The sequence below is a fragment of the Lissotriton helveticus genome (assembly GCF_964261635.1).
Source record: "Lissotriton helveticus chromosome 1_1 unlocalized genomic scaffold, aLisHel1.1 SUPER_1_unloc_18, whole genome shotgun sequence".
NCBI lineage: Eukaryota > Metazoa > Chordata > Amphibia > Caudata > Salamandridae > Lissotriton > Lissotriton helveticus.
Window position 1 is genome coordinate 675,841 of NW_027611657.1, and position 144,179 is coordinate 820,019.

The 144,179-nt window shown below is 46.6% G+C and overlaps 1 protein-coding gene, 1 long non-coding RNA gene and 1 pseudogene across 2 annotated transcripts; all 3 read left to right on the top strand.

The window, feature by feature from the left end:
* The first annotated feature begins 31,907 nt into the window (after positions 1 to 31,907).
* LOC144805675 (uncharacterized) lies at positions 31,908 to 100,333 on the top strand. The gene is made up of 5 exons (XM_078672185.1): positions 31,908 to 32,012; positions 35,496 to 35,560; positions 46,679 to 46,743; positions 95,816 to 97,748; positions 97,810 to 100,333. The coding sequence occupies exons 4-5, from the start codon at positions 96,523 to 96,525 to the stop codon at positions 98,336 to 98,338; spliced, it is 1,755 nt and encodes a 584-aa protein (XP_078528311.1). The 5' UTR covers positions 31,908 to 32,012; positions 35,496 to 35,560; positions 46,679 to 46,743; positions 95,816 to 96,522; the 3' UTR covers positions 98,339 to 100,333.
* Positions 100,334 to 123,802: 23,469 nt separating this feature from the next.
* Positions 123,803 to 124,596, top strand: LOC144805683 (uncharacterized). Its single transcript, XR_013605575.1, has 3 exons — positions 123,803 to 123,918; positions 124,012 to 124,111; positions 124,517 to 124,596. It is a non-coding gene; the product is annotated as an uncharacterized LOC144805683 (long non-coding RNA).
* Positions 124,597 to 139,106: 14,510 nt separating this feature from the next.
* LOC144805663 (uncharacterized) lies at positions 139,107 to 141,874 on the top strand (annotated as a pseudogene).
* Positions 141,875 to 144,179: the final 2,305 nt, after the last annotated feature.

Consider the following 144,179-nt stretch of genomic DNA (forward strand, 5'->3'; position numbering starts at 1 on the left):
TCCCAGCCACCTGTTTATCGTTTTTTGATCGATCTTCGGGAGGTCAATAAGATTGTTGTACCACAGTTTCCTGTCGTCCCAGATATCACTGCTTTATTGACGATGATACCTGCTTCGGCTGCCTGGTTTTCGGTCATTGACCTTAAGAACGCTTTCTTTAGCATTCCCATTGCTGAGGAAAGTAGGGATATTTTTGGTTTCTCTTTAGGAGGCCGAAGCTTTCGATTCAAGCGTGCACCTTAAGGCTATTGTGAAAGTCCATCCATTTATAGTCAGGCTTTGAAAACTCAGCTTGACGCTTTTACTTTGCCTCCAGGTGCCACCCTTATTCAATACGTAGATGATCTATTGGTTGCTGCTGATTCTGAAGAAATGTGTAAACAAGTTACTATTTCTCTTTTACGTCACTTGTCTGACTTTCATCACAAGGTTTCGCCCTCTAAATTACAATATTGTCGCCAAGAGGTTACCTATTTAGGTCATCTCTTGTCGAAGGAGGGACGGCGATTGACCCCGAACAAATCCAAGCAATTGCGCAAATGTCCGTACCATGTACACAGAGAGAGGTGCGTGCCTTTTTGGGCATTACCTCTTATTGCAGACAGTGGATTCCTAATTTTTCTTTATTAGCGAAACCTTTGTTAGCACTTACCCTTAAAGATACACCCCAACCTCTCCCTTGGACTGAGGAATGCCAGAAAAGTTTTTCTGATTTGCGCACTTCCTTATGTTCTGCTCCTGTGTTGGGTACTCCGGATTACAGTAAACCTTTCACACTTTATGTACATGAGAGAGAAGGTTGAGCGTTGTCAGTCTTGACACAACAATTTGGGGACAAGCAACGTCCATGTGCTTATTTTTCGGCTTCGTTAGATCCCGTGGCTAAAGCATTACCTAGTTGTCTGAGAGCTACAGCAGCAGCATCAGTTTCCATTCGCCAATCTGCTGGATTGGTGCTTACACTTATTGTCATGGTACCACATGCAGTGGATGCTCTCCTAAATAGGACAAAAACTCAGCACCTTACGAGCGCACGCCGTGGCAGTGGCCACAAAATGGTAGTTTTGAACCTGATATCCTAGATAATTTGGAAGCTACATTGTTTAAAAGAAAAGCCCGGCCGGCTATGTTTGACTCTTTTCGCCTCTGGCGCAAGGAAGCCAAACAAAAAGAAATTAAACAGCCAAAGAGAGATAGAAAGGAAAACGGCATGACTGTCATACAGACTGCCCAGCAGTTTACTGACAATGAGGCTGATCATGTGATTGAGGTTTTAGAAAGACGACATCGTATGGATGTGGATAAGTGTTATCCGGTGTTGCCAACTTCCCCTCCGGACAAAGATATTGACCCCAAAAAGGATCCTTTAATGTCCCATTTGTTGAGATTACCCCCGCCCTATGCACAAGGTGCTAATGCACCCTTGTTAATACCACCCGCTCCGCCACCTGTTGCTCAGCCACCTGTTGTTTCTCAACCAGTCCCTGCACCTCCACCACAGCCCCTTCAAGTTATGCCTATCCTGCCACCTCCTTTGCCACTGGCTCCTTTGCCTTCGACCCCCTTTATACGTGTTACCCCTTATTCTGCCCCCTCTTGTGCTCCGCCTAATACCTTGTCCCCTGTCGTTATGTCCAACTCCCCCTCATTTTATAAACGAATGGTAGATACCGTTTCTGGTTTCTTGTCCCCTTTCATTGGGTTATTGAGCACGACTCCTGTTCCTCCTCGGAGGCAGGCCCGTAGACAACTCCTGGGTCCTGACGAACAAAATGTGTTAGATGTTCTTGCTCGCAAGTGGATCATGAATGATCCCGAGTATAGTGTACAAGACATCATGGACACTTTTTCACAGTGGAATGCACCAACACAAAGACATGTTTTTGATGCCATGTGCGTCATTCTTAGCCAAAAGTGGGAGGATACGGGATTGGGATTAGCTCCCCAGGATCTGCTAGATATTCAGGCTGACTTCGATAAAGGAATAATTGTGGGTCCTGAAGTTGAGAATGCTGTAAAGACACTTGTCGCCCTTAGGCCCATGCTCACTTCTCTGTCTTTACCTGAACCCGATCTTTCCGTTACACGGAAACTGAAACACTATCCTATGAGAGAGGTTCCCCCAGTTTTAGGGATGAGGTTGCACCTGCGGGAAGAAATCCTGCTATTCCCGCTCATTTTCAACGTGTATGGGTACATGTACCTTGGAAGAGATCTGAGGGGCTGGCCCTTAAACAGTCCTTACCTGACCCCCGTAAGTACCCTGCTGGTTATTACAAAGATCTGTCTCAGACTGTTGATGCGTGTGTTATGAATTTGGCCGACATAGATATGCTGAAGGGAAATGTTGTTCCGCAACCATTGTGGGCTAGAATTCGGAAAGAGGACCATATCCAGGAATTAGGAGGAGATTGGCCTGCTATAGTTGCCGCCGATAGACTTCAAGTATGTGGTTCCAAACCTGATAATCTAATTACAGAACTTCCTGGTAGGATAATCACCTTAATGCAAAGTATGATGCCCGCTCTGCGTGTTAATAGCTGCCTGTAAACAGAAGAAAGTGTCTCCGACTTCTTTACTCGGTTTGAGGAAACGTTTCTTGATCACAGTGGTCAAGATATGAGCACAGAAGGTGGGCAGCGACTATTTGTGGATAAATTTGTATTTAATTTACTTCCCGAACTCTCTAATAAATTAAAGGATTCTGAAAGTTTGTGGGCCGTTTCTTCTTCAGCTCAGATATTGGCTACTGCTCAATATTACGAGAATAGGGATAAGGAGGAAAAGGATAAATTGGATAAAAAGGCTAAAGATTTAAAAATGAAAGTACTCTTGCAACAGGCTTATCCCCCTCGCCCCGCTCAGCGTCAGTTTCAGCCAACTCCCCAGTTTTAGAAGGTGTTTCAGAAACCTGAGGCCTTTGTTCCACGACCTCCACTGGGCCCTAATCAATGTGCCAATTGTAAAGAAGAAGGTCACTTTAAGAATAATTGCCCAGTTTTATTGCAGCGTGCTGGTGGTACACCTGGGCCACGAGGCCGAGGTGGTTTTCAGTCGACCCCTAGGGGGAGGGGGCGAGGTACAATGTCCCAGGAGCAACGTTCCTTTCCGCCCCAAAATTCCATGAATTGTTTTGATCAGCAAAATACTCAGTCTGCACACTATTATAATGACGATTATTGTATGGAGGATGAGACTCAGTATTTTAATTCTAGCTAGGACAGCCATAGACAAAGTGAGGGAGTCATTTCAGTTCCAGTGGACCAAAATGGGCCTTATGTTACTATGTTGAAGTCGTTGCGCTTGGTGTGTCAGAGCCATTTCTATTGGACACTGGTGCAACGAAGAGTTCTATCATCCACTCCAAATTCCCTGGGGCACCTTTGTCTGGCTTAACAAATGTTTCTGTAGGATTTTCTGGCGCCCCAGTTCGCAACCCAGTTTCTTGTCCTTTGCCCATTTCGATAGGTCCTTATGACTTAGAGGCTCCACTTATTTTGACGACTGGTTGTGGTGAGAATCTGTTGGGTTTGGACTTGTTGAAAAGACTGTATGTGACACTGCATAGTTACCCTTTTGGCGTGCATCTTACTTTAGGTAAGAGATTGATCTCCCCGACATATTTGTCTAGAGACCAACTCCCTTCTGAATTATGTTCCTTGCCCGCTGATCTTTGGGCTACAGGTTCCAATGATGTTGGTCTCTTGCAGATCCCACCCTACACTGTCACCCTCAAGTCTAATGTTAAGCTACCTCGCATTCCCCAGTATAAGATTTCGAGTGATGGTGAGAGAGCACTGTTGGCTATTATTTATGATCTAGTTGAGAAAGATGTGGTTGAAGAGACTAGGGGAAATGTATGCAATAGTCCTGTCTTGCCTGTTCTTAAACGTACTGACTCTTCCCAGCCACCTGTTTATCGTTTTGTGATCGATCTTCGGGAGGTCAATAAGATTGTTGTACCACAGTTTCCTGTCGTCCCAGATATCACTGCTTTATTGACGATGATACCTGCTTCGGCTGCCTGGTTTTCGGTCATTGACCTTAAGAACGCTTTCTTTAGCATTCCCATTGCTGAGGAAAGTAGGGATATTTTTGGTTTCTCTTTAGGAGGCCGAAGCTTTCGATTCAAGCGTGCACCTTAAGGCTATTGTGAAAGTCCATCCATTTATAGTCAGGCTTTGAAAACTCAGCTTGACGCTTTTACTTTGCCTCCAGGTGCCACCCTTATTCAATACGTAGATGATCTATTGGTTGCTGCTGATTCTGAAGAAATTTGTAAACAAGTTACTATTTCTCTGTTACGTCACTTGTCTGACTTTCCTCACAAGGTTTCGCCCTCTAAATTACAATATTGTCGCCAAGAGGTTACCTATTTAGGTCATCTCTTGTCGAAGGAGGGACGGCGATTGACCCCGAACAAATCCAAGCAATTGCGCAAATGTCCGTACCATGTACACAGAGAGAGGTGCGTGCCTTTTTGGGCATTACCTCTTATTGCAGACAGTGGATTCCTAATTTTTCTTTATTAGCGAAACCTTTGTTAGCACTTACCCTTAAAGAGACACCCCAACCTCTCCCTTGGACTGAGGAATGCCAGAAAAGTTTTTCTGATTTGCGCACTTCCTTATGTTCTGCTCCTGTGTTGGGTACTCCGGATTACAGTAAACCTTTCACACTTTATGTACATGAGAGAGAAGGTTGAGCGTTGTCAGTCTTGACACAACAATTTGGGGACAAGCAACGTCCATGTGCTTATTTTTCGGCTTCGTTAGATCCCGTGGCTAAAGCATTACCTAGTTGTCTGAGAGCTACAGCAGCAGCATCAGTTTCCATTCGCCAATCTGCTGGATTGGTGCTTACACTTATTGTCATGGTACCACATGCAGTGGATACTCTCCTAAATAGGACAAAAACTCAGCACCTTACGAGCGCACGCCTATCTGGGTATGAGCTGACGCTCCTGGCTAGTCATGTACACATCAAACAATGTAACACCCTGAATCCGGCTACACTGTTGCCGATTCCAGTAGAGAAAGGCATTCGAGAACAACATGATTGTTTTCTTCGTACGGAGGAAGAGATAAAAGGTAGAATCGATTTGAAGGATACGCCACTGCTGGACCCGGATGGGATCCTATGGGTGGATGGTTCTTGTTTTAAGCTTACCAATGGTGAAACGACTGCAGCCTATGCTGTTACCACCTTGCATACAATTGTAGATACAGCACGCATTAGGAAGAATTCAGCCCAAGCAGCTGAATTGATAGCTCTGACTAGAGCTTGTGTATTGGCTAAAGGAAAAAGAGCGAATGTGTTCACCGGTAGCCAATACGCATTCGGAGTGGCCCATAGTTTTGGCCGCCTCTGGAAGGAAAGAGGATTCTTTAACTCACACGGTACTAAAATACAGCATGGCCAGCTAGTAAATGACCTCTTAGAATCACTTGCCTTGCCCACTCAGATCGCGATTGTGAAATGTAGTGCACATAAGAGGATCACTGATGACGTAGGTGAAGGAAATGCTTTCGCGGATCAGATAGCAAAAGAGACAGCTAGAGATGTGACAAGTCGTATGTATGTTGCTGGACCTGCCAGATGGGTCAGTCAAGGAGGAATGTGTGAGGACACAATAGAAAGTGTGAAAATGATTCAGGAAGAGGCTACAGAGAAAGAATTAAGTAAGTGGAAAGATGGTACGGGAATGTTAGATGTGACGGGGTGTTAGATAGAATTGTCAGAACATCAGCGTTGGCTGCTACCAGATGCCTATGTACTTCCAGTAGTAACTATGGCGCATGGTCCAGCCCACATCAGTGCAAAAGGAATATGCAAGCTTTTGGCTCCGGTATGGCAGAATGCGGGAATCCCTAAATGTGCAGACAATCTAGTTAAGCATTGCATTGTTTGTTTAATGCATAACCCAGGAAGAGGGACACCAACTCCAGCAGGCCATTTTGCTCTCCCAACGTATCCTTTTGAGGTGTTGCAGATAGACTACATTCATATGGAGAGATGCAATAACCTAAAGTATGTCCTTGTGGTGGTGTGTGCCTTTTCTATATGGATAGAGGCCTACCCCCTAAAGGATAATACTGCTTTGTCTACAGCCAAGGTCCTTCTGAAGGAATACTTCCCGAGGTTTGGTTTACCTCGAATTGTCTGGAGTGACAATGGAAGTGAATTCGTGGGCCAAATCATGCAGAAAGTATGTACAGGTCTTGGTATTAAGCAGAAATACCATGCGGCAAATCACCCTCAGTCAGCGGGTTTGGTAGAGTGCTATAATGGCACTCTCAAGCTTAAACTTGCAAAGATACAGGCCAGCACGGGTCTTGCCTGGGCCGATGCGTCACCTTTGGCTCTCTTGTCCACCCGAACAGCTGTTCATTCTCGTGTGGGACTTAGCCCATATGAAATTGTGTTCGGACGCCCGGCTAATGTCTGGGGTGTCCCTAGGCCCAAAAAGTACTCGGATATAGATTATCCAATGTTGGTTGAATATTTGCATGACCTCACCACTAAATTGCGTGTTCTCCATCAGCAGGTACAAGACGCTTTTGCCTCAGGCCTCTTCAGATGCCGGGCACACCATCCAACCTGGGGACTGGGTGTGTCTGAAGAATTTCCAAAGAAAAGAGAATCTGGAGCCCCGCTGGGGACCGCCAAGACAGGTCCTGCTGACGACACGTACAGCCGTGAAGGTTGTTGGGAAAAAGAACTGGATTCATGGTGTGCACTGAAAAAAGGTACCCTTGCCTTTTGACCAGTGGGTCCACGGAGGTTTAGGTGATTTTGAAGGAGAAAGGGTCCCCTGGTTTGTACCTTTTGGCGATGCACACCTAGAATGAACTCGGACTGAGAAGGAAGACGATGATGTTTTGCAAGAAGCTGTACCATCGCATCTCAGAATAGATACAACTGATCCAGAGACACTTTTTCAGGACCAGACTGTGCCGAACAAAAACAAATACAATCTAAGGCCTAGAAAGACAAGAGACATTTGAAAACTTTTCCTTTTTCTGAACTTACATTTCAAATTTTGAATTGCATATATTTTTTTTTCTCTCCTTTCCAGTGTGATACTGGAATCATCCAATTTAAGTTGCAGGGTCGTGGTAGGAGACTTGGTTTATGACCTGAGTAGTGGCAATAGGCCAGCAGGACCTGCAGTGTCATGGGACGGTTAATAACCACAACTAAGTGAGATAGGAAGATTGCCACGAGCAACACTTTAGAGGATGGATTCTGGTGAATCAGAAAATGATAAAAGAGCAGAAATGAAAAAGAAATACTGTAAATTATTGTTTAGTAGATGTGGCGTAGTATTATGTGTTTTGATTTTTCTATGTGTTTTATTAGCTTGTGTGGGTTGGGTTACTCATACTTTGCAACCAATACCTGTACCTACACCCACCTCTCACCCTATATGTTTTCACACTACTGTCTCCCCGCACCAGCTACATACCCTCTCTGAACATGACAGACCAGGAGAATGGAATTCTTTAACAATTCATTCATACAGTTGTTGCATCAGCATCAACTCGTCACTAACACCACCGATTGTTGGGTCTGTGGGCTCATGCCTCACAGCACGGATAAGTGGTTGCCATATTTAGTCTTGCCGTTTTCTTATGATGGATTTCTGGCCATGTTTTCCAACGCATATGAGCACCAACCTCGATACCCTGTTAATTCTGATGTTGGTCACGATCCCTTGATGAAGGGAATAGTAGCCATGACAAGGAATACTGGTGAAGGTGGGAAGATCCCACCTGACGAGAAGCAAGCATATGATGGTTGGAACTTGACCCGATACAAAAACAGCCTTACAGATAGGGCTGGACGAAAAAGGTCTCCGCCCGTTTGGACTCTACCCCGTCGAGGCCATTACTGTTTGCAAGGGAATGGTCAGAATGCCAAAGCCCAATTAGGAAAGAGCACTTGTACCCATACTTATACTTTTTCATCTCAGACTTCTCCCCTGTTAATACCAGCTCAAGGTACATATTTTGTCTGTCATGATAGAGCCTACACATGGTTGCCGACCAATTTTTCGGGATCGTGTTATGTGGCTTTCCTCCTTCTTCCAACATATACAGCCCCTTCAGGACATCATAAGACTAGGTACGGGAGAGGGGTTATCACTTCAGGAGACCCGGCAGGACAAGAGGGAGGGGACTTTATCAAAGGACTCCTCCCATTTTGGGGCCCTATGGCCAATAGCAGAGACATCAGACACCTTATTCGCGTTGTTAAGGCTACAGTAAACAATACGGTGGGGGCACTGAGTAACCTCACCGCTGAGCTTCAGGCGGACCGTCTCGTAACTTTACAGAACAGAATGGTGTTGGATGTTATTCTTGCAGATAGAAGCGGAGTATGCAAATTGATTGGGTCTAGCTGTTGTATTTACATACCAGACACGCCCCTACAGTATACCAGGCCATCTCCAGATTACACCTAATCTCTAAATCCATTCACTAGGACGAACGGGGTCTGGTCATTAACGGGATGGTTATGGGGACTGCTGTCCATGGGGATGGAAGGTATTGACTTTCATTGGAATAGTTTTGGCTGTCATCTTTTCATGCTGCCTTTGTTTGCAATGTGGTCCCGCAATTTGTGTTCTTTGTGCCACTATGTGTGTTCCCAAACCTATGTCACAGAGGACAGAGAACATGAAGATGATGTTGCAACAACAGCTTGACGACCTCATGATCATCGACATCGACTCAGACTAACGTGAATCGTTGTGTATTGCCTGTGTAATGGCAAAGGAGGGTCTGAGGTTCTGTAAATTCGACTCCATCTTACATTCATCCGCCATTTTGTGTTGCCTTTACACAGGCAGCTCGACAAACAAATGGTCTCTGCCCTTTTGACTGTAACGTGTCGCAAGACCCCCTCCGTCCTTGTCTGAAACAAAGCCCAGACAACGCCCGGCCTAACTAATCCTTGTACCAACTATCTGTTAAGCCTTTAGCATTCTTCTCTTGCCGTATCTTATCTATCGGCCTTTCGCTATTCTCTCCTCTTGTTTTCCTATTTTACAACCTTTCCTTTGAAGCATACAAGACAAGCCTTTTCATTCCAGACTGATTAACTTGAGGGGCCGAATAACACACAAACATGTAAGCAGAGAACATTCCGGTTGCACAACACTTTGTTTTCAAACTCTTCTGACTGGCTGTAACTTTGTGCATCGGGTATATGTTTGTACAACTGCATTTTTACTATAAAAGCTTGTGAGCCACGGAGTAAAGTGGCAGTCTCCTGAGAACATACTTGGTGTACTTCTAGGACAACTGTGCCTAGCTGCAGCTAATAAATTCGGTTTCCTACGACAACAGAGTGTTCCGTGTCTCTGTGCAACAAGACAGGTGACCTCGGAGATTAAGGCGTGCCCTGTGCCGCCAGGCTCATAAGGCCCGGTTCTTCACAGGTCACACTCACCAGCGCCGTGCGGCCTCCATATGAGGCCAAGTGCGAAGGAGGAGCAGCTGGGAGGCGGGAGCGGGGCGGGCAATGGGCAGGGAGTACAAAAGAAAAGGGGCGGGCGCGAGGGAGCAGCGGCGGGGAGCGGGGGGGCACACACAGAGGGCAGGAATACAACAGCAACTACGAAAAATACAAAAAAATGCAGAAGTCCAGAAAAAAAAGCACAATTCACAAGTCACAAGTGAGGGCAGCAGCAGAAAGAAGGAGAATGTAGCAGCAGGGGGACTCCAAGGTCAGGGGCGAACCTGCAGCGCCGGGCGGTCACAGCGGAGGAGCCGTGCGGCGTGGGGGGTGGCCTGGGGTCAGGTTGTTGTGTTGTCCATTCGGATCAACACTGAAGCTCCTTGAATGAGGGTGCAAAAGGACTTCAGAGCCGGGAATATCGCCAGTAACTCCAAAAGGTTTATGTGCCAAGTTCATTGGTGGGTGTCCCATTTCCCCTTGACTGTGAGGGCTTGAAGATGACCTTCCCAACATTCGAGGGAGGCATCTGTTGTGAGGATGAAACTTGGAGTGTCCACTACAAACAAACTGCAGAAATGTTTGGTATGCGAGTCCACCATACCAATGCTCTTCATATCTGAGACGTGATGTTGATGACATCGTCGAGGTACCCTGAGACTTGTTGCAATTGGTTGTCGAGTTCTCCAGTCGGGGTCCTATTTTGAGGCGACAGTTGGGAATTAGGGGAATACCGGAAGACAGCATCCCCAGAAGCGATTTGAACTGTCGAACAGAAACATACTTTTATGTGCACAGGAGAGTTGCCAGTTTGGAAATCTGCCGTTGTCTTTCATTGGCGACAAAAGCCCTTGTTTGCTGTGTGTCTATGATGGCCCCCAAGAAGGTCGTCACTTGAGAGGGGGTGAACTGAGACTTCTCCAGAGTGATGGAAAGACACAGAGACAGGCATGATTTAGTGTGTCTGCTTGCGACTGCGAACATCTGTGCCTTTATAAGGCAGTCATCGAGGTAGCGAAATATTTGGACATCAGCTTGACCAAGATATGCTGCCACCGGTGACAAGACCTTAGTGAACATTCGGGTGCAGAGCGAAGGCCAGATGGAAGGACTTGGAATTGGAAATCTCTGCCAGCCACTCTGAAGCGCAGGAAGTTTCTGTGTCTGGGTAGGATAGGGACATGAAAATAGGCATCTTGAAGGTCCAGTGTTGGCTTGTAATCCCCTTGAGGCAGTAATTGAAGCACTTCTAGGAGAGACAACATCCGGAAAGTTTGCTTCTTGAGAATCTTTTTGAGGGAACGAAGGTCCAGAATGGGGTGCCACTTCCCTGATTTTTCCTTGATTTGGAAGAATCTTGACTAGAAGCCTGCACCCCTTTGAAGATTCGGTACACTTTGATCGCTCGTTTCCTTCACATGAGATTGATTTGGCATAAAAGTTCCATCAGACGGGCAGGAGGAGGACCTCCGGGGGGAGATTTTTGAGGGAATTTCACAAATTCCAGAGTGCAGTCTCTGGACACTATGTCCAAACCCCATCGATCTGTAGTTATTACGGACCAATTGGAGAAGAAATGGGAGATCCGCCCTCCAACTTTGGTTGGAGCGGCAGACCCTGATGTAGAGTTCTGGCCCGGGACCAGGGTTCAATTCCCGCCTCGGCGGGTCTTGGGCTCAATTTCCTTGGACCTGATAATTCTCGGCTCGGTGCCTATTCTAATCATGGGTCCCTCGCTGCAACTCTGGGCAATAGCTTGCTTAACCTCCAAACCGGCCCCAACAGCGCTAGGATGCCTGGCTTCACCCTGGGGGCGCCCAGGAGTGGTCACTTCACAGGGAAAGCCAGGAGGGGTTCCCCAGCGGTATGAGTAATAGCGCCAGAAAACCGCTTGGTGACAGTGCGCTCTACAAATACCTTGACATTTACATTTACAGTTGGCAGTTGTCAGTGCTTTTTTGAGGAATTTCTACCTCAGCAGGAGGATTTCCCTGTGTACTGCTTGTAAGAGGTGGTACAAAAGGGGGTGGTAATGGACGGAGCATCTGAATCAATCAAACACTCACACCCAGTCAAAAGATCTGGGTTGAATCCATCACCGTTCTTTAGCCCACTCTGCCACCCCAGTTCAGACATGGCTATATGCAAATCAGTCTGACCCTGTGCCTCATGGGAACAGTCCAGCCCGAACTGCCAAGCCATGTCTTCCCTGGACCGGAAACAAGCTTCCGAGGACCGGTTTCTGGCATTCCAGCCGTCTTCAGCCCGGCTTGCTTGAATCCAGTGGCAAAGTGAGCAAGGGACTCACGTCTGAGCATACCCTGCCACACTTATGGCGGCCAAAAGCGGTACAAAAGGGGGTGGTAATGGACGGAGCATCTGAATCAATCAAACACTCACACCCAGTCAAAAGATCTGGGTTGAATCCATCACCGTTCTTTAGCCCACTCTGCCACCCCAGTTCAGACATGGCTATATGCAAATCAGTCTGACCCTGTGCCTTATGCGAACAGTCCAGCCCGAACTGCCAAGCCATGTCTTCCCTGGATCGGAAACAAGCTTCCGAGGACCGGTTTCTGGCATTCTGGCCGTCTTCAGCCCGGCTTGCTTGAATCCAGTGGCAAAGTGAGCAAGGGACTCACGTCTGAGCATACCCTGCCACACTTATGGCGGCCAAAAGCGGTACAAAAGGGGGTGGTAATGGACGGAGCATCTGAATCAATCAAACACTCACACCCAGTCAAAAGATCTGAGTTGAATCCATCACCGTTCTTTAGCCCACTCTGCCACCCCAGTTCAGACATGGCTATATGCAAATCAGTCTGACCCTGTGCCTCATGGGAACAGTCCAGCCCGAACTGCCAAGCCATGTCTTCCCTGGACCGGAAACAAGCTTCCGATGACTGGTTTCTGGCATTCCAGCCATCTTCAGCCCGGCTTGCTTGAATCCAGTGGCAAAGTGAGCAAGGGACTCACGTCTGAGCATACCCTGCCACACTTATGGCGGCCAAAAGCGGTACAAAAGGGGGTGGTATCGCTTTGTTCGCCCTAAGTGTGGCAGGGTATGCTCAGACGTGAGTCCCTTGCTCACTTGGCCACTGGATTCAAGATAGCCTGGCTGATGAGGATTATGAATCCGAAAACGGTCCCAGGATGCTTGTTTCAGTAGACTGAATCGGCCACGGGTTGCTGTTGTACTACGGAGCTTGGAGCTTTTATGTTAGCAGCTTATCAAGGTTATCAAGGTTTGCGCATACGCTCTTCACCAACACTATAATATGCTAACTAGGAAATTTTTCAATCCTCAGCACTGAACCCTGTTCTCAGGTTAAGGGGGAACTCGATCGTTAACTGTGTATGGGCAGATTTCACTCATCCTCACTACGCATGCGCAGGAGATTCACCCCCCATTGCACATGCGTAGTAGATTCTACTTGCCTCACTATGCAGGCGCATCAGATTCTGAGGAAAGACACACCCTCCCATAGTGGCGCACGCAGGGTCTTGAGCTTTATTAAATCCCCGATTCAGCCGCAGCTTGTGTGTGTGATTTGTGGCATTAATTCAGCAGTGATGAGTGGGGTCGCCCCGTACATGGGCTCAGATGAGGGGCCCACCTTCTTCTTGTGGCCCTTCAGCAGAGGCTGCTTTCCTCTTGTGTTATCGTGCTTAGGAAGGAGGAGAGATGCGTCATCTGGGTTCAAGAAAGGCTCCGGTACAAGAGACGTGCTGCTGGATCCCGGATAAATGTGAAAGCAGCAGCACTAATTTCTATCTTTTGGAGGTGGAGTTGGGGGGGAGGGGAGGCAGGCACTGACTTGGAAAGAGTATAATTCTGGTGGGCACCAGGCAGTATAAGTCACTCAGTCCTGGTCTTTCAGTAACTGGTCCTTCTCGGTCTGTTCCCATAGGCTCTCCTTGTCCTCCATGGCGCTGGTACTTGTACACTTGGCCGTCATGGTTCTTTTTTATTTAATGTATTTATAGAGTGCAACACTCATCCCTAGAGGGATATCACAACACTAGTCGTCCAGCTGGAACTCATTCTAGTCTCACTAATCCAGATCCTTGGTTTTCCTTGATCTGGTCCTCAAGGCCTGGTCCCAACCATTAACATCTGGATATCCAGGGCTTGATCCATATGTTCTTGCTTTTTCTCCTGATGCTAGTCCTCAAGTTCCCACTGGTGCTGCTGTCGCTGCAGCTCGTTCTTGAGGTCAAAGTGCTTCTGGGCCATGTCCTAGTATTCTTTGTCCTCCTCGTCTTTGTTCTTGTAGTTGAGACTCCTGTTTCTTGTCTTCGCGGGTTATGGCTCCCTCTGTCTTCTCAGTCCTGCATACCCTTGTTGTCCTGGTCCCTTATACTCCTGGCGTAGTCGCTGGCCAACTGACTCCAGTCCTCATGGTCCAAATGCTAAATGTCATGACTCGCTCCCTGCTCTCTTTTGCCCACCACCATTGTGCTGAATTGTGAGACTCTCCAGTGTTCTAATAAACTTCTGGACCTTCCCATCTATGCATATCTTGACCTACAGCCATTTTGATGCTATTTGGAAATTCCCATTCATTCACAATCCATGCCGGGTTTTGAGAAGCCAGTCTCTCTGATCATGCTTGAAACTCCATTACCTATAATGCCCTGCTCACTACTACCTCTCCACCCCTGCAGGCCAAGCATGGGTGGAGGAATACAGCACACCTGTAGCTGGCAACTGTTAGGCTGCTCACACCTGCTGCATGTGAATACTATGAGCTCTTTGAAGCCCCAGCTCCCTTCACTCCAGTGTTGGTCACTGTAGCTGTGTTCCTGCGAGGCCGACCCTTGTTTCTTGTCCTTTTGTTATCATTGTTTCCAGAGTTCCTGAGCTATACCTATTCCTTGCTTCCTGAGCTATAGTGATTCCTTGTCACTGAACTAGCACTGCTTTCACGGCTATCTTCACTCCTGAGCCTTAGCTACTTCTTGTGTGCTTGATTCCTGAACAAGTACTGATTAGTGCACACTTGCAGCCTCCCTACTGTATTTCCCTTTTGCCAGTCCTTGCTTACCTTGCTTCCCTTTTGCAAGTCCTTGCTTACCTTTGTTCCCGTTCCAAGTTTGCTGTCTTCCTGTGCCTACTGTCTTGCTACTGGTTTCCCCTGTATGTTTGTTACCTGCTTTCTGCCAAGTGTGCAATTTCTTTCCCCTTATTTTCCTGTACCTTGATTTCTGAGATAGAGTTAATTCCTTGTTCCTTGAACTAACACTGCCTTCAGTGCTACCTTCTTTTCTTGATTCCTGAACCAGTACAATTTAGTGCACCCTTATAGTCTCTCTCCTTTTGTATTTATCTATTCCTAGTCCCTGCCTTTTTTTTTTATTTACCTCTTATTCCAGTTCCTACCTTCTTGTCTTCCTGTTCCTTTAGTCTTAGCTACCTGTATCCTAGTGGTTTTCGTTTTTCACTTTCTGCCAAGTGTGCCCTTTGTTTTCAATTCGTTCCTGTTAAGCACTCCTCCTTGCTAACTCTTTGTCTATTGTGGCTGTATATTTAGTTCTTCACCCTTGCTGTTACCATCTTGCGGGTTCCGGTTTGATCGCCAGGATCTGTGGGCACAGCTGATACCCTGGTGTGTTTCTTGTTATTATGAATATTGTGTTTTAGTTAAATTTCTATTGTCATTATAGGTATTTGCTCCACAGACCCTGTCTTTTCATGTATATCCTATATGAAGTTTGAAGTTTATTGACTTGTATAGCGCTGAATCACCCGTGAGGGTATCTCGGCGCTTAAGACAGTGGGGAATACCAGAAACGAAGGAAAGATTAAAAGAAGTGGGTTTTTGACATCTTTCTGAACTGAGCCAGAGTAAGTCCAGAGCGCAGGTGTGAGGGTAAATTATTCCAGCATGCCGGAGCAAGATGAGAGAATGCTTTCCCGCCACTATGTGCCTTTTTGACTCAGATGCTCAGAGCATGACCTAAGAGTTCATGCCGGGGTGTAAGCAGAGGGTTTAATTGCAAAATACGAAGGGCCTTGACCATTGAGGACTTTGTGAATAATACAGCCTATTTTGAATTTTACCCTTTTTCCTATAGAGAGCCAATGGAGTTGGTTCAGGAGAGGTGCAGAGGGTGTTCTAGCTGGGCGTTGACAGTAAGTCGGGCAGCAGTATTCTGCACCACCTGAAGTCTTTTTATGGCAGATTGATTAGCTGAGAATAGGAGGGCATTGCAGTAGTCAAATCTACTAAGCACCAAGGCCTGCATCAAAGTTTTCTTAGTAGAAGAGGGTTTAAGGGGAAAAATCCTTCACAGGAGGCCAAGAATGTAAAAGCAAGATCCTGCAGTAGTGTTAGCGTGAGTATCAAAGGTAAGTTTGTTATCCATCCTGACACCTAGGTTCTTAACCACTTCTTTAGGGGTAGGGGCAGTAACCAGCTCTTCCGGCCACCAGGTAGGCGACCAATAAGTGGCAGCTCCTCCAAACAACATAATTTCAGATTTGCCCGCATTAAGTTGTAAATAGTTGGCACGCATCCATGCAGCGATGGCTTTCATGCCTTCAGAGAACATCCATTCGATGTTAGGTGTGTTCTTATCTTGTAGTCATGAGGTTAGTGACTCCTCCTTCGGTCGACAATGTGCATGGGCTTCGGCTCCATCGTAACATTGTTTTGCCAGTAGGGTTAGATGGAGAAGTGAGAAATAGAAAGGTGTAAATGCGTGATGTATCCAATTCAGATAATACTGGATCAGATAAAAGTATCCGGGGAGGAGGGTGGGCGTGTACAACTCTGCAACTCTACATGCCAAGAACAGATGTATACAGGTAAGTAGCATTTTCCGTTCGAGGCATATGAGCTGCAGATTGCACACTATGCATAGACTATATAGCAGTATCCTGCTTACCGGTGGCTACCTGTACCTGTTGCAGTAGTTTGAAAAAGTGTTTAATACAGCCTGGCCCACACTAGCTTGTTGTTTTGCATGCACATCTACAAAATATTGTTTTGTGAAGGTGTGTGGCGTGGCCCAAGTTGCTGCTTTGCATATGTCATCTAGGGGAATGTTCCGTAAGAATGCCATAGATGCGTGTAGAATGAGCTCTAGGGGGAATGGTTAACGTGTATTTGACTTTAAGGTAGCATATTTATATGCATTTTACAATCCACCTTGCAATTCCTGTCTTGGCTATAGGATTGCCTTTATGAGGTGGGGAGAAAGCTACGAAAAGCTGTTTGGTTTTCCTAAAGGGTTGTGTTCTTTCGATGTAGTAAAGTAATGCTCTTTTAACATCAAGGGTGTGTAGAGTTCTCTCTGCCACTGAGTCTGGTTGGGGGGAAGAATACTGGTAGTTCAACAGACTGGTTTGGATGAAAGGCAGATACTACTTTGGGTAAAAAATTTGAGTTTGTTCTAAGAACTACTTTGTTATGATAAGATTTGAAAAAATGTTCTTGTATGGTTAATGCCTGGAGTTCGCTCACTCTTCTGAGAGAAGTGATGGCGACTAAAAAAGCTACTTTCCAAGTAAGGTACTGTAGTTCACATTTGTGTAAAGGTTCAAATGGAGGACCCATTAGTCTGGATGCGAAGCTTGGGCATGTTGCTTTTTGGCGTGTGGCGAACAGCTCTATGTCTGGCTCTCCCCACATGTGAAAGAAAGGAAGAAGTATTTGAGGATGAAGTTACCATTTGTGGATCTGTTGTGTTTGGCGACTGACAAGATCCGCTATTTGATTGTGTACTCCTGATAGATGTTCTGCTAGGAGGTATATTTTCCGTGGAATGGCCCACCTCCAGTTGCTCTGTGCTAGACGGGGTAACTGGGGAGAGTGTCCCCCCCCCCTGTTTTTGTATGTAATACATTGCTGTCATGTTGTCTGTACGACTTAGGACAGCTTTGCCTAGGAGTTGTGGTTGAAACGACTCCAGCGCTAGAGAGATTGGCAACAATTCCAGGTAGTTAATGTGGAATTGCTTTTGTTGAGAGGTCCATAAACCTTGAATGGTATGGTTTTGGAGATGTGCTCCCCAACCGGTGAGCGATGCACCTGTTGTTAGCCCTACCTGTGGAACTAGCTCGAGGAACGACCGTCCTTTGGAAAGATTTTTTGTAATCCACCACCGCAGAGAGTGATGGGTGCGGTCGTCCGCCAACATCAGATCTGTTAGTTGACCTTGAGCTTGGTTCCACTGGCGTGCTAGACATTCTTGTAAGGGGCGCATTTGCAATCTTGCATGAGGGACGAGAAAAATGCAAGATGCCATCATACCTATTTGCTGCATGAACACTCTTGCTGATAGTGAGTGCTGTTGCTGAAATCTTTGAACTAGGTTTTATATAGCATTTATCCTGATGGGATTGGGATATGCTAGGGCTGTAGAAGTATTCACTGTTGCCCCTAGATATTGTTGCATTGTAGACGGTTGGAGGTGGGATTTGTCTAGATTTACTGTGGATCCCAGACTGTGAAGCAACTGTATTGTCCGGAGTGAGCCAATCGTCTAGATAGGGGAAGACATGAATTTGTTGTCTTCTGAGATGGGCTGTAACTACCGCAAGGCATTTGGTGAAAACCCTGGGTGCTGTGGTGACTCCGAATGGGAGCACCTTGAACTGGTAGTGTTGACCATCTACCACAAATCTGAGATACTTCCTTTGAGCGAGATGTATTGGAATGTGGAAGTAGGCATCTTTTAGATCTATAGTGGAGAGAAAGTTGCCTTGCTGTAGTAGTGGAAGCACTTGTGACCATGTGGAAGTGGTCTGATTGAATGTAAACGTTGAGCGGTCTGAGGTCCAGTATTGGTCTTAGAGAGCCGTCCTTTTTTGGGATTAGGAAAAAAGGGAGTAGACTCCTGTCCCCTGATGAATTAGAAAAACTGGCTCTATTGCATCTTTTTGCAACATTGCTAAGACTTCCTGTTTGAGGAGCGTTAGGTGTTCTAATGACATTGGACACGGTCTTGGAGGAATGTTGGGGGGGAGTAGAAGTGAGTTCCAGGCAATAAGCATACTGGATAATTTGTCTTACCCACCTGTCTGTTGTGATGGAATTCCAGACAGGTAGGAACTGTGAGATGCGTCCCCCGACCGGAGTGGGCTGATCGGGGGGAAGCGCAGGGAAGTCACTCTTTATTGTTAGGGGAGATGCGGGTGTTATTACCTCTGCCTCTACCCTTATTGTTGTTACCTCTGTAACCTCCTCTATTGTATCCCCTAGAAAAGGAGCCCTGGTTGGGACTTTTATAGGATGATGTGGGTGTTCTTATGTATTAGTTTTGGAACTGGCTCTATAAAAGGAGCGACGAAGGGAGCCTCTGGCAGATGGTGACTGTAAGGCGCCCATAGACTTTGCTGTTTGTATCTTTTTTATTTTTTTTTAGAGATGCGTCAACTGCAGGTCCAAAGAGGTGCTGTTGATCAAAAGGTTGATTTAGGATCGTATTTTGCACTCTTGCTTAAATCCAGATACCCTGAGCCAGGAGTGTCTATGAAGCAGAACACTAGTATTTATTGCACGTAACGCGGTGACAGCTGCGTCAAGCGCACATTTGATTGAGGTAGTGGTTAATGTGTTTGCCTTCTTGTATAAGGTCATTGGCTTTGTCCTTATATTCTTGGGGCAGATGTTGAATGAGCTTTTCCAGCTCTTCATAGTGAGCACTATCGTATCTTGCTAGAAGGGCTTGTGTGTTTGCTATTTTCCAAGAATTAGCAGCTTGAGAAGCCATACGTTAACCTGACGCGTCTAATAACTTGGATTCTTTGTCAGGAGGTGGTGTGTCACCTGACCCTTGGGAGTTTGCTCTTTTGCGTGCATTGGCAACTACTAGTGAATCTAAGGGAAGTTGGCCCTTAATGTACATTGGGTAACTGGGAGCTGCCTTGTATTTTTGATCTACTCTGGGGTTAAGACCCCTAGCTCTAACTGGGTATTTGAACACCTCAGGAGCATGTCTAAGGAGGCCTTGTAGCATGGGTACGACATGAGTAGATTTTTGTGGTTGGGCAAAAGTCTCCAATAAAAAAATCTTCTTCTACAGGGTCTAAATGAAGCTTGACCATGTGATATGTAGGGTTGGATGTGTATTGCTGCGTTGTGAAACCGCTCTTCGGGTGCCCCTCAGTGCGCAGTCCACTCTACCCTCAACGGTAATGTTTCAGTACCCGTTTATCTGATCTCCGCGTTTGAAATAGATCGACAAACTCTCCATTTTCAATAGAAAACCTCGTGGGCAACAGTCAGGCCTTGCTGCGTAGGGCCAGCCATCTGCAAATGGAACATACTCCATTCCATTTCTGTCCTGGACGTTTTTAGAATTCTGGTGAGTCATGTCCATAAAAAACAAAGGTTATAAATTCAATATTGTGTCAAATACTTAAAAAATGGAACTGGATGTGCTGAATCGGATGTTGTCCCAGGTCATGTGTGACACCTTCCACCACTATTGCTTATGGGACTTGTAGTTTTGTTTTTCTCATTAAAAGGATGGTCTCTAAAGTCCCAGTGTTCTAAGCGATGTTGGTCAAAATCAGAGGCCTGACGGAGGATGAAGCATGACATGGCTCTGCTTAGCAGTGAGATGACTGACAGTTTCCCTACCCTTCCATTCTTTGACCTACAGAGGCTCGTTGGCGATTCATTTTTTTTGCAAAGACAAAGAAACTTTTATTGCAGCTTGTGTCACTGAAGAGATTAAACACCTGGACGTGTTTCATTAACTACTGACAAACATGAACTATCAAGAACATGAGTTTCTGGAAAACTATCAAGCACCCAATCAGAATCAGCCGCCCTTCACACCCAGGAATTCTTGAGGCTTTGGAGAGGGTGAATTGCACGTGGTATAAGAGGAACACTACATCAACTCAAAGCTCACTTCTCAGGGATGTACTGAAATGCCAGCTTCATGGCACACTTAGCCAGCTCTTCACCTCCTTCTCCTCAAACTGTTGACCAGCTATCAGGGCAAATGAGCCTGCAGCAAAGCATCGCTGGCTTGGTTCCACACCAGACCAGGCAAGGTGGTCAACTCCATGCTCCTCCAAGTCAGCAAGCACTCTGGTCGAGCCAGTCCTAACTCCACATGAATGTTGCCCATCACAACTCTATTAATGGTACTAAGTTATGTTTCTGCCAAATGATCGAGTCAAAAATTGAAAGGTTTTACTATGAAGTGCTGAAAGGGAAGTCATGAAGTTTTTCAATATTTCGGAGTCTGCCACAGTACACAGGATCATTATTTCTCTACAGCAGCAAATCATGTATGTGCCCTGTAGAAATCACGTTTGAATGAAGCATTGCAGCCAACAATCTATGCAACATCATAGCAGAGTGCAAGATAACGTGTGTTATTATTCCAGCAGAACGAAATGCCATTCCTAATGTGTACGTCATTTTAAAGACAAACCCAGAAAAATGTATGGTCATTGTTGTTCTTCTGCCAGTTAAAAGACAATCTCCATTAATGTGCCAGGAAATAAAATACTATGAGAAATCCTACTCTATGGCAGGGTGCTGCCTGCCACTATATTGCAAGTTACTTCAACATAATCTGATTTATACATACATACTCCAGGGTGCTGCCAGCTATCGGGTCTGCACACAGCAGTCTGGAGCCACTCAGGAAGGAGGTAAGCTCTTCATTTCATCTTAAGCCTTTAGGTTACATTCACAGCCTGATAGGTGCGGAGAACTTTATCCGCGCTCTAACTGCGCCGAGCAGATAGACGTAGCACATCATAGGCTGTGTTGTGTGCTGGCATCTTATTATCGTTGGCGGGGGGATGAAGCTCTGATAGGAGCTACTACAAGAAGAGCAGAGGAACAGGACCACAGATAGCCACAGAGTGACAACTGCCCAGAAGCTGAAGAAAGAACTCTGGAACAGCAAAACTCCTCCACCCTGGAGATTCTCCAGGATAAGCAAATGATGGTAATGAAATGCAAACTGCAGCATTAAGGTCACACACTACAACATCTTTCCCTTTAAACAGAATATAACAGCCTACAATAAAAAACGAACCAAAAAGCAACAAAATAAGAAAATGCATTTCCAAATGCTGCAAAAGAGAAACAGTTAATACAAATTAATAATATTAAACTTTGTTGGTACCTTAGTAATGTGCTTACTTCTTGGCTTCACTCCATCTGCAGCAATAACGCTCTGAAAGGAGAAATTACTGCTGTGAGTCTCAGTGTCTTCAGCATTACTGGTCTCAGTCACGAAGACTGCGGTGTCGGAAGATAGATTTCACTTATTTGGCTTTATAGTTCCACCAGTCACGCCATCGCTTTTAGCAGACACTGTCAGCAGCATCATAACTTCAGGCAGATCTGCAAAGCGGATATCACCACTCGCATTGGGTGAACAGACTCGTTTCTGCAACATACATCCACTCTGTTCTCAAATTTGCTTGGGGCTGTCAAAATGCTGCAATATATTCGCCACACTTTCCTGACTACCTTGTTTTAAAAAGTTATGACATTCAAGCGTAATTCTTGGTTCATCGGCAAACTGAAGTTTTTTAGCGATTCTATTGCCACACAATACTCATCCCATATTTCAATCTGTCCACATGGTGCTTCAACCCTGGTAGGTTATCAACTGCCTGTTTTGCAGATAATGTTAGATAGTTTCTGCAAGAAACTGAATTATTATTTGCGGTAGATGTGAAACAATCACAACCGTTGTCAGAGTGAACTTTCAAAGCCATTCAATTAACCTAGGATCAACCACCTGGTACCTAAGCACCGAACAGGCAGGCTTAACTTAAGGTAATATGTAAAATATGTATGCAGAAACCAAAAAACTAAAAGTCAAAATGCAAAACAATAAAAAATAAAAAAAGAAATAGAAAAATAAAGTAAAGTGTATTGAACAAAATGACACTAAAATGACAAAATCCAATAAGGGAATGAGATATGAACTGTAACGCTGTAAGAATCACAAGGTGCCAATGGATGAGGGGCCCGGGCATGGATTAGTCTCTCTGGAGCTGACTGCCAAGTCAGAGGAAACCGGAGGCCACGGCCTGCAAGCACATAATGCAGGAATTAGCCGCAGTGGTACTAGAAGACATCTAGTGCTCCAGGCTCAGATAGGGCTGCTGGCCTACAGGGGGATTCACAGCAGGTTCGGGCGCAAAGTGCTTAGAGTATTGAGAACAAGCATCAGAGGCCCAGCAGGGCAATAGCAGACGGTCGAAGACAGCATGGCCCGTACAAGACTGAAAGGGAGTGACACCTAGGGCCCTCACCATCAAGCAACAGCGTAGTGGAGCTCAGCGGGAGGACAACCCGGTGACAGCCACCCACTGGGGCTGGGACCCCCACGACAATGTATGCGGGTCTGGTGATGTGGTAAGAGATATAGCAGCCATGTCCTCGGCGAGAAGCAAGAAGGATCAGAATATAAAAAAGATGCTGACCAAGCTCCCGATGACCGGGAGCGGAGAAGGGAGGCTCTCCCCAATGACACAAATCAGCCAAGATGTGGACACCTCTGAAGCTCCAGTTACCCACGCCTTTTTAGAGTCTCTATTCGGTGCATTACAAGGCGACTTGCAGATGCTGTAAAGGGAAATAGCGGGGGAGATGAAGGAGATAACCGATGGAGGCCACACGTTCCCAAATGGCATCAATGTACCGCCTTTTGATAAGGCGGGACGTCGATGCCGCTGGGGACCGTATTGCCTCTGCGTCTTCGAAATCAAGGATTACCGTATTCTTTGGGTCACCCTTTCTGGCTTATTTTCATATGGCAGGGCATACTCCTCCAGCTCAGATCCATGCAGGACACTTACCCGGTGCTGGGCATTGAGAATCCAATCCAGGAGGAGACAGAGGGCCCACAGACCAAAACTCCTCGAGAAAGATGGCATAAGGTCTACGGGAGGCGTAGCACAGAGTGAGCAACGAGACCGGACCCCAAGACCATGGCACGATAAATTCTGGCAGTGCTGGAGACATTGTCGAAAGAGACATTCCACTATGATGACACCGTGAACGACTGAGGGACAGATAAGTGACATTTGCAAGGCTGGGTGGGCGGCGAAGAAATCTGCTGGGAGCGTAGAGACACGGGGAGTGCAGCGACACGGGGAACAAGCCACACACGTTCCCAACTATTCCGACTTCCAAGGACGCGCACGCACAAAAGGCGGGCCCTGGACAATTTGAGGTTAATGGGTTTCTAAGTTGGAGTTAGGGAGGGGAGGGTGGAGAACTGGTATGCAGGTTAAAGACGTTGAAGAGAGGATCAAAGGGCAATGGAGGCCGGGCAGACGTTGGGGGCTCAGGGGGAAAAGGGATCACAGGGACCCAAATACAGGCTAAAGCTGGTGCACTCACTATGGCACGCTATTTCCCAGCCCACACTGAAAATTCTCACTCTCAATGTGAGAGGTCTCAACAATCCCAATAAAAGGAGGTCCATCCTTTCCTACCTGGATAAAATGGAGGCAGATGTGGACCTCCTCCAGGAGACACAGCTCCTCTCCAAAGATTGGCATAGAATGAGGTCACAACTCTTTCCCCAGCAGTTCTTTTCATCTACCCTGGATAAGAAGGCGGGTGGCTATTTTAGTAGCCAAGCGTTTTAAGGGGAGAATGGGGGAAAAGGTGGCCGAAATCAAAGGGGTTGATGGGAGAAGGGCCATCATTAGTGTAGGTGTTGGTATGAGTATTTTAGATGCCAAAATTGGGTCGCAAACCGCCAGAGTTACTGCTCCCGCAATCACCCTTCACCCGATATATACGATCAATCCAGGGGCTGCCTCAATTGCCTATAGATAGAAACGGGTCCGCTCCCTCACCCCCCTATACCAATAACCATTTCAAATACCAACCCCACCAGGGATGGTGCTAATAGGTTAAACAGGCCCAGGGGCTCGAATCAGAACAGGTTGTCTAGTACCTCGTGCATTAATGACAGAATATGGTGCTGGAGATATATCACCATCCACAGATAACCGCAGACTGGTATGGCGATGCATTAATAACGCAGACCGATTCAGTTCTATGGTTAGGGGAAACATGAATCTTATTAAAATCTGCTTAGAGGCCCTGTTCCACACCCAGTGGCTATCAGCGCCTTTACCGAACTCAGTGGAGCAATTAAATCCTTGCTGTCTAAACCCATTTGTACAGTAGTCCGCGAACCTAGATGGCTATCCAATTTATCTGAACAAGAGGCTCAGATAAGATGTTTATGTATTTGTAAAGTGCATAGCTGCCCGTAGGCTTCCCAGCGCTAAGAGAAACATAACTACGGTGGACTGAGTCAAGTTGCCTCAGATCGGGAGTTTTTAGGGAAAGAGCAATGTTTTGAGTCTTTTCCTGAATGCTAATTTGTTGGTTATCATGCGCCTGTCCCTGGGTAGTGTGTTCTACATTTTAGGAACCAAGTGCTTGAAGGACCTTCCTCCCCATCTTGCTCTTTTTATTCTGCCCTGTTGCATAAGAAGATCCTCTGATGACCTTAGGGTCCTACTCGTGTTTCTCCTACCCAGACTTAACACCCTGCTGGCATCAGTGCGGCCCTCGGTCACATCATAGACCAAACTTTGCGGCCCCGGGAAAATGTGAGTAGCCGTGATCTAGATCAACAAAAGGTGGGAGTAGTTAGACACGAGGACGAAACAGAAGCATGCATCTCTAAAAGGCACAAACAGAAACCAATGAAAACAAGCATTGGCATAGCCAATAGGTCTCGCCTTTGGGACCTTATAAGTGTTTAGCCATGCAACAGTTGATGTTGTTGCACCAAGGATATTATTGTGCTGGATAACTAAACACTTATAAGGTCCCAGAGGCGAGACCTACTGGCGATGCCAATGATTGTTTACCTGATGGGCATTGGCTGACCGCTGCCTGGTCACTGAGGCCCTAGTGAGGTTGAGTCATATTTGGGGGAGTTTTAGCCTCATCAGATGATGCTGTGCAGGCCCAGGTGCAATGAGGCGCAGTCGGTGCTGCCTGGTTACTGAGGCCCTAGTGAGGTTGAGACATATTTGGGGGAGTTTTAGCCTCATCAGATGATGCTGTGCAGGCCCAGGTGCAATGAGGCGCAGTCGGTGCTGCCTGGTTACTGAGGCCCTAGTGAGGTTGAGACATATTTGGGGGTGTTTTATCCTCATCAGATGATGCTGTGCAGGCCCAGGTGCAATGAGGCGCAGTCGGTGCTGCCTGGAGTGCGTTCTTTCACTTTCGATTGACGGCCCCCCCTCACTCTGGGGAAAGACACAAACGGGATTCAAGTCTGTGGTGTGCGCTCTAGTCTAGGTGCGCATACGCGATGACGCGATGACGCACTAGACTAGAGCGGAGAGGTCGCGCAGGCGCAGAGGCGAGGGGAGAGAGGCGCGAAAGACAAGAGCGGCAGTTGGCGACCGGAGCTGGGGATAGTTAGACGCTCGGCGCCCTTAGCTCTACAATACATGCATAAATGTATGAAAATAAACCTATGTTAATTACCATACTGACTCAGAGTGTTCAGTGGAGGAAACAACATTACAGTGGCGACGAGGCTGGGACTTGGACACCACCCGGTGCAAGGACGACAGCAGACACCCCCACAGCCATCCTCAAGAGTCAGCAAGGCTAATCACCGGCAAAGAAGAGCTAAAGGGCGTGGCAGCAGCGCAGCATCAAGGCAATAAGCTGAACACCAGCCACACAAGTCAGGTCAGTGTGGCCCTAGACTTCAGGAGCCCCCAGGCTGCATCCTGGCAACCAAGGGAGACTCTCCAGAGCCAGAGGAAAGGGGGGAGAAGGCACAGTCTGCGCACAGTGCGAGAAGTACAACCCCAGGGAGCCCAAGGGGCCAAATTGACACATCAGGGAGCGCAGGAGTGTCAGGTGAACCCACTCAAAGGAGAGTCCAGGAAGAAAGACCCAGAGGTGAGGGAAGAATGGCGAATCAGGCGTCGGCCCTGATGGCTCCAGTTCCGTTTCTACCGAGACCAGGTGAACCCCAACTCAAATGGGAAGACTGGAAAGATTATTTCCTAAATTACATTGAGGCCCTGGGTGATGAAAGCGAAAGTGAGTTCACGCCGGAAAGGAAAAAGAGACTGTTGCTTCACAACTTAGGCCCAGAAGGGGTGAGAGTGTTTAAGAACCTGGTACCCAAAGAGAGGGGTGCAGCGGAGACGGATGTGTTTGCAAATGCGCTAGATGACCTGGACTGCCATTACCGCCCAGCGGTCTGCGTCTCGATAGACCGCTATAACTTCCAGCAGCGGAAACAGGAGGCGGGAGAGTCCATTGATGATTACGTGGCAGCCCTTCGCCGTCTAGCAATCACATGTAGGTATGGCAACCTGCAGGATGAGTACATTAAGGACCAGATTGTAATGCACACCACCAGCAGGTCGGTGCAAGACAAGCTGTGGGCAATGAATGAGACAACCCTGAAAGAAGTGGTGGCGATGGTCAAAAAGGCCGAAATGTCGAAGAGAGGTGCAGACGCGGCGAAAAGGGAAAGTGGCCCAAGACAGATGGTCAACAAGATTGAGGAGGCACCACAATCCAGTAAACCCAAAAGTAACTTCGGGGACCCGAGGAAAGATATGAGAGGAGCTGGGAAACAGGTGACTCGCTCTGGCCAGGGATCAAAATTCGCATGCTACAGATGTGGTAGTGCAGCACACGCGGCCCAGGACCGGCGTTGTCCCGCGTTCCGCGCCAGGTGCTCGTTCTGTGGGTTGACTGGCCATTTCGAAAAAGTCTGCCGAAAGAAAGGGGCGAAGTCCATGGTTAAGTGCATAGATGCAGCAGCGGCCAACGTAAGTGAGGAAGACGAAGTGGATGATGATGATCTAGTCCTGTGCATAGAGGACCAAGTTTTGGACGTGTCCGGCAAGCGTAGAGACAAACCCCGCACCGACATGCTCATAGGGGGTGTCAAAGTACACGTGGCCGTGGATTCTGGATCCCCCTGGACCATAGTACAAAGGTCGATATGGGAAGAGGACTTCGTACCTGCCATAGGTCCTGACTTGAAGCCGCCGGACATCAGACCCATCTCGTATACCGAGAATACCATCCCCCTGGTTGGGTGCAGGGACTTGGAGTTCGAATTCCGAGGACGGTCAGCCACGTGCACCCTGTATGTAGCTGAAAAAGGCCCATCGGTACTGGGATGGAGAGATGCAGGTGATCTCGGTATCATCCTCAATCCTGGGGGGAAAGAACAGATCCTGCTAACAGACGAATGGCCCCTCTCGAAGGAGGAGGATTGGAAGGTGGCATACTCCAAAGTATTTGAGGGCACAGTTGGAAAACTGGACAAATTCGTGCACAAGATGGTCATCAAGGAGGGAGCAGTGCCAGTGGTGCATAAAGTACGGAACATACCGATGTCTACGAGTGAGGCGGTGCGCCAAGAACTAATGAGGTTAGAAGAGCAAGACATCATTGAACCAGTGGACAGTGCGGAATGGCTATCGCCCTTGGTGGTAGTTAAGAAGCCGAACGGCAAGGTCAGGCTCTGTGTGGACCTAAGGGAGCTCAACAAAAGCCTTGTGGTGGAGAGATTTCCGCTCCCCAGAATAGATGAGATGCTGGCGAAGACTAAAGGGATCAACCATTTCTCCACCATAGACCTGACGTCTGCGTACTACCAGATAGAATTGCATCCATCGAGCAAGAAGTACACAGCCTTCATAACGCCCTTTGGATGCTATCAATTCAAGAGAATGCCGTTCGGCCTGGCATCTGCTGCGGCCGTGTTCCAGAAACTTATGCATAGGTTGTTCAAGGACATTCCGGGAGTGCAATACTTCCAAGATGACATATTAGTGATGGGCTCCGACAAAAGCGAACACGACAGGAAGCTACACCGAGTGCTGGGAGTGCTGCAAAGCAGGGGATTGACGGCGGAATGGAGCAAGTGTAGAATAGGGTCCCGCTCTGTGACCTACCTGGGGCACGAGATAGGGACGCACGGCATATCACCGAAGGAACAAAATGTGAGAGCAATAAAAGATGCCAAGGCTCCAACTACCAAAGAGGAAGTGCGGTCATTCCTCGGAATGGCCGAGTATTACAGCCGGTTTGTCAGACATTTTGCCACCAGAACGCACCGGATGAGACAGCTAATCAGGAACAATGCAAAGTTCGAATGGGATGCGGAGGCCCAATCCGAATTCGAGTCCATTAAAGACTGCATCAGCCACGCCATCCCACTGCAAGGGTATGTCCCCACCGGAAAGACAGTGGTGACAACTGACGCAAGTGACAAGGGCCTGGGAGCTGTCTTGGCGCAAGAAAGGGAAGGTGGTGCCAAGGAAACGATCTGTTTTGCATCCAGGGCGCTGTCCCCGACGGAACAACGGTACAGCGTAATCGAAAAAGAGATGCTGGCGGTCACATGGGCACTGAGCAAGTTTCGCCAGTTCATATGGGGCACAAGATTCAGGCTCCAAACGGATCACAAGCCACTCATCAAGGTGTTGACGTCATCGGGTCATGACACGGCCACCCCGAGGATAGCGAAGATGACCTTAAAGTTGCTGGACTATACATATGATGTGGAATACCTTCCAGGAACACAGAACAGAGTAGCTGATTACCTCAGCCGGGCGGCAGCTATGGAAGAGGCGCCAGGTGAGGCCCAGGACACAGAGGAGATGGTGGCCAGCATGGAGGACCACGAAACGTCGATCAGTGCACAAGAGTGGCAGGCAGCTTATGAGCTCGATGAGGAAAAGGTGGAAGTTAGGAAACATCTTACCATGGGCTGGCCGGACAAGAAGAAGCTCAAGGAAGGTGTGCGACGATTTTATGAAATGAGGGAGGAACTATCCCTGAGTGACTCAGGAATATTCTTGTACAGAGGAGAGAAAGTGGTGCCCCCAGTGACACTGATACCAAGACTGCTGAAATTGCTCCATGAGGGGCATTTGGGCATCGTAAAAACCAAGGCGTTGGTCAAACAGATGTATTGGTGGCCGGGAATGGATAATCACATAGAGAGACAAGTGAGGGAGTGTGAACAGTGCCAGGGCGCGGATAAGGTGCTTCGGCCACTCAGACCAGCTCTAGGGAAGTTCGACACCCCGCGAGGCCCGTGGGAAGAAGTGGCCATTGACATTCTGGGGCCCGTGCTGGACAGCAGAGGAGTGAATAAGTACATTTGCGTGATAATTGACAAATACTCCAAGTGGCCGGAAATAGACTTACAAGAGTCGATGGACACGGAGACGATCCTCAAGTTTCTAACCTCGGTGTTCCTCAGAGAAGGAATACCAAAATCCATTCTTAGTGACAATGGACCGCAATTTGTGTCAGACAAGTGGGGAAGATACATGAAGAGAAATGGGATCGAGGTGAAACACACGGCCGTGTACCATCCGGCTTGCAACGGCCAGGTCGAAAGGTTTAACAGGGTGCTCATGGGCTCCATCCAGGCGGCCATTTCGCAAGGAAAAGACTGGGAGATGGAAGTGATGAACATGCTGTGGGCTTACCGGATAACGCCCTCGGTAGTGGGGTACAGTCCGTTCCAAGTGCTTAGGGGACGCCATCCCTTCACCCGGGACAATGTGGCCTGGAGGGAGAAGACCATCACCAGCAAGTGGTCCCCGGCGGTGGTACAACACAACCTGGAGAAGGCCCAGAGGATCTACGCAGCCCACTATGACAAGCGACGAAGCACTAAGGACACGGCATTGGAAAAAGGGGAGTGGGTTAGGATCAAACTTCCCACTCTGCAAAAGAAAGGCGATAGTAAGTTCAGCCAGCCGCTACAAGTCAAGGAAGTGCGTGGGAGGGCGGCTCTCCTCAGTGATGGAAAGGTCTGGTCGCAAGACCGCATGGCCAGAGTCAACAAAATATTAGTTTGGCCCAAGGTTGAGGTGGAAGAGAGTAGCAGGAATGACCAGGAGGCCAGAGCCGTCTCGGAGCAAGGCACGGATAATCATGAAGAAGGCGCAAGGGTCGACAGTGAAATGGAAGCCTGGGGAGCCAGGTTGTCCGAGGACCGTGATGAACAGGTGAACGCAGAACAGAGAGCAGAGGCGAGAGAAGCCGGGGTGTCCCGAGGAGAGACAGAAGTGTCAGAGAGCATGCCGGTAAGACACACCCGCAGTGGAAGGGCAGTTATTGTGCCCTCTCGTTATAGAGACTTTGATATGGAAGGACATCAGATGGGTGCTGCCCCCCCCTGGGTGGCCCACCAAGACTATTCCCAGTTGAAGGACACCCCACCTGGTGGGAAGGGGGAACACGCTTATGTTTTCGATTAAAGGAGGGAGATATGTGGTGTGCGCTCTAGTCTAGGTGCGCATACGCGATGACGCGATGACGCACTAGACTAGAGCGGAGAGGTCGCGCAGGCGCAGAGGCGAGGGGAGAGAGGCGCGAAAGACAAGAGCGGCAGTTGGCGACCGGAGCTGGGGATAGTTAGACGCTCGGCGCCCTTAGCTCTACAATACATGCATAAATGTATGAAAATAAACCTATGTTAATTACCATACTGACTCAGAGTGTTCAGTGGAGGAAACAACATTACAAAGTCGATCTTCTCATCACAGACTTTTCAGGCGAAACAAATGTCACCGTGTGCTGAGGCCTTCAAAAGAGACCCAACTCCAGCAGTGAGGGCCAAGGAGCATTGTTGATACAAAATAATCATCGATCGATGCAACAACAACAACAACAACAAATGAACCCCGGAGAGCAGGCTCGAGACCCTCCAGCAGCAGACACTCTTTGTATCTCATGGCCTCACCTGGGGTTCAATGTGGGTCTTGTGCTCCCTGCTGGGGTCAGGCCTCACCTGGGGTGGTTTGGGTGCTGTGCTCCCTGCTGAGCCAGAGGCCAGGACTGCACCATGAGCGCGGGGTTAAAAGGAGGCCTGTTCATGGACAACTGCGCATGCGCTGGGGATAGACACCGCTTCCCACAGTGCAGAGTAAGGAGACATTGGATTAACTGCGCATGCGCTGAGGACAGATACTGCCTCCCGCCGGGGAACGCGGATTAAAGAGGGCCTGATGGATGAACAACTGCGCATGCGCGGAGGACAGATAAAAAAGATTTCTTTCTTTCGTTCACAGCACAGTAAAGGGCGACAGCTCAGCACCAGCACAGGGCCGCGCGGGGACACAATGAATGAGAGACAACAGCTGCCACAGCACCCGCGGAGATGTATTTAAGTGCAAAGCTCCTCGGTTCGGCTCGTTTATGGGGAGGGGGCAGTGTCTTTCCTCTGCGCAGCCGCAGTGAGACGGAGCGTCATCTGTTCAGGGCAGTTCAGTCTGTACCCCGTGCAAGGTCCTAAATCGACGATAGGAAGTAGTGTCTTCGCCCTGCACATGAGCAACTGTGACGTGCACAGAACACGAGCATTTGACAGATTCCCCATTCCAAGATGGCGCCCGTTTCCACGACCGTAGTCCTTCGTTTATTGCTCTGTCGGGATACCGGAAGTCACCCAAAACGACGGCCGGTTCCTCTGCTGATGCCGCACACCGCGCTCGGGCTGCGGGTTTGGATAAAGCGGCTCCTCTGCTGATGTTTGGATCCTCTGCTGGACTCTGCGACGGTAGAAAGGTAAGACTGAGGTCACAGGCTTCATGTACTTTGATAGCTTCCGGGTCATCAGGCTCCAAAGACCCGGAGGGAGCACGAGAGACATGAGGATGAACGTTTAATACCAGAACGGCTCTCGAGGTGAGATCCAGGCTGACCACAGACCCAAGGACCCTTCCTTATACAGAGCAGGCGCAGGTGACTGTCAGCGTTTGCATCAAGAGTGAGGCCTTGAGAGACTTCAGCCGTGTGTGGCCGGGCTCGGGTAGACACGGCTTACATTGAACCCTGGTTCACCTCACACTTTATGGGGCTGTTTCTGTGCCTCGTATTGAAGCAACCGAGAGAAGGAGTTCCCAATAGAGCCGGATCTCGGCTGAGAGTGGATCCCCTGATAACAGAGCGCTTTGAAGCAGTGCTTTGATAGCTAACTTGGGGATTAAGAGCACTATCAGACATTTGGTTCATTGGGACGCTGAACACACTAGAACATGACCATAGTATTTGATTTACAGATATTGCCTGATTCTTGGAAGAAAACAAGAACACATGAATCAGAGGACCCATCCTTTGGACTCATCGTTGATACTTAACGGAACCCTGTGTGGGTCGGGATTAACACCACATTGAAAGTAGGTTTCTTTGAAATATCCATCACGCTGGAACTTTACAGAGATGGATTTTCAGACCTTTAAAAATACCCCTTCTTTATTTACAGAAAGTTATACTGGGACGGTAGAGGTGTTTATTTCTCACCTTCATGCTTGATACACTTGGGGCTCTAAGGTTTGGGACTTATGACCCCTAGACTAGAGCACACGACATGAGAGCCATCACTCGGACCAAATCACAGACACGAGTTTTCACACTTGAAATTTCCAAGGATTTTGTGCAGCAGGGCTATGAGGAGGTCATTTTGCCATTGGAGTTTTATCTAGATTCGCTCTCTCCGTCGTATACTGTATCTTAGAATGCTTATTTTACATGTATCTTCTCAACAAGGTTAGGTTACTATTGTTTGTATACCTAACATAGACAACCCCCTTAGTTTATATGCGCTGTGGCCGTATTTAATTTTACAAAAAATAATACCAATGCCTGAGAAGGATGTGACTTCTATTTAGACCATGGTTCTGTACCTTTATTTTTTACACAGCCTTGAGAAAGTCGCGGAATCACACCCTGTAGCGACGAAACAAATGTTGGTTGTGGCCGAGAACACCAGAAAAAAACACAAACAAGACAAAAGAAAGAAAGAATTGTGTATAATCTGTGACTCATTTACTGTACTTTGTTTTAACTTAGAGGGAAACCACATATTACTTAAATACGTGTGCTGGGGAGTTGATTTTCTCAGGGGTGCAGAGGAGGTGAGGCCTGTCCATGGGGTGCAGAGGAGGTGAGGCTTGTCCAGGGGTTGCAGAGGAGGTGAGGCTTGTCCAGGGGGTGTACAGAGGATTTGAGGCTTGTCCAAAGGGTGCAAAGGAGGTGAAGCATGTCCTTTTCAGGGGTGGAGTGGTTGCGAAGGAGGCGAGGCCTGTCTAGGGGTGCAGAGGAGGTAAGTCCTGTCCATGGGGAGGAGAGCAGGTGAGACCTGTCCAGGGGGAGAAGAGGAGGTTAGGCGGGTAATGAGGGGTGCAGAGGAGATGCCTGTTCAGGGGGAGCAGAGGAGGCGAGACCTATCCAGGGGGTGCAGAGGAGGTGAGGCATGTCTTGTCCATGGGGGTACAGAGCAGGTGAGGCCTGTCCAGGGTTCAGAGGAGGTGAGGCATGTCCAGACCAGGGGGTTAACAGCAGGTGATGCCTGTCCGGGGGTACAGAGGAGGTGAGGCATGTTCTGTCCAGGGGGTTAAGAGCAGGTGAGGCCTGTCCAGTGGTGCAGAGGAGGTGGTGCCTGTCCTGGGCTGGGGGTGCAGCATATCTGGGAGTGGTGCAGAGGAGGTGAAGCCTCTCCAGGGGATGCAGAGTGGTTGAGGCCTGTCCAGAGGGATGAAGAGGAGGCGAGGCCTGTCCAGGGGTACAGAGGAGGGGCGACCTGTCCTGAGGGGTGCAGAGGAGAATGCTTTCCAGGGGGAGCAGAGGAGACGAGGCCTGTCCAGTGGTGCATAGGATGTCATACTTGCACAGGGGGTGCAGTGCTGGTGAGGAATGTCCAGGGTTCAGAGGAGGTGAGGTATATCCTGTCTAGGGGGGTAAGAGTAGGTGAGGCCTGTCCAGGGATGAAGAGGAGGAGGTTCCTGGTCTGGGATTGCAGAGGAGGTGAGGCCTGTGCAGGGGGTGCAGAGGATGTGCGGCCTGCCCCAGGGTGCAGAGGAGTTGAGGCCCATCTTTAGGGGTGCAGAGGAAGCAAGGCCTGTCCTGGGGTGCAGAGGAGGTCAGGCGTGCACAGGGGTTGCAGAGGAGGTGGTGTCTGTCCTGGGCTGGGTGTGCATAGGAGGTGAGGCTGATCCGGGAGGGGTGCAGAGGAGGGGAAGCCTGTCCAGGGGGATACAGAGTGGTTGAGGGCTATCCAGGGAGATGCAGAGAAGTGGAGACCTGTCCCCTGCTGGGATTAAACTTGCTCGGTAGGGATAGGAGTTGAGGCCTATCGTGTCCTCTGTGTATGAGGAGTGTGGACCGCCTCAGCCGCTTCTCTCACCGCCCAGAGATGCTCCTTTCCATGCAATGTATTTTATTGTAAGGGCTAGTAATCCGAGTTTTTGAAAAGTATCCAGAGTTACCATTGAGCCCCAGATGGCTCATGACAAAGGCATGTTAAATCAATGAGAACTAGTCTGTCAAGACGTGATATGAGACTCAAAACTATGTTGTTAGTGATAAAAAGAAAAGGGTTCTTTCTTTTTATGAAGCCCCCATCCACCAACCTAGTTGGTGGCATGCTTCATCATCGGGCCTACCCGGTGACACCAAGTGTGTCCCTGCTGTGCTACAAGGCCTGTATTACAGCAGAGCAGGTATATTTACTGAGTGTGCAGTGATAGTGATGTGAAAGTGAAGTTTAAAAACTGTCCAGTGTTCCCATTATCCAAAGGGATTATCTTTAATGTTTGGGCCTCTGGCAGTAGTAAAAGCAAGGCAATGGATGTAGGTGGAGTAGTAAGCGAACCCAGCCGGGGGAAAGGGGAATGGGACAGAGAAGAGACTATCTGACCTTCTGGCTCTTCTACTCTACTTCTTCCTTTCTGCCGTACTCCGTTTATGCCTTTCTTATTCCCTCTCTATCTTTAAGCATGAGTGGAAATTGCTGTAACAGAAAAGCACACCATTACTAATTTCCTTCTCCACTTTCTTACTCTCTCTCTATTTCCTTACCCAAAGTGCCTATGGCTTTGGCTCCTCTTCTATTCTACAATATAAGTATTCTATTCTTTGGTAAACTGCATTATAAACACATTTTTAGCACCCTTTAACTCGTGTGAGTTCATTTATTCTTTTTCACTCATTTGTTCGTTCACTCTCTGCCTTACTTTCTTATCTTCTGAATTCTTCTTACTTCTCCCTTAGGAACCTTCAGGAGCTTCCGCCGTCAACCAAGCGACGAAGAAATCAGGAACTGAAGTATTCAATGAGTAAGTATTAATTCTTCTCTTTATATATTTTTTTCCTGTTTACTTTAAATTGGTATTTCTAACTAGACTACAGAAAGAACGTGACTAATCTCTGAAAATCCGTTGGTGAAGTGCGTGGTTCTAAAATCAACCGGCGCTCTTCACAGCTTGTCTAGACCTCGCACCCGTGTCCAGGAGCGCAGGACTAGACCGACAACTTCTACCGCGGTCCTCCCTGTTGGTAGTACAGGGGAGAATACCCAGTTCCGCAGTATAATCACTTGCGACCATTTGCGAGCGGGTAATCTTTGCAATGCCCATTTAATGGCAGAGACTGCGGGACAAAGAAGAGCTTTGATTTCTTTTTCCTACACCTTGACAGTACCCCTTCGCAAGGTTAAGCCTCCGGGCTGAGGTTTGTGAGGATTTTGCAAGTGAAAAATGTTGGTTAATCGGGGAGCATGAACATCTGATTGTTCCACCCACGACCTATCCTCTGGGCCAAAACCCTTCCAGTCTACAAGATAGAAGATTTTCCCTCGAATGGACTTTGAAACTAAGATTCTTTTAACTTAAAATACTTCTCGTCCTTTCACTAAAATAGGTTCTCTATTCCTCAATTCTTTCAAATGGGGTGAAACCTTTTTAAGAAGAGAAACATGAAACACTGGGTGTATTTTTAGCTGTGGTGGTAGTTTTAGTTTGAAAGTCACTGGATTCACTACTTGCTCCACAGGAAATGGACCTATAAATCGGGGTTGAAACTTTCTATTTCCTTTAAGCTTTAGGTTTCTTGTGCTTAACCATGCCCTGTCCCCTGTACTCAAATCTGGTTCAGGTCTTCTTTTTCATCTGCACTTTGCTTGTAGCGTTCCTTAGCTTTCATAAAGTTCTTGGTGGCAGACTTGTGTACCTTGCTAAGATGCAAAGTTTTGTGCTGCAGGCACCAACACTTCTTGAGAGGAAACCTCAGAATTCGGATGCCTTCCATAATTCAAGTAGAAAGGGGGAAAACCAGTAGAGGCATTCTTAGCATTATTATGTGCAAACTCTGCAGTCCAAAGAAGATCAAGCCACTCTCCCTCTTGATCCAAAAGAAACAGTCTGAGATACTTTTCTAACTCTTGATTGGCCCTTTCAGTTTGACCATCTGTTTGTGGATGAAAACTCGTTGGGTAACGTGTCTCAATTCCCAAACCCCTTGTACAAACCTTCCAACAATGGGATAGAAATTGAGATCCACGATCTGTGATCAAAACCTTTGGAATAATACCATGTATCTTACAACACGTTAATTGAATTGTGTGGCTATTTGTTTTGCAGATGACTTCCCTTTCAGGGCAACAAAATGCGCCATTTTTGAGAACGAGTCTTCCATGAGTAATACTGAACTGAATCCCTGACTAGAAGGCAATTTAACAATCAAATCCATAGTCACAGTGTGCCAGGAAAATGGAGGGGTAGGCAAAGGTCTCAATAGACCCCGAGAAGCCAGCTTATTTGTCTTCCCTATTGGACAAATCTCACAGCCTTCCACATAAACTCGAACATCTTTGGACAACCCTGGCCACCAAAACTGTCTCCTTAACAACTCCTCCGTTCAGTGGATTCCAGGGTGACCAGCCAATGGACTGTCATGACAGTCGATCAACGCTTGTTGTTGAAGTTCTTTGATTGGTAAGTACAAGGCCTTGGAATGAAACGGTAATCCATCGACAATTTCTTGAGTTGACTCCTTCTCTGCCAAGCCGCGTATTCCTTCAGAAGGTAAGGCTTCTTTGACCTTGTCTACAAGAGTTTTCTCACTAGTGGCTCCAACGATCTTAGTTTCAGGAATTATCTTTTGATCACTAATGGGACTCTTTCTTCCATCCGTGTCAATGCGAGACTTGGCATCTACCTTTCCATTATTTCTTCCTGGCCGATAAGTTATTACAAAGTCATAATTGGCGAAATACAGGGACCACCTAAGTTGGCATGGTGTGAGCGTTCTGGCAGACTTCAGAAACTGAAGATTCCGGTGATCGGTGATTACCGTCACCACATGTTTTGCTCTGACTAGGTAATGTCGCCATTCTTGGAACGCATCTTTGATAGCGAGGAGTTTTTTATCTGAAATAGTATACGTTATTTCCACTGGTTTCAATTTTCTAGAGTAATATGCCACCGGATGCAACTGTTCGGTCTCTTTGTGTCTCTCTGAAAGTACCTCTCCGATGGCCTGTTTAGAAGCATCAGTCTCCAGGTAAAACAGTTGAATAGGATGCGCATGCAGCAGAATTGGTGCAGTGGTAAAACTCTTCTTCAAGAACTGGAAAGCATCTTCTGCCTCAGCAGACGATTAAAAAGGTACTCCTTTCCGTAGCAATTTAGTAATTGGTGGTACCTTCAGGGAAAAATCTTGAATGAATCTCCGATAGAAATTTGCAAACCCGATGAAGCTCTGTATCTTTCACAGAGGTTGGAGGAGGCCAATTTAAGACTGCCTCAATGTTTTTAATATCCATGGTAAGACCTTCTGGAGCAATTACAAATCCCAAGAAATCCACAGGTTTCACCCCAAAAGCGCATTTTTCAAGTTTTATGTAAAGCTTGCTTTCCTTCAGGCAATGCAAAACTCTTTTGACCCGTTGGTGATCTTCTTCTGATGAGGAATAAATCGAAATGTTGATGTAAACAATCTTGCATTGATCAATGAACTCCTTCAGGACATCATTAATGAAGTACTGGAAGGCTGCAGGAGCGTTGCTCAAACTGTAGGGCATCACTTGGTACTCATATAATCCATACTTTGTTCTGAATGCTGTTTTTCATTCCTCTCCACTTCTCACTCAAATTAAATGGCACTCCCCATGTAAATCTAACTTTCTGAAGATTTTTTCATCTTTTAGTTCATCTAGAACATGGGTACTCACAAACTTTCTCTCGGGGGCCAAATTTACAGTGTGGTTTGTGGCCACGGGCCACACCGGTGGAGGCGGAGTCAGTGGGGGAGGGGGAAGGGGCTAGAACGAAAAAAACTGTGAAACTGTGACCATGAAGTTGAACACAGGCCCCTGCAGCTGACGCGTTCATCCACTGAGCCAACAGACCAGTATACACACACATCTCTCTTTCTCTCTCCCTATCTCTCCCTCCCTCTCTCTGTCTCCCTCCTTCTATCTCTCTCGCTCCCTCCTTCCCCCTCTCTCTGTCTCCCTCTGTCTCTCTCCCTCCGTCTATCTCTGTCTTACCTCTCTTTTTTCTCTCCCTCCCTCTATTTCCTTCCCTCTCTCCGTCTCCCTCCATCTGTCTCCCTCTATCTGTGTCCCACTGTCCATCTCCATCTGTCTCCCTCCCTCTGTCTGCCCTCTGTCTGTCTCCATCCCTCACTCTGTCTCCCTCCCTCTGTTTCCCTCCCTCTCTCTGTCTGTCTCCCTCCCTCTGTCTGTCTCCGTCTGTCTGTCTGTGTCTGTCTCCCTCTGTCTGTCTCCCTCTCTCCCTCTGTCTCCCTCCCTCTGTCTATCTCATCCCTTCCTATGTCTGTCTCCCTCTGTCTCTCTATGTCTCTATCGCTGTCTGTCTCTACCTCTATCTGTCTCTGCCTCTATCTGTCTCTGCCTCTATCTGTCTCTGTCTGTCCCTGTCTCTGACCCTATCTAGCTCCGTCTGTCCCAGTCTCTATCTGTCTCTGCCTCTGTCTCTATATGTCTTTATCTGTCTCTATCTGTCTCACCTCACCCGGCTCTCACTCCCTGCTCTGTCCTCCCTCACCGGGCTCTCACTCCCTGCTGCCCTCCACCTCCCTCACCCGGTCTCTCACTCCCTGCTCTGCCCTCCACCTCCCTCACCCGGGCTCTCACTCCCTGCTCTGCCCTCCACCTCCCTCACCCGGACTCTCACTCCTTGCTCTGCCCTCCACCTCCCTCACCCGGGCTCTCACTCCCTGCTCTGCCCTCCCACCTCACAGGGCTCTCACTCCCTGCTCTGCCCTCCACCTCCCTCACCCGGGCTCTCACTCCCTGCTCTGCCCTCCACCTCCCTCACCTGGACTCTCACTCCCTGCTCTGCCCTCCACCTCCCTCACCCGGGCTCTCACTCCCTGCTCTGCCCTCCCACCTCACCGGCTCTCAGTTCTTGCTGTCCTCCCCCCTCCCACCCCCTCTCCCCTGTGTGTCAGCCTGGCTGACACAGCCTCCCGGGCACCCCAGTACTTCACAGGTCTTTAAACGACCATTTGTCTGTTAATGAGGCTTTGTTCACCTCTTAGTGCCCCTGCAGCTCCACTCTTGACTGTGGCTGGAATCGCCCGGGGCCCCCACAGAGCAGGCTCTCTGATTACGCACTGCTGCTCCCCGAGATGTTTGCTGAAGTTAAAAAAAACAAACACACAGGTGCGATGTGTCTCAAGCTCCGCGGGCCGCCACTGAAGGCTTGCCGGGCCGTACTTTGAGTACCCCTGATCTAGAATAACTGAAATCAGGGGAAGAGGCTAACGATTCTTTATTGTAATCTTGTTCAAGGCACGATAATCTATACACAGTCTCAGATCTCCGTCACATTTTGGAATGAAAAATAACGGTTAAGAAACGGGGGACTGTGAAGGTCGTATGAACCCGTTTTCTAAGTATTTCTTAGGATGACGGTTTTCAGCTTCAGTAAGCGCATACATTCGGCTACAAGGAAGGTTAGATCCAGGTTCCAAATCAAATTTTGCAGTCATACCAGTGATGTGGGGGCAACTTCTTTGATTCCAAACCACTGAAAACTTCAGCAAACTATTGCTATTCTACCGGAAGACTCAGTTTGCACCTCAAACATCTGATTGTTCCACCCACGACCTATCCTCTGGGCCAAAACCCTTCCAGTCTACAAGATAGAAGATTTTCTCTCGAATGGACTTTGAAACTAAGATTCTTTTAACTTAAAATACTTCTCGTCCTTTCACTAAAATAGGTTCTCTTTTCCTCAATTCTTTCAAATGGGGTGAAACCTTTTTAAGAAGAGAAACATGAAACACTGGGTGTATTTTTAGCTGTGGTGGTAGTTTTAGTTTGAAAGTCACTGGATTCACTACTTGCTCCACAGGAAATGGACCTATAAATCGGGGTTGAAACTTTCTATTTCCTTTAAGCTTTAGGTTTCTTGTGCTTAACCATGCCCTGTCCCCTGTACTCAAATCTGGTTCAGGTCTTCTTTTTCATCTGCACTTTGCTTGTAGCGTTCCTTAGCTTTCATTAAGTTCTTGGTGGCAGACTTGTGTACCTTGCTAAGATGCAAAGTTTTGTGCTGCAGGCACCAACACTTCTTGAGAGGAAACCTCAGAATTAGGATGCCTTCCATAATTCAAGTAGAAAGGGGGAAAACCAGTAGAGGCATTCTTAGCATTATTATGTGCAAACTCTGCAGTCCAAAGAAGATCAAGCCACTCTCCCTCTTGATCCAAAAGAAACAGTCTGAGATACTTTTCTAACTCTTGATTGGCCCTTTCAGTTTGACCATCTGTTTGTGGATGAAAAGTCGTTGGGTAACGTGTCTCAATTCCCAAACCCCTTGTACAAACCTTCCAACAATGGGATAGAAATTGAGATCCACGATCTGTGATCAAAACCTTTGGAATAATACCATGTATCTTACAACACGTTAATTGAATTGTGTGGCTATTTGTTTTGCAGATGACTTCCCTTTCAGGGCAACAAAATGCGCCATTTTTGAGAACGAGTCTTCCATGAGTAATACTGAACTGAATCCCTGACTAGAAGGCAATTTAACAATCAAATCCATAGTCACAGTGTGCCAGGAAAATGGAGGGGTAGGCAAAGGTCTCAATAGACCCCGAGAAGCCAGCTTATTTGTCTTCCCCATTGGACAAATCTCACAGCCTTCCACATAAACTCGAACATCTTTGGACAACCCTGGCCACCAAAACTGTCTCCTTAACAACTCCTCCGTTCAGTGGATTCCAGGGTGACCAGCCAATGGACTGTCATGACAGTCGATCAACGCTTGTTGTTGAAGTTCTTTGATTGGTAAGTACAAGGCCTTGGAATGAAACGGTAATCCATCAACAATTTCTTGAGTTGACTCCTTCTCTGCCAAGCCGCGTATTCCTTCAGAAGGTAAGGCTTCTTTGACCTTGTCTACAAGCGTTTTCTCACTAGTGGCTCCAACGATCTTAGTTTCAGGAATTATCTTTTGATCACTAATGGGACTCTTTCTTCCATCCGTGTCAATGCGAGACTTGGCATCTACCTTTCCATTATTTCTTCCTGGCCGATAAGTTATTACAAAGTCATAATTGGCGAAATACAGGGACCACCTAAGGTGGCATGGTGTGAGCGTTCTGGCAGACTTCAGAAACTGAAGATTCCGGTGATCGGTGATTACCGTCACCACATGTTTTGCTCTGACTAGGTAATGTCGCCATTCTTGGAACGCATCTTTGATAGCGAGGAGTTTTTTATCTGAAATAGTATACGTTATTTCCACTGGTTTCAATTTTCTAGAGTAATATGCCACCGGATGCAACTGTTCGGTCTCTTTGTGTCTCTCTGAAAGTACCTCTCCGATGGCCTGTTTAGAAGCATCAGTCTCCAGGTAAAACAGTTGAATAGGATGCGCATGCAGCAGAATTGGTGCAGTGGTAAAACTCTTCTTCAAGAACTGGAAAGCATCTTCTGCCTCAGCAGACGATTAAAAAGGTACTCCTTTCCGTAGCAATTTAGTAATTGGTGGTACCTTCAGGGAAAAATCTTGAATGAATCTCCGATAGAAATTTGCAAACCCGATGAAGCTCTGTATCTTTCACAGAGGTTGGAGGAGGCCAATTTAAGACTGCCTCAATGTTTTTAATATCCATGGTAAGACCTTCTGGAGCAATTACAAATCCCAAGAAATCCACAGGTTTCACCCCAAAAGCGCATTTTTCAAGTTTTATGTAAAGCTTGCTTTCCTTCAGGCAATGCAAAACTCTTTTGACCCGTTGGTGATCTTCTTCTGATGAGGAATAAATCGAAATGTTGATGTAAACAATCTTGCATTGATCAATGAACTCCTTCAGGACATCATTAATGAAGTACTGGAAGGCTGCAGGAGCGTTGCTCAAACTGTAGGGCATCACTTGGTACTCATATAATCCATACTTTGTTCTGAATGCTGTTTTTCATTCCTCTCCACTTCTCACTCAAATTAAATGGCACTCCCCATGTAAATCTAACTTTCTGAAGATTTTTTCATCTTTTAGTTCATCTAGAACATGGGTACTCACAAACTTTCTCTCGGGGGCCAAATTTACAGTGTGGTTTGTGGCCAAGGGCCACACCGGTGGAGGCGGAGTCAGTGGGGGAGGGGGAAGGGGCTAGAACGAAAAAAACTGTGAAACTGTGACCATGAAGTTGAACTCAGGCCCCTGCAGCTGACGCATTCATCCACTGAGCCAACAGACCAGTATACACACACATCTCTCTTTCTCTCTCCCTATCTCTCCCTCCCTCTCTCTGTCTCCCTCCTTCTATCTCTCTCGCTCCCTCCTTCCCCCTCTCTGTCTCCCTCTGTCTCTCTCCCTCCGTCTATCTCTGTCTTACCTCTCTTTTTTCTCTCTCTCCCTCCCTCTATTTCCTTCCCTCTCTCCGTCTCCCTCCATCTGTCTCCCTCTATCTGTGTCCCACTGTCCATCTCCATCTGTCTCCCTCCCTCTGTCTCCATCCCTCACTCTGTCTCCCTCCCTCTGTTTCCCTCCCTCTCTCTGTCTGTCTCCCTCCCTCTGTCTGTCTCCGTCTGTCTGTCTGTGTCTGTCTCCCTCTGTCTGTCTCCCTCTCTCCCTCTGTCTCCCTCCCTCTGTCTATCTCATCCCTTCCTGTGTCTGTCTCCCTCTCTCCCTCTGTCTCTCTATGTCTCTATCGCTGTCTGTCTCTTCCTCTATCTGTCTCTGCCTCTATCTGTCTCTGCCTCTATCTGTCTCTGTCTGTCCCTGTCTCTGACCCTATCTAGCTCCGTCTGTCCCAGTCTCTATCTGTCTCTGCCTCTATATGTCTTTATCTGTCTCTATCTGTCTCACCTCACCCGGCTCTCACTCCCTGCTCTGTCCTCCACCTCCCTCACCGGGCTCTCACTCCCTGCTGCCCTCCACCTCCCTCACCCGGTCTCTCACTCCCTGCTCTGCCCTCCACCTCCCTCACCCGGGCTCTCACTCCCTGCTCTGCCCTCCACCTCCCTCACCCGGACTCTCACTCCTTGCTCTGCCCTCCACCTCCCTCACCCGGGCTCTCACTCCCTGCTCTGCCCTCCCACCTCACAGGGCTCTCACTCCCTGCTCTGCCCTCCACCTCCCTCACCCGGGCTCTCACTCCCTGCTCTGCCCTCCACCTCCCTCACCCGGACTCTCACTCCCTGCTCTGCCCTCCACCTCCCTCACCCGGGCTCTCACTCCCTGCTCTGCCCTCCCACCTCACCGGCTCTCAGTTCTTGCTGTCCTCCCCCCTCCCACCCCCTCTCCCCTGTGTGTCAGCCTGGCTGACACAGCCTCCCGGGCACCCCAGTACTTCACAGGTCTTTAAACGACCATTTGTCTGTTAATGAGGCTTTGTTCACCTCTTAGTGCCCCTGCAGCTCCACTCTTGACTGTGGCTGGAATCGCCCGGGGCCCCCACAGAGCAGGCTCTCTGATTACGCACTGCTGCTCCCCGAGATGTTTGCTGAAGTTAAAAAAAACAAACACACAGGTGCGATGTGTCTCAAGCTCCGCGGGCCGCCACTGAAGGCTTGCCGGGCCGTACTTTGAGTACCCCTGATCTAGAATAACTGAAATCAGGGGAAGAGGCTAACGATTCTTTATTGTAATCTTGTTCAAGGCACGATAATCTATACACAGTCTCAGATCTCCGTCACATTTTGGAATGAAAAATAACGGTGAAGAAACGGGGGACTGTGAAGGTCGTATGAACCCGTTTTCTAAGTATTTCTTAGGATGACGGTTTTCAGCTTCAGTAAGCGCATACATTCGGCTACAAGGAAGGTTAGATCCAGGTTCCAAATCAAATTTTGCAGTCATACCAGTGATGTGGGGGCAACTTCTTTGATTCCAAACCACTGAAAACTTCAGCAAACTATTGCTATTCTACCGGAAGACTCAGTTTGCACCTCAAACACCATCATCTTTTGCTTGCATAATAAAGCTGCTAGATTTCCATCTTGCTCGTTCTGCTTTTTTCCGAAGCAATTCTCCAACCAATAACTTGGTTGTGTTCAGTTAACCAAGGCAAACCCAGGATGATTCCAAACTGAGGAGCATCGATCAAGTTAAATTGAATCTCTTTCTTCTGACCTTCAACAGAGACAAGTTCCACAACTTCTGTGTGACTGGTTATTGGGCCGGAAGATAAATTTGTACCCTCAACAGCCCTAACTGCCTCACTTCTCTCTTTAGGTAATGCCTCAGACCAATTTTCGAGGCATATTTGAGGTCACAAAAGTTCCCCGTAGCACCGGAGTCCAGCATCACGGCCACTCCTGAAAGAACTCGGTCTTGAAATCTTAGGGTCCTCGTCAGAATAAGGTGTGGATCGGAAGATTGTAGAATATTGGCCACCTGATGAGAAATTGGAGTTGTATCCTTGTTAGCAACCACCAGCTCAACTCCTTCTACTAGTGGTGCAGAGAGTTTTCCTTCTTGAAGGTTTTTGGCTTCTTGGGACATTTCTTTACAAAATGTTCACTGATACCACAATAAAGCCATAGATTATTCTGTCAACGCTTTGCTTTCTCTTCTTTGGAAAGGCGGCCTCTAATAGTTCCAATTTGCATAGGTTCGACTGCATGTTCTTTATCACCAGATTTAACAACCTATGTGTTGACCCGGTCAAAGCGTGGTACACTGGGCCGAAATTTGCATTGTCTTTCACCCCTTCTTTCCGTTTGTCGATAGTCTATCTCAAAAACGAAATCAATCAAAGCTGAAACTTCTGTAGGGCGATTTGGGATCGGTGACACCGCATCCTTTAAGTTCTCTTTCAAACCCCAATAGAACAAGGCTGCCCTTTTGGCCTCCGGCCATTCAGTTTCTACAACAAGTTTGTTAAATTGGGCCAGGTAAGTGACACGCTCTCGATTCCCTTGCCTCAACTCCAGTAATTCATTACCCGACTATCAAAAATTCACAAAAACACTTTCTTGAATTCCTCGAAGTTCTATAAAATTGGGGAGTCTTGGGTGACCAGGGGCATTGACCATGAAGCTGCGTCTCCATTGAGATACGACAAGATGGAAGTTCTACAAGATTGTGCATCTGGGAAGACAGTAGGTCGACATATGTGGTACAATGAGCACTGAGTTAAGAAATGTGGGCCTTCGTTTAAAATTTGATTACCATATTTTTCTCCCTGACTCCCATCAACTCTTGTTGAATCTCCTTAAGAATATTTCCTAATTTTTTATAATTGAACCCTTTAGCCATTCTGCTCAGGTGAGTATTGACGTGGGCACTTCACTCTGATAAGGGTCGTGGTTACTCACAGTGCCAACACTCCCAGGAGCAGAACTATGAGATTTTCCAAATTCGGAGCAGAACTATGAGATTTTCCAAAGTCCACCACTGGTTTTCCCACAGCCACCAACTGAAGAGTGTACTAGTAGCCGTGTGAACACAGCCGGGAAAAAGGGGAATGGAACAGAGAAGAGACTACCTGGCCATCTGGCTCTTCCACTCTACATCTTCCTTTCTGCCGTACTCCGTTTTATGCCTTTCTTACTCCCTCTCTCTCTTCAAGCATGAGTGGAAATCGATGTAACAGAAAAGCACACCATTACTAATTTCCTTCAATTCCTTCTCCACTTTCTTACTCTCTCACTTTCTCTCTCTCTCTCTCTCTCTCTCTCTCTCTCTCTCTCTCTCTCTCTCTCTCTCATTATATATATATATATATATATATATATATATATATATATATATATATATATATATATATATATTTCCTTACCCAGAGAGCCTATGGCTTTTGCTCCTAATCTATTCTTCAATATAACTATTTTATTCTTTGGTAACCTGCATTATAAACAAAATTTTCGCACCCTTTCGGTGAGTTAATTTATTCTTTTTCACTCATTCGTTCATTCCCTCACTGCCTTACTTTCTTATCTTCTGAATTCTTCTTACTTCTCCCTTAGAAACCTTCTGGAGCCTCTGTCATCAACCAAGCAACAAAGAAATCAGGAACTGAAGTATTCAATGGGTAAGGGTTAATTATTCTCTTTATATTTCTTTTTTCCTATTCACTTTAAATTGGTATTTCTCTCCAGTTCTAAATTACCGAACTAACCGAGGCACCGAAGCGCTCTAAAATCAATCGGCGCACTTCACAGCTGGTCTAGACCTCGCGCCCGTGTCCAGGAACTCAGGACTAGACCGGCAACTTCCACCGCGGTCCTCCCTGTTGGTAGTATAGGGGAGAATGCCCGGTTCCGCACTATAATCGCCCGCGACCTTTTCCGAGTGGGTGATCTTTGCAATGCCGGTTCAATGGCAGATACTGCGAGACAAAGAAGAGCTTTAATTACTAGTGCCTGACCTGTGTTATTGCATTGTTTGCATCAGATTCTCCTACTACTTGGCCCGTGCTATTGCATTATTTGCATCAATCCTAGTGCCTGGCCCGTGTTATTGCATTATTTGCTTCAATCCAAGTGCCTGGCCCGTGTTATTGCATTGTTTGTGTCAGATTCTCCTACTGCTTGGCCTGTGTTATTGCATTATTTGCTTCAATCCAAGAGCCTAGTCCGTGTGATTGCATTGTTTGCATCAGATTTTCCTAGTACCTGATCTGTGTTATTGCACTGTTTGCATCAGATTCTCTTAGTGCTTGGCCTGTGTTATTGCATTGTTTGCATCAGATTCTTCTAGTGCCTGGCCCGTGTTATTGCATTGTTTGCATCAGATTCTCCTAGTGCCTGGCCTGTGTTATTGTAGTGTTTGCGTCAGATTCTCCTAGTGCCTGGCCGTGTTATTGCATTGTTTGCATCAGATTCTCTTGGTGCCTGGCCTGTGTTATAGCATTGTTTGCATCAGATTCTTCTGGTGCCTCGCCCGTGTTATTGCAGTGTTTGTGTCAGATTATCCTACTGCTTGGCCCGTGGTATTGCATTATTTGCATCAATCCTAGTGACTCGCCCGTGTTATTGCATTATTTGCTTCAATCCAAGTGCCTGGCCCGTGTTATTGCATTGTTTGTGTCAGATTCTCCTACTGCTTGGCCCGTGTTATTGCATTATTTGCTTCAATCCAAGAGCCTGGTCCGTGTTATTGCATTGATTGCATCCGATTCCCCTAGTACCTGATCTGTGTTATTGCATTGTTTACATCAGATGCTCCTCGTGCCTGGCCTGTGTTATTGCATTGTTTGCATCAGATTCTCCTCGTGCCTGGCTTGTGTTATTGCATTGTTTGCATCAGATTCTCCTTGTGCCTGGCCCATGTTATTGCAGTGTTTGTGTCAGATTCTCCTACTGCTTGGCCCGTGTTAGTGCATAATTTGCTTCAACCCTAGTGCCTGGCCCGTGTTATTGTAATGTTTGCATTAGATTCTCTTGGTGCCTGGCCCGTGGTATTGCATTGTTTGCATCAGATTCTCTTGGGGCCTGGCCCGTGTTATTACATTGTTTGCATCAGATTCTCCTTGTGCCTGGCCCGTGTTATTGCATTGCTTACATTAGATTCTTCTGGTGCCTGGCCTGTGTTATTGCATTATTTGCTTCAATCCTACTGCCTGGCCCGTGTTATTGCATTGTTTGCATCTAGTGCCCGGCCTGTGTTATTGCATTGTTTGCATCTAGTGCACGGCCTGTGTTATTGCATTGTTTGCATTAGATTCTTCTAGTGCCTGGTCTGTGTTATTGCATTGTTTGCATCACATTTTTCTAGTACATGGTCTGTTATTGCATTATATGTGCTGCTTTTGGTATGGTATTATTCTAATAGTTGCAGCTTTTCTAACAAACATGGTACCTTTTATCCCAATCAAGTGCATCTAACTGCAAGGTCACTGCCCTCTTCCTGCAGTGTTGTGTGGCCCTTTAGGCTCCGAGTGAATTTTCCCGATTCATGCCCTTATATAGGTAGGATTCACATTGCCCTTATATAGGCATAGAAATCAAGTCCTTACTTAGACATATCCCATGCAGACCAAATATAGGCATGGCTACTTCCACCCGTACCAAACGTCATAACGATTACTTGGAAAATCAGCTTAAGCAGTTAGGGAACTTCTCCTTGCTCGAATATTGATTTGTCCAAGAACTCATGTACTTTGCAAAGAACAACTGTTCCCTAGGGGTTCTTTCCTGACGTTATTATGCCCGACTTCATGTCAAAATGTGGCATTCCTAGACACCTTCAAGGTATAAATATACCTCCACTTGCTCTAGAAAGACACGGTGGTTCGGAGCAGTTCGACTATACACTTGCCCGACGGAGCTCGCTAAAGAAAGTGCCGAAGGAAGCCGACCTTCCAGCTGACGCACTGATCGGGAAGCTGTCACTTCTCCTGCAGAGAATCCAGCTCCAGTGTTTCCAAGCTCCCCTTGCGGGGAGTTGGGAAGTCGAGTCCCAAGACAGAGATACCAGACCTCCTTCATTCTAACGAAGGTATGGAGCCTATTAGAACCTAGAGAAATCTTGGATAGATTCTTGGCAAAGAAATCTAAACCTATTCTACACAATACTTACTTCTTCCCTTGTACTAGACTTAGGTTAGGTACATTGGAGTAGGCGTATTTTAGAAGCACCAGTTGAGTATTTTAGCCTGTGTATTTATGTATGTATTTTTATATGGCTTAGAACCCATACAATGCTCTTACAGTATTATTTTATAATACTATTCTCGCTGTACGCATTATACTTCGCAGTCTGCTTAACGATTGTAGCAGTTCACTTCTCTTGTATGAGAAAGAAGACTGTTCAATAAACCTTTTTATTGAAAATGCCTGTCTTACTATTTCTCTGCAACTCTGTAGAAACGAAGCATGCACGATTGACTGAGTAAAATACGTATCTATTGTTTCCTCCACTCTAGAGATATGTTTCTCATTCTTGGGAAACAAAGTTCTCATGTTTATGCGGTTATCAGAAACTAATCCCTTCTTGTGAATTCGAGAAAGTTTCTAGTGACCACTGAGCTAGCTGACACTCACTATTAAGTTTAGTATATTCAATAGAGACCTAGTCGACCTCAGTCCTACGTCTAATCTATAGGATATATTATTCCAATGCGTAGAGCCTATTGGGAATATAGGAACTACGCTACAGCAGTAGCAATCTACTTCCCATTTATGAAGCAACAGACAGCACAGCATGCCTGCCAGAGATGTCGTAGGGTCAGAAACAGTACATAGGTAAATAGGTATAATGGAAAACTAACTGATGAGTACGATTTTAAATGAAGAAGCTGCTGTGATAGACGGCAAAACATCCATGTCGAAACATCAGTAGTAGGACAATGGTACATGGAACGATAATAGTAGATTTATTTATACGTCTATGCAGTGCGTGTCACTTAATGTTCTTTTCTCCCACTCTCATGAGATGGTTTTACAAGGCAACTCCGAGCTCACTGAGTGTGGAGCTTCCACGAATCCCAGAGACGTTCCAAAGACGGTAACAGAGAAGGTTGAAAGATCTGAGTCTTGATCCTGGCAGATGGACTAGTGATCCCTGAGGGGGTGTAGTTGGTCTGTGTGTTGCCATGGCTGTCCAGTGGATGTAAGAAAATGTCAGCAATTTGTGGAGGGCCCTCTTTTGGGTGAGAACCTCCCAGCTTCATGCAATACGGACTAGAGGGTTTGTGTCTGCGCAGGATGAGTTACATTCTGATAGCTAAATGGAGGACCTTGTCCAAAGGGGATAGATGTTACCAAGGATTAACATCTTCAGTTACGACAGATAGAGAAAGTCCATTTACCTCCAGGTGCTAGAAAAGCTTTCTGCACTCTGCTGGTGCAGGCAGGCAATGGTAAACAAAAATTGGTTCTGTCGGAAAGTGAACAATTTCTTAGTTACACAACATATATTCCTATAACTTTTCTTACTTAGTTATACTTGGAAGTATTTGAATAGGAAAATCACACACCACACATTTTTTATCAAAAAAGAGAGAAGGGTTGTTATTCATCAATCCCTTTACAGAAATTAATTTTCAACACTTAAAAATTGGTTGTCCATACAATAGATTTTCAAAACAAAGTGCACAAGTGAATAAATTGTGATCAAGTGATTTGAGTGTATAATACAGTGAAACAATTTTTACAGCTAAAATTAAAAGAAGTACAGGTCCAACAATGGTTTCAATTTCCACAGACAGTACAATTATTTCTATTTTTCTGCTGGGATATAGCAAGGACCAATTGGAAAGTTAACGTCGACGTTTCGACCCTGGAGTACGGTGCTGTCTTATTAGCAACCAGTTCGGGTCTTCATCAGGACGAAAGAGAAGAAGGGACAACCTACAATTAAAAAAGGCGTGCCTGTTTTAGTACGGGGTGTGTGAAATTGACAAGTGGGTGATAACACCCTTCATTTAATTGCTCACCTGAAATTTCGTATTTTGGGGTGGGGGGGTTGCTTGGTTTAGGCGTCCTATTTTTGCCTCTATAGGACGCCTAAACCAATTGGTCCTTGCTATATCCCAGCAGAAAAATAGAAATAATTGTACTGTCTGTGGAAATTGAAACCATTGTTGGACCTGTACTTCTTTTAATTTTAGCTGTAAAAATTGTTTCACTGTATTATACACTCAAATAACTTGATCACAATTTATTCACTTGTGCATTTTGTTTTGAAAATCTATTGTATGGACAACCAATTTTTAAGTGTTGAAAATTAATTTCTGTAAAGGGATTGATGAATAACAACCCTTCTCTCTTTTTTGATAAAAAATGTGTGGTGTGTGATTTTCCTATTCAAATACTTCCAAGTATAACTAAGTAAGAAAAGTTATAGGAATATATGTTGTGTAACTAAGAAATTGTTCACTTTCCGACAGAACCAATTTTTGTTTACCATTGCCTACCCAGGTTCTGAGGGTTACTGGGTTACCCCATTACAAGTAATGGTGCAGGCAGGCAGGCGGGTCAAGAGAGCGACCCTTGACCCTTCCAGGTAGGTCGCGCCCCCTCCGCACAGCACCGCCTGTGCCCGTTCTCTCCCTCCCTGCCCTGTGTCTCTCTGCCCGGTTTTTCCTTCTGCTCCACATGCGACCCCTGTGGCTCTCTGCCCGTGGTGCCTTCTGTTGCTTAGCTGCCCCTGCATTTCTGTGACGTTTCTACCCTTGTTTGTGACCTTTGTGCCCTCTGTCCACTCGTTTCCCCCCATTTTTTGTGACCTTTTTCTGCCATTTCTTGTGACTTTTGTGCATCTGTGCTACTTGTTTGCCCCCGTTTTTTGTGAACTTTTCTGCCCTTTCTTGTGACCTTTGTGCCTCTGTTTACGACAAGGGGGAGGGGGTTTCGATGGGCAATTTCCACTCGTTAAGAGTGGTAGGTCCAACCTCAGCGTGTGCCCTAAAGTCGTAAGTTTTACAAAAAGGCTTGGCTGTTCCTCAAATTGGTGAATGTACGTGTCACACTAATGTTTGGATACTGTTTGTCTCAATGAGTCCTACAGTTGGGCATCCATTTTTTGGGATGTAATGCCCTCACACACCCTTTCAGGTGTCATGCTTCATCATCTGAGATGCTCCTCGTTGGGTCGGCGGTGCAATAACCAACGGGCAACACCTTAAAGAGGGGCACTTTAGCGGAGATCTTTTATCCAACTGCCGTCAGATGAAGTGAGGGTGTGGGGCCAGAACAGCGTAGACGTATATGTGAGTTAAAATAAAGCTAGGAGTACCAGTATCAAGTTTATTCTCGGGGTCCCCTGCTTTAATTAAAATGAAAGACTAGCCGGTACTCGTTGGAATTCAATATTTCCTGTATGAGTCTCAGTTAGTGTGTGATCTAAATGGTCAACATGTTTCTCGCGTGTGTGTACAATGACAGGCGATTCTTCAGGACCTTAGTAATGAAAGTATCTATAGTAGAAGACTGTCTACGTTCGCAGGATCTATCTGAGTTTCTAGTGTACTATTCTAAAAATCTCACAAAAGGAAATGTGTTCCATGTGGTAATATACCTGTGTTGTGCTGCTTCTGCCTAATGTGTCAAGTATACACGCTACAACAGTACCCGGCGGACTGTACATCGGGTTCATACATCCAAAATTTGGTTAAAGTCTCCCGTGCGTCCAACTTCTCGACCTACCCACGCCGCTGGGTCTGGGTGCCTCTTTTCCACTCGTTTCCCCCCGTTTTTTGTGACCTTTTCTGCCCTTTCTTGGGACCTTTCTGCCTCTGTTCCACTCGTTTCCCCACGTATTTTGTGACCTTTTCTGCCCTTTCTTGGGACCTTTCTGCCTCTATGCCACTCGTTTCCCCCTCAATTGTTGTGCCCTTTTGCCTTCTGTTTCCTTCGTCGCCCCTCACCACTGTGTCCACCGCCCCCCCTGACTGCCCATTTGCTGCCCCCACCTCCCGCCTCCCAGCTGCTCCTCCCTTCCACCTCCCCATATAGGCTGGCCCCTTCGTGGTGAGGAGAGCGACCCTTGACCATTCCAGGTAGGTTGCTCCCCCTCCGCACAGCACCACCTGTGCCTGTTCTCACCCTCGCTGCCCCCATGTCTTTCTGCCCGGTTTCCCTTCTGTTCCCCTCGCTGCCCCCATGTCTCTCTGCCTGGTTTTTCCTTCTGCTCCCCTCGTGGCCCCCGTGTCTCTCTGCCCGTTTTTGCCTTCTGTTGCTTAGCTGCCCCTTCATTTCTATGACCTTTCTGCCTTCTGTGTCACTCGTTTCCCCCAGTTTTTTGTGACCTTTCTGCCCCTTCTTGTGACCTTTGTGCCTCTGTGCCACTCATTTCCCCCCGTTTTCTGTGACATTTTTGCCCTTCCTGTGACCTTTTTGCCTTCTGTGCCACTCGTTTCCCCTGTATTCTTATGACCTTCTTGCCCTTTTTATGACCTTTCTGCCCTCTGTGCCATTTGTTTCCCCCTCAATTGTTGTGCCCTTTTGCCTTCTGTTTCCTTCGTCGCCCCTCACCACCCCCGCAACTGTGTCCCCTGCGGCTCCGCCCCCTGACTGCCCATTCGCTGCTCCCGCCTCCCAGCTGCTCCTCACTCCCACCTCCCCACACATGCCGGCCGCTGCGCGTTCGCGCTGCTGGCATGCAGCAAGCCTGTCTGCACCTGCCCGCACCTGGACCGCGCCCAGCGCAAGAACCCCTGGCCCCCACACCCGCCACCACTATGATGCCAGCACTCTGCAAGCTCTCAACCCCGGACGGACCCACAACTGCTTCAAGGCCGCCCCGAAACGCACACACGCTCCCTTCACCTGCCAGAACTGAAGCTACACCAGCCACAGAGCCGACAAACCACTCGCCAAGAAAGACCTCAACCACCTCCGATGCATACTACTGAACACCCGCTCCGCACGCAAACACTCCGTCGAGCTCTGGGACCTGCTCAACACAACCTCCCCAGACGTCACCTTCCTGACAGATACCTGGTTGAACAACTCCTCCGCACCCGACATCGCCGTAGCCATCCCACACGGCTACAAGATCACCCGCAGAGACCGCATCAACGGAGGTGGAGAAGGAATCAGCATCAGGGTCTCGACTAGCACTGACGACGCGCTCAGCACCGCCGAACACATGCATTTCCAGATCCACACAGACCCTAATTCCACCCTCAGAGGCACCCTCGTATACCGGCCCCCCAGACCCCGCCCCCAGTTCAGTGACTCCATCGCCGACTTCATCAGCACGCACGCCCTGACCTTCACCGACTACATCCTGCTCAGAGATCTGAACTTTCACCTTGAGAACAACAACGACAACAACTCCACAACCCTGATCGATAACCTCGCCAACCTCGGACTGAGACAACTCGTCACAACGCTTACCCACTCCGACAGGCCACAGGCTCGACCCTGTCTTCTCCTCAAGTCCGCATGTCTCCGTCAGCCACACAACCGAACTCCTCTGGACCGACCACCGCTGCATCCACATCACCTTCCAAAAACCCACCACACACCACCGCACCCAACAGATCCCCCACCGCTGCTGGAGCAAAATCACCGAAGACCAACTACATGCAAACCTTGCTCTTAGCCCACCCACCGAACCCTCCAACACCGACGTCGCTGCCCACAACCTCAGATGCTGGATCGAGGACTGCGCCAACACCCTCTCCCCACTGAAGAAACCCCCCCACAGAGACACCAGCAATAGGGCCAGCTGGTTCACCCCAGAACTCCTAGATTCCAAGCATGCCTGCAGGAAATTAGAGAAGAAATGGCAACGTGAACAAACTCCGGACAGCAACGCAGCACGCAAGGACGCCGTCCGCAACCACCACCACCTCATCAGGGCTGCCAAGAAGACCTCCTTCAAAGACCGCCTCGACATCAACGCACACGACAGCAAGGAGCTCTTCAACATCGTGAAGGAACTCTCCAACCCCAGCTCCAACACCAACGACATCCCGCCGTCGCAAGCCCTGTGCGACTCCCTCGCCACCTTCTTCCATCGCAAGATAGCAGACATACACGACCGCTTCAACACCCAGACAGCCCCAACAGACAGCAACACAATAGACCCTCCGCACACCATCGAACACATGCCTTTGCTAGCCTGGACCAGCGTGAGCGTCCATGACACCATCAAGACCATGCTTTACCTATCCCAAATTCAGAAAACATATAGTAAGCAAAGTAAACAAGTCAGGAAAAGGGTTTACCAGGCAAAAAACGTTGGAGCCAACTGTCGCTTGCAAAATGTTACACAATCTCAGCAAGCTTCGACATACAGTATCTACAGGGCAATATACAGATGAATTAACTGCAGAACTGTTTAAGCGTCTGTAAAAGCTTTTCAGTAGCGAGGTCCATAAACACATTTAGCTGGCAGCTAGTGATTAAACAGGTGACCTTAGTTTGTGGCTATGTGACATGTTCAAGGCGCAAACATGCAAGTGAGGGCCGCCTGGTAAACCACAGCTTAGTGCAAATATATATTAGTGCACCGGTATTGAGGTAATGGCCTGGTTGCAAATATCAGAATTGTCTGAAAGCAAGGAGGGGCCAGAGCTAACAGTCCACCACGATCATTGTAACTCAGCACCCACCCACCCACTCACAGTGACGGTAAAGGTTGGTCTTCCTACCCATGTCGTGACCTCCATTTGCACTAAGCTGTGGTTTACCAGGTGGCCCTCACTTGCATGTTTGCGCCTTGAACATGTCACATAGTCACAAACTAAGGTCACCTGTTTAATCACTAGCTGCCAGCTAAATGTGTTTATGGACCTCGCTACTGAAAAGCTTTTACAATTGTAGGCGGATGCCTTATGTTGTTCCCTTATTATTTTTTCCATCTGTACCCCAACAGGCTTCTGCAATTAAAACAGGCAATGATTAATACAGTCCTGATGATGATCCCGGTTTATTAGGAGCCAGGGGATTGAAACGTCGACGCTTAAACAGTTCTGCAGTTAATTCATCTGTATATTGCCCTGTAGATACTGTATGTCGAAGATTGCTGAGATTGTGTAACATTTTGCAAGCGACAGTTGGCTCCAACGTTTTTTACATGTTAAACCCTTTTCCTGACTTGTTTACTTTGCTTACTATATGTTTTCTGACTTTGGGATAGGTACAGGATTGTGCCCTATCTAAATGTGTGTATGTGACCTCCCCTAGGTCAATTGATTTCTCCTTGATCATACATTAAATATTTCCTCACCCGGCTGTGTGGAGAAAATTTTATTATAGTACTGATTTCGGTCTATAATTTCATTGTTTATTTTATTGAACTATCCTTAGGACCTTTGTTCTCTATAATAATTGACTACCCATGGTCCAGGGTATCCATTGGGCTCCCTTGTTTACTTAAAAAACCATCAAGACCATGAGCACAATCCACTCCGGCTCACCGTCAGACCCTTTCCCGCACCACGTCTTCAACAAAGCAAGCAGCTCCATCGCACCCCACCTATGCAACTTCATCAATCTCTCCCTTGAGACCGCGACCTTAACAGAGAGCTGGAAACACGGCGAGTTCACCGCCCTACTCAAAAAACCCAAGGCAAACCCAAGAGACCTCAAGAACTTCCGACCCATCTCTCTGCTCCCCTTCCCGGCCAAGGTCATCAAGAAAATTGTTACCAGACACCTAACCCGATACCTCGAAAACAACCGAATCCTGGAACCTTCCCAGTCAGGGTTCCGCAGCAACCACAGCACCGAGACAGCCCTCATCGCCGCCACCGACGACATCAGGACCCTGCTAGACAAGGGGAAGACTGCAGCCCTCATCCTCCTAGACCTCTCCACCGCCTTCGACACAGTCTGCCACCGCACACTACGCGCATGCCTCCACGCCGCAGGGATCCGAGACAAGGCCGTGGAATGGACCACCTCCTTCCTCTTCGGCAGAACCGAGAGCGTCTGCCTCCCCCCGGTCCATTCCGAAGCCTCAGAGATCCTCTGCGGCCTACCTCAAGGATCCTCCCTCAGCCCGACACTGTTCAACATTTACATGGCCCCGCTCGCACACGTCGCCTGACAGCACGACCTCAATATAATCTCCTACACCGACGACACTCAGCTGATCTTCTCCCTCACCAAGAACCCCATCACCGCCAAAGCCAAATTCCATGACGGAATGTAGGCTGTTGCCAACTGGATGAAGATCAGCCGTCTGAAGCTGAACTCGGACAAGACGGAGGTGCTCATCCTCGGCTCCAACCCGTCAGCCTTGGCGACTCCTGGTGGCCAACGGCACTGGGGGCAGCCCCGACCACCAACCTCCACGCACGCAACCTGGGAATCATCCTCGACTCAACACTTCCAATGACCAAGCAAGTCAACATCGTCTCCTCCTCCTGCTTCAACACCCTCCGCATGCTCCGCAAGATCTACAGATGGATCCCGACAGATACAAGAAAGACAGTCACCCAGGCCCTCGTCAGCAGCAGACTCGACTACGGAAACGCCCTCTAAGCGGGAGCCCCAACCAAGCTCATCAATCGACTACAATGCATCCAAAATGCCTTGGCACGACTGAGCCTCGATGTACCACATCACCCCCACCTGAGAAACCTACACTGGCTCCCCGTCAACAAGAGGATATCCTTCAAGCTCCTCATCCACGCACACAAGGCACTCCACAAGAACGGCCCAGCCTACCTCAACAGACGGCTCTCCTTCTACACCCCCAACTGCCAGCTACGCTCCGCCGACCTCACTCGCCACCGTCCGTCGCATCCGAAGAACGACCACCTGCGCGAGATCCTTCTCCGACCTCGCCGCCAAGACATTGAACACCCTCCCACTGAGCCTACGACAGACCCAAGACCTGCTGACCTTCAGGAGGATACTAAGACCTGGCTGTTCGATCAGTAGCGGCCCCCGGCTTAACAAATGACTGATTGTTTCTCTAGTTGGCATTTGCCAGGGGATGTTCAGATACATTGGTTGAATTAAACCTTGGAGCAGCACTTGTAGCGTTGACTCTTGGAGTCTTGTAGTGTGTGCTGGAGGCGGTAGAACTGTCTTAATGTTCCATAGAGCTCAGAAAATCCAGACTCTCCATCTCAGAGCTCGACCTCTGTGGCTTGACCAGTAGAACTGCAATAAAGAAGATGACCTTGACCAGTTCTACCTCTCCCAACCTTTGAACGGATCCATGAGGAAATAAGTCCTTGTCTGGAAAGCAGATCCACACAAGGAGCAGCTGACAGAAGACCCTGCCTGGGAGGAAGATCTGCACAAGGCGCAGCTGACAGAAGGTCCTGCCTGGAAGGAAGATCTGCAGAAGGTGCAGCTGACAGAAGCCCCTGCCTGGAAGGAAGATCTGCACAGGGCACAGCTGACAGAAGGTCTGCCTGAAAAGAAGATCTGCACAAGGTGCAGCTGACAGAAGCCCTGCCTGGGAGGAAGATCTGCCCAAGGCGCTGCTGACAGAAGTCCTGCCTAGAAAGGAAGATATGCACAAGGCTCAGCTGACAGAAGTCCTGCCTAGAAAGGAAGATATGCACAAGGCGCAGCTGACAGAAGTCCTGCCTAGAAAGGAAGATCTGCACAAGGCACAGCTGAGAGAAGTCCACCCTGGAAGGAAGATATGCACATGGTACGACTGACAGAAGTCCACCCTGGAAGGAAGATATGCACAAGGCACAGCTGACCGAAGCCCCTTCCTGGAAGGAAGATCTGCACAAGGCACAGCTGACAGAAGTCCTGCCTAGAAAGGAAGATATGCACAAGGCACAGCTGGCAGAAGTCCTGCCTAGAAAGGAAGATATGCACAAGGCGCAGCTGATAGAAGTCCTCCTGGAAGGAAGATATGCACAAGGCACAGCTGGCAGAAGTCCTGCCAAGAAAGGAAGATATGCACAAGGCACAGCTGATAGAAGTCCTCCTGGAAGGAAGATATGCACGAGGCGCAGCTAACAGAAGTCCAGCCTAGAAAGGAAGATATGCACAAGGCACAGCTGACAGAAGTCCTGCCTAGAAAGGAAGATCTGCACGAGGCGCAGCTGGCAGAAGTCCTGCCTGGAAGGAAGATCTGCACAAGGCACAGCTGACAGAAGTCCTGCCTAGAAAGGAAGATCTGCACGAGGCGCAGCTGGCAGAAGTCTTGACTGGAAGGAAGATCTGCACAAGGCGTAGATGACAGAAGTCCTGCCTAGAAAGGAAGATATGCACATGGCACAGCTGGCAGAAGTCCTGCCTAGAAAGGAAGATCTGCACGAGGCGCCGCTGGCAGAAGTCATGACTGGAAGGAAGATATGCACAAGGCACAGCTGACAGAAGTCCAGCCTAGAAAGGAAGATATGCACAAGGCACAGCTGGCAGAAGTCCTGCCTAGAAAGGAAGATCTGCACAAGGCGCAGCTGACAGAAGTCCACCCTGGAAGGAAGATATGCGCAAGGCACAGCTGAGAGAAGTCCTGCCTAGAAAGGAAGATCTGCACGAGGCGCAGCTGGCAGAAGTCTTGACTGGAAGGAAGATCTGCACAAGGCGTAGATGACAGAAGTCCTGCCTAGAAAGGAAGATATGCACATGGCACAGCTGGCAGAAGTCCTGCCTAGAAAGGAAGATCTGCACGAGGCGCCGCTGGCAGAAGTCATGACTGGAAGGAAGATATGCACAAGGCACAGCTGACAGAAGTCCAGCCTAGAAAGGAAGATATGCACAAGGCACAGCTGGCAGAAGTCCTGCCTAGAAAGGAAGATCTGCACAAGGCGCAGCTGACAGAAGTCCACCCTGGAAGGAAGATATGCACAAGGCACAGCTGACAGAAGTCCAGCCTAGAAAGGAAGATATGCACAAGGCACAGCTGGCAGCAGTCCTGCCTAGAAAGGAAGATCTGCACGAGGCGCAGCTGGCAAAAGTCCAGCCTAGAAAGGAAGATATGCACAAGGCGCAGCTGGCAGAAGTCCTGACTGGAAGGAAGATATGCACAAGGCACAGCTGAGAGAAGTCCACCCTGGAAGGAAGATATGCACGAAGCGCAGCTAACAGAAGTCCTGCCTAGAAAGGAAGATCTACACAAGGTGCAGCTGGCAGAAGTCCTGACTGGAAGGAAGATCTGCACAAGGCACAGCTGACAGAAGTCCTGCCTAGAAAGGAAGATCTGCACGAGGCGCAGCTGGCAGAAGTCCTGACTGGAAGGAAGATCTGCACAGGGCGCCGCTGACAGAAGTACAGCCTGGAAGGAAGATCTGCACAAGGCGCAGCTGACAGAAGTCCTGCCTGGAAGGAAGATCTGCACGAGGCGCAGCTGACAGAAGGTCTGCCTGGCGATGACCTTAAAGCAGTGAGAGACCAACAAACCACAAGATCCGTCAAGCCCAGCTAGCCACACTGGACACAATGTACACCAAAGGCCTCATTTAGATTTCAGCGGATGGTTTATTCCATCACAAATGTGACAGGTATCCTGCCCGCCCCATTAAGAATGCATTACATCCTGTGGCAATTATAATAAGGCAGGCAGGATATCTGTCACGTTTTGATAATGCCTTGCCGTCGTTTGCAGAGTTTTACTCCGCGGAACTCCACGAAGTGCCATAGAAACTCTGTCGCACTCTGCAGACTTCCGCTAGTGCAGAGTTTATTAAGTTGCACTGCTCTCACTGATTTTTAGTGCCAGTACTATAAAAGCCTGCTTTAACAATTGCATCATTTAATGATCAAGAATTTCTTTTTTCAATTTTCAATCTTAGAAAACAAATATATATACTGTGTGTACAACAACATAAACAAGTATTATATATACTATTATATACAATAAATATACAACACATTTGAAATGACAAATTTTTCACTTATACCACATCCATACTTCTTTCATCCTTCCCAAACATACTACAAACAAAACAATCCCAAAGGGCACCAAAATCCAAATATAAAATGAAAATAGATTTAAATCCAAATCATCAATGGTCGAAATTATTCTGAAATGATGTTTAAGGCACTTTTTTTGTAACAAATTCTTGACAAAAAAGCGGATTGAGATGAGCTATGGTGATTCCTTAGAAAGGGTGACCTGGGATAATGGTCGACGCGTTTCGAACCCTGAAACTTGTGGGGTTCTCATCAGGACCAAGAAGACTCTACAAAAAACAAAACATAACCATTTGTAGGTGAACTAAAAAATTAACTTAAGTGTGCCTCCCCAATGGCGCTTCCCCTACCTTGAGTCTTTGCTACCATTCTCCTATGTAGTGGTGGTATATGGGAATCTAAAAAAATTGTTGAAAGTTCTGATTAGGTCCTTCTTTACATGACAAACATTGCAGGTTAGTCATATTCATGCATCACATCTCTTATTCTCTCATTCTCTACCCCGACACTTACCCCAATGGGAGGAAGATGATCTGATGGCGGACACACAGCGTGGGCGGCTCGCCTAAGGCTGTTGAGTAGTTTGGATGATCTTTTTCTGTAAGGTTAAAAAAGTAACCACCAATTACGGACTTGTGACCTGCGTTAGCACTTGGTTAGCGCCGAACTGGAAACGCGCTCGCATATTGAAACCTTTCTTTGCTGAGCTGCGCGCCACAACCGGTATTAAAATAGAAGTGATTCCACAATTTTCTTTTGCTTAGCGTCCTGCTTTCTGTTAAAGCAATCTCGGACTTGGATGCAGTCTTACCTGAATCAAGCAAAACTTTCTGAGTTAATCAGAGTCCTAGTTCGACAAAAACGTCCTGGTGAGCCATGGCACAGATTGAATTCAGTCAGTGCCTGAGTGAGTGTGGAAAATTACTTCCTGTATGTCACATGATCGGTCTCACGTAGCAAAGCATTCTGGGACCAGAAGTCCAATGTATATAAAAGGTGGTTCTAAACGAAATGAAAATGTTTTTAAGGTCGTCCTATTGTACCATAGATGGGGCTGTCTGTGTGGGTGTAGAACAATATTCCCTTTATATCGCATAGTCGTTGTTGCGTGAAGCATTGTGGGAACTGAAGTCCTGTATGTCCTGAGGTAGTCCAAATGAAGTGACTGTTGCGCATGGGCAGTGGGGGTTCTTAGAATTCAAGATATTGCTTTAGGTGAATGTTGCGAGGCACAGGTAGGTGGGCAGTTCTCATGGTGAACCCAATATTTAGTATGAAGGAAAAATATAAAGGTTCGCAGTTCAACACTTCTCAATCAGTATTCATAGTGTTAGAAAGGCAATGTATATCTTGATGTTATCATCCAGGGGTGCCTTCTGAAAGTTTTGAGGAGGGCCCTCTCAAAGCTTGAAAATTTCTGAAATTTCATTGAGGCCATTTATTGCGGTATTATATTTCATAATTAACAGAGCTTCCCGCTGGCTCAGTCTGGCATCCAGGTCACTGCCGCGTTTGTCATTTTCGATTTTTGATATTACCGTCCATGAGAGTTCAGATTCCTTATGCTCATTTGACATCCAATGGTTGACGAGTGGTGCATTTGCCACATGTCTTCTTATCCGAGATTTGTGCTGGGTAATCCTTTGACGGATCTCTTGCGTGGTCTTCCCAATATACAGTTTTGGACATGGGCATAATATCCCATAAACTACATTTTTCGTTTTGCAGTTAGTAAAGCTTTCATGCTTCCAATGAGTGCCTTCAAAAGAGAAAACTGATCCTTCTACTGTTTGCTCACAGCATGTACAGGTCCCACATTTATGATGTCCCAATATTGGAGGGAGTTGAAGCATTTGTCTGAGATTGAGTTGTTGTTCATTGGGCAATGCTGCCCTGACCAGATGGTTTGCCACGTTCATATCTTTCTTAAATGCAAACAATGGCAATTCTGAAAAGTCCTCATGTAGATCTTTAACTAAATGCCAGTTGGTATTGATCATTTTCTTTAGTTGGTGTGCATTGGGACAAAAAGCTGTTACGCACACGATTCTAGTGGATTCCTGTTTTTTCTTTTTTTCAAGCAGCGAGTCCCTGGGGACCCACCATGCTCGTTTAAGGGCGTGTCTCACAAGTTTCTTTGGGTACCCTCTTTCAACCAGTCTTTCGACGAGCTGGGAGGCATGTGCAAAGTACTCATCCTTACAACAACAATTCCTCCGTATCCTCAAGAATTGTCCGAAAGGCAAATTCTGTCGTAGACTTCTTGGGTGGTAACTTGTGTAATGGAGGCTTTTATTTCTGTCCGTTGTTTTCCGATATAGAGTTGTTCCTAAGCCGCCATTTAAGGGAAAAACTTTAACATCCAAGAATGTAATTGCTCGATTTGATGATTCCGCAGTGAATTTAATGTCCTGTGTTTTTGAATTAATCCAGCCGACAAATTCCTCCAGAAGTTCTTGGGATCCGGTCCAGATAAAGAAGACATCGTCTATGTACCTCATATATTTAGAAATGCTGTCCGAGTATGGGTTGTTATTGTAAATGAATTTTCCTTCATATAGTCCCATGTAGAGAACTGCCAGCTCAGGTGCAAAGGGGCAGCCCATGGCTACTCCTTTTACCTGGAAGAAGAATTCGGAGTCGAATGTGAAGAAGTTTCTCTGTAAAGCAAATTTTGCTAAATTTAACAAAAATTCTGTGGGGACCCTTCTGGGGCGTGGTCTAGAATCCAGAAAAAACTCCAACGTCTCCAATGCTTGTTCTTGTGGTATTTGAGTATAAAGTGAAGTGACGTCCATTGTCACCAATAATTGATTTGTAATGTCAAACTGTACAGTCTTTATTCGGTTCAAAAAAGCTGTGGTGTCTTTCAAATGAGCTGGTACTTCGTTGACAAATGGCTTCAGAAAGAAATCAATATATTTCGCCACTGGTTCTATGAGAGAATCACAGCCCGAAACAATTGGGCGTCCTGGCAGATTTGTGTCATCTTTATGTAACTTGGGGAGAACATAGAACACCGGTATTCTGGGACTTGTATTTTGAAGGTAGAGAAATTCTTTAGGACCAAGGATCCCACACTCAAAACCACTTTGAATGATCCTGAAAAGTTCGGATTGTAGATCATTTGTGGGGTTCTTTCCGATCCGACGATAACAGTTGGTATCATTGAGTTGCCTAAATATTTCTTCCTTATATTTGTTTACATCCCAGACCACTATTCCTCCTCCCTTATCGGCCTGTTTTATGACCACAGTTTTGTCATTTTTTAATGTCAATAGGGCATCCTTTTCACTTTTTTGAAGGTTGTATTTGATGTATTGCTTTTTATGTTCAATTGCTGATATTCCTGAAAGCAAAGTCCTTTCAAATGTTAAAACCTCTTTTGGAATTTTATACCCAGGAGGGATAAAGGTAGATTTCTTTTTAAGTCCAGTGACTTCCAACATATTGGAAGGGGGAGAATCTTTAAAGAAAGTTCTGAGTCGAATCATACGGCAAAACTCCATTGCTTCCAATTTCATCTTAACGAAGTTTGTAGGTTTTGTGGAAAAGTAAATTTTGCCATGTTGTATGTGCCTACGTGTTCCCCATCTTATGTTATATGTGCATGATCGATATGCATGTATTCCCTCCTGATCGATTAAAGACGCAATTACAGTTGTGTCCATCTCTAGTATGCCAGTTTCCAGTCATCGTGAAAGCAACGAATATTAGGCCTATGTAAACCTACGTTGCCACATTTCACAGTGTGCACGTTAATTCATTGAATTGTCCCCGTTTCTAGGCCTCAAAAGGGCCCGGACTCAGATTCAGCTCCTGTCTCCTGAACCCTCTCCGAGGAGCGATACAGCCCCCACCTGCATCCCTGACCCTTCACTTACTTCATGCCTCGCAGTGCCCGGCCCGGCCTGGCTCTGCATCCCAGTCTGCCAAGAGTATGTTATGCTTCTAGTTATCAGTCCAGCCCTCCTTCTCTGCATTCCTAAGCTACTGCATCGCATCAATAGTTTCCGTCATGGTCTAGCCTTTATGTCTCCATGTAAGAGAAATACTGTATTAATATTCATAGAATATTCCTCGCACACGCAACACATGTAGAATTATGCATGCACCAGTCTTAGTGTCTAGTAGCCTTTGCCCTGATAACTTTTGGATTCTATCAATATGTACTCCAAACACCAGATACCAGATATGCCTTGGGTACATGTCGCTCTGACACTCCAGACTTTAGTCTCCTCTTCTAGCGCAGATGTCATAGCCCCCAGTTCTCCCTGGTAACACGTCATTGCCCGTTTGCGCGCACCACTAGGTTAGAGGTCCCAGCTGCTCAGGTAGCCCCCTCCATGTTTCCGCCCCGTTTATGACATTTCTGTTACGTTTACATCACATGTCTATGTATACGCCCTGTACACGCCTTCTTGTTACATCATTTTGCCCTTATCTTTCGCGACTGCTACGAGTCACGCCTACTGCTACGCCTACTGTATTGAATGTAATGCAATTGTTTTAATATATATATACTGTGGACTGTTACAAAAAGTTACCCATCCTCTCTTGTCCTTTCCCGTTTCCTGGCAGCTGCCATTCCGTTCTATTGCAGGCTGTCCTGTTCCTGTCCTTTATGCCTGATTAAAGCCTGTCGACTCAAGATACCTCGAATCCTGACTCTTATTTATTGAGCTATCTGTTTTATTGATTGTATTAAAAAATAGTACCGGTAATTAATTATTTATTTACCACATAATGGCGCCCGAATAGGAACTTGCCCTTTCCCCACGCGCCGGCGAAGCCACGCAGGCCCCCTGACCCTCTGCAGCCGTGACGGAACTCTACTGCGCACCGGCAGATATTTCTGCTTCAAGTATCCCTCAGGCCCACGGAGGAGACGGAGATTGCGGTCCAGCATCCAGACGAGGCGGTGAGGAACGCGGCGAGTCCCGACCAGAGCCCAAGCCGAGAGTCCAAGGTCCGAGGTATCCGGAGGCCCACCTGTAACTGAAGTCCGAAGTTCGTAGTCCGTCGTCGTAGCAGTCCAGTCCGAGGCCTTCCGTTCTTGCTGCCCGGTGAGTACCGTTGCTGGGGTAGCATCTAGACAGGGTCAATTAATTTGTCTCTGGTCCGTGGGTTTGGGTACGCAGATCCAACACGAAGTGTTCACCTAGGTTGACGCGGGTCCTGACGTGTCTCTTTATGGGACCGGTAAGTTTCGTGCTGTTTTAGCAGTGCATCTAGTCATTCTAGTAAGTTCTGTTCTCGAGAAATTCATGTGTTCTGTCCGAATTGTTATTTTAAATGTTATTTCATGTGTTTTCAATGTCGTGGTATGAGTGATTTGTTTTTCCAGTTATTATTGTGTTTATCGTGTATTGTATTGTGTCCAGATTCCAGCCTAGGCAATGCCTCTATTCTCGAAATTACGTCAGTTAAAAACCAGAAAAGGATTGCTCGAGGAAGCAGTTCCTGTCCCGCCTAGGGACAGTCCAGGTCATTTTATGTATCATAAGCATGGCCTAAGTGCCATATTATATCTAGACTTATGGGTGGATTACACCAAGGAATTAGAAGAGAAATATAGATGGCCCGTATCAGGTACGTGGGATGCCGAGTGCATCATGCGAGTAGAAGAAGTATTATGGAAAAAGAAAGCCAGACAGTCCCAGAAAGACGCCATCGAGTTATGGCGCAAAGAATCTCATAGAAGAACCGAAAAAGAAATCAGAAAAACAGAATTAAGTAGGGAATCCTCAGAAAGAGCCCAAGAAAGGGAATTGATCGAAGTAGGTGAACGAGTTAAAGCCGAACAGTCAGACAGACAGAGAAATGCCCTTATTAAGGGTATGTATCCTCTTCTTGCCGAGGGCTTGCCGAAAGCAACCCCGGAAGCACCATGTAATTTTCCGCCGCCATTAGTTCCGATCAAGCTACGTCACAAACCGACCGCAGCTGATATTTTTCTCTCGTCCTATTTGGACGACACAGTCCCAGAATATGCAAATCCTGTTCCGCCAGCTCCCGTAAATAATGTAATTCCTGTTCCTCCAGCCACCGGGGCACCCGTTACAGCACCTGTTACGGTACCCCCGGTCCAGCCTACAGTACATGTACCCGCTACATCAGTCACTCTCCCAGCACGTACAATACCCGTCGACAATTCTAGTCTAGGGGCCACGGGGGGAAGTCCTCCTGGAACCCCGCCTCAACACAGACGTCTAACGTTACTCGAGCTACATGAACGAGCGTTACAGCGTTCGCCCAAGCTTCAGTCAGTTGCAGATATCAAGCGAGCCCTTACCGAATGCCGTTATGATCCAGTCCCAGGCGATGATGATATGGTCCTGTATTCATTGCGTGTAAGACGGGTGACCGAATATTTGGACACCCTGCCGAATATGAAAGGATATCTAGACAGAATATATCGTTTCATCCGTACAGGAGTAGATCCAGAAAGTATTGGCAACGCCATGGTCCAAAGAAAAGTCGAGATTCAGCTCATGCTTTTAAAGTTTCTAATTAATTGTTTAATAAGGGAACAAGATTATCCGGATAAAGATCCGGAAGAAATGAAAGTCCTGACCAGGTGGAGTGACCATATAGCCGAGGGAAGACACAAGACACAGAACTGTATAGAGAGTATGTACAAGAAAATCCGTAGGGAAATAATAAAGTTACACGAGAAACGAGAAGCAGCACAAGTAACCGAGAAAGAAGACAACTCTGATACTGAAGAGGTAGACGACGAGAATCCCTCCAGAATAGCGTATGTAGGTAGAACTAGACTTCCCGACCGACATTCACGCCTAGAACACAAGAACGTTTTCCCTTCTCCAGCACCAGAACAAAGTTCTCTTGAGCAAGTATTTCAAGTTACCGATCACATTCTGAAATCACGAATCGGTTATAGTGAAAGGTCCTGTTGCCCGCAGGGGTATATGAAAAACTCAAGGAAAAAGAATGGGAGGTGGGAGAGAAAAAGATAGATTGGACAGCTCTAGAAGCTGAAGATAATTCACGAGTACCAGGTACCGGTCTTGGGGGTAAAGTTAAAGAATTGCCCGAGTTATTGATACAGGTTTTGCCAAGGTTACTAGCCACGAAAAAGGAAGATTGGGATGCAATCTCAGCTTGTAAACAGAAACAGGATGAAGACACTAGTGATTTTTATTCTAGATTTGAAAAATGTTTTATTATTAACAGTGGTTTGAAAACAAGTAGTGAATCGTACCCTCATCTTTTTGTTACCAAACTAGTCGAGAATTCAAGTCCACAAGTTAAAAATCGAGTATTGAAAGTCGAAAGTAGTTGGCAAGCTAATACTCCGTCACAGATGTTACAAATGCTCCAGTATCACCAGAACAGAATCAGGGAAGAGTAAGAACACGAAAGGAGACGTATGAAAGACACGAAAATGAAAGTATTAGTTGCACAATCTGTTCCACAAGACAGTCAGAAGAGGGGTCCGAATCAAGCCAGTCATCCTGCAGCTCCCGTTAAAGGGACTTGCAATTACTGTAAACAGCCAGGTCATTTTATAAACGAGTGTGCAGTTCTGAAACACAACATAGCTACTGGCAAGACTAAAGAAAGACCACGTCCGCCTAGACAAGAACAAGTTTCACAGACTTCTCAGCCACCACAGAATGCACAACAGACAGTTCCAGCACCGCAGCCTATCGCTGCAACACAGCATGTTACACAGCAAATGTACCAGTATGCCCAGACAGAGTATCCAGAGTATCAGCAGTATTCATGAAACAGCCTAGAGAGGGAGGTAGGCTTGCCTCTCATCGAGATACCTGTAGATCAAGAGGGTCCCTATCTACACAGTCAAGTATTAGGGAAAGACAGAAAGTTTTTGATTGATACAGGGGCAAGTAGGACTACTATCAGTCATGACGAGGTTCCAGGGGCTCCGCTCTCAGGCTCTAAAAATGTTTCCCTTGGATTTTCAGGAAAGCCGATTGTTAATGAAATTTCGAAACCAATCACTCTAGAAGTTGGTCCATTGTCCCGAACTACTGATTTGTTACTTACGAAATCATGTCCAGAAAATTTGTTAGGCATTAAAACATTAAAAGAATTAGGTGCAGTAATTTGCTGCTCCCCAGAAGGGGTCAGATTGTTTCTGAGAGACTTTAAAGGTCATTATGTATTACGTGATTTTGATCCAAGATTATTGAATGTACCACAGCATTTATGGGCGCAAGGTCCAACTGATGTAGGTTGTATGCATATCACACCCCATCGTGTGACTCTCAAGCAAGGTATAGTTTTGCCACGAATCAGACAGTACAGATTGCCACCTGAGGCTGTAGCAGCCTTATCCAAAATTATTGACGAACTTATTGTTCAAGGAGTGGTTGTAGAAACTGACTCCAATGTATGTAATTCTCCTATCATTCCAGTCCTGAAACGTACTGATCCAAATGCACCTCCAGTATATCGATTAGTGATTGACCTTCGAGAGCTTAATAAATGTATCATACCGCAGTACCCAGTAGTCTCAGATATTTCTTCCCTATTGACAGCCATTGATTCTGAAGCTACATTCTTAACAGTTATCGATCTTAAGAACGCATTTTTCAGTGTCCCCATTCATCCAGACAGCCAGTACCTTTTCGGTTTTTGTTTAAATGGAAGAAGCTATAAATTCACACGAGCTCCTCAAGGTTTCACAGAAAGTCCTAGTATTTACAGTCAAGCACTTAAGAGACAACTAGACAATATTCACATGCCAACTGACACTGCCCTGCTCCAGTATGTTGATGATCTACTGATCACAGCCCGTTCTGAACGTGACTGCGAGCGTGCGTCACTCACGGTTCTGTATTTTCTGGCCGAGCAGGGGCACAAGGTGTCCCCTTCCAAATTACAATTCTGTGTCCAGCAAGTGGTCTACTTAGGACACTTACTGTCCAAGTGGGGTAGGCAGTTGACACCAGACCGTATCCAGTTAATAGCGAGTCTTCCACAGCCCAAGACACAGAAGGAGGTACGAGCTTTTATTGGCCTCACTTCTTATTGCAGACAATGGATTCCTCAGTATGCATTTCTAGCCAAGCCACTGATACAGTTAACGACACAGGAGGCAGCCGTATCGACTGTCCTCCCTAGGACCCAGGAACATACACTTGTTTTCAATGAATTAAAGAAAGCCTTATGCCAAGCACCTGTTCTAGCAACACCGAACTACAGTAAGCCTTTTACACTTTTTGTCACAGAACGTGATGGTACTGCATTATCTGTTCTCACACAAGATCAAGCAGGACAGTACAAACCCTGTGCTTATTTTTTGAGCACATTAGATCCAGTAGCCCAGGCTCTGCCTGCGTGCCTCAAGTCAGTTGCAGCCACAGCTCTAGCTATCAGACAAAGTGATTCCATAGTATTAGGACACTCCCTGACAGTACAAGTTCCACATTCCGTGGAAGTTCTTTTAAACCGAACACAGACTCAGCACTTGACAATTGCACGTTTAACAGGTTATGAACTGACACTGTTTCAGCCACACATAGAAATCAGACGCTGCAACATTCTAAATCCTGCTACACTGTTACCGTCAGTTACTTCAAATCCTGCCACACATGAATGTGTGGAAGTTGTTAACACTATGACAAAGCCAAGACAAGACCTGACAGACATTGCATTACCTAATCCCGACCTGACACTTTATGTGGATGGTTCATGTATGAGAACAAGTACAGGAGAACTAGTAGCCGCGTATGCAGTGAATACTGAAACTGAAGTTATAGAAACACATCGTATTGACACCCTGTCTGCTCAAGCAGCAGAGCTAGTTGCTCTGACCCAAGCCTGCATACGTGCCAAGAACCTGAAAGTAAACATATATACAGATTCACGTTACGCATTCGGAGTCGTACACGACTTTGGAGTGCTCTGGCAGGAGAGAGGTTTCATGACTTCTCATGGAACCAAGATTCAGCATGGTCTCCTCATTCAAGCTCTGTTAGAGGCAATACATTTACCGACAGCTATCGCTATCATGAAGTGCAAGGCACATACGAAAGTTACTGACATCATTTCCCAAGGTAGCGATCTAGCAGATCGAACAGCCAAGCTTACAGCTCAGACCCCAGAAATCTAGTTAACACGACACAGGCACTCACTCCAGATCCGACTACTTGTATGACAGTCAAGGACCCTACACAAGATGTCATAGACATACAGTTACACGCTACTCCCGAAGAAATCAAGAAATGGTCCGAACAAGGAGGGGTCCAGACAGATCAAGGATGGTTGACGAAGGGAAAAGCCACATGGTTTCTCCCCGACTCTATGGTTCAAGTCATTATTAATACCGCACATAGTCCAGCACATCTAGGAGAAAAAGCTATGTTAGACAGTATTCAGAACCTTTGGTTCAACAAGCACTTACGAGCTGCAGCCAAGCCCTCTTCCCTCTCTCCCCTTCTTTTCAACCTCTATATCCGCCCCCTTATTTCTTCGCTTCTAGAGCTGGGGGTCTCGGTGTATAACTACGCTGACGACCTCCAGCTCGTCTTCGATCTGTCTTCCCCCACTCACTCTCTTCCCAAGCTCAGGTCGACTCTTGTCTTTATTTCCCAGTGGATGAGCCTCAATCATTTGAAGCTCAACCCTGATAAGACAGAGCTCGTCCTCACTGGTGGCCCCTCTAATCCCTGGTCCTCTGCTCATTGGCCCCTTTCCTTTGGTCCTCCTCCTTCCCCGGTTTCCTCTGTTCGGACTCTGGGCATCAAGGTCAGCAATGATCTTTCGATGCATGCGCATATTAGTTCTGTTGTATCCTCTTGTTTTCTTTCCCTTCGTCTTATCCGCAAGATCTCCCGGTTTTTTTCTGTTGATGCACTCAAAGTTATCATCACTGCCCTCATTACATCCCGCCTGGATTATGGCAATGGCCTGTTTGTAGGCATCCCTGCCTACGAGACTCGTCGTCTCCAGGCCATCCAGAACCAGGCGGCCCGTCTTGTCCTTCGTCTTCCCAAGTTCTCCCATATCACTCCCGCCCTTAAAACCCTTCACTGGCTCCCTGTTCAGTACAGGTCCCAGTTTAAACTTGCTTGCCTGGCCTTTCGGGCGCAAGCCCGTTCCGCTCCTTTCTTCATCAACTCCCTCATCTCCTCTCATGCCCCTTCCCGTTCCCTCCGTTCCTCTTCCCTCTCTCTCCTTCACGTTCCCCGCTTCCGAAAGTCTCGCACAGGGGGCACCCGCTTCTCTGTGCGCGCGCCGCAGATCTGGAACTCCCTCCCCCTCTCTATCCGTTCCATCCCCATCTTTTCTCACTTTCGGAAAGCCCTCAAAACTTTTCTCTTCCTTCAGGCTTTCCCGGACTAATTCCTCCCCCTATCTGTTAGGCAGATGTTGATGTGTTCCCCAGCGCCAGGAAGCCGCTTGGCCACAGAGCGCTCTATAAATCCCTTTTTCATTTCATTTCATTTCATTTCATTTCATTTCATTTCATTTCATTTCAAGCAGAAAGTCCGTACCTGTATGATATGTTGTCAGTTCAATCCAGGTAAAAGTGTCCCGGTGGAACAAGGTGGATTCCAACCTCCTGACCACCCTTTTGAAGTCCTCCAGATGGATTATATTCAGATGGAGCGATGTCGAGGTTTCAAGTATATCCTCGTAGTTGTATGCGCTTTGTCCAGGTGGACAGAAGCATATCCAGTTCCAGATTACACAGCCGCGACCACTGCCAGGCAGTTGGTTCGTGAGTTCTTTCCCCGCTATGGACTCCCTAGGGTCGTGTATTCAGATAACGGCCAGCCATTCTCATCTGAGCTCATGAAACATGTTTCCCTTCTGTTAGGGTACCAGTGGAAGTTCCATTGTGTACGCCATCCTGAAGCAGCCGGTCTCGTAGAGAGACATAATCAGACTTTGAAAATCCGCATTGCAAAAGTATGTAGAGAAAAAGGTGTAGACTGGCTGGTTGCCCTGCCAGTTGCTTTATTTTATATGAGGATGGTTGCACATTCCAGATCAGGTCTGTCCCCGTATGAGGTCGTATTCGGCCGCCCCCCAAACATGTGGGGTACACCTAGACCCCGCAGTATTACAGATGTTTCCAGTAATATGCTGACAGATTACCTAGCTTCCTTGATGTCTGCCCTACACTCTTGTCGTTCACAGGTTGCCGCCGCATTTCCAGACAACACCGTGGTGAAACCGCATGAAGTCGTTCCCGGTGATCACGTATTTGTCCGGAATTTTGATCGTTCAAGTCCGCTGGAGCCCCGCTGGAAGGAGCCTCGCATGGTGTTGCTTACAACAAGGACCGCCGTCAAACTTGAAGGCAGGAAGGGGTGGGTCCACCTGGGCCATATCAAAAAATTCCATGGATTACGAGAAAAGACTTTTGCTAAGGACTGCCTTATTCCTAAAGACTGCCTAAAAACAGACTCTGAACTCAAGCTTCCCCTGTTAGAGAAAACTCCGCAACAGGAGTATAAGGAGAAGCTTCGGTCTAGTAAAAAAAAGTCAGCCAGTTTAATTGTCTAAGTCCCTCTCGGGTGAAACGGTTAGACAGGTTCCTGACATGTATGAGATAGACCCCCATAGTGAGAGAGTTAGTCAAAACTCTAAAAGATGTATTATCATTTTATTTTTCTTGATATTTTTGAGTCTTATGGTTACCTGCACAAGTTATGCTTTACATTTTATGTTTTCCAATTTCACATGTACATATGTTTTCTAATGCTACAGTAGAGCACACATTTAGTGATCTGCCCCCTCACGAGCTATCCTATCGTCTGGCTATGCGAAATAACACATTCATTTGAATGTTACACTATTCACACCAGACCAGCAATGCCACTAATTGTTGGGTGTGTGGTCGACTCCCCCCTTTCCAGACACCGAAGGGAGTTCTGCCACTCTTTCCTTATCCGTTTTCACATAATGGTTCATGTGGAGCATGGTCCACTTTAACGTCATCCTCCAATGATATGTCCCTTCTGAATAGAACATGTTTTCCAGACAAGCAAGGTCTCTCCCATAGAACAGGGTTAGATCTAGAAAATGAAGTATATGATTTAGGTAATTATTCCTCGAATTTCATGGTCCTGAATGTTCAGTCTGATACTACTCCAGATTTGCCTGCTATTTCAGTACTACCGGTCAAAGGCGAATTATGTGTCAGAAAGAATGGTTCCGCACATGTAGGACATAGTGATTGTACTACTACTGTCGAGTATAGTGACAGTGGGAAATCTATTTTTAAAGCCTCACGTCATTCTTATTTTGTTTGTGGTCAGACCGCATATGTTCGTCTGCCCCTCGATTGGGATGGAACATGTTACATTGCCTTCCTACTGCCACCAGTTTTTCTAGCCCCATCTGATTATCACAGAAACACACATCTAGTACACGTCAGACCTAGAAGGGAGATCGAGTCCCCAATTGTCGATCAAACTGAAACTACCCTAGAACAGTATCAAGACTTCAATAAAGGTTTCTTCTTCTTTATAGGACCTATCCAGAATAGTAAGTTAATACGTAGGTTAACCAGAACCCTTGAAGCAGTAGTGAATGAGACTACTTCTGCTCTAGGTAACTTAACTGAAGAGCAATCTGCTATGAGATTTGTCGTGCTCCAAAATCGTCTCGTTCTTGACGTCATACTGGCCGATAGAGGAGGAGCATGTAGAGTCATCGGATCTAGTTGCTGCATTTTCATTCCTAATAACGCGCCGTCTGTTTATTCAGCTATAACCAGACTTCATAAAATTGCCCATCAGTTACACCAGAATCCAGGCACCTGGACATGGTCCGGTTGGCTCTGGAGTATTATATCTGCCTGGGGATGGAAAGTATTGTCATTCCTAGGTATTGCAGTAATGATCATATTCAGTTGCTGCCTCTGTATACAATGTGGCCCTGCGATTTGCGGCATGTGTGCTACCTCTTGTATTCCTAGTCCTAAATCCCGTTCCAAGACAATTCGAGACGAGCAGATGATGCTATATGAAATGATAGATGGTATCATGAATATTGATGTTTCCTGATGGAAACGTAGGGCACAAGGAGGGAATGTGGAAAAGTAAATTTTGCCATGTTGTATGTGCCTACGTGTTCCCCATCTTATGTTATATGTGCATGATCGATATGCATGTATTCCCTCCTGATCGATTAAAGACGCAATTACAGTTGTGTCCATCTCTAGTATGCCAGTTTCCAGTCATCGTGAAAGCAACGAATATTAGGCCTATGTAAACCTACGTTGCCACATTTCACAGTGTGCACGTTAATTCATTGAATTGTCCCCGTTTCTAGGCCTCAAAAGGGCCCGGACTCAGATTCAGCTCCTGTCTCCTGAACCCTCTCCGAGGAGCGATACAGCCCCCACCTGCATCCCTGACCCTTCACTTACTTCATGCCTCGCAGTGCCCGGCCCGGCCTGGCTCTGCCTCCCAGTCTGCCTAGAGTATGTTATGCTTCTAGTTATCAGTCCAGCCCTCCTTCTCTGCATTCCTAAGCTACTGCATCGCATCAATAGTTTCCGTCATGGTCTAGCCTTTATGTCTCCATGTAAGAGAAATACTGTATTAATATTCATAGAATATTCCTCGCACACGCAACACATGTAGAATTATGCATGCACCAGTCTTAGTGTCAAGTAGCCTTTGCCCTGATAACTTTTGGATTCTATCAATATGTACTCCAAACACCAGATACCAGATATGCCTTGGGTACATGTCGCTCTGACACTCCAGACTTTAGTCTCCTCTTCTAGCGCAGATGTCATAGCCCCCAGTTCTCCCTGGTAACACGTCATTGCCCGTTTGCGCGCACCACTAGGTTAGAGGTCCCAGCTGCTCAGGTAGCCCCCTCCATGTTTCCGCCCCGTTTATGACATTTCTGTTACGTTTACATCACATGTCTATGTATACGCCCTGTACACGCCTTCTTGTTACATCATTTTGCCCTTATCTTTCGCGACTGCTACGAGTCACGCCTACTGCTACGCCTACTGTATTGAATGTAATGCAATTGTTTTAATATATATATACTGTGGACTGTTACAAAAAGTTACCCATCCTCTCTTGTCCTTTCCCGTTCCCTGGCAGCTGCCATTCCGTTCTATTGCAGGCTGTCCTGTTCCTGTCCTTTATGCCTGATTAAAGCCTGTCGACTCAAGATACCTCGAATCCTGACTCTTATTTATTGAGCTATCTGTTTTATTGATTGTATTAAAAAATAATACCGGTAATTAATTATTTATTTACCACAGTTTCGAGGGGACGAAGGATAAACCTTTGTTCAATATGGCAATTTCTGATGAGGTCAATGTGCGTGTGGACAGATTGAAAACTGAGTAGGTTTTTAATTCTTGTAATACTGTCAGCGCGTTCTCATTTCCCATGGTTGTTGGTTGTAGCGCATCCGTCCTCGTCCTCTCCGTTGGCCTCTCCCTAAAAAAGTAGTTTGATTTTGTTGTTGTTGTTGTTGGGGATGAGGTTGCTGATCTTGTTGGTTATCCCTTCTGTTTTGTTTGTTCCTTGATCCACCAGAATCAGACTCGCCTCCTGATGAGGATGATGAAGTGTCCGAAAATGTAAGGAATTTGTTCCGTGATCTCCCTTGGTTATCTCCAAGGTAGCGTCTTGATTCTGATCTTAAATAGAAGTCTTTGTGCAGATACGGATATGTTGATTCCAGAGAGAAATTCTTTTTGTCAAGATCAAATGTATTACTTTTCTGATTTACTGTAAATTCCTTAAATTCTAAAATCTCTTTTTCAATTTTATCCAAAAGGGCTTTTGAGTCCGTAATTAATTGGTTGTTTTGGATTTCAGTTTCCAACACATTGATTTCCTCCAATTGTTTAAGTGAAATTCTGTGTGCCGTTTCAACAGTTAAGACCATGAGGTCTCTGCTGCATTTGGTCTCAATGCAGCTAAAGTTTCTTTTATATTCCGGGTCGTCCGTGAAAACCACTGGAATATTGTGTATTTGCAGTCCAGTTGGTATAGTCCCTGCCTTCAAATGTAACAACAAAAAATGTCCGTGCAAATCCGTCCGGATTTGTTTTTTGCATAATCTAATAAATTTTTCGGATTCGTTCTGAGTTTTAGCTGAGGTGCTCAATGTAGCAGAAGCGAACACCGGGGGGGCACTAATAAGGTTACGAATATGCTCTTCACTATAAGCGAAAGTATCTTTTTCAGCCATACCCAATATTCAGATATTCCACATAAAAATTGGTTAATGACAAACAAACATACAAACAAATGACACTTACTACCACAGTGGGCCCTACTAATGGGACATGTGTATTACGAACCTATAGCAGGGTTCTTAACTGCCTATTTGAAGTGGTAGCTTGTCACACTTCAAAGTAAGCCTCGCGAGCAGCTGCTCGCTCTTAGACCAGAAACCGGGAATGGGCTTTGGCTCTTAACCAGTCAGGCTAAACCGACCAAACTTTAGATAACAAAACGTGTGCCAGGACTGATAGGTTTTTTAGAGACTATTTACTCATGACCTCTATGAACATAACATAAACGTCTGCTTTAACAATTGCATCATTTAATGACCAAGAATTTCTTTTTTCAATTTTCAATCTTAGAAAACAAATATATATACTGTGTGTACAACAACATAAACAAGTATTATATATACAATTATATACAATAAATATACAACACATTTGAAATGACGAATTTTTCACTTATACCACATCCATACTTCTTTCATCCTTCCCAAACATACTACAAACAAAACAATCCCTAAGGGCACCAAAATCCAAATATAAAATGAAAATAGATTTAAATCCAAATCTCAATGGTCGAAATTATTCTGAAATGATGTTTAAGGCACTTTTTTTGTAACAAATTCTTGACAAAAAAGCGGATTGAGATGAGCTATGGTGATTCCTTAGAAAGGGTGACCTGGGATAATGGTCGACGCGTTTCGAACCCTGAAACTTGTGGGGTTCTCATCAGGACCAAGAAGACTCTACAAAAAACAAAACATAACCATTTGTAGGTGAACTAAAAAATTTACTTAAGTGTGCCTCCCCAATGGCGCTTCCCCTACCTTGAGTCTTTGCTACCATTCTCCTATGTAGTGGTGGTATATGGGAATCTAAAAATTTTTTTGAAAGTTCTGATTAGGTCCTTCTTTACATGACAAACATTGCATGTTAGTCATATTCATGCATCACATCTCTTATTCTCTCATTCTCTACCCCGACACTTACCCCAATGGGAGGAAGACGATCTGATGGCGGACACACAGCGTGGGCGGCTCGCCTAAGGCTGTTGAGTAGTTCGGATGTGTTAGACGGACCGGGAGGGTCGGCCGAGGATAAGGGGAGAGGTCTCCGGGGAGAGCCGTCTCCAGTGAATCGTACAGACAAGTAACTTCCCCCCCACAGACGGACACCACACAATGATAAAGTTCAACGATACTTTATAGGTAATTCTCAAGTACGGTAGAATGGTACAAGGAGGTCTGGACTCAGGGGTCCCCTCTATTCTGGTCTCTGTTTGGGAAAAGGGTAGCGGGACAGTCTTGTTACCAAAGAGATGGAAATAGCTCTCAATCCTCGAGCTCGGTGGTGTAGATGAACGGGCCGCGGCGGAGCCAGCAGGTCCCGAGATGGATGAAGGAAGACGACGGTCCGCGGCAGAGCCAGCAGGTCCCGATGAAGGTGGTGGTTACAAACGGTCCGCGGCCACGCCAGCAGGTCCCGACGAAGATGAAGGATAGGGTGGTTCCCAAAGCCGCGGCAGCGCCAGCAGGCAAGACGAAGGTGCACAAGACAGAGCTACGGCAGCGCCAGTAGTCCGTCAAGGATGAGTTCTTCTTTGCGTCTCTCGACTCCAAGATACAACTCCCGTCCGGCTCTGGAGCTGCCCCAGTTATAGGGCTGGTGTGCTTTGATGTCCGGACCCTCGCACTTGGAGGTCGGGAGGTCCGGGATGAGGGGGTTCAGACACCCAGCAGGGGGGTGGAGCCAGCGCCCGGGGAGGCGATGGGCGAGCGGTACTTGGCGGGGGGGGAGCCATCGACACCTCTTGCTCCCATTGACTGACCAAGTAGCCCGCTCACCTCCTGGGTGGATGTTGGTGCCGGAATGTCTGAGGCCTGGCCGGGCCCAGGGTTGAGGTCGATCGGGGGCCAGGCGGCCTCGTGGTGGAGTGTCCAAGATGGCGCCCAGGATGGGCGCGCAGACCGGTAGTGGGTCGGCCTATGCGGTCAACAGGTTCGAGTGTAGGGGTCCCTGCGGGGACGGTGGACGTGTAATGGTGGTGTGTGGTACTTGCGTGGCTGGTTCGGGCCTGGTTGGGCCGGGGGAGAGCGGCCCTTCATGTGGCCTGTCCAACATGCGTCCCCCCCAGCTGAAGGCGGGGAGAGTTACCCATTCTCTTGGGGACTCTTTTCGTCGAGGCGGAAGAACCGGGACAGGCCATCTGCGTTGGCGTGATCTGGCCCAGGCCGATGTTCAACTGTGAAGTCCATCCCTTGTAGGGAGATGGACCAGCGTAGTAACTTCGGGTTTTCCCCCCGCATCTGCATCAGCCACTGCAGGGGTCGGTGGTCGGTCTGTACCCGAAAGGGCGTGCCAAAAAGGTAGGGCCGGAGCTTCTTGAGGGCCCATACCACTGCAAAGGCCTCCCTCTCTATGGTGCTCCAGCGTTGTTCCCGTGGTAGGAGTCGCCGGCTGATGAAGGCCACCGGCTGATCACGGCCTTCGGTGTTCACTTGAGACAGGACTGCCCCAATGCCATGGTCGGAGGCATCCGTCTGGACGATGAACTCCCGGCTGTAGTCGGGGGCTTGGAGCACAGGGGCGGAGCACATGGCGGCTTTCAATTGTTCAAATGCAGCTTGACACTCTGGGGTCCAGTTGACTTTCTGGGGCTGATTTTTTGACGTGAGCTCTGTGAGGGGCCTCACGATAGTACCATAGTCTTTCACGAACCTTCGGTAATAGCCCGTGAGGCCCAGGAAGGCCCGTACCTCGGTCTGGGTAATGGGGGGCTGCCAGGACTGGATGGCGGCAATTTTTAGCTGCAGAGGGGCCACCAGGCCGCTTCCCACCTGGTGCCCGAGGTAGGTTACAGACCCTTGCCCAATTTGACATTTGCTGGCCTTGATCGTGAGGCCAGCTTGCTGAAGGGCGTGCAGCACTGCTCGGAGGTGGCGGAGGTGCTCGGACCACTGGTTGCTGTATACAGCGATGTCGTCTAGGTAGGCGGCGCTGAATCCTTCGAGCCCCGCCAGGACCTGATTGACGAGTCGTTGGAATGTTGCTGGGGCATTCTTCATGCCGAAGGGCATGACTGTGAAATGGAAATGGCCATCGGGAGTGGAGAAGGCAGAACGTTCTTGTGCCCGGGGTGTGAGGCCGATTTGCCAGTAGCCCGCCGTTAGGTCGAAGATACTGAGGTAGCGGGCAGCTCCCATGCGGTCGATTAGTTCATCTGCCCGGGGGATGGGATGTGCGTCTGTCCTGGTGACCGCATTCAAGCCCCGGTAGTCGACGCAGAACCGGAGTTCTGGTGTGGTGCCGGGGGCAGCTGCTTTGGGGACCAGTACTACAGGGCTGGCCCAGGGGCTGTCTGAGGGCTCGATGACCCCGAGCGTGAGCATTTTGGCTACTTCCTCCTGGATGCAGGCCCGTACCCGATCTGGCACGCGGTAGGCCCGGTGGCGGATAGGGGGGCTGTCCCCCGTGTCCACATCGTGCGTACACCAGGAAGTGACACCTGGGGTGAGGGAGAACAGGCTGGCGAATTGTGACAGGAGAACCTGGCACTCCTGGCGTTGCTCTCGGGTGAGGGCCTCTGAGAGTCGGACCCCCTCTACGGAACCATCTTTCTCCCGCGTTCGTAGGAGGTCCGGGAGGGGCTCGGAGTCCTCTTCAGCCCCATTGTCTGTGGCCATCAGGAGGCTGAGTTCCGTCCGTACAAAGTGCGGTTTCAGTCTGTTAGCGTGGAGGACCCGGAGGGGGTTCCGGGAAGATTCCAAGTCGATGAGATAGGTAGCCGGACCCTTGCGCTCGACCACTTTGAAGGGCCCGGTCCACTTGTCTTGTAGGGCGCAGGGTTCGGTGGGGGACATCACCCATACCTGTTGCCCAGGTTCAAATTCGATGGAGGAGGCATTCCGGTCATACCACCTTTTCATGTCCTCTTGACTGGCCTCTAGGTTGGCTTTTGCTAGTTCTCGGAATCGCCGGGTCTGGTTGCGGAGTGTTAGGAGGTAGCGGAAAACATCTGGTGGGTTCTTTAGAGGGGGCATCTCCCAGCCTTCCTTAACTAGGCTGAGCGGCCCGCTCACGGGGTGTCCATATAGCAGTTCAAATGGGCTGAAGCCCAGGGACTTCTGGGGAACCTCTCGATATGCGAAGAGGAGGCACGGCAGCAGCACATCCCACTGGCGACGGAGGGGCTCTTCCAACCCCCCGATCATCCCTTTGAGCGTGCGGTTGAACCGCTCAACGAGGCCGTTTCCTTGAGGGTGATAGGGGGTCGTGAACCGGTAGGTAACCCCGCACTGTTGCCAGAGAGATTTCATATATTTCGAAATAAAGTTCGTGCCCCTGTCACTGACGACCTCCCGGGGGAAGCCCACCCGGGAGAAGATCCCCATCAGAGCCCGGCCGACTACCGGGGCTGTCACAGTCCGCAGGGGAACAGCCTCCGGGTAGCGGGTGGCGTGGTCCACTAGCACCAGGATGAATCGATGGCCTTGTTTTGTGCGCGGGTCCAGGGGCCCTACGATATCGATTCCGACCCTCTCGAACGGGGTGGTGACCACGGGAAACGGTTGCAGGGGGGCTTTCAGTTTGCGGCCGCTCTTCCCACTGGCTTGGCACGTGGGGCAAGATCGGCAATGCTGGTGTACATTGTCCCTCATTTTGGGCCAGAAGAAGTGGGTCACCAGGCGGCTATATGTTTTGTCTTGACCCAAGTGTCCTGCCAGGGGGACATCGTGGGCCAGGTTTAGCAGAAAGTCTCTAAAACGGAGGGGTACCACTAGGACTCGGCTGGCCCCCAGCTCCGCGATTCTTTGCTCACTGTACAGCAGATCATTGTCCCAGTAGACCCAGTGAGTTCCGGAGGTATCCCCTGCGCTTTGGGCTAGCGCTTGCTGGCGGAGTCCCTCGAGGGAGGGACAGGTCTTTTGTTCTTGGCGAAATTGTTCTTGCGTGGGCCCCCCCTCTTGAGGCCACTGGTCGAGGTTAGCGAGGTCTGGAGGTTGAGCTGGTTCGGGGGGGACGTCACGGTCGGTGGTTTCGGCGGGGGCGACCGGAGGCGGTGGCGCCGGCCATTCGAGTTCCTCTGGGCGGGTGTTGGCACGGGCGGTCATGGACCGGGTGGTGACGCACGCCCAGTCCGGGACGCCCAGCATCCCCAGGTGCTCTTTTCGTTCGACTGCTGCCCATGGAGAGCTTTCCAGGTCATTACCCAGGAGGCAGTCTACGGGGGCATCATCTCGGACCGTCACCTTCAACATGCCGGAGACCCCTCCCCATTCGAAGGGGACGCAGGCCATCCGACACAGGCTTTCTGAGTTATCGGCTGAACGTACAGGGCAGAGAATGTTTGGTAAGTATTGTTCGGGGGTCACCAGGTGACAGCGGACGGCTGTTACACTGGCCCCAGTGTCACGAAGGGCTTCAGCCCGGCGTCCATTGATGCCCACCCATTGGCTGTACTTCTGGGTATTAGCGGGTAGGGGGACCCGCGGGACCATGTCTCTCCCCCCTAGGCAGGCGAGAGCCATGGCGGCTGGCTCCCATTCTTGGTGGTCCTGTTCATATTCTTCTTGTTCCTCTGAGATCTGTTCCTCCCCCAGAGCAGCAGCGGCTACTTGGCGGGGTCTTGGGCTCTGGTACTGGGGGCAGTTTGGGTCGTTTGCATAGTGTCCGACTCGTTGGCATCGATGGCAGGTAACATTGGCTCGATGTCCCGGTCGCGCTGGGGTGCTGCCCCGGTTGGCCGGGGGGGTGGGGCTGGTAGTGAGGGTGACCGGAGCGTTGCTTCTTCCGCGTCCTTGGCCTCCACCTCCTCGGGGACGGTGCTGACCATTGTTGTTCCGGTTCTGTTCGGAGGACCCATTTCGACTCACTCTGGTGATCTCCCACCGGTCTGCTTCAGCTGCGAGCTGCCGGGGATCCGTTAACTTGCTGTCGAGGAGGTGCTGACGAAGTTCAATGAAGCAATTGTTCGACAGATGCTCCCATACCATAAGATTGAACAGTTGTTCGTAGGTTGTGACCCTGCTTCCTTTGATCCAGCCCTCGAAGGCTCGGCTAAAGTAATTGACATAGTCCACCCAAGTCGTACCTGGGATGCGGGTGCAGTCTCGGAACCTCTGACGGTACATCTCGGGTGTGAGGCCATAGCGGGTGAGGAGTGCAGCTTTCATATGGTCATAGGAGGTCATCTGGTGGTCCGGGAGTTGCAGCAGGGCGTCGCGGCCCTCATTGAGGAATCTCCCCCACAGACCGGCCCCCCAATCGCTTTTATCGATCCGGTGTGCAGTCATAGCGATTTCATAGGCCTTAAACCATTGCTGGATGTCGTCCTCTCGGAAGTATTCTCGAACGACATCCTTGGGGATGTGTACCTTCTTCTCTGTTGCCCCTGGGGTGTGGGGTTGCTCGGGCACCCCTGCTTCTTTATTCTGTTTGCGTAGGTCGATTTCAGCTAATTTCCGCTCATGTTCATATGCCAGTTTCTTTTCCTCGAGCTCCCTTTGTCTCTGTTTCTCCTCTCTTTCTTCTCGGAGACGCAGGTGCTCTAAGTTGATTTTCTGTTCGGCCAACTTTAGTTCAACGTCCATTTTGAGCCGGGCCATTTCCAGCTCGTGTAGTCGGGTTCTTTCTCGTTCCTGGATCTCGTCTGGCGAGAGACCCGTTCTTCGTTCTTCAGGGGCCATGGGGGTTTGTGCTGCGATGTCTTGATCGGGGGTTCCGGCAGCCCCGGTTTCTGCCCAAGATTCCAGGGCCTGCTTAAAGTCATCTTTGGTATTTAGTCCGGTGGTAGCGATACCTAATTCGATACAGAACTGTTTAAGTTCACGATGGTTGTACTCGTCCAATTTCTCCATCTGGAATTTCTCCGTTGATCCGCTGTCTTTAGTTGACATCGTGATTCGCCGTGGGGTGAGCTACTCTCTGTACGGTTTATGCGGTGATTCGGATCCCGTCGCTGGCCACCAATGTTAGACGGACCGGGAGGGTCGGCCGAGGATAAGGGGAGAGGTCTCCGGGGAGAGCCGTCTCCAGTGAATCGTACAGACAAGTAACTTCCCCCCCACAGACGGACACCACACAATGATAAAGTTCAACGATACTTTATAGGTAATTCTCAAGTACGGTAGAATGGTACAAGGAGGTCTGGACTCAGGGGTCCCCTCTATTCTGGTCTCTGTTTGGGAAAAGGGTAGCGGGACAGTCTTGTTACCAAAGAGATGGAAATAGCTCTCAATCCTCGAGCTCGGTGGTGTAGATGAACGGGCCGCGGCGGAGCCAGCAGGTCCCGAGATGGATGAAGGAAGACGACGGTCCGCGGCAGAGCCAGCAGGTCCCGATGAAGGTGGTGGTTACAAACGGTCCGCGGCCACGCCAGCAGGTCCCGACGAAGATGAAGGATAGGGTGGTTCCCAAAGCCGCGGCAGCGCCAGCAGGCAAGACGAAGGTGCACAAGACAGAGCTACGGCAGCGCCAGTAGTCCGTCAAGGATGAGTTCTTCTTTGCGTCTCTCGACTCCAAGATACAACTCCCGTCCGGCTCTGGAGCTGCCCCAGTTATAGGGCTGGCGTGCTTTGATGTCCGGACCCTCGCACTTGGAGGTCGGGAGGTCCGGGATGAGGGGGTTCAGACACCCAGCAGGGGGGTGGAGCCAGCGCCCGGGGAGGCGATGGGCGAGCGGTACTTGGCGGGGGGGAGCCATCGACACCTCTTGCTCCCATTGACTGACCAAGTAGCCCGCTCACCTCCTGGGTGGATGTTGGTGCCGGAATGTCTGAGGCCTGGCCGGGCCCAGGGTTGAGGTCGATCGGGGGCCAGGCGGCCTCGTGGTGGAGTGTCCAAGATGGCGCCCAGGATGGGCGCGCAGACCGGTAGTGGGTCGGCCTATGCGGTCAACAGGTTCGAGTGTAGGGGTCCCTGCGGGGACGGTGGACGTGTAATGGTGGTGTGTGGTACTTGCGTGGCTGGTTCGGGCCTGGTTGGGCCGGGGGAGAGCGGCCCTTCATGTGGCCTGTCCAACAGGATGATCTTTTTCTGTAAGTTTAAAAAAGTAACCACCAATTACGGACTTGTGACCTGCGTTAGCACTTGGTTAGCGCCGAACTGGAAACACGCTCGCATATTGAAACCTTTCTTTGCTGAGCTGCGCGCCACAACCGGTTTTAAAATAGAAGTGATTCCACAATTTTCTTTTGCTTAGCGTCCTGCTTTCTGTTAAAGCAATCTCGGACTTGGATGCAGTCTTACCTGAATCAAGCAAAACTTTCTGAGTTAATCAGAGTCCTAGTTCGACAAAAACGTCCTGGTGAGCCATGGCACAGATTGAATTCAGTCAGTGCCTGAGTGAGTGTGGAAAATTACTTCCTGTATGTCACATGATCGGTCTCACGTAGCAAAGCATTCTGGGACCAGAAGTCCAATGTATATAAAAGGCGGTTCTAAACGAAATGAAAATGTTTTTAAGGTTGTCCTATTGTACCATAGATGGGGCTGTCTGTGTGGGTGTAGAACAATATTCCCTTTATATCGCATAGTCGTTGTTGCGTGAAGCATTGTGGGAACTGAAGTCCTGTATGTCCTGAGGTAGTCCAAATGAAGTGACTGTTGCGCGCGGGCAGTGGGGGTTCTTAGAATTCAAGATATTGCTTTAGGTGAATGTTGCGAGGCACAGGTAGGTGGGCAGTTCTCATGGTGAACCCAATATTTAGTATGAAGGAAAAATATAAAGGTTCGCAGTTCAACCCTTCTCAATCAGTATTCATAGTGTTAGAAAGGAAATGTATATCTTGATGTTATCATCCAGGGGTGCCTTCTGAAAGTTTTGAGGAGGGCCCTCTCAAAGCTTGAAAATTTCAGAAATTTCATTGAGGCCATTTATTGCGGTATTATATTTCATAATTAACAGAGCTTCCCGCTGGCTCAGTCTGGCATCCAGGTCACTGCCGCGTTTGTCATTTTCGATTTTTGATTTTACCGTCCATGAGAGTTCAGATTCCTTATACTCATTTGACATCCAATGGTTGACGAGTGGTGCATTTGCCACATGTCTTCTTATCCGAGCTTTGTTCTGGGTAATCCTTTGACGGATCTCTTGCGTGGTCTTCCCAATATACAGTTTTGGACATGGGCATAATATCCCATAAACTACATTTTTCGTTTTGCAGTTAGTAAAGCTTTCATGCTTCCAATGAGTGCCTTCAAAAGAGAAAACTGATCCTTCTACTGTTTGCTCACAGCATGTACAGGTCCCACATTTATGATGTCCCAATATTGGAGGGAGTTGAAGCATTTGTCTGAGATTGAGTTGTTGTTCATTGGGCAATGCTGCCCTGACCAGATGGTTTGCCACGTTCATATCTTTCTTAAATGCAAACAATGGCAATTCCGAAAAGTCCTCATGTAGATCTTTAACTAAATGCCAGTTGGTATTGATCATTTTCTTTAGTTGGTGTGCACTGGGACAAAAAGTTGTAACGCACACGATTCTAGTGGATTCCTGTTTTTTCTTTTTTTCAAGCAGCGAGTCCCTGGGGACCCACCATGCTCGTTCAAGGGCGTGTCTCACAAGTTTCTTTGGGTACCCTCTTTCAACCAGTCTTTCGACGAGCTGGGAGGCATGTGCAAAGTACTCATCCGTACAACAATTCCTCCGTATCCTCAAGAATTGTCCGAAAGGCAAATTCTGTCGTAGACTTCTTGGTGGTAACTTGTGTAATGGAGGCTTTTATTTCTGTCAGTTGTTTTCCGATATAGAGTTGTTCCTAAGCCGCCATTTAAGGGAAAAAGAATGTAATTGCTCGATTTGATGATTCCGCGGTGAATTTAATGTCCTGTGTTTTTCAATTAATCCAGCCGACAAATTCCTCCAGAAGTTCTTGGGATCCGGTCCAGATAAAGAAGACATCGTCTATGTACCTCATATATTTAGAAATGCTGTCCGAGTATGGGTTGTTATTGTAAATGAATTTTTCTTCATATAGTCCCATGTAGAGAATGCAATATAAAGGGAATATTGTTCTACACCCACACAGACAGCCCCATCTATGGTACAATAGGACGACCTTAAAAACATTTTCATTTCGTTTAGAACCACCTCTTATATACATTGGACTTCTGGTCCCAGAATGCTTTGCTACGTGAGACCGATCATGTGACATACAGGAAGTAATTTTCCACACTCACTCAGGCACTGACTGAATTCAATCTGTGCCATGGCTCACCAGGACGTTTTTGTCGAACTAGGACTCTGATTAACTCAGAAAGTTTTGCTTGATTCAGGTAAGACTGCATCCAAGTCCGAGATTGCTTTAACAGAAAGCAGGACGCTAAGCAAAAGAAAATTGTGGAATCACTTCTATTTTAATACCGGTTGTGGCGCGCAGCTCAGCAAAGAAAGGTTTCAATATGCGAGCGCGTTTCCAGTTCGGCGCTATCCAAGTGCTAACGCAGGTCACAAGTCCGTAATTGGTGGTTACTTTTTTAACCTTACAGAAAAAGATCATCCAAACTACTCAACAGCCTTAGGCGAGCCGCCCACGCTGTGTGTCCGCCATCAGATCGTCTTCCTCCCATTGGGGTAAGTGTCGGGGTAGAGAATGAGAGAATAAGAGATGTGATGCATGAATATGACTAACATGCAATGTTTGTCATGTAAAGAAGGACCTAATCAGAACTTTCAACAATTTTTTTAGATTCCCATATACCACCACTACATAGGAGAATGGTAGCAAAGACTCATGGTAGGGGAAGCGCCATTGGGGAGGCACACTTAAGTTAATTTTTTAGTTCACCTACAAATGGTTATGTTTTGTTTTTTGTAGAGTCTTCTTGGTCCTGATGAGAACCCCACAAGTTTCAGGGTTGGAAACGCGTCGACCATTATCCCAGGTCACCCTTTCTAAGGAATCACCATAGCTCATCTCAATCCGCTTTTTTGTCAAGAATTTGTTACAAAAAAAGTGCCTTAAACATCATTTCAGAATAATTTCGACCATTGAGATTTGGATTTAAATATATTTTCATTTTATATTTGGATTTTGGTGCCCTTAGGGATTGTTTTGTTTGTAGTATGTTTGGGAAGGATGAAAGAAGTATGGATGTGGTATAAGTGAAAAATTTGTCATTTCAAATGTGTTGTATATTTATTGTATATAATTGTATATATAATACTTGTTTATGTTGTTGTACACACAGTATATATATTTGTGTTCTAAGATTGAAAATTGAAAAAAGAAATTCTTGATCATTAATGATGCAATTGTTAAAGCAGACGTTTATGTTATGTTCATAGAGGTCATGAGTAAATAGTCTCTAAAAAACTATCAGTCCTGGCACACGTTTTGTTATCTAAAGTTTGGTCGGTTTAGCCTGACTGGTTAAGAGCCAAAGCCCATTCCCGGTTTCTGGTCTAAGAGCGAGCAGCTGCTCGCGAGGCTTACTTTGAAGTGTGACAAGCTACCACTTCAAATAGGCAGTTAAGAACCCTGCTATTGGTTTGTAATACACATGTTCCATTAGTAGGGCCCACTGTGGTAGTAAGTGTCATTTGTTTGTATGTTTGTTTGTCATTAACCAATTTTTATGTGGAATATCTGGATATTGGGTATGGCTGAAAAAGATACTTTCGCGTATAGTGAAGAGCATATTCGTAACCTTATTAGTGCCCCCCGGTGTTCGCTTCTGCTACATTGAGCACCTCAGCTAAAACTCAGAACGAATCCGAAAAATTAATTAGATTACGCAAAAAACAAATCCGGACGGATTTGCACGGACATTTTTTGTTGTTACATTTGAAGGCAGGGACTATACCAACTGGACTGCAAATACACAATATTCCAGTGGTTTTCACGGACGACCCGGAATATAAAAGAAACTTTAGCTGCATTGAGACCAAATGCAGCAGAGACCTCATGGTCTTAACTGTTGAAACGGCACACAGAATTTCACTTAAACAATTGGAGGAAATCAATGTGTTGGAAACTGAAATCCAAAACAACCAATTAATTACGGACTCAAAAGCCCTTTTGGATAAAATTGAAAAAGAGATTTTAGAATTTAAGGACTTTACAGTAAATCAGAAAAGTAATAAATTTGATCTTGACAAAAAGAATTTCTCTCTGGAATCAACATATCCGTATCTGCACAAAGACTTCTATTTAAGATCAGAATCAAGACGCTACCTTGGAGATAACCAAGGGAGATCACGGAACAAATTCCTTACATTTTCGGACACTTCATCATCCTCATCAGGAGGCGAGTCTGATTCTGGTGGATCAAGGAACAATCAAGACAGAAGGGATAACCAACAAGATCAGCAACCTCATCCCCAACAACAACAACAACAAAATCAAACTACTTTTTTAGGGAGAGGCCAACGGAGAGGACGAGGACGGATGCGCTACAACCAACAACCATGGGAAATGAGAATGCGCCGACAGTATTACAAGAATTAAAAACCTCCTCAGTTTTCAATCTGTCCACACGCACATTGACCTCATCAGAAATTGCCATATTGAACAAAGGTTTATCCTTCGTCCCCTCAAAACCTACAAACTTCGTTAAGATGAAATTGGAAGCAATGGAGTTTTGGCGTAAGATTTGACTCAGAACTTTCTTTAAAGATTCTCCCCCTTCCAATATGTTGGAAGTCACTGGACTTAAAAAGAAATCTACCTTTATCCCTTCTGGGTATAAAATTCCAAAAGAGGTTTTAACATTTGAAAGGACTTTGCTTTCAGGAATATCAGCAATTGAACATAAAAAGCAATACATCAAATACAACCTTCAAAAAAGTGAAAAGGATGCCCTATTGACATTAAAAAATGACAAAACTGTGGTCATAAAACAGGCCGATAAGGGAGGAGGAATAGTGGTCTGGGATGTAAACAAATATAAGGAAGAAATATTTAGGCAACTCAATGATACCAACTGTTATCGTCGGATCGGAAAGAACCCCACAAATGATCTACAATCCGAACTTTTCAGGATCATTCAAAGTGGTTTTGAGTGTGGGATCCTTGGTCCTAAAGAATTTCTCTACCTTCAAAATACAAGTCCCAGAATACCGGTGTTCTATGTTCTCCCCAAGTTACATAAAGATGACACAAATCTGCCAGGACGCCCAATTGTTTCGGGCTGTGATTCTCTCATAGAACCAGTGGCGAAATATATTGATTTCTTTCTGAAGCCATTTGTCAACGAAGTACCAGCTCATTTGAAAGACACCACAGCTTTTTTGAACCGAATAAAGACTGTACAGTTTGACATTACAAATCAATTATTGGTGACAATGGACGTCACTTCACTTTATACTCAAATACCACAAGAACAAGCATTGGAGACGTTGGAGTTTTTTCTGGATTCTAGACCACGCCCCAGAAGGGTCCCCACAGAATTTTTGTTAAATTTAGCAAAATTTGCTTTACAGAGAAACTTCTTCACATTCGACTTCGAATTCTTCTTCCAGGTAAAAGGAGTAGCCATGGGCTGCCCCTTTGCACCTGAGCTGGCAGTTCTCTACATGGGACTATATGAAGAAAAATTCATTTACAATAACAACCCATACTCGGACAGCATTTCTAAATATATGAGGTACATAGACGATGTCTTCTTTATCTGGACCGGATCCCAAGAACTTCTGGAGGAATTTGTCGGCTGGATTAATTCAAAAACACAGGACATTAAATTCACCGCGGAATCATCAAATCGAGCAATTACATTCTTGGATGTTAAAGTTTTTCCCTTAAATGGCGGCTTAGGAACAACTCTATATCGGAAAACAATGAACAGAAATAAAAGCCTCCATTACACAAGTTACCACCCAAGAAGTCTACGACAGAATTTGCCTTTCGGACAATTCTTGAGGATACGGAGGAATTGTTGTTGTAAGGATGAGTACTTTGCACATGCCTCCCAGCTCGTCGAAAGACTGGTTGAAAGAGGGTACCCAAAGAAACTTGTGAGACACGCCCTTAAACGAGCATGGTGGGTCCCCAGGGACTCGCTGCTTGAAAAAAAGAAAAAACAGGAATCCACTAGAATCGTGTGCGTAACAACTTTTTGTCCCAATGCACACCAACTAAAGAAAATGATCAATACCAACTGGCATTTAGTTAAAGATCTACATGAGGACTTTTCGGAATTGCCATTGTTTGCATTTAAGAAAGATATGAACGTGGCAAACCATCTGGTCAGGGCAGCATTGCCCAATGAACAACAACTCAATCTCAGACAAATGCTTCAACTCCCTCCAATATTGGGACATCATAAATGTGGGACCTGTACATGCTGTGAGCAAACAGTAGAAGGATCAGTTTTCTCTTTTGAAGGCACTCATTGGAAGCATGAAAGCTTTACTAACTGCAAAACGAAAAATGTAGTTTATGGGATATTATGCCCATGTCCAAAACTGTATATTGGGAAGACCACGCAAGAGATCCGTCAAAGGATTACCCAGCACAAATCTCGGATAAGAAGACATGTGGCAAATGCACCACTCGTCAACCATTGGATGTCAAATGAGCATAAGGAATATGAACTCTCATGGACGGTAATATCAAAAATCGAAAATGACAAACGCGGCAGTGACCTGGATGCCAGACTGAGCCAGCGGGAAGCTCTGTTAATTATGAAATATAATACCGCAATAAATGGCCTCAATGAAATTTCTGAAATTTTCAAGCTTTGAGAGGGCCCTCCTCAAAACTTTCAGAAGGCACCCCTGGATGATAACATCAAGATATACATTGCCTTTCTAACACTATGAATACTGATTGAGAAGGGTTGAACTGCGAACCTTTATATTTTTCCTTCATACTAAATATTGGGTTCACCATGAGAACTGCCCACCTACCTGTGCCTCGCAACATTCACCTAAAGCAATATCTTGAATTCTAAGAACCCCCACTTCCCGCGCGCAACAGTCACTTCATTTGGACTACCTCAGGACATACAGGACTTCAGTTCCCACAATGCTTCACGCAACAACGACTATGCGATATAAAGGGAATATTGTTCTACACCCACACAGACAGCCCCATCTATGGTACAATAGGACGACCTTAAAAACATTTTCATTTCGTTTAGAACCGCCTTTTATATACATTGGACTTCTGGTCCCAGAATGCTTTGCTACGTGAGACCGATCATGTGACATACAGGAAGTAATTTTCCACACTCACTCAGGCACTGACTGAATTCAATCTGTGCCATGGCTCACCAGGACGTTTTTGTCGAACTAGGACTCTGATTAACTCAGAAAGTTTTGCTTGATTCAGGTAAGACTGCATCCAAGTCCGAGATTGCTTTAACAGAAAGCAGGACGCTAAGCAAAAGAAAATTGTGGAATCACTTCTATTTTAAAACCGGTTGTGGCGCGCAGCTCAGCAAAGAAAGGTTTCAATATGCGAGCGTGTTTCCAGTTCGGTGCTAACCAAGTGCTAACGCAGGTCACAAGTCCGTAATTGGTGGTTACTTTTTTAAACTTACAGAAAAAGATCATCCGAACTACTCAACAGCCTTAGGCGAGCCGCCCACGCTGTGTGTCCGCCATCAGATCGTCTTCCTCCCATTGGGGTAAGTGTCGGGGTAGAGAATGAGAGAATAAGAGATGTGATGCATGAATATGACTAACATGCAATGTTTGTCATGTAAAGAAGGACCTAATCAGAACTTTCAACAATTTTTTTAGATTCCCATATACCACCACTACATAGGAGAATGGTAGCAAAGACTCATGGTAGGGGAAGCGCCATTGGGGAGGCACACTTAAGTTAATTTTTTAGTTCACCTACAAATGGTTATGCTTTGTTTTTTGTAGAGTCTTCTTGGTCCTGATGAGAACCCCACAAGTTTCAGGGTTCGAAACGCGTCGACCATTATCCCAGGTCACCCTTTCTAAGGAATCACCATAGCTCATCTCAATCCGCTTTTTTGTCAAGAATTTGTTACAAAAAAAGTGCCTTAAACATCATTTCAGAATAATTTCGACCATTGAGATTTGGATTTAAATCTATTTTCATTTTATATTTGGATTTTGGTGCCCTTAGGGATTGTTTTGTTTGTAGTATGTTTGGGAAGGATGAAAGAAGTATGGATGTGGTATAAGTGAAAAATTTGTCATTTCAAATGTGTTGTATATTTATTGTATATAATTGTATATATAATACTTGTTTATGTTGTTGTACACACAGTATATATATTTGTTTTCTAAGATTGAAAATTGAAAAAATAAATTCTTGGTCATTAAATGATGCAATTGTTAAAGCAGACGTTTATGTTATGTTCATAGAGGTCATGAGTAAATAGTCTCTAAAAAACTATCAGTCCTGGCACACGTTTTGTTATCTAAAGTTTGGTCGGTTTAGCCTGACTGGTTAAGAGCCAAAGCCCATTCCCGGTTTCTAGTACTATAAAAGCAGCACGAACGGCACTACGCGTTGTGCCAGAGGGCGCTGCTGCTTTCTGCCGCTCAAATTGACATTCTAATCGAGTAGCAGCTTCATCAACGAGAATGGCAGATTTCTACACTCGAGTGGTCGCGACCTACCGCAATGAGAAATCTCGCCAGGAGGAGGTCTAGTGCATTATATTTTCTCACAAGCGCTCGCCACCTTACCGTTGGAGAACTGCTAGAGAAAAAAACTCAGTTCTGCATTACTTCATGGAGTTTTTTGGAACTCCGCACTCTGGGCAAAAATTCGCGAGCTCCGCCGGCAGAGCTGAATTCTTCGCCCACCCCTAGTTTTGAGGCAATAATCTGTTGGACAAACTCTAAACTAGGACACAATAAGTGTTGTAGAAGAAGTGAGAACCACGGCCTTGTGAGTATCAGGCCGTTATTTGACTTCTGATATACCCCACAGAGTGAGTGAGCAGCCAGAGAGCAGTAGAGGGACCGAAGGCAGGAAATGAGATAAACTAGAAGATGGGAAATATGGAAAGGTGGAAATGCCGCATCACCTGTGGATAACTGAGACCTCCTCCCGCTCTGCCAAATGCCCATCCGGTCACAAAGTGGCATCCTGGGCCCCAAACGGACAACGTCATACCAGATGCCATGTAATGGTGGAAAAGGGGGGAAAAAAAGTAATATGCACACATCTGCTGCGGGGATATGGCAGGTAAATTATTGGGTGTGATGGATTCTCTAGAAGTACAAAATGACTGATATTGTTGAATATTAAATTATATGAATCAACGTTTGTTTGCCATATCTGCGCTTATAATGTAAAGGACGGGCCTTACAGTGAACCCCTCGTTCGGTTTTACACAGAAGCCCCGGAAGGAGCTGCATCTTACAGAACTTTATCTACTTTAGGAAGAACTAAAGACCGCTTTTTAAAGTTGTCTTTCAGGCCAGAACCAGGCTCTGTAAGCTGCACTAGTTTCAGGGAGATGGACAGATGTTATGGTGATAGGAACCCCCCCAACCCACAATAATGTTCCAATCTTCTAGGGTAGAAGAAACCAGAAATGCTTCAACCAAGGTAGCTGTTGAAAGTGTCAATGGTGACTTATGAACAGCGAGGTAAAGACAGGAGTTGGTATTTGAGATGATCGTAAGTGAATCGGAAAGAATAAGAAGAAGTGTGTAAATGGAGTTACTTTCGTTGTATACTTCGTAAAGAGTTACTGGAAATTTTGCAGCCCAGCCTGATCCATCTCTTTTTCTAAAATCTATTCTTGTTTAAATTAAATCTTGACCATATGCGTCTATCTTAAGCAAAACCTCAAGCACTTGGGTGCCCCGTGAGCGCCTTTACTTTGCTCAGTTACTCTGTGAACGCTGGTAAATCACCTCCTTTTCAGACATTAATAAGATATCACCTGATCAACAGAACCTTTAGTTAAATATCTGTGTATGATGAAATATTTCTTGCTAATTTTTAAAGGTGGTAAAGAAGAAGAGGGAGATTTACTAATATTTTGCGCCGTATTTGCATCACAAAAGTGGCACAAAACAGCGCAAAATCTTTTTTTCCTAATTTACTTTCCAGCGCTAAATTTTTTTAGCGCTGGAAATAATGTAAAAGTAATGTGAAACTGCGCATAGCACTGCTTCGCATTACTTCACACATTGGGACCTGCCAAGGGGGGTGCATGGGCATTCCCGTGCAACCACCCAAGATTTCTCATGCTAAACCCATTTTACCAAAATCAGTAGATTGGGTTAAGCATGAGAAAACTGCACCCTTTTAAACAAGACACAAGGAAGGAGAACTGAATTAATTTCTCCTTCCTTCTCTGACTTTGCATGTGTGCTGCACTGTGCAACATGCATGCAAAGTGGGAAAAGCCTTCCCTCATGTCTGACATAGTATTTTGTACAGGAACGGTGTCCTTCCTGTACAAAACCGATGCTGGACTCACACACACACCCTAGCGCTCTGGTGCTAAGGTGTGTGCATGGCGCACGGCTGCTGTAATCAGTGCCGACGCAAGGGAAAGGGAAGGAGAGAGCCATATCTTTGAAAATATGGTGCTCTCCTGTTCCCTTCCTGTCACGCCACACAGCGCTGCCTCGCGGGGGGAGGGCTGTGCTGCATTGTGTGGAGATTTGGTAAATCTTCCCCGAAATGTCTTTTACCACTATTGTGAATTCTCATTCCATTATGTTTCAATTTAGTAATTTTAAATATTTTTACATCCAACAGAAAACAAGCCTTGAATGTGTGAAATGACCATCAATAATAAAGCGAATGCTGTAAATCTTCAATAATAGCAGAAATATTGAGCTACAGTATTCAGGAAAACATCAGCGCAGTCGGCGACAGAGGAACCTGCACACAAACTGACAGATCCCGGATCAAGCATCAAGGGCAGTTCAGTGATTGTAAGACGCTGAGCTGTGCACCTCCATGCCACAAGACGAAGAAATGACCTTAGGAAAATTAAGGCAACAACAATAACAAACCGCCTCCTGTATAAACAAGTGTCCAATATCATGGGATCTGTATGGTGTGATTACCGCAGAGCTCTGTTTTATAAAATGATGACAAGCCATCATTCCGTGCTCTAGGAGAATTGTAAACTCTTTCCTGACAAACCACAGTAACCAGAGAAAAGCACAACAGAGCAGAGCCGGACAACTGACGGGTAAAGGAAAGAGGAGTTCTTGTAGCTACAATACAATAGACTGTCCTAATTTGCACCGGTCAGAAGGAAGATACATCTTTACCCGCAATCGTGCATAGCCATAATCCAATCTAAAGGCACAATCGCCTACAAAGACACCTTCTACGTATTAGGAGTGTGGCAAATATTTGGTGGCTATCGCATTTTTTGTGAAAACAGAAATAAAACATGCAAAATACTGCACACATATAAAGTGTGTGAGAAAAACACAAGTGCTTTATAAGCCATGTCGGCCCATCAGGAAATGCAGTCATGGGATGTAGACAAATATGTACCCGACCCACAGACACTAACCAAGAAAGAAGAATCATACACATGCAGCAAGAGCTTTAGTTTGTCATCACTACGCAAGCTTCATCAGCACATGTACACAGGACAAAAACCATTCAAGTGCAGTGAATGTGTAAAGAGCTTTAGTAGGTTATCAGAACTACAAAGTCATCAGCGAACACACACAGGGGAAAAGCCATTCAAGTGCAGTGAATGTGCAAAGTGCTTTAGTCACTTATCAAGCCTTCAAAGTCATCAGCGAACACACACAGGGGAAAAGCCATTCAAGTGCAGTGAATGTGCAAAGTGCTTTAGTAGGTTATCAGGACTACAAAGACACCAGCGAACACACACAGGGGAAAAGCCATTCAAGTGCAGTGAATGTGGGAAGTGCTTTAGTCAGTTATCAAGCCTTCAAACACATCAGCGAATACACCCAGGGGAAAAACCATTCAAGTGCAGTGAATGTGGGAAGTGCTTCAGTCAGTTATCAAACCTCCAAAGTCATCAGCGAACACACACAGGGGAAAAACCATTCAAGTGCAGTGAATGTGCAAAGTGCTTTAGTAGGTTATCAGAACTACAAAGACACCAGCGAACACACACAGGGGAAAAGCCATTCAAGTGCAGTGAATGTGGGAAATGCTTTAGTCAGTTATCAAGCCTTCAAACACATCAGCGAATACACCCAGGGGAAAAACCATTCAAGTGCAGTGAATGTGGGAAGTGCTTCAGTCAGTTATCACACCTTCAAAGTCATCAGCGAACACACACAGGGGAAAAACCATTGAAGTGCAGTGAATGTGGGAAGAGCTTTAGTTGGTTATCACACCTTCAAAGTCATCAGCGAACACACACAGGGGAAAAACCATTCAAGTGCAGTGAATGTGGGAGGAGCTTTAGTTGGTTATCAACCCTTCAAAGACATCAGCGAACACACACAGGGGAAAAACCCTATCATTGTAGTGAATGTGACAGTAGTTTTCGCTTCTCTACAGCATTAAAGGATCATCAGCGAACTCACACAGGAGAAAAACCATTCAAGTGCAGTGAATGTTTGAAGAGCTTTAGTCGATTATCATACCTAAAAGAGCATCAGAGAACACACACTGGAGAAAAACCATATAATTGCACTGAATGTGGGAAGAGCTTTAGTCAATTATCAGTACTACAAAGACATCAGCGAATAAAACACAGAGGGAAAACGCTATAATTGTTCGGAATGTGACAGTAGTTTTCGCAGCTCTTCAGCATTAAGGTATCATCAGCGAACTCACACAGGAGAAAAACCATTCAAGTGCAATGAATGTGGGAAGAGCTTTAGTCATTTATCACACCTTCAAAGTCATCAGCGAACACACACAGGGGAAAAACCATTCAAGTGCAGTGAATGTGCAAAGTGCTTTAGTCAGTTATCACACCTTCAAAGTCATCAGCGAACACACACAGGGGAAAAACCATTCAAGTGCAGTGAATGTGTAAAGAGCTTTAGTCAGTTATCACACCTTCAAAGACATCAGCGAACACACACAAGGGAAAAACTATATGATTGCTGTGAATGTTTGAAGAGCTTTAGTCAGTTATCAACCCTACGAAAACATCAACAAACACACACAGGGGGAAAGCCACTCAAGTGCAATGAATGTGGAAAGAGCTTTAGTCGACGATTAGAGCTACAAAGTCATCAGCAAACACACAGGGGGAAAACAGAGAAGGGCACTGAAAGTGAGAAGTGCTTTTGTCAATTTTCAATCCCACACAGCCCTCAGTGAATTCACTCCTTCATTTAACTCACATGGAAATAATCCTAGAGCTGCAGAGATTCCGGAAAGAACTTAAGAACATCAAAAATAATATTGACCCTTGTAAATGTAAATGTAATTTGTACTTGTAAAGTGCACTAATACCCCAACTGGGGTGTCCTGGTGCTGTAACGCATACCGCTGTGGAACCCTTCCTGGCTTTCCTGTGAAATGTCCACTCCTGGGCACCCCCAGGGTGAAGCCAGTCATCCCAGCGCTGTTGGGGTCGTTGTGGAGATTAAGCAAGCTATTGCCCAGAGTTGCAGAGTGGGACCCATGATTAGAATAGGCACCGAGGCGAGAATTATCAGGTCCGAGGAAATTGAGCCCAAGACCCGCCGAGGCGGGAATTGAACCCAGGTCCCGGGCCAGACCTCTGCATCAGGGTCTGCCGCTCTAACCATTGAGCCACATTTCTCCACTTCTGACCCTTCTGAGGACATAGAAAAGAGCAAAACAGTGCAGTTATTGTGAGAGGAATGAATTACAGAAAAAGATCCAATGCAAATTATGTGGGACATTGAAATACCAGATGATAAAAGACCCGAATAGCAGTAAAGAAGTAAAACAGATAACAGTATTTGCAGGATTATAAAAGTGTTTGTTTCCAGTGATTGTTCACTTCCGTACACATAGCAAAGTGACATTATGTACCAGGATACACAGTGGGAGACAAGCACAATGTGGATTAAAAGAAAAGAAACATTGTTGATTTTTATTTGGTGAAGAAGAGATACAAAGAAAAACATTTAATCGCACCTGATCACACAACCTGTAAAAGCAACACTGAACAATACTGGGACTAACAGTGGTATTTTCAGCTAACTTGTCGGATTAGTGATAAAACCTATAAACCCAACACACCCAGAGTGGACATGTTGTCAGGGATCTGGAGATGAGAAACTTCATTGGTAAAATGCATGTATTACTATTAACAAATGCCACTGCAGTGTAGATAAAGAATTAAAGCGAAGCACAGGTGTTCAAGAAATAACCTATTTTCAGATATAAAAGAGCATATACCTTGTTTTTAAGTAACGTTTGCTGCATCTCTTACACACTGTTTTCGGTCGATGGCTCAGCTCGTGTCTCGGGCCTTATAACTAAGTGTGACCCATGGCTCCTCCCCGACTTGGCTCTCCCTATTCATTTTGTGACTTGCCAAACTCTACTTTTTACCAGAATTGAGCCACTGTAAGCAGTAGACTCTGTTTGAAGAATGTGGTGAAATAGCGAAATCCCACATCAAAAGCATATATGTGCCAGGACAATCAGTTGCACTCCCAGCAACTCATCTTCCACACTTGATTGTCCCTTGTCCTCAAATGTTCTGAAGGATTTGTCGTATGAATGCCAGAAGTGGCAGTGACATTCATGAAGCTAAAGCTAACAGGAGTGTGTGGGAAATAAAGAGGGGGAGAGATAAAGAGAGTGAGAGAGACAAAGAAATGGGGAGAAAAAGAACGAATTGGAAGGAGGGGGAACGTACGTTATTTGTACTCATCTAAAAATAGAAGAAGCAGCCGAATACATGCCAATATGTGACATCACCAGAGAAATGGGCTGAACACCTGTGAATTTAATGTTTATTTTTAATACCTATAGACCCATGTCATGCCAATAAACAGGGCACAAGTAAGGAAAATAGTGAAGGAGCCCATTATCATATGCAAATCACAGTGACGTCACAGGTAGTGACATCACAAGAAGTGATGTCAGGCCCTTATAATTTTCACGTGAAAGGTTGATGGACTGTTTTAAAAACAATAAACAAGAAACATAAAATAATGTAAAAATAAGTTTTTGGTTTCAGTTTTTATACATCATGTGTTTTGCCCACTATTAGTTTGTAACTAAACTCGAAAAAGGACTGAAAGTGTAAATATTTTTAAACAGATATGTGGAACTTGGAAATTACATTTTTAAACAGTTTTCAGCGAATAAATAAAATATGCTTTTAATTTGCGCTTGTTTCCTGACGTTATTCTTTATCCAGCCAATGTATTAAGCAATAGAAGGACTAATTGTGTCAAGTTCTCTGTTCCTCTCTTGCGCCACTCACACAAACAAACACTCAGAGGCCTGTGTCTGCAGTGCTGGGGCACGAAGTAACAATTACCAGTTGCAGGCTAAGGAGCTATGTGGAACTGAGTCCCGTTTCTAGATAATAGTTGGGGGACCGCTTCAAACTGTGGCTACCCCCCGACTTGTGCTGTGCTGATAAAGCAATAATGAATTTGAGTAATTTGCTATGAATTGAAATGAGAGAAAGAGAAGAACAGAGCAAGGTGCAGGATATATTAAAGAAAATGAAAAAAAGAGACACAAGACTGTAACCTGTTCTGTGTACTAGCACTTTACGTAAACAAGTTGTGCTGTGCGTTGTGAACAGGCTGTCACCCCCTTTGTATGTAAATGAGCTTCTGTGACCAGACACCCCAGGCTCCCATCTCTTCTAGCGTGGATGATAATGTGAGCACTGTAAGGTAATCACAAACTAGTACTATATTGAGAAACAATCGGCTTCCAGGTCACCCAGCTGTTGTTATGCAGTTCTTTATTATTATTTTTTCATTTACAGCAATCCTCCAGGTTACTTTTTCTCAGTATTACACTTCAGGTCGCTCATTTGTCGGCATGGGTTTTGTCCTCACACTGGTCTAGGACGGGCCTTCTCAAGGTAGAAGGCACTGTAATAGGAATAATAAATCAGACATATATGAAATTGTATGTAAACAAATGTGTGCCTTTCAGTTATCAGGCACCACCAGACTTACATCTACACATGGAATTGAGCACCAAACTAAAGTGACTCCTCCCTGAATAAATATGTGCCATCAGTAATCGGGCTGATCGTTCTACTGATGCGCACAGCAAATACAGTTTCTGGCATTGTGCGCATAGGCCGAAATTTTAATTGCTGAAGTTTCACGCAGTTCCCCTGATGCGCACAGCTTACAAGGTATGTGGATATTGTGCACTGTACGCAGATCACTGAAAATCACCCTTAAGTAGTAACTAGGTCAAACATAGCTCGTACATCATGCAAAATGTCACTGCCCCTCCCTTCTTGTTGACATCTCCAGAAGTTCCTCCTCTCTCGTGGAAGAAGGTTTCCACACATTATGCTCGTGTCTGTGGCACTTCCTTAAGTGCAGAGAGGAAAGCCTCATTGTTAATGCATTGCTTGGGCTCTGAGGGACAAGAATTCTTTGAGTACCTTCCTGAACTCTCTGATAGTGACTCCGGCACTCTTAAAGAATACGAGATCTGCTTCAACAAGTTGGACTTGCACCACCTCCCCAAAGTGAGTACTGTCCTTGTAAGATATAACTTCGGGAGAAGGATGCAAAGGCAGGATGAGTCGGTCGAACAGTACATAACTACCTTGTGCACATTGGCTTCCACATGCAATTTTGGTGCCGCTTTAGAGGATCGCTTAAGAGATTAGTTCATGTTAGGATGCGCCCTCGACAAAACGAGACATGCCCTGTGGCAAAAAGACACACCATCGCCTTAAGAAGTGCTGACCATATCCAAAAGTCAAGGGCATTCAAAAGTGTGTGTTGATATTATACGCAAAGACAGTTCAGGTGATAAAAAGGAGAACATTAATGTCAAGGTGGTGGTGGATAGATTTGTTAAACCCAAATTGAGCACCACTTCAAAGCCCTTTAACACAAAGAATTTTCAGAGGAAGTGCTTCAGGTGTGGCAACTCTGGCCATATGGCCAACTTTAACCCGTTGCGTGCATCGGACGGCCCCCTAACGTCACAGTGGGCATGTGCGGAGGACGACTAGGGGCTGTCCGAACTGCACCCACTCATTAATATGCCCGCACAGCGGTGAAATTCGCGCCACTGTCAACGGGTTAAAGACTGCCCAGGTTGGAAGGCCATGTGCAAAAAGAGAGAAAAGGTCACGTATCAAAGAGCTGCAGATCGGGCCACGGGCATAAAAAAGTCAGGGAAGTTTATCTTTATGAAGAAGATTTGGAAGGAATCAATGTTCTCCCTGTCACAGGGAATGCTAGAGATGGCCCTCAGGAGCTAGTTTTGTTCAATGATGCTCCAGTGAGCATGCTCTTCGACTTTGGGGCCAAGATACTGCTAGTCCCCAAAACATTTTATGAGTGTAATCTGCTGGGCAAACTCACCCTGTTGAAGCCAGACATTAGACCAAAAGGTTAAGGTATGGTGACTATTGAGTTGCTGGGTTATTTCTGGGTCACAATTGATTTCAAAGGGAGAGTCATCCCTGGTAAAATCTATGTCTCGATGAAGCAGGACTCGCTCATAAGTTGCTTCCATCAACGTGATCTACATAGCTGCCTTTATCCCAATGAGATCTGTCTGCCTAAAATAATTACCACCAGTTAGGGTTGTTAGTAATGCTAATCGAGACTGGATCAAGGAATTCCTTGAGGTCTTTGCTGGTGGACTGTGTTTGTTTCAAAAACTATGTACATTGGATAAAGGTCAAATCTAACTCTGTTCCAAAAACAGCTAAGGTCAGAAATCCACCTCTGTAAGTAAGGGAGAGCATGAAAGTTGAATTAGGCAATCTCTTAGCCAAGTTTATCATTCAAGAAGTTGAAGCAACGGAGTGGGTCTCTCCTGTTGTTATGGCCTGCAAAGCCAATGGGGAGGCTAGGCTCTGTGTCAGCTTGAGGGAGCTCAACAAAGCAGTTATTGTTGATCATTATGCTTTCACCCACATAACTAAAATGCTGTGTTCTCTTGAGTGGGCAAGGCATTTTTCTTCCTTGGACTTGACCTCCGCCTATCACCAGGCCGGCCTTCACTCCTCTTCAGAACATTCAGAGCATTCACACCTCTTCCCAGGACCTTACCTCCTGGGTAACACCCTTTGGTACCTTTAGGTTTCTAAGAATGCCTTTCGACTGATTTCTGCAGCCTCCATTTTTTAGAGGGCGATGGAGGGCATTCTTGGAAGCCTTCAGGGTTTCAAGGTGTACCTAGATGATGTGCTCATCTTTGGTGTGGATCTTGAGGAACATAATGGGAGGCTGAGGTCAGTATTGAAGAAGTTATGTGATGCTGACCTCACCCTTATTATTGACCAGTGCAAATTTGATGTCAAAGAATTAGAGTACCATGGGCGTTTTGTGTCCGCTGCAGGCATCAAACCTAAACACTCATTGGTAAGCACCATTTTAATTTGCACAGCCCTTTGAACAAAGAAGAGTTTGTAAAGTTTCTAAGCATGGCTGAATTTATTACAAGTTTGTTCCGAACTTTGCAGGGAAAACCTCTTGTTTGAGGTCTCTCCTCAAGAAGGGAGGCACATGTGTTTGGTCCAAGGGCTGTGAGGAAGAGTTTGAGTGCATTAAGAAACATCTGAATGAAGCACCTTGTCTAGGAAGGTTTGACCCCACAAAGGAATCTTATCTCATCACTGATGCCAGCTCAAAGGGGTTAGGAGCAGTTCTTTTGCAAAAGGTTGATGGGGAGGTTAAAATGATTATTTTCCTCTCTAGGCCCTTGAGGTGTGCTGAATGCAACTGTTCTGTTGTGGAAAAAGAAGCTCTGGGTTTTTCCTGGGCGGTGCACAAGCTGAGAAAGGATTTGTGGGGGAAAAGGTTCAGAATTCGTACTGACCACAAACCTCTTAGGGAGGTCTTCTCCAAGAAAGGCATTGACTCTGTCTCCCATGGGATACGGAAGTGGGTTGTGGCTCTACAGTTCTGGCACACCGTCTGTCAAGACTCGTGGTGTGGAGTATGAAATGACAGATGATGTTGAGAGGTTTGGAGGTGAATAATTGGAGGAAGGAATTAATTTGTGTGTGATTAGCGAAGGGTTGATTTCAGAGAGAGAGTGGAGGGAACATCACATGATCGATTTAGACTTGCAGAAAGTCCTCACCTTGGTCAAAGGTGGTTAGTGTGAGAAGAAGGACTGTGAGGAGGTCCTCTAAGGCTTTTGGCAAGTTAGGGAAGATCTGGCGGGGGAGGATGGTCTCCTCGTGTGTGGTAGTAAGTTGGTTGCACCCCTTGCACTAAGGGATAAGCTAGTAAAGACTGCTCACACCTCGCACATGGGCATTGCCAAGACAAAGCAAAGTATCAGGTAAGAATATTGGTGGCCTGCCATGGATGTACATGTAGAGAGGTTGGTGCGTGAATGTGCTGAATGTGCGTGTTATGACAGGATATTGAAGTGCAGGACTCAACCCATGGTTATTAGAGAACAGGCTAATGGTCCGTGGTGGACACTTCTATAGATATTTTGGGACCTGTGAAGTTGAAGACTCAGGATCTCTATTTGATCGTGTGTATTGATATGTTTTCCCATTGGCCTGATATCAAAGGTGGTTTATTCCGTTGAGTCTGGTGAAGTGATTGAGTTTCTAGAAGAGTTATTTGAACGTGAGGGTTTCCAGTTAACACTCTTGTCAGACAATGGTGTTCAGTTCACAACCTTAGTCATGGAAGAGTTTCTGAGTTCCAGGGGGATCAAGCATAAGAAGGCGTCCCTGTACCATCCACAAAGCAATGGTGTGGTGGAAAGGTTTGTCAAGGTTGTTAAAGAGACTCTGCAACAAGCTTTTGTCTGTGGTGAAAGTTGGGAGATGGCCATGAGGAAGTAGATTAGCGAGTATAGGTTCACTTCTTGTTCGTCCACTGGTGAAATTCCCTTTTGTTTATTTAAAGGAAGGGTCCCCAACATGGAGGTCACTCTGTTGTGGGTAATGATCAAAAGAACCTTAGTGGATGAAAAGGTGGGTTTTAGAACTGGGGGTCTCAGACTCTCTAGTCGGCAATGGCTTGCACCTTTGTCCAAATAGGGACCCTTGATTCTAGTCCGAGTAAGGGAGTGACACTCCTAAAATAACCCCTGCTCAACCCTGTGGTACCTTGTCACGAGCAGGAAGGTTTATCTCAGAGGCAGTGTGTGAAGCATTTGTGAACACTTACAGTAATACAGGGAAAACACTACAGATGTACACCACACAGGTTTTATAAAAATAAGTATTCTTAATATAGACTTAACACAAGACTCAAACGACAAAAATCCACAATACTGTAAGCAGAAATAAGATGGTAGAAGTAGCTCAAAAATAGGTTATTCAATTAAACGCAGTTTTTAGCAACAGACGAGTTATCACAACGTCGAGGTCAAAGAAATCCCAAAGTACGGCGCCGACCGTGAGGTGCAAGGCTTTGAGCGCGTAGTCAAAACAGACCCACAAAGAACAGTACCTTGGGAAAAGTGAAAACAAAGACAGCTCGCAGCGTAGTTGGCGCTGTGCTGCGTCGGTTCCTTGTTTCAGGGGAGGCGACGCGTCAGGTCCTCGATGCTTGCACAAAGCAGGGGAGTTGGTTCCTTACGATAGCGCCAAAACCACGGTTCTGTACAATGTCACGATGTCGATGGATTCTTGACCACGCACGTCGAGGATCGGCTCCACAATGATGTCGGCTTTGGAGGCGATGCAGCATAGCAGCTGGCATCGGGTCTACGTCACAAAGTCGGAGCAGCGCTCAGGGCTTGTGGCAGGTTACGATGTCGCTTGTTGGTGTCGATATGGCACGGCGGCCGGCGTCGGCTCGACGTTGTAAGTCAGAGCAGCGCTCACGGCTTCGATGCAGATTATGGTTTTGCTCGCCGGCGTCGGTTTTTGCAATTTCCTTCTGTAGCAGCAAGAAAAGAAAGTTCCAGATGGGGTGAAGTCTTTGTATCCCTGAGATTTCAGACAGAAGGCAAGCTCAAATTCGAGCCATTAGAGATTTTCTGTAAGATGATGAAAGTTTCAATAAAAGTCTTTTCTCCTTTCCGTGGCGATAAAGAAACCACTGCAGGCCATCCCCAGCAAACAACACACTGGTATAGGGGTAGTCAAATAACTCCTGCTGATTCTCTTGTTCTTCTCCTTGTTTCCCAGAAGGGATCTAAAGTTCTGGGGTCTAGGTCCCCCTTTTTATACACACAAATCCTTTGTCTCTGAAGGCAGAGAGTGTCTGTACCTAGTATAAACCAGTTCTGGGTGCATCCTGCTAGTGCACAGCTTCTTCCTTTGTCGGGGTGGGCCAGGGTCATCAGACACACCACAGGAGGTGGAGCCAGCATTGTGGAAGGCAGACAGAGCCCTATTCAGGCCCAGGTGCTACTTCCCCCACCACTCTACATGCAGATAGGTCTATTCAGCCCAGTGCTGACTCACCCTGTCTCCTGGAGCCCCCTCAGCCCCTGTCACTCACAAACCAGACATGGAATACACAGCCTTGCAGAAGCAGGCTTGGATGGTTAGGCAAGAAAATACCTATTTCTAAAAGTGGTAGTTTCAAACACAGAATGTTTAAAACCAACTTCACTAAAATATGTATTTTATCATACTGAGTTCAGGCATATTAAATTCGTTTTTCTACCATGTTCCTTGGGATAGTTAAGATTATAAGGTGTTATAACCAAACTGCCATTCTGGCCATTCTTGCAGTAGTGAAAAACAAAATTGGCTGTAATTCACTACCAGGACATGCTACACACATCAGTACATACAATGCACCCTGCCCTAGGGCCTACCTTACGGGTGGCTAACATGTAGAAAAGGGACGGTTTAGAGACTGGTCAGTGGGTGCATTTTATAAACAACATAAGGCCTCACCTAAAAGACACTTAGTCCTAACGTAAATAACAATTCCAGGGTTTTCAATACTCTTCTCAATTCCCTCGAGTGTGTACAGTTCAACTACTCTTGTTTGTCACAGTGTCTCACTAAAAACAACAACTGCTACCATCCAGACTCCCCACCTTCCAGCAGTAAAAAAATGTGAGAGAAGGGAGAAAGTACCTCATGGTAGAACCGCCAACGGGGTTTCTGACTAACAATCGCCAGCTTACCCACTTCTCATCATCGATAACTCTCTCTCTGAGTGTGTAAGAAGTAAAGAAAAGACAGGAAAAAACTGTGTTTGTTCTCCTTTTCGAGAACCACAAAAAAGTGGTGACACAAGTGATAGTGAGACAAAATAACCGTGCTTACTATTGTGTATATGTGCCCAATGAACCCCTGTGAGAAATAATGAACGTAATTCTGTGAGTGGGTGCACTTACCAAGTCCACATGGCAGTACTAGACTGCATACAGGCTCTGCAATGGCAGGTCTGAGACACACTTTACAAGCTGTTTCTGTGGGTGGCACAATCAGTGCTGCAAGCCCACCAGCAGCATTTGACTTACAGGCCCTGGGCACACGCAGTGCACTGTACTAGGGACTGACATGTAAACCAAATAAGCCAATCATAGAGTCATTAATCCATGACATCAAATTAACATAGGGAGCACTTGCACTGTGGCACTGAATAGCAGTGGCACAGTGCTCACATACAATGCACCCTGCCCTAGGGCCTACCTTAGGGGTGGCTACCATGTAGAAAAAGGAAGGTTTAGGGACTGGTCAGTGGGTGCACTTACCAAGTCGACATGGCAGTACTAGTGGAAGGGAGTCTCATGCCAATGCTACCAGGTCTAACACTGGGCAGTATTGAGGACTGGAAAGAGAGAAAGAGGTGATAAAAAAATACAGATCTTGTATGATAAAAGGAGGGCTGTGAAGAGAACAGTGGTCGACGTGGGAGACTGGGTCAAGATGAAGTCTCCCAGATCCAAATTCAGTCTTCCGTTTAAGGGTATCAAGGTTTTCAAAAATGCAATAAAGACGAGTGAGCCTGATTCAGGCTCTGAGGTGGAAGAGCCTGTTGCAGGAGAAAGGGGCTCTGGGCCACTTCACTTGAAATGTATTCCCCGACGTTTGCACGATTGTGTTTCTTAAAGTGAGCTCTTTTCCCATTTGCCATGCACCCCAGTTTTCTCTTTGCCTATAAAATCGCTTTGTTGAGTTTTTCAAAGATCCTACATGCATTCTCTTTTATGTTCTTTGTATCCTTTGCATTCATAGTTAAGTTTCCTTTTATTTTCTTTAAGTTTAGAATGTGTGAGGGGGAGAAGGTGTGTCGTCCTGTGTCATGATACTCTGGAATGTGAGGATGGGTGCTGGGCCGTGGGCTGGGATAGAGACATTTGTCATTCAGTCTTAGCTTGAAGAAGGATGGGGTCTCTGTAGCTGTGATACTTAAATAAACCTTTCTTGACCCCCATATGATCTACTCTGCTTTCTGGAGGGACACACTTCCACAGACGTCCATGTTAAATCTAGCAGCGCACAACCCACTGAGCATTCCTGCATGTGTGGTACTTGATGGCAAAGGTTTATTGTCAGCGGTTTATGCCATAACCACCGTTCCCTCTAAGGTGTGTGCGCGCGCGCTCGCACCGCTCCTGACCTCACCACGCACCACCTAGCGTGGAGCGCGCACACAGTCAGGAAGTCAAGCCGCCGGCCGCTTTGAAAGAGAGCGGCGCGAATGCGGCGGAGCGGTCGTGAGGCGTGCAGGTAAGGAGGTGGGGGGAGGGCTTGTGGCGCTTGAGGCTATGAGGGAGGGCGGGGTAGACTCTGGCCTTTTGTTTAAGTATTGCTGTTAATCAGAGCCCCTTCACGGGCTCCGATTAACAGTAATACTTAAACAAAAGGCCAGAGTCTTCCCCGCGCTTTCCTAACAAAAGAGTAGACAGTTTCCAAACACAGCGTGTGTTTGGAAACTGCCTACGCTTTTGTTAGAAAAGCGCGGGAGAGACTCTGGCCTTTTGTTTAAGTATTACTGTTAATCGGAGCCTGTGAAGGGGCTCTGATTAACAGCAATACTTAAACAAAAGGCCAGAGTCTACCCCGCCCTCCCTCATAGCCTCAAGCGCCACAAATTGCTATGTGTCACATTTTCATAATTTCATTGTAATTTCGAGTGACATTTCAACAACTATGAGTGACACATTATCGGAAGCAAAAATCAAGCATGAAACATATGGGGAAACATATAATTATCAAAAATGACACCCATTTGAGCAACAGGAAACTCTAAGAAGTGCACTAACAGGGAGGGGCCTGCCTGTGAAGAGCGCGCTGCTCTGCCAAACAATGCTGCCCGTGCTGAGTGGCGCCCTGAGTAAAAGCAACCACGAAAACTAAAATAAAACATCAGCAAAAACGAGTGGGACAGAGGGCAGGAGGGCACCAAAAGCGAGTGGGACAGAGGGCAGGAGGGCACCAAAAACGAGTGGGGCAGAAGGCAGAAGGGCACCAAAAGCAAGTGGGGCAGAGGGCAGGAGGGCACCAAAAGCGAGTGGGGCAGAGGGCAGAAGGGCACCAAAAGCGAGTGGGGCAGAGGGCAGGAGGGCACCAAAAGCGAGTGGGACAGAGGGCAGGAGGGCACCAAAAACGAGTGGGGCAGAGGGCAGAAGGGCACCAAAAGCGAGTGGGGCAGAGGGCAGGAGGGCACCAAAAGCGAGTGGGGCAGAGGGCAGAAGGGCACCAAAAGCGAGTGGGGCAGAGGGCAGGAGGGCACCAAAAGTGAGTGGGACAGAGGGCAGGAGGGCACCAAAAATGAATGGGGCAGAGGGCAGAAGGGCACCAAAAACGAGTGGGGCAGAGGGCAGAAGGGCACCAAAAGTGAGTGGGGCAGAGGGCAGGAGGACACCAAAAGCGAGTGGGGCAGAGGGCAGAAGGGCACCAAAGGCGAGTGGGGCAGAGGGCACCAAAAGCGAGTGGGACAGAGGGCAGAAGGGCATCAAAAGCGAGTGGGGCAGAGGGCAGAAGGGCACCAAAAGCGAGTGGGGCAGAGGGCAGGAAGGCACCAAAAGTGAGTGGGACAGAGGGCAGTAGGGCACCAAAAAACGAGTGGGGCAGAGGGCAGGAGGGCACCAAAAACAAGTGGAGCAGAGGGCAGAAGGGCACCAAAAGCGAGTGGGGCAGAGGGCAGAAGGGCACCAAAAACGAGTGGGGCAGAGGGCAGAAGGGCACCAAAAGCGAGTGGGGCAGAGGGCAGGAGGGCACCAAAAACGAGTGGCATTTGGCGCTGCAGACACGCGAGGTTCGATTCCTGGCGCACATAGCCATGGTTGCAGCACACAGAGACCCTCCCCTGCAGCACACAGAGGAAAAAAATTAGAGGGAACATTGGCCATAACGCCTAAAACATTGATATTTACAGCACGTAATAAAACAATCACAATTCTTGTTCATTTAAAATGACTTAAGCATAGATCATATAAATACTACACTTTGCGCATAATCCATGATCTGACGTGAACTGCAAGTGCAAACGGATGACGTACATCACTATTAAAACCAATCAATTAGATAGAGCGGTCATTAGATCTTACAAAGCGTCCCAAATAACAAGCGCATACCGAGGTGCAGACACCGGCGTCTCCGTCTGCTTGTTGCCCACTCAGCAATTAAACCTAATAGGAAGCCTGAAAGCTGTCTTATAAGCAACAGAAATAAAACAAGAGCACAAGCCTGCTGCGCAAACGTTATCTATTATGTTACAAAAACGAGGATTTGACCAAATAGTTACAGTTTTGCTGACGGCCCTATGGAAATTAACCCTTAGATATGGGCCAATAGACGTCCAACACCTAAGCGAGCATTTTATAAAGTGCAGGTGCAAGTAGAAATGTGCAACAATACCTCTCGATGCTCTGTCCAGTCAATAAGGGGCTCCTGGTCGTCCATTTTGCCCTAGGGCCTTTAATGCCGGAGTCGAGCCACACTCCAGTTTATGAGGGCAGATATATCAAAGGACGACCACAGCCCCCAGAGACAACTCGGAAAATGGCAAAACCATCACTACAGTTGGTTTATGGTTTGCACCCACTTTCTTTGCTGCTGTTAGTAGTAGGTCTGCATATACGAAGCAACTGCCTGGCAAATCTCCATACGATCAGTTCTATAACATAAGAAAAGTGCTGCACTGCAGCATCTCAGATTACGTTTTAGAAAAAGAGGACGTAGGTAGTACCTTTGGATTTTAAGCGACATATCACACAGCAGCATAAAACACATAAATGACTCGGGCCCCCTTATGTACTGGGACACGTGTTAGATCCGCCTCCAGGGGCTTTACCCATGATTTAGCAAAGGCCCCCACCGGAAGAGTTCCTAATCTGAACATGAAATATAAAGATATTTAATCAACAGGGAGGGATGAGGATTTTGTGTGTCCGTTTCTTTCCCCAAAAGTAATATATTATTTAATCAACAAAAATGGACACTTGTAACACTGCTCAACCTTCGGTTCAGTGTAAATAAGGAAACCCTCAGAGAAGTCAATGTATAGATGGAAAAGCGGTATATTTGTTTCATCCGCCCCACATTGACATTCACGCAGTTATCATAGGGTTATTCCTATTTGTGTGTACTGCTTGCCTCATCCAGAGGCACCTCCAGTCTCGAGTGCAGTGTCCAGAGACAAAAAGGATTTTCCCACAAAAAGTTGTTAAAAATGAAAAAATATGCCAAAATAAGTTTATTGCAAGGCAAATTTCCATTAGTTAAAAAGGATTTTATATACTAAGTTTTGGCCGAGTTACTGGGCCATGCAGTATTATAAAAAGAAGGTTGTCGACATGTTTCAGCTCTTTGGGCCCGAAGGTCTGTAGAGCTTTCGTCAGGACTTACAAAACAAAATAAACAAAATTTATATACACATATAATACTACTCACACAATTTGTGCGGTAATCCCTTTCTCATAATTATATGAGAAGTGTGCTCTTCACGATCTGTCGTGTAAGAATGCTCTGCTTCCAGTGGGGGAACCACTTCTAGTAGATGCAGAGCCGCGTGGAGGCTACGCTCTAGCCTTGTGCTGACTCTGCCCCCGGAGGCAGAGTCAGCACAAGGCTAGAGCAGAGCAGAGCATTCTTACACGACAGATCGTGAAGAGCACACTTCTCATATAATTATGTTGTTGTTGTATAAGCTTTATTCGAGACAATTCTCATAAAAGCACATAGAATTTAAACAATTACACAATGATACATGATTACGATAAAAAATTCATTAAACATAAAGTACAGCTCATACAATGTTTCATACAAAAAACCATTTGGGTAAGTAATATTACATTAATCATTAAAAAGAAATACCTAATTACATAATTCCCCCCAGAAACCGTCGTCTAATTGCCCAGGCCCAGCCCAGATATTTGGCTACCCCTATGACTATCGAATCCTGAGTTGTTGTACATAAGATTCTTAAAGCCACAGTGCTATCGCGTGTCCCCAGGTTTTTACATACCGGCGTGAGCCATTTTCTCCTCGGTTTTAAGTAAGCTTGACATACAAATAGGAAGTGGCCTATGCTCTCCTCGGCATTTTCACATGCTGGACATAAGTTATTGGTCGATCTGTTCCAGCCAGCTGTCATTTTCTTCAGGGGGATAGATCCAGATCTTAACTGAAAGACGAGTTTCCTGTCCATTGGTACCGTGATGTTATCCCAGTAATTTTCTAGGGCAGGAAAGATTTTTATCTCCAGGAAACGACCAGACATAGAGTCGGCCCTGGTGTCTTTCAGCAGCTTGACACCCACCCAATCCCAGTATTGTTTTTTTAGGGCTTCTTTACTAGGGAAGATCTCTCCCACAGGGTTATTCCAAAGATTTGAAAACCCTAGGTTAACTAGCATGGACTTCAGTTGTTTTAGCCATTTTATCTTGTGGAAGATATCTTCCTGAATTATCCATAGTAAACCCTCCGCGTATTGTCTTATTTCTGGAGTCGTCCAGAGGCGTCTCCAGTAAAGGACTGGGCGCAATCGGGCTCTGTCTGTAATAGAACGCCTACCCAGCTCCAGAAACAATGGGGTTAAGGGGGTGCTCTGTGGGAGTCCTGTGATCCCTCGCAAAAACTTGTTCTCAGAAGTCTGCAGAGCCGCAATACTATCCCAAGCCCACAACTCCGCACCATATAATGTGGCACCCAAGACCTTCGCGTCATACACCATAAGTGCGGGTTTTATAGGCTTTGTCTTAGATTTACGGTGTTCGCCCCTTAAAGCACCTGAGAGCTGCTGGTGTTTTAAGACCACTTTATCCACATGGTGCGCCCAGCCAGTGCCCTCTGCAATCTGTACCCCCAGGTACGTGAATTCTGCAACAGTATCTAGCCTGCTGTTATTTAAGGTTACCTTGGGGTAATTCCTACGACCTGAGGAGAAGGCCATTAGTTTTGTTTTTCCCACGTTCACCTCTAGCCCATGTTCAGTGCAAAAAGCATCGAAAATGTTTAGTGCACGTTGTAGCCCCATAGGGGTCTTGGACAAAATAAGAGTGTCGTCAGCGAACATCAGGATCGGGACCCTGGTGTCCGCTAACGACGGGGCATCTACACTAGCCTTCAACATTCTCTCAACAATCCCGTTAATAAATAACGAGAACAATAAAGGGGCCATGGAACAGCCTTGCCGGACGCCCCTTTCCACTGGGAAATCCATGGTTGTCTCCCCGCTTCCACCCCACTGGACTCTTGCAAAGTTGGATTCGTGCAATCGCATGATTAATGTAAGCAGATCTGCAGGAATCCCCATCTTTTGCAGAACCAACCATAGCTTAAACCGGGGGACTAGGTCGAATGCCGCCCGCAGGTCGACGAACGCGACATACAGGCAGCCCCTTCCCAGTACAACAGTCTTCCACCGCAATATGGTGAAGCGGAAGACCTGGTCAATGGTACTGGTTGCTCGCCTAAATCCAGCTTGGTATGGGGAAAGGGCGTTGTTGTCTTCGACCCAGTCCATAAGCTGATTTGTTACCATTCTCCCAACTACCTTCTGCATGGTAGCTATTAAGCTTATAGGCCTATAATTAGCAGGCAGTGAACGGTCACCCTTCTTGTGTATGGGGATAATGGTTGCGCCTTTCCAGAGGTCTGGATCTACTTCCCCCTTCGCTAGGGCATTTGCTACGAGGAAGGTGTACCTCGCCCATCTAGTCACATCGTATTTAAAGATATCAGGGGGAATCCCATCTGGTCCTGGCGCCCTCCCACATTTCGCGGTACTAATGGCGATTTCCGCTTCTCTAAGGGAAAACAGATCGTCGGTTGCGTAAACTGGTATTATACTGTCCTCCGCCACAGGATGATTGACTTTAGCATACTGTGGTCTAAAGTAATCGACCCAAGCATCTTCTGCTACGTTGTTATCTGGCTTCGCGGGGCCAGCTCCTCTACCCCACTTAATAATTTTCCAAAATGTCCTGGAGTCTTTGTTACCTGAAGCCTCTTTTAATTCGGCCCAGTGGTCTTCATCCCATTTCTTTTTAGCTCGATAAATGGCCCTTTTCTACAGTTTCCTATTCTCTGTTACTGCAGCACGGTCCCTATTCCTTATGGCTTGTCCCAGTTCGAGTCGTGCCAATCTACATTGACTATCAAACCACCTTCCCACCTCTTTAGCTTTCTTCCCTTTCCTGTTTTTGATGAAGAAGCATGGTCTTAGGAGGGAAAATAACTTGTTGTGGATTTCGGTGATACCACTATCCCCTGGAACCACTGGAACCGCTGCTTCCATCGCGGAAATTGCACTATCAACCACATTATTGATATAGGTCATAGTCGCCTCATTTGCCAATACCTTTGGCCATTTTAACCTGCGTTCATCGTTACTCATGACCGGGATATCATCATTAGTTTCAAAAGAGTTTCCCACACCAGCGTTCCACCACCTATGAGTCACACAGAGGGGGTTGTGATCACTTTCAACCCTGGGCCTAATAGTCATGTCAACAACCCCCTTCCACAGCTGGAGACTACACAATATGTAGTCAATTCTGCTCCTGCAGGCACCGTTATCAAAAGTGTAACCGCCCTCCTTGTCCCCAGGTGTCCTCCCGTTAAGTGCTCTTAAACCGTGTTCCATACAAATTCCATTCAATAATAAAATCTCTTTTGTCCATCTCTTTACAGGTTTTAAACATAGAGAGGGTACTCCCCAGAGATTGCCCTCTTCGTTCCCTAGGGGATCATTTGCACAGTCCAAGGGTTCAAAAGTCCTGTTGAGGTCTCCTGCTATTATCAACATACTTTCTTGGGACGTGGCCTCTATAGCAGCAGATAAAAGCTCTATAGTGGGTGAGTTAGTTACATTGTTACCTCTCGCATAGACATTATACAAATCTATTGGGGGACCCTTGCCTGTGGAGATTCTTAATACTTGTAAATCACTACTTCCCAGGTCCAACATTTTGATGTTAATGTGCAAATCCTGTTTAACCCATACAGTGAGGCCTCCCTTTGGCCGCCCTCTTCCACCTTTTTGGGCTGGTATGCAGTAGTTTAAATAACCAAAACAAAAGAGGGAATCACAAGCCCAGGTTTCTTGAAAACAGCAGATATCATACCCACTTATAAAATTCACCCAGGATTGGGAATCCAACTTACTGCCCAACCCCGCAACATTCCAGGATAAAAGTGTACCAATGCTAGCCACAGAACCATCAAGAGTGTTGGTGTTTGGAAATGCTAGAAATGTCATTAGAGAAAGGGATTACCGCACAAATTGTGTGAGTAGTATTATATGTGTATATAAATTTTGTTTATTTTGTTTTGTAAGTCCTGACGAAAGCTCTACAGACCTTTGGGCCCAAAGAGCTGAAACATGTTGACAACCTTCTTTTTATAATACTGCATGGCCCAGTAACTCGGCCAAAACTTAATCCTTTTTGTCTCTGGACACTGCACTCGAGACTGGAGGTGCCTCTGGATGAGGCAAGCAGTACACACAAATAGGAATAACCCTATGATAACTGCGTGAATGTCAATGTGGGGCGGATGAAAGAAATATACCGCTTTTCCATCTATACATTGACTTCTCTGAGGGTTTCCTTATTTACACTGAACCGAAGGTTGAGCAGTGTTACAAGTGTCCATTTTTGTTGATTAAATAATACATGAAATATAAAGCCCTTTTCTCAGGAGGGAACAGCAAGTCCTTGAACTGCTCCCAGTGCGGTTCACATTTTACTTTCTGGTAATTAGTCGCAAGGATGCCTTTCCTGGTTCTTGCTTGCGCCAAATGAATGCCCAATATTTCTTTTTAACCAGTTCTATGGTTGCCTTATTCATCAGTTCCAGGTTATTCTATTGCTCTACTCAACTAGTGTGTGTTAGAACGTTCGTAACGTACTTGAACCAGGGTAAAGTATTGTAATCCTGCATCGTCGCAGTTCCTTCAGGACCATTCTATATGAGGGAAGAGCTGGAGTCGACCACACTCGCACCCGGTGTCTTACAGGTTGAGATCCTCCGGTGAACCCCAGCTCAGCTCTTAATACTGTCATTGGGGTGCCAGGACCCAGGATCAGTACATGTCACAAGAATATGTTTCCCAGTTTATGGAGAGCCTGAACTTTCGTAAAATCCCACAGATAGCACCATAAGAGCAGGCCACCCGTGCATTTGTCTTGAATGCGTCAGTGCTTGTTTTATTGGTCTCTTGCTGTTTGAGTTAGCAAAATGTAGAATAGTGGCGACAAGTTTGTTTCCGACTTCGCCAGATGAGCTTTCCAATATAAATGGTCATCCATTCCTATGCCGAGGTAGCCATGTTTTAATTAGCTTAGTTGGTTTACTATCAATCCTGAATGTCAACAATAACTTTGATTTAGGATTAATTATCATATATTTTTCTCTTTATTGATTATTAACTTCTGTACTTTAGAGAAGAGTTCGAAGCCTTCCAAAAGTTGATGCATTGATTTTTCAGTATGCGCTAATATTACTGTATCATCTGCAACCAGCGGGATCGGAATATTCTCCTTCTCCAATATCGGAACATGGAGACCAAGATTCCTGAGAGAATCAGTTCCATTGATGTGAATGTTGAATAAAGCTGGGGCAAGTACGCAACCCTGCCCAACGCCAATGTTTATTTCAAACTTCTCTGTGCATTCTCCTTTTATACTGAATCTTACTCTGGAATGATTGCCGCGGGGCAGATCCTTTCGGATACTCAAATAGTTGCTTGGGATCTTCCTTCTTCCAGAAGACTCCGAAGGACGGAGCGGCTACAGAATAGAATCCTGTTTTTAGGTCTCCAAAGACCACGAAGAGCGGGGAGTTTCCAGGGACACGTACTTCATACAGATCATGTACAACCTCAGAGCCGGGTCGATTCTACTTTGGCCTTTTCAGGATCCGGCCTGAAGGTTAGAGAGAATATAGTTCTCCTCTGTCCATGTCTCGAGTCGTGACTGTAAGAGTTTCCCAAAGATTTTCCTGATGTTGTCTATGAAGGAAATTAGCTGAAAGTTGGAGGGGTCATCTCTCCCCCCTTTCTTGTGAATCACCACAGTTATGGAAGACTTCCATGATTCTGGAACCACACAAAGAGTCATTACAGTGGAAAATAAAGCTGTTAAAGACCCTGAAGCACTGAACATCTGAACTGGCCATCCCTCCTTTCCTCTGAATCCATGCAATAACGCTTAGTGGAAGTGTGGAGGAGGGAATCCCATGTTACCGCACAGTAAACAAAGTAATGCTATAAAGAGAACAAATGTATGCCCAAACTAATAGACCAGGAACCTGGGGGAACAGCAGGTAACTAGTAACAATGCTTTGCTGTAGACTGATTTCTGAAAAATACTAACTCGATGACTGTGTGGATGCCGCCGCTCTCCAAGAACGGTCCATTAACCAGAAATGTACAGTTTTGACATTTGCTGACACGACTTCGACAATTTGGAAAATACAGTTAAAAAGCAAAGATAGAACAATCACACTTTATTCAATCTATTCACATAATTTAGCAGATTATCCCACCCATAGGATCATGAGACCACCATGAGACAGACCAGATTAACCCCCTACCGTAGGACCATGAGACCACCATGAGCCAGACCAGATTACACCCCCTACTGTAGGACCATGAGACCCACATGAGCCAGAGCAGATTACACCCCACCGTAGGACCATGATACGACCATGTGACAGACCAGATTACCCCCCACTCATAGGATCATCAGACCACCATGAGCCAGGCCAGATTAACCCCCTACCGTAGGACCATGAGACCACCCAGAGCCAGACCAGATTACACCCCACTCATAGGATCATGAGACCACCATGAGCCAGACCAGATTATCCCACCCATAGGATCATGAGACCACCATGAGCCAGACCAGATTACCCCACCCATAGGGCCATGAGACCACCATGAGCCAGACCAGATTACCCCCCCCCCATTGTAGGATCAGGAGACCATCATGAGCCAGACCAGATTACCCCCAGAGGATCATGAGACCACTATGAGCCAGAGCAGATTACCTCCCACCTGTAGGGTCATGAGACCACCATGAGCCAGGCCAGAGGAATCCACCCATAGGATCATGAGACGACCTAGAGCCAGACCAGATTACCCACCACCCGTAGGATCATCAGACCACCATGAGCCAGACCAGATTACCCCCAGAGGATCATGAGGCCACCATGAGCCAGAGCAGATTACCTCCCACCTGTAGGGTCATGAGACCACCATGAGCCAGGCCAGATTACCTCCCACCTGTAGGATCATGAGACCACCATGAGCCAGGCCAGATTACCCCCCACCCGTAGGATCATGAGACCACCATGAGCCAGGCCAGATTACGCCACCCGTAGGATCATGAGACCACCATGAGCCAGACCAGATTACCCCCATAGGATCATGAGACCACCATGAGCCAGACCAGATTACCCCACCCCATAGGATCCTGAGACCACCATGAGCCAGACCAGATTACCCCCCATAGGATCATGAGACCACCATGAGCCAGGCCAGATTACCCCACCCGTAGGATCATGAGACCACCATGAGCCAGGCCAGATTACCCCCCACCCATAGGATCATGAGACCACCCTGAGCCAGACCAGATTACCCCCCACCCGTAGGATCATGAGACCACCATGAGCCAGAGCAAATTACACCCCACTCATAGGATCATGAGACCACCATGAGCCAGGCCAGATTACGCCACCCGTAGGATCATGAGACCACCATCAGCCAGACCAGATTACCCCCCCACCCTTGGGACCATGAGACCACCCTGAGCCAGACCAGATTACCCCCACCGTAGGATCATGAGACCACCATGAGCCAGACCAGATTACCCCCCACCCGTAGGATCATGAGGCCACCATGAGCCAGACCAGATTACCCCACCCGTAGGATCATGAGGCCACCACGAGCCAGAGCAGATTACACCCCACTCATAGGATCATGAGACCACCATGAGCCAGGCCAGATTACCCCACCCGTAGGATCATGAGACCACCCTGAGCCAGACCAGATTACCCCCATAGGATCATGAGACCACCATGAGCCAGACCAGATTACCCCACCCGTAGGATCATGAGGCCACCACGAGCCAGAGCAGATTACACCCCACTCATAGGATCATGAGACCACCATGAGCCAGGCCAGATTACCCCACCCTAGGATCATGAGGCCACCATAACGTTTGAGCAAGAAGCAACAGCTAAGACGCAGATATTCGCTGTATCAGAAGTCCACAGTGATGGGTCGAGGAGATGCGGTCATGGAGTGACTTGCACGTATTCTCTTACTTTAGCATTCTCTTTTTTGTATTTCTTTCCTTTCGTTCTTCTCCTTCCTGCCTGTTTTTCTTCTTCCCCTCACCCTGCCCGATTGCCCGAAATTTTTTCATTTATCAACCAAGGGGTAAGATGTTGATTAAAGGTTAATTTGAGCCGGTGGTCGCAGGTGGGGCCCATCTGCACCCTCGTTTTGGAGGCTTGCACTTATTTTCCCTCATCAGACTTTGACCCATAACGAGGGAGTGAAAAACACACGAGCGGGAAGAAAGAGGAAGAGAAAGAAGAAAAAAGTGCCAAAGCGAGAATGCAGGGACCTACAGGAGTGAGATAAAGATACAGAGAGTGTCAGGGGTGGACTAAAGAGCCAAGAGGTAGAATCAAGAGTGAGATAAAGGTGCCGAGTTTGTCTGGGGGTGTATTAAAGAGTGTCTGGGGGTGGATAAAGAGCCACGAGGTGGAATCAAGAGTGAGATAAAGGAGCCGAGAGTGTCTTGCGGTGGATTAAAGAGCCATGAGGTCGAATCAAGGGTGAGATAAAGGAGCCGAGAGTGTCTGGGGTGGATTAAAGAGCCATGAGGTGGAATCAAGAGTCAGATAAAGGAGCCAAGAGTGTCTGGGGGTGGATTAAAGAGGCATGAGGTGGAATCAAAAGTGAGATAAAGGAGCCAAGAGTGTCTGGGGGTGGATTAAAGAGCCATGAGATGGAATCAAGAGTCAGATAAAGGAGCCAAGAGTGTCTGGGGTGGATTAAAGAGTGTCGGGTGGTCGATTAAAGAGTCATGAGGTGGAAACAAGAGTGAGATAAAGGAGCCGTGAGTGTCTGGAGGTGGAGTAAAGAGCCAGGAGGTGGAATCAAGAGTGAGATAAAGGAGCCGTGAGTGTCTGGGGGTTGATTAAAGAGCCATGAGGTGGAAACAAGAGTGAGATAAAGGAGCCGTGAGTGTCTGGAGGTGGATTAAAGAGCCAGGAGGTGGAATCAAGAGTGAGATAAAGGAGCCGAGAGTGTTTGGGGTGGATTAAAGAGCCACGCGGTCGAATCAAGAGTGAGATAAAGGAGCCGAGAGTAGCTGGTGGTGGATTAAAGAGCCATGAATCAAGAGTGAGATAAAGGAGCGACCCTTGACCCTGATCCAGGCAAGTCGCTCCCCACTGCTGCGAGTTCAAGATCCTCCTCCACCCGCAGGCTCGCTCCTGCACCTCTTCCCTGTTGGCCCAGTGGTGAGCCGTAAGTATCTGTGTGTTCGCTCTGTTCCTTTTTCCTTGTTATTTGTCTGCTGTTGTATTACTTTTTGCGGTATCTGTTCCCCACTGTTGTATTACTTTTTTGTATTCTGCTGCTGTATTATTTTGTGCCCACTGTTGTATTCCTTTTCTTTGTATTCTTTGCTTCTGTTCCCATTTTCGCTCTGTAGCTCTCCAGCATTCCAGCCTTCCTCTCCCCTTCCCGCCGATGCGTCCCCTGCTCCTCCCTCCCACCTCCCCTTCTAATGGCAGCCGTACCGAAAGCACGCCAAATGCAAACCTGCCTGCGCTCGTCCGTGCCTGGACCGCACCCAGCGCCAGACCACCTGGCCACCTCGAACGCCACTACAATGCCAGCACCCTCCACGCACTCAACACCGGCCGATTATACCCCTGCTTCCTGGCCACCCTGAAGCGCACCTAAGGATCCTTCTCCTGCCGGAGCTGCAGCTTCACCAGCCTTCAATACGCCACCACCTCAGATACATACTACTCAACACCCGCTCTGCCCAGAAGCACGCCATTGAACTCTGGGACCTACCCGACTCATTCTCTCCGGACAATACATTCCTGACGGAGACCTGGATGAACCCCTCCCCTTCACCCGACATCGCCATAGCCATCCCGGAAGGCTACAAGATCACCCGCAGGGACCGTACCAACAGAGAAGGAGGCGGAATCACCATCATCCACAGGCACACCCTCAGAATCTTGACCAGCACCGACGACATTCTCAGCACTGCCGAACACCAGCACTTCCAGATCCACATCGACCCCAATACCACCATCAGAGGAACCCTCGTCTACAGACCCCCCCGGCCACAGTGCAGCGACTCCATCCCCGACTTCATCAGCATGCACGCCCTTGCATCCACGGACTACATCCGCCTCGAAGGCCTGAACTTCCACCTCAACAGCAGCTCTACCACCCTGCCCGACAACCTCGACAACCTCGGACTCAAACAGCTAGTCACGACTCCCACCCACTCTGTAGGACACATACTCAACAGCATCTTCTCCGCGAGCAACTATGTCAACTTCAACCACACCACCAAACTCCACTGGACCGACCACCGCTGCATCCACTTCACCTTCAAGAAACCCACCATGCACCACCACACACAACGGACCCCACGCTGCAGCTGGAGCAAAAGTCACCAAAGATCAGCTAATCGCCACCCTTGCCCGAAACCCACCAACTGACACCACCAACACCAATACTAAACAAAACACAATGGTTCAGCACTCCACAGTGAATAATAATGAGCCAATACATTTTGAAGAATTTTTCCTTATTCCTTATTTTTCCTAATACAGAGAATGATTGACCGTTCCAAAATGGCGTCTATAAATCGGACTTAGTTACACGATCATTTCCCTTTGTATACAACGGACATGCCTTGATTCCTAACTTAGAAAAGTACTTAATCTTGATGAACCGTTCCCTTTAACCTCTTTAAAAGACATCTATTTTGTGTGCCTCAATCATACTACATGTATATATGTCGACTTCAAGATGGCGACTCTAATCGAGTGGTCTCGTTACCACTTGGAAGCTGAGTGCAAATTGCGGGATATTTAAACCCGCGATTCTGAGATGAGTGTGTATCGACTTTTCCTGAAAGCGGTGATGTATGAAGGATGATGACTTAGGGCCCGATTCACAGAATGAACTTAAGACTCAATCCTAAACTTACTACTATTTTGGTATTCACAGAATGCACTTACTACTTTTGGTATTCACAGAAGTTAGGATTTTGTCTTAAGTCTGTCTTAAGTCTGTCTTAAAACAAACTTAAGACAAAATCCTAACTTCTGTGAATACCAAAAGTAGTAAGTTAATTCTGTGAATACCAAAATAGTAGTAAGTTTAGGATTGAGTCTTAAGTTCATTCTGTGAATCGGGCCCACTATTTTTAAGTAAGTGAGGACCTTAAGGGTGGGGATGAATTTTTACTTAAAAATGGCTCCACTTATAGTAGACTAGTCTTTAACTTTGCCATGAGCATTATATATTACGAAATAGAACCAATCTTGGGAGCACTTTGCTTCATTGTTGGGTGTCCCTATTGCTTTGGAATCCAACGGTCCTGTTTAAATAATTGCTTCCTTTGGTACTCTATTTTTTATCTAGAATTGTATTTAATGATCATTTATGTGCAGGCTCGGGGTTACAAATTATAACCGATGTCACCACGAACGGAGCTTGCTTCACAGCAAAGCGATATGTCTTGGAGCACAACTCTGTTAACACTGGGTGTTCCCACTGATTTGGACTCTAGTAGTATCCTTTTATAAGTGGTTGTTTGAGCACGGGCTTCTTATATTTTATGATTGTTTTGTAAGTCGCGGCCATTCCCGAATTGAAAACATGACCGGTGAAATACTAGTTGAGGGTGGTGCGAATTGGTGCACCCGGGGGATGTCCTGGAGCTTGGTTGCCCGTGTTTTGATGCGGGTCTGCCGGCGGCTGTGGAGCACGTAATATGCTCTGTGGCCGCTGATGGGACCCTTGTTTGATCGCGGGTTTCTTGGGCTCTTGAGACTGTCCGTGGATGCTCGGAGGAGCAGTGCACCCTACATCTGGTATTTCCTGATCTTTATCATTACGTGATGGTTAACAACACACGTTTGGTGGCTCAGTGCTTCTCTATGCTTTTAACATAAATATGTGTAGGACTTATAATGCAAACAACGTCTATACACAACTTTATTTATTTATCCTTTTACAAAGGGGGATTACAAGCGCCACAATTACTGGTTGAGAAACCTTGAACAATCCAAGGAACCCGTTGTTGCTAAACATATTGAAGCAAATAATCGAAGGACGTACAAATAACATATTGACAAGGTATGTAGAAACCTTAGTGTTGAATACTGGGACAATCATAATGTCCATAAAATATCAGTATGAGTAAGAAGAACATTCCTCTCTATACACTAGGTGGCCATCCCTGCACACTTTTGCGTCTCTGAACCATTACATCCGTGAATGCACCTATTGGTCGTTAAAATCAACAGTTGACATCTATTTACTACCTTTGGTAAGCAATGTTTTAAAAATCTGAAATCAGAATAACATAGAAAATTCTAGGATCAACATAGTATCTACTTGATAAGTAAACATAACATACATATGTATGATCAGCTCCTTCCCATTGGAAATGTAAAGTCAAAGAAATATGTAAATAGGCTCTCTTTCTCTCCTTCTGTTAAATTTTGAAATATCACTGTGCTCGATGTGTTTTGTAAAACGAATATGAACATGTAAGGAAATCCGTCTAGTAGGTGACTCTAGTCCGCTTACAAAGCAAAAGTCTCATTTTTTTAACTTGTACTAAGTAATCATGTATTTTGAAGTTATGGTGTATTGAAGTATTAAAATATCTGTTTTTTATCTGTAAATAGTGGTTTGTATTATGTATATTTCTGTATATTTAATTTTGTAGCCCTGAAGAAGTCCTCTGGACGAAACTCGTTGGCTATGCTTTGCATGAAGAAATAAGAATAAAAGAAATTTGTAAGCCCCACTGAACGGATTCTTCAAAATTTATTGGCTCAATATTATTCACTGTAGAGTGCTGAACCATTGTGTTTTGTTGTGAAATTTGGGGTGAATGCCCTGGGACGCCTAGGGGTATGTGGCTTCAGGTTCTTGGCACCCATACTCATTGTACACACGAGACCAAATTGTAGATAGGTGGGGTCATATTGCCTTGTACCCTTGATGCTTTTTTGTTGTTTAAACCGACACCAATACTGCTACCCGCAACCTCAGGCAATGGATCGACGACTGTGCCAACACTCTCGCACGATCAAGAAACCCTCAAACAGATGCACCAACAGAAAAGCCAGCTGGTTCACCGCCGACCTCCAGGCATCCAAGCAGACCTGTTGAAGGGTCGAGATGAAGTGGCACCACGAACAGACACCGGACAGCAATGCAGCCCAAAAGAGTGCCATCCGCAGACACAACCAACTCATTCAAACTGCCAAAAGGACTTTTTTTTAAGGAACGCTTTACAACAACGCACACAACAGCAAAGAGCTCTTCAACATCATGAAGGAACTCTCCAACCCCAGCTCCAACTCCAACAACATCCTGACAACACGTGCCGTCGCAAGACCTATGCGACTCCCTAGCCACCTTCTTCCACTGTAAGATCGTAGACATCCACAACAGCTTCAACAACCAGGCCCCCCAACAGCCACCGACACCTCCGACTCACCGCCCCCAGCCACACCAACCCCCTGCTCTCCTGTACCCACGTCAACGACGACAACACCATCAAAATCATGAACACCATCCACTCCGGCTTACCATCAGACCCCTGCCGGCACCACATCTTCAATAAAGCAAGCTCCACCATTGCACCCCATCTCCGGCATGATCATCAACAACTCCTTCGAGACCGCCACCTTACCGGAGAGCTGGAAGCAGGCAGAGATCAACGCCCTACTCAAGAAATCCAAGGCGAACCCTAAGGACCTCAAATACTTCCGGCCCATCTCCCTACTCCCGTTCCCAGCAAAAGTCATTGTGAAGATTGTCAACAGGCAACTGACCCTCTTCCTCGAGGAGAACAACAATCCTGGACCCATCCCAATCCGGATTCCGCAGCGACCACTGCATCTAAACTGCCTTCATCACCGCCACCGATGACATCAGGAACCTGCTGGACAATGGAGAAACCGCGACCATCATCCTCCTGGACCTTTCGGACGCCTTTGACACCGTCTGCCACCACACCCTACGCACACGCCTCCACAACGCAGGGATCCGCGACAAAGCCCTGGACTGGACCACCTCCTGCCTCACTGGCAGAACACAGAGTGTCCGCCTCCCTCCGTTCCGATCTAAAGCCACCAAGATCATCTGCGGCGTACCCCAAGGATCATCCCTCAGCCCGACACTCTTCAACATCTACATGGCACCTCTCACCCACATAGCCCGATCGCATGACCTCAACATCATCTCATATGCCGACAACACCCAGCTGATCATCTCCCTCACCAAGGCCCCCACCACTGCCAAAACCAACCTCCCCGAAGGAATGAAGGCCGTCACCGAATGAATGAAGAACAGCCGCCTGAAACTGAACTCGGACAAGACCGCTGCACCCTGTCCACCTGGGACGACGCCTGATGGCCGGCCACACTGGGAGCTGCACCGACTCCCACTGACCACGCACGCAATCTGGGGTCCATCCTGCACTCATCACTGTCAATGACTCAGCAAGTCAACGCTGTATCCTCCTCCTGCTTCAACAGCCTCTGCATGCTTTGCAAGATCTACAGATGGATCCCCACCGGAACAAGAAGGACAGGCACCCAGGCCCTCGTCACCAGCAGGCAGGACTACGCCAACGCCCTCTACGCAGGAACCTCGGCCAAACTCCAGAAACAACTACAACGCATACAGAATGCCTCTGCAAGCCTCAGCCTCGACATCCCCCACCACAGCCACATCACATCCCACCTGAGAGACCTGTACTGGCTCCCCGTCAACAAGAGGATCACCTTCAAGCTCCTCACCCACGCATACAAGGCACTCCACAACACCAGACCAGCGTACCTCTGCAGACGACTCAGCTTCTACACCCCGAACCGCCAGCTTTGCTCCGCTGACCTTGCCCTCGCCACCGTCCCTGTGTGGGTGAAATACCCCCTCCATCCTCAGACCCCATCCACTGAGTGAGAGACCTCTGTGTGGGTGAAATACCCCCTCCATCCTCAGACCCCATCCACTGAGTCAGAGACCCCTGTGTGGGTGAAATACCCCCTCCATCCTCAGACCCCCTCCACTGAGTGAGAGATCCCTGTGTGGGTGAAATACCCCCTCCGTCCTCAGACCCCATCCACTGAGTGAGAGACCCCTGTGTGGGTGAAATACCCTCTCCATCAGACCCATCCACTAAGTGAGAGACCCATGTGTGGGTCACACCTGATGGTTCTTTCTCATGACTTTATTGAGACTACAACCTGCTTCTTTCCTTGTTTTATGAGTGAGCCTCTAAAGGGGGTGATGGACAAGAAATCAACAGGGAAATGCAAACCCTGATGTGGTGCAAAGCAACGGGAGAGAGTTGATTGTCGGAGGTAGTCATTGCGGCGAGGTCCGGTCCGTACAATTGCTTCTGCTCGAGAGGTATCAGTTTTCTTTAAAGTGTACTTTACATTTTATTAATAGCGCTAGCGCGCTGCCAGTGCTGCCGTTCCTAATACTTTCAGAGCCAGTTTGTGACCTGAGTTGTTTGTACTAAATAGTAAAAGGTTGTGCTGCTTATTCGCAGCGAAACCCTCTTCTATGCAGTCCCGGCTATGTTTTCGCTTACTGGAGTGGCATCGTTCAATAAGAATGGAAAATATCTTCAATTTGTAGCGTTGCTTAAAAAGTAAAAATGTCTTTAATTGCAAACTGTCCTTGATTTATGTGTGGTACGACGTTCCCGTTGTGCGCTCTCTTTCCTCATGTAACTAGCGTGTGTGGCAGAGTTTTATTTTTTACAAGACATGCGAATACATTGCAGGTGTCTTATTCCATTGTTGTAAAGACAGAGGCCCCATTTGTCAAAATTGTCTAAGCCAGTGGTTCCCAAACTTGTTTGACCTGTGGCTCCCTTAACCTAATCGGCAGTTGGCCGTGGCTCCCCACCATTTCTTTATCGGTGGGTGGGTGGTATGTACCTCCTGTTATCTTCCTTAAAGTAATTGGGACGCATTCTTTCACTCATCCAACCATCCGTTCTCTCATCCATCCACCCTTTCACTTTACTCATCCATCCATCCTTTTGTCCATCTACCCCCTTTCACTCACTCATCAATCCTTACATCCACCCTTTCACTCATCCATCATTCACCATTTCACTTATCAATTCATCCATCCACCCATTCACTTGCCCATCATCTACCCTTTCATTCATCCATCCATCCATCCTTTCACACACCCATCCACCAATTCACTTACCCATCAGCTGCCCTTTCACTCATCCATCCATCCTTTCACACACCCATCCACACTTTTACCCATCCATCTACCTTTCCACCCATACATCCATCTATTTACCTTTTCTCTCATCCATACTTCCACTTATTCACTCATCCATCCATCCTTTCTTTCATTATCTATCCATTTCCCCTTTCATTCATGCATTCATCCTTTCAGTAATCCATCCAGCCATTCAGACATTCCTTCACTTATTTACTCACCCACCTTTCCACATTATGAGCTGAGCCTTTGTCTGCAGAGTTGCAGGCAGAAGAGGCCTATCAAGAACAAACTACAGCAAGGGGTGGGGTGCAGTGGGGGAGAGTTCACTATGCTCCTGCACATAGGCAGACTGAAAACGTAGAAGTCATGCATGATGCACAGTGCCAGGATGTGAGGTTACTGTAACATGGTGTTGTTTCCAGGGCTTTAAGCGGTGTAAAAAAACTGGGGGGTCTCTTCAAAGGGGGTGTTGGATGTAATTAGGAGCACAGTTTAAAACACCTAGGCTAAAAATCTGCACTTAGCATAGTGTTGCGCCCGACTGGTGTTATGTTGTTTCTGTCATTGCATCCAGATATATAATACAGCAAGTATCATTGCACCAACAACAAGCCAGGACTATTGGCTTTGTCAATGGTTGCTAGTTCCTTAAAAGAAAAAAGCAGCAAACATGGCTTTGTTGAATATAATATTGAAAATACTTCAGTTCAAAAATGATGAGACAGTGAAAGAACGATAACCTGTTCTTTTAAACTTATTTCACAGGCTTCTTTAAATGAAGTGTTCTCTAACATTGCAGCATGGGCGTTTTACCTTTTATATAACAGAATGCCTTGCTCTACACTGAGGTAGGAGGCCGCCACCACATGCTTGAACACCCCTGGCTGCCCCATTGTCATTCTGTACGTGGCAATCAGCCCCATACAGAATTTCAATGGGCGGGAGGGGCTGCCCTTGTGCTCCTGGAGGAGTGCGAGGTGGCTCCAGCAGCGGGGGGGAGGCCTCTCACAGGGGAGCAGCGCTGCTCACTGTGAGGGCCAAAATGACAGATAAAAGTGGTCACCCTGCTGTGCGCGACGCCCCTGGCATCTCATTACGGCGCATTGGGGTGCCGCGGCGCACAGTTTGGGAACCACAGGTCTAAGCTATTCAGCTAAGTTGTGCCAATGTAGCTTTGTTTTTAGACTGAATTAATCTATTTAGTAAACAGGTTCTCTTGGTTTCTTCTAGCGAACCTAATTCAGCATAGCTCACGTGCTCAGTATCTATGTAGTAGCTCTCCGTGACAGCAACTTCTGAAAACAAATGTGTGCAGGGCCCTTCTGTTCATCTGGGCAGTGTGCGGGCTCTGCATTCACATCATAATGTTATGCAATTTTTTCATAACCTGTTGCAGAGGCCTGCTTGGGAATTGTTTAGCAGTGATACGAGTGTATTTAATACCGAACCTCTCTTGTTTTGCACATACTCCTGTTCTTAGATACATGACTGCGTTTATGTCTAAACTATTGCATTTTATTTTCATGGGCTGTTTCTTTAGTACATTGTGGCGTCTCAAGGTCACCTAAAAGCGATCATAGGAGTTCTGTACTTTGTTTTCATGTTACACCTGACCTAGCGCTGTAATCCGTACTGGAGTGTGCACGCGCCCTGCTCTCCACATGCGGCCTAAGCAGAATATTGCTTGTAAGACCTGAACTCTTCTGTTTTTATAAACACCAAAACAAAAACCTTTTTTGGAAAGCAGTATGAAGACGGAAAAGGGAGAAATGGTCCCTAATACTTTCACTGAAATTATGAAAATGTCACACATGCAATCTGAAACCTTGGCAGCTATGGTTTGGGGATTCACTGCCCTGTCAAATATAAAGAATCACCCCAGGAACAGGAACATTAGAAACGCTGCTCAGCCTCATTGCAGCAGCTGTGTCTACATTGCACACATTGAATGAAATACAAGTCCTCATTTCAATTCACTCCTGAATATCATGTCTGTTCCTTTGCAGAAGTTAAAAAAATTAACACATTGCTGGTATTTCACTGAGGGATCGGGCAGAGCTGGCATGAGGGTCTGAATCTGAGGCTCCTCAAGAGCACACCATGCAAGGGCGAGGCCTGCCCTTGGACTGTGAGTATCTCACCCATATCTATGTGTTTACAGGCACCAATGCTTGTTTCCCATACGAGACCCATGTCTGTGTCTTTACAGGAGCCAATGCTTGTTTCCCATAACACCCACGTCTGGGTGTTTACAGGAGCCAATGCTTGTTTCCCATAACACCCACGTTTGTGTCTTTACAGGAGCCAATGCTTGTTTCCCATAACACCCACGTCTGTGTGTTTACAGGAGCCAATGCTTGTTTCCCATAACAGCCACTTCTCTGTGTCTTTGCAGGTGCCAATGCTTGTTTCCCATAACACCCATGTCTGTTTCTTTGCAGGTGCCAATGCTTTTTCCCTTAACACCCACGTCTGTGTGTTTGCAGGTGCCAATGCTTGTTTCCCATAACATCCATGTCTGTGTCTTTACAGGTGCCAATGCTTGTTTCCCATAACACCCATGTCTGTGTTTTTACAGGTGCCAATGCTTGTTTCCCATAACACCCATGTCTGTGTGTTTACAGGTGCCAATGCTTGTTTCACTGCTGGAGGCGGCGGTTTCATCAGCAGCCACCAGATGGCGCTCCTCGCTTGCTGATGAAACCCTCGGAGCTGCACATGGGATGGAAGGAGAAGGGTTTCCTCTTCCAGGTCAGCGGCGGCAGAGACAGCACCAGCAGCAGTGGTGACATCACTTCCTGTCTCTCCCCCCTGTGTGCAGCCTGCTGCCGAAGAGGAAGGAGCCCTGTCTGGTGAGCAGTTACCTTCATCTACAGACCCTAACATACCCCCAGATCTGCCCCCCTCAGACCCCAGATCTGCCCCTGCCCCCCTCAGACCCCAGATCTGCCCCCCCCAGACCCCAGATCTACTCCCACCCCCCCACTCCCTCCCCCCAGGAGGAGGAGAGAGCCTGGACACGTCTGCGCAGGTCTCTGCTCAGGTAGGAGATTGTCAGCACCTTCTGCTGTGTTTGTAGAAATAGACTGAATAATCCTGGACCTGTGCGCTGCATCTTACTGCACTGTGAAGAATCTACACACTGCACTGCATCTTACTGCACTGTGAGGAATCTACACACGGCGCTGCATCTTACTGCACTGTGAAGAATCTACACACTGCGCTGCATCTTACTGCACCATGAGGAATCTACACACTGCACTGCATCTTACTGCACCATGAGGAATCTACACACTGCGCTGCATCTTACCGCACCATGAGGAATCTACACACTGCATCTTACTGCACCATGAGGAATCTACACACTGCACTGCATCTTACTGCACCATGAGGAATCTACACACTGCGCTGCATCTTACTGCACCATGAGGAATCTACACACTGCGCTGCATCTTACTGCACCGTGAGGAATCTACACACTGCGCTGCATCTTACTGCACCATGAGGAATCTACACACTGCGCTGCATCTTACTGCACTATAAGTAATCTACGCACTGCACTGCATTTTACTGCACCATGAGGAATCTACACACTGCACTGCATCTTACTGCACCATGAGGAATCTACACACTGCGCTGCATCTTACTGCACCATGAGGAATCTACACACTGCGCTGCACTGTGAGGAATGTACACACTGCGCTGCATCTTACTGCACCATGAGGAATCTACAGACTGCACTGCATCTTACTGCACCATGATGAATCTACACACTGCGCTGCATCTTACTGCACCATGAGGAATCTACACACTGCGCTGCATCTTACTGCACTATAAGTAATCTACACACTGCACTGCATCTTACTCCACCATGAGGAATCTACACACTGCGCTGCATCTTACTGCACCATGAGGAATCTACACACTGCGCTGCATCTTACTGCACTATAAGTAATCTACACACTGCACTGCATCTTACTGCACCATGAGGAATCTACACACTGCGCTGCATCTTACTGCACCATGAGGAATCTACACACTGCGCTGCATCTTACTGCACCATGAGGAATCTACACACTGCGCTGCATCTTACTGCACCATGAGGAATCTACACACTGTGCTGCATTTTACTGCACCATGAGAAATCTACACACTGCGCTGCATCTTACTGCACCATGAGGAATCTACACACTGCGCTGCATCTTACTGCACCATGAGGAATCTACACACTGCGCTGCATCTTACTGCACTGTGAAGAATCTATACACTGCGCTGCATCTTACTGCACCATGAGGAATCTACACACTGTGCTGCATCTTACTGCACCATGAGGAATCTACACACTGCGCTGCATCTTACTGCACCATGAGGAATCTACACACTGCGCTGCATCTTACTGCACCATGAGGAATCTACACACTGCACTGCATCTTACTGCACCATGAGGAATCTACACACTGCGCTGCATCTTACTGCACCATGAGGAATCTACACACTGCGCTGCATCTTACTGCACTGTGAGGAATCTTTGCACACTCTTTGCCCGGCTGTCTCTGTTAATTTGTTGACTTGCACAACCCTATCCCTATGTCTGAAGTATGTACCGCAGTCAGTTGACTGTCAAGGCTACCCTGCACCCCGTGCCTCTTCTCTCCCTTTGCCAACGTTTCCATCTCTCAAACTAAGCAAAAGCTTCAGTCACTGCAATAGTTTCCTGTGGCATAGGTTGGCTTATGGCATTATCTGCTGAAGAGATTGTGTGTATGTGGGCAGAGACCTTGGGTCGGACAGGGTGCAGGCTTGTCAAGCAGTGGAACTTACGTGCCTGTGTTTTTAATGTACCTCTGCAGGAGGAGGTGTGTCTGCAGGGTTGGTGTGTGTACCTGAGTCTAGGGTAGGGTTGTCTTTGCAGGCTTTGTATGTACCTTTATGAGGCGTGTCTGCAGTGTGTCTCTTTGCAGGGTGTCTGTCTTGGCAGATGTTTGCGGGGCTGTCAGTCACTCTTCCTGGCCTCTCTTCTCTGTACAGAGATCTTTAGGATCACCGGCTGAAAAGAAGGTCTGCGCTGTGCAGAATAGTCGGGTACTACTCGGCACACCACAGACGTCTGAGCAACGTCACCTGTGAAGTTCTACTTCTTCTCCATAGTTTAGAAGAGTTAGCCAGGTTTGAGTGAGACTTGAACCTGCCCTCCAAATGTGTGAGTGACCGAAGCCTCCAGGATCACGTGTGTGACAATGCTACAGAGGGTTGCTGCACTCTCCCATCATGCGTCGATGAGGAGTGTACTATGATACAGGAGCCTATGTGAAGGGTCCAAGAGACTCTTGAAGTCGTTCTGCTCTGCTTGTCACTTCAGCAGGAAGGGAAGAACAAGACGAGTGAGCAGAAAAAGCAAGAAAAGGCCAGAAAAGAGAAGTAAGAGTGAAACTGAGAGAAAAACGCAAAGGGTAGAGCAAAGTAAATAATAGATATTGGCAAAAATATGAAAGAAATAGTTTGGAAGGGGAGGGAACCAGAGTTCGGAAAGAATGGCAGTAAAGGGGAAATATTGAACATTATTTATGAATTCCAAAAAGTTGAATTGTATGCGCTAAAAATGTGATTTAAGTGCCATGTGATTTTGACTCTTCAAGAGGTATAATTGTAATTTACTGTTGAGTGGGACCAATACTTGAACCGACTTTAGTGCTATGAATCTTGGGTTTAATCCCAGTCACCAAACAGTGTAAATGTGCCAACTGGAGGGATCCGTGTATACTCCTACTGGTTACCAATTTCAACTCTAGTGATAGTTAAGGGGTCCCAGGTTCCAACCATCCTCCCGTATAAGTGGGTTAATGCACATACTGCATAGATTGTGTTACCTTTGTATGACATGTACCTAATAAAAAATACATTGAAAAGTACACCTAAATAAAACCAAGTTTGCACCAAGACCTTCTCATGCTGTCTCAACTCCAAACATGTTTTACTATCACAATGATCTATGAATGTGTCTGTTATGTCAGTGCCTACCATTAACCATCCTCCCCGCTTTTCCCCTCACACAGTTTTCCTTTCCCATCTTTAGCGCCTTGACGCCTACGGGTAAAGTAGCGCTATCCAAATTCTCCCTCAACTCAACTCAACTCATGTTGCATCTATTATTTAGGTAGTAAGTAGGACAAGTGGATTTCTCTAAAGGGTAAGTCGATTCCTGTATGAATCTGCCCTTTGGACAAACAGATTTTTTAAATAATTCCCCACCCTTGTAAGGGGTATTTACAGATATGTAAGGTGCACTAAGTATTTCTCACAGTACGAATATGTTTACACTATAAGACATATGTGCGTTTTGCCCTGCTTTTTGCTCACACCATGAAGGGTATGTACTTTCTCTTGAACTTTTCACACACTGCACCACTTATTACTGACTCTGTGAGTGGTTTTAAATAAATGAGGGGGTGTGTGACCATTGCACCGTGTTCCATATTATCAAGTGAGTGGAGACAGATTTCTGGTTTTGCTCGCGAGCCATTTTAAGATTTATTTCAGCATCTTCAGGGTGTGGAAGCAGAGACGTCCTTGACCTGGGGAGACCTGTCCAGATTTTTGTTGCTGATGATGCCTAGGTTACTGGCGTGCGAGCTGGGGGTGGGAGTAACTCCTAGGTAGGTTGGCTGTCAGGTGGAGTCCCATGGACAGGTGTTGTTTCCAAAGATCACCACTTCTGTCTTGTCAGTGTTGAGTTTGAGACAGTTGGAAGTCATCCAGGTGGCTACTTCCATCATGTAGGTGGTGCACTTGTTCCTAGTGTTGTTAGTTTTGTCCAAGAGGGACAGTATGCGTTGTGTGTTGTCGTTGTTGGAGAGGATGTTGATGTAGTGGGCACAGATGACGTTGGCCAGTGGGGTTATGTAAGTGTTGATGCAGATGAGATTTCCGGTTTCCAAAGAGTTTGGCGTCAGGTTGACTGTCTGAGTTACTTTTGTCAGGAAGGAGCAAATCTGTCGCTGGCAGGTCCGATCTTGTGAAGGCGCCCGATGAGGATGGGGTGTGGTGCCATGTGAAATGCTGCTGAGAGGTGTAATAGGATAAAGGCCTCACTCTCCTCTTTTTAGGATCATGCAGATGGCGTAGGTGGGTGCAACGAGGGCTGATCCTGTGCAGACATACAAACTGGCAAAGCAAGTCATGTATGTGTAATTCTATGCATACATGACTGAAAATTATAAAGAGTCAAAACATTTACACCTGGCAGGTATGCTTTTGTGGATCGCTGTCCTGCATTAAAGCAGCCATCAACCACTTTCGGACTGGACACTGAGACGCTTGTTGTTGAAAAACTCACTTAGATCACTTTGTCGGGTCCTATTTGCTTAATCTTTTCGTTTTTGGCAAGGATGATTTTTTTTTTAATGTCTATAACTTGAAACACAGTAGCAGGGACCTATGCTTCCTTTAGGCTGTGCGCGTGTTCGCAAAACTGAATAACTGTTTTTATCTTAATGTAAAAGTATCACTGTACTTGGCATCGATCCAGGTCGCGCCCTGCGCTTCGGTCAGCAGCCGCAGCTAGAGCTGGAAATGCACAGCTCCAATACTTGTTAGGGCTGTGTGCCTCTGTTTGGAAGGGGTCGGGAGGTGTGATCAGTCAATGTTGAAAAATGTGTGTTTTGCCTGGAAACAAAAAGCATTCACCCAGACAAACAGGTGTTTAGTCCATGTCAGTCAAGAACTCCAGATTCCTGCCCTAGTCCGGCTTTTAGCTGATATCGCTGAAGAGCGAATAAAGACAGCTGTTCAGTATTTAAGGCCACAGGGCAATAGTGGAGTAGGTCTGATAAGTCAGGCCAAGCTTAGAGCACCCCTACTATGTCTAATCCACTGCAGAGGCTCCAGTCCCAGCCTCTCTCCTGAGGGTGCCCTCAGCTCAGCCCCTCCTCACTCTGTCACCCCTTTCACCTACTGTCAGCAGCATCTCGCTCATGCACTACCTTCCCTCCACTCCTCGTTGTCAGTCATACTCAAGGGCATCGTAGAGGGGGTAGGACTCATGTGTGTGGTCTTGGGAAGAGTTTCAGCATCTTGTGGCAGCGCCAGACCTGCAGAGGGCAGGTTGGGGAGTAGTGAGCCGGATTAAGGAGAATTTTGGGCTTGGGATGTTAAGCAAGCCTTTCATCCTACTGAGGTCGATGTACGCTTTTGTTAGTGTCATGAGAATGAATAGCCAGGCATACCCATGTAAAATAGAGTTCCAAGAATCAGTCTGCTCTCACTAGCAGACACCAGGTGTCAGACTGGATCCGGAAATTTTTGCGTAGCAGTACCCTTGCGCGTCGGTAGGCGTCGTCTGCGGCTCCGCGTCCGTCGTCGGCGTCATGGGCGCCATGATGATGTCGTCGGAGTACTTAGACGCCGCCTCCGCGTGCTGAAGTCAGTTCTTAGACACAGCTTTTCCGTGCCAGAAATGCAGAGTTATGCTAAAACCAACACTGGTGCCATTGAAACTAGGGCCCTGAAAGGGGATGACCTTAACCCTAGATATCGGTTCACAGAACGGGGAGGATGGGTGGCTCGGTAAGGAATCTATCACTAACTAATGTCTCTTACAGATATATCGTTACACAAGTACTAACTTGTGCATCTGAAAGAGTCCCGTTAGTGATAGATTCCTTACCTTAGAATAGATACCCCAGCAATACCAACCCCGGTCGTGGGTCTGCGAACCAATAATCACACCAGAAAGTCCTGGAGGACGGAACGGCCAAAGAAGCCATCCCTCCAGACTTGACTGTCCAGGCAGTAGTGTCTTGCAAACGTGTGCAGCGAGGCCCACGTAGCCGCCTGGCAAATGTCTTGCATCCCCCCACTCCACTAACTAGGCCCTTTGTCCGCAATAAGTGTTGTAGAAGTGAGAGCCGCGGCCTTGTGAGTGTCAGGCCATTATCTGACTTCTGATGAACCTCACAGAGTGAGTGTGCAGCCAGAGGGCAGTAGAGAGACCGAAGGACAGGAAATGAGATAAACTAGAAGTTGGTAAATATGGAAAGGTAGAAATGCTGCATCACCTGTGGATAACTGACACCTCCTCCCGCTCTGCCAAATGCCCATCCGGTCACAAAGTGGCATCCTGGGCCCCAAACTGACAACGTCATGCCAGATGCCATGTAATGTTGGAAAAGGGGGGAAAAAGAGTAATATGCACACATCTGCTGTGGGGATATGTCAGGTAAATTATTGGTTGTGATGGATTCTCTATAAGTACTAAATGACTGATCTCGTTGAATATTAAATTATATGAATCAACGTTTGTTTGCCTTATCTGCGCTTATAATGTAAAGGATGGGCCTTACATTGAACCCCTCGTTCTGTTTTACACAAAAGCCAAAGAATGAGCTGCATCTTACAGAACTTTATCTACTTTAGGAAGAACTAAAGACTTGCTTTTTAAAGTTGTCTTCCAGGGCTAGAACCAGGTGCTGTAAGCTGCACTAGTTTCAGGGAGATGGACAGATGTTATGGTGATAGGAAACCCTCTCAAATCACAATAATGTTCCAATCTTCCAGGTTAGAAGAAACCAGAAATGCTTGAACCAAGGGAGCTGTTGAAAGTGTCAAAGGTGGCTTATGAACAGCAAGGTAAAGACATGAGTTGGTATTTGAGATGATCTTAAGTGGAAAGGAACGAGAAGAAGTGTGTGTGTGACTGGAGTTACTTTTGTTGTACACCTTGTGAAAAAGTTACTGGAAATTTTGCAGCCCAGCCTGAGCCATCTCTTTTTCTAAAATCTATTGTTGTTTCAAGTAAATCTTGACCATATGCGTCTATCTTAAGCTTTAACTCTGAGCACTTGGGTGCTCTGTGAGCGCCCTTACTTTGCTGAGTTAGTTTGTGAACACTGGTAAATCACCTCCCTTTCAGACATTAATAAGTTGACACCTGATCAACAGAACTTTTAGTTAAATATCTGTGTATGATGAACTTTTCCTTGCTAAGTTTAAAAGGCGATATAAAGAAGAAGGGGCAGATTTCCTAATATTTTGTGCTGTGTTTGCATCACAAAAAACAGCGCAATTTTTTTTCCCTTATTTACTTCCCAGCGCTACTCTTGTTTAGCACTGGAAATAACGTAGGAGTAATGAGGAGCAGCACATATCACTGCTTCGCATTACTTCACACCATGAGGGCCTGTCAAGGGGGGTGCATGGGCGTTCCCGTGCAACCACCCAAGGTTTCTCACGCTAAACCCAATTTACCAAATACAGTAGATTGGGTTTAGCGTGTGAAAACTGCACCCTTTTAAACTGGGCGCAAGGAAGGAGAAATGCTTTGATTTATCCTTCCTTTTCTGACTTTGCATGCGTGCTGCACTGTGCAACACGTATACAAAGTGGAAAAAGCCTTCCCTCATGTCTGACATAGGATTTTGTACAGGAACGGTGTCCTTCCTGTACAACACCGATGCTCGACTCACAGAGCCACACACCCTAGCGCTCTGGTGCTAAGGTGTATGTTTGATGCAGTGCTGCTGTAATCAGTGCTGGTGCAAGGGAAAGGGAAGGTGAGAGCCATATCTTTGAAAATATGGTGCTCTCCTGCTCCCTCCCTGTCGAGCATCGCAGCCTCGCGCGGGGGGGGGGGGGGGCTGCACTGCATTGCGTGGAGATTTGGTAAATCTCCCCCGAAATGTCTTTTACAACCAGTTAAACATTGTGAATTATCATTCCATTATGTTTCAATTTAGTAATTTTAAATATCTTTACATCCAGCAGAAAACAAGCCTTGAATGTATGAAATGACCATCAATAATGAAGCGAATGCTGTAAATCTTCAATAATAGCAGAAATAAGGAGCTACAGTATTCAGCACAGTCGGCGACAGAGGAACCTGCACACAAACTGACAGATCCCGGATAAAGCAGTCAAGGGCAGTTCAGTGATTGTAAGAGGCTGAGCTGTGCACCTCCATGCGACGAGATGAAGAAATGACCTTAAGAAAATTAAGGCAACAACAATAACAAACCGCCTCCTGTATACACAAGTGTCAAATACCAACTTTAATCATGGGATCGGTATGATGTGATTACTGTAGTGCTCTGTTTTGTAAAATGAAGATGAGCCATCATTCCGTGTTCTTGGTGAATTGTAAACTCTTTCTGGACAAACCACATCAACCATAGAAGAGCACAACAGAGCGGAGCCAGACAACTGTCGGGTAAAGGAAAGAGGAGTTCTTGATCTACAATACAACAGACTGTCCCAATTTGCACCGGCCAAAAGGAAGATACATCTTTACCGGCAAGCGTGCATAGCCATAATCCAATCTAAAGGCACAATCACCTACAAAGACACCTTCTACATATTAGGAGTGTGGCAAATATTTGGTGGCTACCGCATTTTATTGTTAAAACAGAAATCAAACGTGCAAAATACTGCACACATATAAAGTGTGTGAAAAAAACACAAGTGCTTTATCAGCCATGTCGGCCCATCAGGAAATGCAGTCATGGGATGTAGACAAATATATACCCGACCCACAGACACTAACCAAGAAAGAAGAATCATACAAATGCAGCAAGAGCTTTCGTTTGTCATCACTACTCAAGCTTAATCAGCACACGTACACAGAACAAAAACCATTCAAGTGCAGTGAATGTGTCAAGAGTTTTAGTAGGTTATCAGAACTACAAAGTCACCAGCGAACACACACAGGGGAAAAGCCATTCAAGTGCAGTGAATGTGTGAAGTGCTTTAGTCACTTATCAAACCTCCAAATTCATCAGCGAACACACACAGGGGAAAAGCCATTCAAGTGCACTGAATGTGCAAAGTGCTTTAGTGAGTTATCAAGTCTTCGAAGACATCAGTGAACACACACAGGGGAAAAGCCATTCAAGTGCAGTGAATGTGTAAAGAGCTTTAGTCAGTCATCACACCTTCAATTTCATCAGCAAACACACACAAGAGAAAAGCGATTCAAGTGCAGTGAATGTGTAAAGAGCTTTAGTCAGTTATCAAGCCTTCGAAGACATCACCGAACACACACAGGAGAAAAGCCATTCAAGTGCACTGAATGTGCAAATTACTTTAGTGAGCTATCAAAACTTCGAAGACATCAGCGAACACACACAGGGGAAAAGCCATTCAAGTGCAGTGAATGTTTGAAGAGCTTTAGTCACTTATCAAACCTCAAAATTCATCAGCGAACACACACAGGGGAAAAACCATTCAAGTGCACTGAATGTGCAAAGTACTTTAGTGCGTTATCAAGTCTTCAAAGACATCAGCGAACACACACAGGGGAAAAGCCATTCAAGTGCAGTGAATGTGTGAAGCGCTTTAGTCACTTATCAAACCTCCAAATTCATCAGCGAACACACACAGGGGAAAAGCCTTTCAAGTGCACTGAATGTGCAAAGTGCTTTAGTGAGTTATCAAGTCTTCGAAGACATCAGCGAACACACACAGGGGAAAAGCCATTCAAGTGCAGTGAATGTGTAAAGAGCTTTAGTCAGTCATCACACCTTCAATTTCATCAGCAAACACACACAAGAGAAAAGCGATTCAAGTGCAGTGAATGTGTAAAGAGCTTTAGTGAGTTATCACGCCTTCAAAGACATCACCGAACACACACAGGAGAAAAGCCATTCAAGTGCACTGAATGTGCAAAGTACTTTAGTGCGCTATCAAAACTTCGAAGACATCAGCGAACACACACAGGGGAAAAGCCATTCAAGTGCAGTGAATGTGTAAAGAGCTTCAGTCAGTCATCACACCTTCAATTTCATCAGCGAACACTCACAGGGGAAAAGCCATTCAAGTGCAGTGAATGTTTGAAGAGCTATAGTCGATTATCAGACCTACAAAGTCATCAGCGAACACACACGGGGAAAAATCCCCATCATTGTAGTGAATGTGACAGTAGTTTTCGCGACTCTTCAGCATTAAGGTATCATCAGCGAACTCACACAGGAGAAAAACCATTCAAGTGCAATGAATCTGCAAAGTGCTTTAGTCGGTTATCACAACTTCGGAGTTATCAGCGAACACACACGGGGAAAAACCCCTATCATTGTAGTGAAAGTGACAGTTGTTTTCGCTTCTCTTCAGCATTAAGGAATCATCAGCGAACTCACACAGGAGAAAAGCCATTTAAGTGCAATGAATGTGGGAAGAGCTTTAGTCGATTATCAGAGCTACAAAGTCATCATCGAACACACAGGGAGAAAACATAGAAGGGCGCTGAAAGTGTGAAGGGCTTTTGATAGAAGACCCGACTAGCAGTAAAGAAGAAAAACAGATATCAGTATTTGCAGAGTTATAAAAGTGTTTGTTTCCAGAGATTGTTCACTTCCGTACACAAAGCAAAGCAACATGATGCACCAGGAAACACAGTGGGAAGCGAGCACAATGTGGATTAAAAGAAAAGAAACATTCTTGATTTTTATTTGATGAAGAAGAGATACAAAGAAAAAAATTCAATCACACCTGATCACACTTCCTGTAAAAGCAACACTGAACAATACAGGGACTAACCACTGTATTTTCAGCTATTTTGTAGGATTAGTGATAAAATCTATAAACCCAACACACCCAAAGTAGGCATGTTGTCAGGGCTCTGGAGATGGAAGCTTCATTGGTAAAATGTATGTATTACTATTAACAAATGCCACTGCAGTATATGTACTGAACTAAAGCGAAGCACAGGTGTTCAAGAAATAACCTATTTTCAGATATAAAAGAGCATATACCTTGTTTTTAAGTAACTTTTGCTGCATCTTTCACAGACTGTTTTCGGTTGATGAATCAGCTCGTGTCTCAGGCCTTATAACTAAGTGTGACCTGTGGCTCCTCTCCGACTTGGCTCTCCCTATTCATTTTCTGCCGTGCCAAACTCTACTTTTTACCAGAATTATGCACTGTTAGCAGCAGACTCTGTTTGAAGAATGTGGTGAAATAGCGAAATTCCACATCAAAAGCATATATGTGCTAGGACAATCGGTTGCACTCCGAGCAACTCGTCTTCCACACTTGATTGTCCTTTGTCCTGAAATGTTTCTCAGGATTTGTCATATTAATGCCTGAAGTGGCAGTGAGATTCATGAAGCTAAAGCTAACAGGAGTGTGTGGGAGATAGAGAGGGGGAGAGATACAGAGAGCGAGAGAGACAAAGAAACGGGGTGAAAAAGAAAGAGAAATGGAAGGAGGGGGAACGGCAGGTGATTTGTATTCACCTAAAAATAGAAGAAGCAGCCGAAAACTTGTCAATGTGTGACATCACCATAGAAACGGGCTGAATACCTGTGAATTTATATAATCATTTTTAATATCTATAGACCCATGTCATGGAATAAACAGGGCACAAATAAGGAAAATAGTGAAGGAGCCCATTATCATATGCAAATCACAATGATGTCACAAGTAGTGACATCACAAGAAGTGATGTCAGGCCCTTATAATAATTTTCACATGAAAGATCGACGGCCTGTTTTAAAAACAAAAATCAAGAAACATAAAATATTGTAAAAATAAGTTTTTGGTATCAGTTTTTATACATCATGTGTTTTTCCCACTATCAGTTTGTAACTAAACTCGAAAATGACTGAGAGTGTAAATATTTTTAAACAGATATGTGGAACTTGTAAATTACATTTTTAAACAGTTTTCAGCTAATAAATCAAAAGTGCTTTTAATTTGTGTTTGTTTCCTGACGTTCTTTATCCAGCACCTAAGCCCCAAAGTGTTTCACATTTATAGTGTATTAAGCAATAGAGGGGCTGATTTCTCTGTTCCTCTAGGTTCTCTTTCCACTGCTACTGGGACAGACAGTTACAAACACTCTGAGGCCTGTGTCTGCAGATGCAATAAACAAAGTAACAATTCCCAGTCGCAGCCTAAGGAGCTATGTGGAACTAAGTCTCTTTTCTAGGTAATAGTGGGGGGACCCCATCAAACTGTGTCGACCCACGACTTGTGCCGTGCTGATAAAGCAATAGTGAATTTTAGTAATTTACGATTAATTGAATTTGCGAGGAAGAGAAGATGAGAGCGAGGTGCAGGATATATTAAAGAAAATGAAAAAAAGAGACACAAGACTTTACCCTGTTCTGTGTACAAGCATTTTACATAAACAAGTTGTGCTGTGTGTTGTGTACAGGCTGTCACCACCCCTTTGTATGTAAATGATCTTCTGTGACCATACACCCCAGGCTCCTATCTCTTCTAGCACGGGTGATAATGTAAGCACTTTAAGGTAATCACAAACTAGGGCTATATTGAGAAACCATCGGCTTCCAGGTCACACAGCTGTGGTTATGTAGTTCATTATTAGTTTTTTAAAATTTACTTTTATTTGCAGCAATTCTCCTGATTACTTTTTCTCAGTATTATGCTTCAGGTCGCTCATAGCTCTCCATCAGTTAAACGGGAGGTTTGATGTAGGATTTGTTGTTAGTGTCCCTAGACCATGTCCTAATCCCTTTGCCCTCAATTTATCAGCATGGGTTTTGTCCACACACTGGTCTAGGATGGGCCTTCTCAAGGTAGAAGGCGCTGTAATAGGAATAATAAATCAGACATATACGAAATTGTATGAAAACAAATGTGTGCCTTTCAGTTATCAGGCATCACCAGACTCACATCTACACATGTAATTGAGTACCAGACTAAAGGGACTGCTCCCTGTATAAATATGTGCCATCAGTAATCGAGCTGATGGTTCCGCTGATGTGCACAGCAAATACAATTTCTGGGATTGCGCGCATTTGCCTAAATTTTAATTGCTGAAGTTTCATTCAGTGTCGCTGATGCACACAGCTGAAAAGGTTTGTGCATATTGCGCACTGTAAGCAGATCACTGAAGATCACCCTTAAGTAGTAACTAGGTCAAAACATAGTACAAACATCCTGCAAAATGTCACTGCCCCTCCCTTCTTTTTGACATCTCCCGAAGTTCCTCCTCTCTCGTCTAAGAAGGTTTTCACACATTATGCTCATGTCTGTGGCACTTCCTTAAGTGCAGAGAGGGAAGCCTCATGGTTAATGTATTGTTTAGGCTCTGAGGGACAAGACTTTGAACATCTTCCTGAACTCTCTGATAGTGACTGTGACTCTCTTAATGAAAACGATTCTGCATC

Excerpts from the sequence above, each read along its gene's own strand:
- LOC144805675 (XM_078672185.1), top strand. The coding sequence starts at position 96,523 with ATGTCGGCCCATCAGGAAATGCAGTCATGGGATGTAGACAAATATGTA. Across the intron at positions 97,749-97,809 it reads TCAGTACTACAAAGACATCA|CTCTTCAGCATTAAGGTATC; the intron begins GCGAATAAAACA and ends TAGTTTTCGCAG.